This window comes from Antechinus flavipes, chromosome 3, assembly GCF_016432865.1.
Source record: "Antechinus flavipes isolate AdamAnt ecotype Samford, QLD, Australia chromosome 3, AdamAnt_v2, whole genome shotgun sequence".
Classification (NCBI taxonomy): domain Eukaryota; kingdom Metazoa; phylum Chordata; class Mammalia; order Dasyuromorphia; family Dasyuridae; genus Antechinus; species Antechinus flavipes.
In genome coordinates, this window is record NC_067400.1 from 84,232,982 (window position 1) to 84,346,773 (window position 113,792).

The following is a 113,792-nucleotide window of genomic DNA, read 5'->3' on the forward strand; positions in this document are numbered from 1 at the left end:
AAATCATTTTCAATGTTTCACCTATTTATTGCAATTTAAGATTCACTATGATTCAATTTACCTAGGCAGAAATATTCAAAGTTTTAGCACCCACCTCCATGTAAAATAGGGAGATTGCTCAGACACTAAACCAATGACTTGGTTAAGAGAAAGAGACCAAGTGCAGTATTTTAATAAATGTGCCTCAACAGTATGCATAAAATTTTCCAAGCCTAATTAAGCAGCTACATCTCTCTATACACGTACCTTATTTACTGGATCTATTCCACGTGGTACTCCAGTTCCAAATTCCAAGGTTATTTCTGATAAACATCACAAGTATCCATTCTACTCCTTTCATATTTCCAGTTCCAAAATAAGTCACTTTGGGTTTTAAGCCTCAGAGATAGCAGGTATCCTTTCTGTAAAGATGTGGAAACTGAACCCAGAAACAGGAAAGTGACAGTTTCTCACTATCTCAGAACTTGATGAAAGCTAGAAAACTCCTAATCCCAAGTAGGCAGTAGAGACCAACTAGAAACGGAGCATCAAGTTGAGACCTGTTTCTGGATGAATACTTCCTCTTTCAAAGGAGACATTTTCTTCTCATTTTTTCATGCCCCCCCTCCACAAACGCAGATCAATAAGTGTGGCCTTACAAAGTGTTGTTTTTGCTTTCCGTGTCAGAGCTTCTCTTTTGCCAAGTAAAGTAAAGAGCTAGGACTTACTTATAATTTATAAACTCTGATAATTTACATAGCATAAGCTGAGTCAGAAAGCTTTTTACTTTTACTTTCATTTTTCCTTAGTCTGAAACATAAAAGGAACTTCAAAATACCAGTGGGATAAATTCTCTGAACGCATATAAAATCCACAAAGAAAAAAAGGAAATTGTAAAACAGACAATCTCAACCAAGCAAAGATAAAGTAAATACTCCCTTGGAAAAAGAAGGATGTCCCGTGTCTTGGAATCAAAGTATTCCATTTGAGACTTATGAAGGAATTGGGGAGAGCATTTTGCTTCACGCCTAGTTTGAATCTATTCCTGGTGAACTATTTATGCCTCTGACTTTCCTCAATCCCCTAGTCCACTCCCACCTTCCATTATAGCTGCTTTAATTAAAATAATCCATTTGACTTGATTAGTTCTTGATGAATATCCTTAAAAAGAAGTTTGAAATAGAACTAAAATCGTCTAAGAATTCAGAAAGGACCATATAACTGACTGACAGGAGTATTAATGAGCAACAGTTTAACCTATTAGGTACCAGAAGGCATAAGAAGTTAAAATCAGGAAGTCAAAGAAAACTAAGTTTCCTTAAAGAGAGATTCCATATCATTGGAGAGGTTAAAAAGTGAAGTCAGTATTAATCATCTGAAGCGAATTTCTTCAAATTAATTAATACAAATAAAAGAATGATGTCTTTCATTATTTCTAATTAATGACCCATTCCTGGAATGGGGACACCTTGAGTCAGTGAGCTTCTTGTAAAACAGGTATCAAGAAGCCACTTGTAAAAATAGATATCTAGAACATTCTAAGAAACTAAATAAATGATGACCACAAATTCCCAAAGGACTACTTTGTATCTTTAAAATGTATGTGTGAAGCTATGATAGCCTCCCTGAAGAGAACCACTAAGATTATGGATGCCTCTTCTTCCAAGCTAGCCCAGGAACCTGGTATTCCCTTGAGCCAAAATGAAGAGGAGAAAAGAAACTGTTTCACCAGAATGATAAACTAGGGTCCATAAGTATCAAAATGGCTCCCTCACTACTCCTCCATTCTCACAAAATTAGTTAAATTGAATTGCTAGATAATGATGAAATGAAAAGAATCTAAAACAAAGTGGTTTTCCTTTTTTCTCTTCTCCACAATTCCCACATCCCAAAATTCCCTACTTTCCCTTCTTTCCCTACTTTACACACCTTGCTTACACATTAAAACTTTATCTGTTGAGCATGTGATACAGCCATGTCATACATGTTCTCCCAACTAGGTTAGGAGAGCAAAGAAGGAAAGAGATAAATGATCCCTTTATTATACCTACAAAAACAGACAACCCATACCCCCAGCACCAAACATACCCATGTGCCCATTAAGGCCCCACATAAATGACTTGCCCCATCTCCAAAAAAATTCCTGTACTGAAGAACTTACAAATCAACTTCTTCTTTGCAAAGGGACCGGCCAGTTCTATTGCTCTTTTCATTTTCCCCATTTTTTTTTTTCCTTGCTTACTTAAAGCCCTACCTTGTCCTGCACTGCCCCCAACTGGTTCCAACCCTCACATAGGAAAAAAGCACTTTTCTGCCAGGAAAGAGTATTTCATGCATAGAACCAGGAGGCAGGGGCCGGGAAGTACTTGCGTTCCTACAGTCCCTCTGACATTATTCTCAACTTTCTTTGCCAGTTTGTTATGTGCAAGGTAAAAATTGAGACTTGTTTCCCTTTGCATTTTTCTTATTACTGCTTTGGGACAATGTTTCATATGGTTAATATGTTTCATGTGGTTAATAGTTTCTTTTGAAATTAATTTTGCAATTTATTTGTTCAAAACTCTTTTGAAAATTATTTGTTCCTAGTCTTTATACACTAGGAAATTGTTCTAAGTCTCATTATTATTGTTTATTAATTCTCTTGAATAAAATTCTACCATTAGGATTATCAACCATCAATAGATTCCCTTCTCAAAAGAACTTCGTTGGTTTTTTTTTTTCATAGAAACCCTTTTTAACTTAACAAATCAAATTAATTTAACAAATCTATTTAAGAGATCAACAAATTGTTTCAAGGGTCAAATCCAACTACTGATCTAAAAAGCTAAGAATAGCTTTTTTTATATTTAAAAATATAGCTTTACTTAAGATTACATTTAAAGTATGAACTTTATTTTTAAATGTTTAGAAAATTTTAAATACAGCTACTTTTAAAGTTTATTATTAAAAAAATTTAAATACAATTTTTTTTAAAATGTAACTTTATTAAAACATATTTATTTGAAATTACAAATTGAAAATTTGAAAATGCATAAAACTTCATATCTTACTGTATCATATAAAAACAGGTAATAGCCATACTTGACTGTTAGGTCAAAGTTTGCTGATCTTGATCTAATCTTCTGTGGTTTATTCTTTATTTGTTTTTTCTTTATTTGATTGAGAATTCTCTGCCTAGCTGTAATTGTAAACGATATATTCATCTGTTTCTACCACCACCCCACCCCAACTTTTTCTGTTGTACATATTATGTTAATTTATTGTCCATTTGGAAGTTGTTAGTATATCATGTAACAGTATCACAGTTCCAGAGAGAGAAGGGCTGATATTCTCTAACTCCCTAATTTTGCAGATGAAGACACTTCCTCCCAGAGAGGTAGAACAATTTTGCAGATGAAGACACTTCCTCCCAGAGAGGTCAGGATCACATGGACACAACCAGAACTTCCAGGAAAAGAAAATGTTGGAATGGCAAGTCCATTTCTTTCTTCCTTTCCTGCTTTCTTTTTCTTTATTGTTGTTATTGTTGTTGGCTTTTCTTATGCAAAGGAAAAAATTTTCCAGGTTTTCAGTCCAGATAAATTCCGAGTCCAGATTCTATTCTCTAGAGCAAGAGTTCTTGATTATTTTTTTGAGGGGTCATGGGACTCTTTGGTAGTCTAGTGAAGCCTGCGGGCCCTTTCTCAGAAAAATAATTTTAAATAAAGTGAAATACATAGGACTACAAAGAAACCAATTATATTGAAATGCAGTTATCAAAGTGAACAGGAAACTGACTCTTGCCCCATCCAAATCTTGAGTCATAGTTCAAAATATCCTTCACACTTTGTAGCCAGAAAGGAAGAGGGAGGCAGAAAGACCAGTAGCCCAATTTTGTATATCCTTGTGTCAAGGTCACTATTCTGTATCCAGTGTAAAGGATCACTCAGAATAAAAGAGTGTAAACAACCAATCATTCTACTAAAATCATATTCCAATATCCTCAGATGGAAGCAGTTCCCAAGACAGCTAAAACACAAATCAGCAGATGAAAACCACTGGCAAGAAGAAAAACAATTGGCAAGTAGGTTCCCTGGGATCTAATGTGCTTTTTCCCAAAACTTGAACTACATTTATACTTCTCTTGACCAAAGTTCCCACAGCTGTATCCCAGTTCATTCCATCTACAAGGAACTGCCCAGGTCTATACCATAATATTCTTTTTAAAAAGCTTTTTATTTTCAAAACATATGCATAGTTTTCAACATTCACTCTTGCAAACCTTTTGTTTCAATTTTTTCTCCCTCCCTTCCCTCCACCCTCCCCTAGATGGCAAATAATCCAATATATGTTAAACATGTGCATTTCTTCTATACATATTTCTATGATTATCATGCTGCCAAGAAAAGTCAAATCAAAAGGGGAAAAAATGAGAAAAAACAAAATGCAAGCAAACATCAACAAAAGAAAACACTATATTGTGAACCACACTAAGTCCCCACAGTCCTCTTTCTGGGCACAGATGGCTCTCTGCATCACAAGACTATTGACAACTGACCTGAATCACCTGAATCATTGCTGAAAAGAACTGCATCATCAGCATTGATCATTGCATAAGCTTGTTGTTGCTGTATAAAATGTTGTCTTGATTCTATTCATTTCACTTAGCATCAATTCATGTAAATCTCTCCAGGTCTCTGAAATCATCCTGCTGAATATTTCTTACAGAACAATAATATTTCATAGCATTCATATACCATAACTTATTTAGCCATTCCCCAACTGATGGATATCCACTCAGTTTCCAGTTGCTTGCCACAACAAAAAGGGTTGCTGCAAACATTTTTGTACATGTGGGTCCTTTTCCCTTTTCTATGAACTCTTTGGGATACAGGCCTAGTAGAGACACTGCTGGATCAAAGGATATGCAGAGTCTGATAACCCTTTGGGCATAGTTCCATATTGCTCTACAGCATGTTGGATCAGTTCACAACTCTACCAATAATGTATTAGTGTCCCAGTTTTCCCACATTTCCTCAAACATTTATCATTATATTTTCCTATTATCTTAGTCAATCTGAGAGATTATACCATAACATTTTTGCTTATAAAAGTCCAGGCTGGTGTTATGTGAATCTGAGGATTAACTCATATTCACCATTATCCTGACCTGCAAAACCTTGAGTCATAAGGTTTTCCCATACAACAGTCAATTCTCCCCCTGCAAGCTTCTGATTCATATACATACAGACTTCTCATATGGTTGAATGAAAGCAGGCAAAAAATAGATATAGTCTAAGTTCTGTGTATTTTCAACAATATTTCAAAAGACTTCATGAGGGTAAGGACATTTCCACAGCATGGATCTACAAATAGGATAGCCTCAGCCACAACCTATTTAATAGCTAGGTTTTCATGTATTACTGAGTGTCTTTATACCCCTCACATGGGATCTAATCTTCTCATTAGATTAGACTCATGGCTAGTCTGATCACACACAGCCTTTCCCTTCTTTAAGATCTCTTTGGTATATAAGCCCAGTAGTAACACTGCTGGATTAAAGGGTATGCACAGTTTGATAATTTTTTTAGCATAATTCCAAATTGCTCTCCAGAAAGTTGGATTCACCAACAATGCATCAATGTCCCAGTTTTCTCATATCCCCTCCAGCATTCGTTATTATCTTTTCCTGTCATTTTAGCCAATCTGACAGGTGGGTAGTGGTATCTGAGTTCTTAATTTGCATTTCTCTGATCCATTTATCAATTGGAAAATGGCTTGATTTCTTATAGAGTCAATTCTCTATATTTTAGAAATAGGCCTTTATCAGAACCTTTAACTGTAAAAATGTTTTCCCAGTTTATTGCTTCCCTTCTAATCTTGTCTGCATTAATTTTATGTGGTACAGTTTTTAAGAGCATAATCTGTGCTTGTTAGTCTTTTTAGTTGTATCCAATTCTTTGAGACCACATTTGGGGTTTTCTTGGCAAAGATACTGGAGTAGTTTACTATCATTTTACAGAGGAGGAAACTGAGGCAAATAGTGTTGAGTGATTTGCTCAGGATCACATAGCAAATAAGGATATAAGGCCATATTTGAACTCAAGAAGATAGTTTTCCTGAGCCACCTAGCTGCCAAACTTGTGCTTAATAAATCCTTATTGACTGATTAAGAGCCTAAAATCACCTTTGCACCAAGTGAGGCTTTGGAGTAAAAATTGAATGGAGAACAGACTATCAGTGAAAAAGGAATACAGGTTCCAATATTCTAGTTTGCAAACTGGAAAATGCTTACCCAGGACAAAAGGAAATCAAATTTTGGTATCACCTGGATTAATTGAATCTGCAACAGTCAGACCAACTAGATCAGGTTTCCGAATATGCATTTAAGGATTTGAATTTTTCAATCTGGAGTCCCCACTGAACAAATAAACTGGTTAATTGAAGAGTTCTATTTCATGATATGAAGAAATAAAGACTGTTGTCTATTTTCCTATTTTCACCTTTTTTGTTTTACTTTCTTTTTTCTTTCTCATGGTTTTTCCCTCTTGTTCTGATTTTTCCTTCCCAATGTGAATAATATGGAAATGTTTAAAATGATTATATGTGTATTACCTATATCAGATTGCTTGCTGTCTTGAGAAGGGAGGAAGGGATCAAGGGAGGAAGAAAAAATTTGGAACTCAGAATCTTACAAAAATGAATGTTGAAAATTCTTTTCTTATCAGTGGAAAAAATACTATTAAAATAAAATTTAAAAAACATAAAGAAAAAATAAAGAGGTTTATTACTATTGTTCAATAGTGGCTGACTCTTCATGACTTCTTGGCAAAGATACTAGAAGTGTCATTTACAGGTGAGGAAACTGAGGCAAACAGGGTTAAGTGATTTGCCCAGGATCACACAGCTAGTGTCTGAGGTCACATTTGAGCTCAGGAGGATGTCTTCCCAATTCCGGCTGAAACACTCTATGCACTATGGCGCCACCTAGCTGCCATTGCTCTGCAATTCATATAGACAGCAGCCTTGAAGTAAGAAGGGATTCAGAATCACAGCTTATATGTGTCAGAGATGGGATTCCAAGGTCAGTTTTTGCTGAACTTAACACCTGGGCTAGGAGCAGTGCTAGGAAGAGAGAAAGTTCAGGCAAGTGTTAGATCAAAAAGTCAATTATTTGTATTTGAACTTGGTTTTGGTGATGTATGAGAGACAGAAGCTGGAAGAGCAGTCCACTTTGTCCATGACTCGAGAAGGAAAGTATTGTAGGCTAGGTTGAGCTGTCTCTCTTGAAAGAGACTTAAGTATTTTATAGGAGTTAAGAAAATGGGTACCAGAAGAAAACCACCCATCAAAATGTTCCCTCTTTCTGTATGTAATACCTTACACTTTTGCAATATTTTGCTAAGGCTTGCAAAGCTAGTGCTACAAGGAGAGGAGTGGCCCCAGCCCCAGAGCATTTACATCTTTGCTGGCATAAAATGACTATGTCCCGATGTGGATCTAGTCAGATAACGTCCTTTCAGCCCCCAAATTAGTTCCTAAGAGTCTTCACTTGGTTTCTGGACTAATTCACTCTGTTCTAGGATCTCCAGAGACCTTAAAGTGGACATCACCTGTCTGGCAGGAAAAATTAGAATATTTGTATGAATGAGGATGGGGAAAGAAAATAAAAATTATCATCCCATTAAAATAAGAGGCAAAGAAAATGTTAAGCAAAGGCTCCTGGGCCAGATTGTATAGGATCATAAATTTAGAGGTAGGAAAGAGATTGTTATTTGTCCTTTGTTCTCGAAGCGGTTCATGACATCAGGGAGGTGACTCCGTGACATGCAAGTGCATTGGATTTCAGTGAGGGAGGGCTGTGCAAGGTCACCTGCTTAGCCATCTGGGTCCAGTGACCAGAGACAGATCAGGATGACTGGAGTTGGTCCTGGATAAAATGGGAGACCTTGACCTTTTTAAGCTAAGGTAACTTAAGAGGCCAACCCTCTCATTTTACAGATGAGGAAAATGAGTTACAAAGAGGTTAAATGACATACCCTACATCACACAGTTAATACATATATTTGAGGCAGGATTTGAACATTGGGCTTCCCAACTGCAAATTTTTTCCCAATTCCCACAGATCAGGCTAGGAAGGCTAAGTCTATTGTGGACTATATATTAATGGAAGTTGAGGACATAGAACTTTGCCATGACAGCAAAAAATTTGGTACAGACTTCTCCCTTTGTTTCTTAAAGTTTTTTCAGAGCTTCAAGACAATTTTCATGGTCCAGCCATGGTCCAGGGTCATACTAGGAATTGGAAAGGCAAGTAGAAAGGTATACAAGTATTTGTTCCCTTCTCCACTCCCACCCAAAAAAAGACTCTGTAGAAAATGACCACATAAGAGATACATTACCTATAACTTCAAGCAGGGAAGAGGGGACTCACAGACCCTAACTTACCTAGGAATAAGGATTGTGGACCTTTTGTTGAGAAGGATAAATATGCAAATATCACTCCTTACCTCAGTGAGCTGACTCAAGGAAGCTGACTACTTGACAGAGCCAAAAGTATATTAATAAACCACGGTGATCTTACTCTAAAGGAAAAGTTGATGCCTTCACAATTAATTTTGGTCGAGAAGTTAAGAAAAATGGAGAACAGAAGGCAATAGAAGGAGAAAGTCCCTAATCATATGGGAGAGCCGTGAGCAAAACGAGTTTATTGGGAAACTGTACTCATTGAGTGCTAAAAATTAGTCTACTACAAGATTTTCCCTATTTGCTTTCCAAATTCTATACTCTTTTTCAATTATTCAATTGCTTCAGTCATGTCTAATACTTTGATTGATTCCATATTGGGGTTTTCTTGGCAAAGATCCTGAAAAGGTTTACCATTTTCTTTTCCAACTCATTTTACACATGACAAAACTGAGGCAAACAGGATAATGTGACTCGTCCATGATTGAGCCAAATTTGAACTCAGAAAATAAGCTTTCTTGATTTTAGGCCCAATGTTCTAGGCAAAGTATTTAATACTTTGATATTTATTTTGCAAATAGCTATTTGCTGTTCATGTTGCCTATTAATAGAATTGTGTGAATACTAAAACAAAATCAAAAAACACCTTCCCTATTATAGCACATCTATTCATATATGGCAGGATGCCTATGGTCTAGATTAGAGTTTCTTAAAACTTTTCTTACCCCTGACCCTTTTTCACGCTAGAAGCTTGGATACAACCAAATATTTGATATTAATAATCATAATTTCACCAAAAAATTGGCAATCGTAAAAGCAATAGTAAAAATAGTAAAAATAGTAAAAAAAAAAATCTGGGGCAATCCCAATAAACTGGTAGAAAATACCATTTGCATCCAGAAAAAGAACTATGGAAATTAAACTTAAATTAATACATGCTGTGTTCACTTCTTTTTTTTCCTTCTTTCATGGCTTTTCCCTTTTGGTTATATTTTTCTCTCCCAACATGAATCATAAAGAAATGTGTATTTTAAAAAAATAAAACATGCAAAAAAAGTTAAAGATATCAAATAGTCCACCAAGATTTAATTTTTTAGGTAAAAATGAACAAACATATCCATCTCATTAATATGCAAATTTGCTTTCATCTTTAATAAATGGTAGCATTATATACCAAAGAATTGTTTTAAAATAAATTTATGGGGGCAGCTAGGTGGATAGAGCTAAGTCAGGAGTCAGGAGAATCTGATCTCACGTCCTAGATGTGTGTGACCTTGAATAAGTCTTAACCCTAATGCCTCAGCAAAACAAATAAATAAGCAAATAAATAAATGAAATTTATGACTCAGCATCAGCAAATGTTTAATTTGTATATCTACTTTATATATCTTTATACCTATTTCTGAAGCAAAAAGGGGTTCCAAGTGGGAAAAGTTTAAGAAGCCCTGTGTATAAATATGCTTCTCCAAATTACTGGCATCTTCCCATCTATGAACTCAAAGCAGGGAAGCCAATGAAATGTACCAAAGTCAGGATAATTTTTCCTCTCCAATACCCCTGTCCCTTATAAGCCTAAGTGAACTTTCCTTGTTGGGCCTAGAATATGTGACAAGAGAAATCAGCTCTCTGCCCCGGGCACTAAAATTTATAGTACATAAAGTTAAACACATTTACTCTTTCAATAGCTTACTAAGCTTAGCTAGAAAAAATAAAAGTTAAAATAGGAAGCTATAGTAATTAATTCCTGCTCCTGTTCAGCTGATTCTTAATTTTCACATCCCAAAACACAAAATTGATACAAGGAGTTTTTTGGTGTGACTAGTCCCAGCCACCAAAATTATGATAGCTCTGGTCATAATAAAAATCTTTTGCTTTAAAATTTCACTTACATGCTAAGTGAAATGAGCAGAACCAGGAGATCATTATATTCCTGAACAACGATACTGTTTGAGGATGTATTCTGATGGAAGTGGATCTCTTCGATAAAGAGAGCTTTAATTGATCAAAGATGGACAGAAGCAGCTACACCCAGAGAAAGAACACTGGGAAATGAATATAAACTGCTTGCATTTTTGTTTTTCTTCCCGGGTTATTTATACCTTCTGAATTCAATTCTCCCTGTGCAACAAGAGAACTGTTCGGTTCTGCAAACATATATTGTATCTAAGATATACTGTAACCTATTCAATATGTAAAGGACTGCTTGCCATCTGGGGGAGGGGGTGGAGGGAGGGAGAGGAAAAATCGGAACAGAAGTGAGTGCAAGGGATAATGCTGTAAAAAATTACTCTGGCATGGGTTCTGTCAATAAAAAATTATTGAAAAAAAAAATCCACTTATAAATTGTGACAAATGGGTACTCAATAAGAACTTAAGCCAAGTATTACCCTTCTGAACTCAACAACCCATGGGAAATTCCAAAGTGAGTAGAATATATGTTGCATGGGTATGTTTTAATTCAACAAAAATTTTCTAATGGATCTTCTTTTTTTTTTTTAATACATGTACAATAATTTTTTTAAACATGTCCATGTTAATCATATTGGGAAAGAAACATCAGACCAAAAGATAAATACCATGAGAAAGAAAAAACAAAACCAAAAAAAAAAAAAAAAAGGGTGAAAATAGGATGCTTCAATATTCATTCAGTTTCCATAATTCTCTTTCTCTTTTTGGATGCGGATGGCATTTTCTATCCCAAATCTACTGGAACCATCTTGGATCACTGCCTTGCTGAAAAGACCCAACAATCATTTTATAAACAACAATCATTTTATAAAACTCTCATGGGTTACTACTGTCTCAAAGCTTGCAAAGCCATCTAAGGGATCTTCTATACAGGGCTTCTTCTACTAGTGCTGAGAATGCAAAGAAATACATTGGTGTTTTTCTCAAAGAATTTATAATCCATTAGAACAGATAGGGAGACCAGTGCCCAAACAATCAAGATACGATGGAAAGTAAATTAAGTGAAAAAGAGATGCAAAGAAATGTTTAAGTGCATTTTGTAGTGTTTAAAACTTTAAAAAAAAAAAAGTGATTCCAATATGATTTATATTTTTATTATATTTATATTGTCTATATTTAAACCATATTTGTGATCTACATATTTACATTTTTTAACAACTAAGTCATTTTCATTAGTTTATGAAAAAATAGTTCTTTATATGTATACAGATGATACATATTACAATACACAATAAATAACAAAGAATTCATTGTCCACATCCATAAAATGTGGTGATCTTCTTCCCAAATGCAGCCAGGTGATAAAAGTTCAGATCTTTTATTATCTCCAATATAGCCCGGTTAGCTTAGAGGTCTATCTCTCTGCTTGGTTCCAAGAGCTCCCTCTGAATGTCACCAAATCTAAAGATATGGTCCTTCAGCCTCTGCCTCTGCTTTCTTCAGCCTCCTACCAGCACAGAGATGGAATGAATCTCTTGTCTCCTTCACTTGGGGCTCGGCTAGCTTTCTGGTGAGTCTTTCAGACCAGCTTGGTCTCAGTGGGGGGAGGGCAGGAGCCCAGCCACCTACCACAGTGGTGTGAGATGAAGATGAATCTGGTTGTCCACTGAACTCTCCACTTGTAGCTTTATCCTCTGAAAATTCTTCTTCTGCCACCAGCCAGCCAAATGAAAAATATTCTGTCTTCATGTGTTCCCAAAGAAGATATGAGAAAATATCTTCACCCAATTTTTTTCATGGAACTAAGAAATCTATATGTAACATTGCACATATTTTCAAATATTTTCAAGGTCCTAAGTGATTTTATTGATTTTTTTTTTGATAATAAGGAATAACTCTCTGAAAAAGGCAGAGGAAGAGATACAGGGGAAAATTCAAGCAATGTTAAAAATAAAGAGATAATTTTTAAAAAGTTAATGAGATAACATGGTTACACTTTTGATTCTTGAATAAACACAAAATGCATTGCTTTCTCTGAAATCAGACTATCTTGCATTAAGTATTGCACATCAATAGATTATCATAGAACCATATGGAAAACAAATTAAAAAACAGAGCTGCTCCAGACTTCAAAGAATTCAAAATGCAATTGGAATGACTAAACCAAAGCACTCAAATCTATAAAGTATATCCAGATTCTTTTCCAATATATTAGTGGTATTGATAAGGGATGCCCCACACATAAACAATACATATATATATATAAATATGTAAATGTTTAACATATACATGTAAATGTATAACATAAATATATAGGTGCTTGTAAAGAATGTCGCATGCACTGCATTTGAAACATGTATATTATCCTTGAACTTCCATTAAAGAGTTCAACTGTGGAAATTAAAAGACACAATGATAAAAACACTTGTGTTCAACAGTTTGACATATCAGCTTTACAAAAATTTAAAGTGAATAAACTTTTCAGATGTGGCAATTGAGCTAGATACTTTTTTTTTTTTAAGTTTTCTCAATAGTATTTTACTTTTCCAAAAACATGTCAAGATAGTTTTCCACATTCATTTTTGTATAACTTTGGGTTCTAACTTTTTCTCCCTCCCTCTCTTACTATCCCCTCCCCAAGACAGGAAGCAATATGATAAAGGTTAAATAAAGGTTTTAAATATATTTCCACATTTGTCATGTTGTGCAAAAAAAACCAAATCAAAAGAGAAAAAAAGCATGAAAGAAAAAAACAAATGTGAAAATAATATGCTACAATCCACATTTAGTCTCTATAATTCTCTCTTTGGATGCAGGTAGCATTTTCTATCCCAAGTCTGCTGGAATTGCCTTGAATCACCACAATGCAGGGAAGAGCCAAACCCATCAAAGTTGATTATCACATAATCTTGTTTCTGTGTCCAATGTTCTCTTGTTTCTGCTCTTTTCATCAGTTCATGTGAGTCTCCTCACGCCTCTCTGAAATGATTCTGCTGATTGTTTCTTACAGAACAATAATATTTCATAACATTCATATACCATATTTTATTCAGCCATTCTCCAACTGATGGGCATCCACTCAGTTTCCAGTTCCTTGTCACTAAAAAAAGGCTCCCACAAATATTTTCACATATGTGGGTCCCTTTCCCTCTTTTATGATCTCTTATGATCACAAAACTTAGTAGACACCCAGCTGCCATCCTCCATTCCTCTAACAAAATGACTTTCAAGTCTGACTATGTCACTCAACCATCCATTAAGTTCTAGTGACTCATTGTTATCTCCAGGATCAAACACAAAATGTTCTGCTTGGCACTTAAAACACTTCACAAGCTGACTTTTTCCTTGCTTTACAGTCTTCTCATTCTCTAACTTTTCCCCATTCCCACTGTTTGTGCTTTTCTCTCTGATATTTTGTATATCATTTTGATTAGAATGTGAATTTCTCCAGAATAAACGCCACATTTTTGCCTGCCTTTGCATCCTTAGCACTTACCATAATACCTGCATATAAACTTAAATAAATGTTTGCTGACTTAGAGGCATCCTTAGAATTCTGAAAATTATAGAGTCATAGATTGAAAACTAGGAAAAACTGTTAACAGTCATTTAATCCAGCTGCCTCATTTTACAGATTAGGAAACTGAGTCCTAGTAAGGTTAAATAATTTAATAATAGATAAAGTAGAAAAAGAAATATTTTATTGGCTTTGTGGAAAATAAGTCTACCCTAAGACCACTAATCTCCATTCATTTCCAAAATTCTCTTTTTGACCAAAGAAGCTAGAAATTGGTTCATAAGTACCAAAGGGGGCCCTCTGATCATAAGACCAAGAAACTAATTATGGTTCCTCTTACTTGTAATGAATGAGCAGAAGTTGTAAAAATCATGTTTCACAGAAAGAATAGGCCAGAAAAGGATGCAAAGTGATAATGGAGGAGGGGAATGTTTCCCAAGAAACTACAGACTACTCTCAGTGGTAGTTTCCCCACTTGCAACCCTACTTCTAGACCTTCATTATAAGATAAACCATTATGACAATTTCCCCTTAAGGTAGGTTATATCTTATAGAATCTATGCATGGAAACCACTGTTATAAGATCAGGCCTGATGGTTTTGAACCCACTATAACATTTTCAGATTTCTGCTCTGAATTCCACTAACACTCTACATTATGACTTGGAGAGACAACAAAATTAGCTGGGAGTCAGTATACCTAGGTCCTAGGGATGGGACTATGGATAGCTAGATATGGCTGGCATGGAGAAAATGGAGCCCTGATAAAATTGTTCCCTATGGCAGTAGGTGCTAAATCTCTTTTAGGATTTAGTCTGCCAGTTAAGGACATACTCCAACCTCATGGCGTATTACCTTTCTCCTGGCTAACTGCAAGTTACACTAGGTCTTATTCATCATTAATTTTTTTAATAGCTTTTTATTTTCAAAATACATGCAAAAATACTTTTCAACATTTACCCTTGCAAAATCTTGCGTGCTAAATCTTTCTCCCTCCCTTCCCCCATCTCTTTCTCCCTTAGATACAAGTAATTCCTTCTAAACATATTTCCACATTTATCACCCATTAATTATTAAAATACCTTTCCTTACCATGTGCTCTCCCACCTCTATTTACCATTCCTAGTGTCTATTGCATCCCTTAATTTTGTCTGTAACCTCTTCTCCTAAATATTTAAACCCAGCTTTTGTCAAAAAAAAAAAAAAAAAAAAAAGATCATTGTGAATTCTTCACATGACTGAATCCCAACATTTGGTGCCTACAAACCATATCATTTGCTATATCAGCAACATCACTAAGTCCCTGTTAAAAACTAAAACTAGATAACCTTTAAGGGAGAGAATCTGGAATTCAAACTTTTAAAAACTAATGTTATTTTATTGTAATTTAATTTAAAATAAAAAATATTTTTATTAGTATTTTTCCCTCAGTTACATATAAACATACATGAAAAAGTAACTGGGGGAAAATAAAATACTAATAAAATATATTTTTATTTTAAATTTTTTTATTTAATATTTTCCCCAGTTACATTCAAAACATTTTTTACCTTTGTTTTTAAATTTTTTGAGTTCTAGTTTCTCTCCTTTATCCCCACCCCTAATTCAGAAATCACATGTGAAATAATGCAAAACATTTCCATAAAAATCAAGTTGTGAAAACATAGATTTCCCATCCTAATAAAAATAAGAACACTTAAAAACTTTAAAAAGAAAAAGAAAAGAGAATGATGCACAATCAGTTCTTTCTCTGGGTATGAACAGGATTTTTAAGTATAAGTCCTTCAGAGAAGTTGTAAATGATTGTACTAATGAGAAAAGCAAAGTCATTTACAGCTGGTCATCCCAGAACATAAAATACACTTTTTTTTAAAAAGATAATAAATGAATTTTCTGTCTCCAAGATTCATTAATGTAATGTCACTTAGCATATATATATATATATGCTATATATATGAAGCATATATATGAAGCTATCATAGAGTGTCACAGAATGTCAGAGTTGACAAAAGGACTTCAGAAGCCATTAGTACAACTCACAAATGAAAATGAATCCCTCCACAATATACTCAAGTCATTACTTAAGACCATCTGTGAGGGAGAATCTATTCTTTCCCACTTTCTATTTGGAAGTAGTGATAAATGTTACAGAATTTCTCCCCCTCCCCCCTTCCATTAAATCCAAATTTGGTACTGTGAGAAACTTTACTCCATTATTTGAATCTAGTCCTGAGTGTCTGTGAAACCAGACCTGTCATTTAGAGACCAAATTTGTTTAATGGACCTGAAAGCTAACTAGAAACCCCTTCAGCGCTGAAGACTGATGTATGAAATGTGAGTTTTCTCCTGTTACACGTCTCAAAGAAATAAAGCACTTATTATTTCCTAAGGAACCGGAGAGGCAAAAAGCACTAAAAGAGACCCTATTACTTATTCTTTGGTTCTTCCGTCTCTGGTCTCATATGATAAAATACCACTCAGTCTTCAAAGACCCCATTTCCATTATTTCAACATAGCGCTTCCCCAAGCACTTACTCATCCCACAACAACCACACCAATCTCAAAACTGTTCATGAGAGTCCTTTTTTTCTTTCTTTCTTCTAAAGGAAAAAATAATATTCTTCCTCAGAGTATGCTCTAACACAATGGAGTACCGCTGGTCAGGAGCCACTCTGCTGTTCCAGTCATAGATTTTGTTGTTGAGATCGATGTGGAGAGTCAAGAGGGAGGATCTTCTGAAGAAAGGAGAAGAAATAAAAATGAGTGCCAAGCAGGGTAGATTCTAAAGTCAGTGCTAAGCAACTTTTTGCTTTTGAAATGTGGTGGGAGTTCTCTGAACTGCGGGGCTGGGAGATGAGACACATGAATATAATTATTTCCATTTTACAGATTCATCCCTCTGGTCCTCAGTTTCTTCATCTATAAAATGGGAATAATATAATTGCCTATTTTACATTCTGAAGACGAGATAAAATATATGAAAGATATATAAGAAATATATCTTTCATATATTTTATTTTCATATATCTTTATATATAAATATATATTCTTAACTTTTAATAAGTTAAGCTACTTTAGTTAAAACGTTTTTTTAAAAAAAGTTAAGAAGTGAAAAAAAAAACTATTGTAAGAATTCATAGATATATAGGCAGTTCCTAACTTAGGAACTTCAGACTAATGGATAGCTTTTACTAATTAAATTGGCAGTGGGAGAAAATGTATCCAGGGACCTCTTCCCGTAGACATAGCAAGAATTCAGATGAAAATAAAATTAGATTATTACTATCATTCTTCATATATATTATGAGTTAAATAGGCTTTTGGGAAGGGCTTTTGGGAACCTAATGACCCACTTATTATAATATATTGTAAAATGTGTTCTGAGTTCCCAATAACCACCACAGAAAGAAAACTATTGAAATATAATCCCACCAAAATTAGGAGCTGCTGTTATGGTTAAAGTATAAAGAAAACTAAATACCTTTTCTTCCTGAATATCTCTGCATCTGTACCACAACCCAATTACCCATGAGGAGCCTGTTAAGGGACGCAGTGACACTTACTTCTCCTCAGGTTGACGGAGGAGCTGTGACAGGCAATGCAGGTAGAAGGATGGTGAACTGGGAGTCTCCTCCAGCACAGAAACATTCACCTTGCACATACTCCAAAAGATGTCGGCTTCTTGATGAAGACTGGAGCTTCTGGGTCCCCATGCATAAGACACTTTGCCATCTTCACCATCCACTTCTAAGAGACTATTTGCCTCCCTGTGATCTTTGGGTACCACATAGTTCTGAATAAAAAAGAGTTTGGGTTTCCCCAAGAGCAAAGGACAAGCATCCCCCGTGAAAAACTTCTTTATCTGATGCAGAGGGAATCCAGAATACGGCTGATTGATTCCAAAGATGCTCTCCGAGTCCCCACGGCTGATCAGAATACACACAAAGATGTCATAGTCTTGGTGCTTGGAAAGGCGTGCGGTTTGATGGAGAATCTGGTCTATTTCTTTCATGCTCAAGTGTTTGAAACACTGAACTTCAAAGCCCAGGGAAGTAAATGTCTCTTTAAGTGGATCTGGAGGGAAAAAATTCATTTTTTTTTTTTATTAATTTGAGAAAATTTCAAAGAAAAATTGGAAAGAAGGTTTCATATTTTCTAAATTCAATTCCATTTATTTTGATTTTTTAGAATAAGAATGTCAAAGGCAGCCTTTGTACAATAAGAAGTTGTGGGGGACTGGGCCAGCAAGAAGACTGGACTGGACACAGCTGGTCAGGTCTAAGTCTCCTTTCCTAGTTTCAGAAGCTGGTCAAGCCCTGGTGCTACTAAAATTGACCACTAGAGGGAGATAGAACCCTCTCTCAATACTCACTGAACAAGCTAAGAACTCTTGTTTTATTTAAATTAAGTCCATTCCAGTTGTCCCAATCCTGTCTCAGTTTAATACTAATCTTTCAAGCAATGGTTGATGCTGCTTCTAGAGCTAATATTTCCTTTAATCCTTCCCAAGATCCACCTCTCATATTCCCTTCTCATCCTCCATCTGAGATTATCTCTGATTTCTGGCTATATTTCTTTTTTCCCCCCAATCTGTACTCAGAGTTTATTAATTCTCTCTCAAGGTGGCCAACATTTTTACCTTAAGTGTTTTGGAACTCATAACCGTTTCTAAGAATATGTACATTATTGTTAAATATAGCATATGAGATACATATCAATTTAATAGTTAGTACTTTAAAGAAAGAGATATATTATATTAGGAATCAAAGAGTTTATTGGGGAAAATTTTGTCAGAACCAGAAAATTGTATTATATTAGGAATCAAAAAGTTTATCAGGGGAAAATTTTGTCAGAACTAGAAAATTCCAATGATGAGAAAAATAAATACTAAAGTATTTCAGACAGTTCTTGACCTATACAGTTCTCATATATCAAAACACCATCTATATATCAGTTATTTGGAATATAAACATTTTCACAAATAGGGTAATAAATATTAAATTTCTAGTATAGTCCTCACAAAAAAAAAATGAATTTAAATATAGGATGCAACAATACTTGGCTTTTGCCAAGTATTAAGTCCACAATTTCTCTTGGGTTCATTTTCTTAATAATATTCACAGTTATCTCCTAGTTCAAGCCTTCATTAACTCTCATCTGAACTAAATAATAATAAATTCATAATTGCTCTCCTTGTCTCCTGTCCTCCTTCTTACCCCAATTGGTGATCATTTCTGTCTCTAATGCAATTGCGAAGAGTACCATAAAAACAATGAAGAGAGAATAAAAGGATTTCCAAACACCACTGAAGGTCCAATTGCAACTTCTTAAACCATATTACTCCCTCCCTCTTCAGCAAAGAACCTTGTATCATTTTCCTGAGAAAATTGAATTAGCTATATTTCTAGCCTGTTCCCAGCCATGGACCCAGGTACTCGAATGAAAGAAGCACCTGACTCCCAAAGGTAATTTATGTCTCTTGACCCAAGTCCATCCTCCACTAATTTTGCAACTACCTTTCAAGCTTTATCTCCTGTTTCTTTCCCCTTTTTCTGGAGCCTAGTGATCTGGACTGAAGTGAAACACATCTTCCACTTCTAACTGTTAAGGGTGGCTTTGGCCTTTGGTGAAATGAAGGATCCTCATCTAATGTTCAAGGTTGGACATTCAACTTTATGATCCACGTGGCCCTCATGGTATGTACACCTGCCCTTTGAGGCCGTGCCCTGCATTATTTATCCACTCCTGATAGCAGAAGTAGATTTCCAGTTTCACTACCTTTCAGTTGCCCACTAAGTTCCTATTTTCTTTTTGGAGAATCCCACTAGTTTTCAGTTCCTTCTAGAAGGAAGGAAAGGAAGGAAGGAAAATATAATCTATTTTATATATTATAAGAAGAAGGTGGTACAGTAAACAGAGTGCTGAGCCTGGGGTCAGTAAAAGTTGAGTTCAATATTGCTATTATTCATTAGTCCTTCCTTGGTCTTCTGTAATAGATTCCTAATTTATCTTCCAGTATCTTCTTCACTCAGTCTATTCTTCACACCTAAATATATTATTATATAATAGCTAATGTTTATGTAGTGTTTGATCTGATCCTCCCAACAACTCCAAAAGGTGGGTGCTATAATAATTCCATTTTATAGCTGAGGAAAAGTGAGGCAAACAGGATTAAGTGACTTGCCCAATATCATACAACTAGTAAGTATCTGAATCCAGGATTCAAATTCAAATCTTTTTAATTCCAGGCCTAGAATTCTATCAATCTATTTAAGTATATATCACATAATATTTCAAAATTTAGATGCATTCAGAGTTGACCCCACATACCTTTAAATTATCACTTCTACTCATTTTCCTGTCTTCATTTTGATTATTATTTATTAATATAATAATCTGATCCTACAAGGAAAGTATTCTAGAATTTTAATGTTCCAAATGTTTTACAATTCCAAAATAATAAAAAAAAACAAGAATAACAACTTATATTTATTTAATCCTTTACAATTCACAAAGAGTTTCCATCATAAATAATGATATGGTGATTATGATGGTACAAGTCTCATTGTCTCCATTTTACAGAAAAGTAAAGTGAGGGGTCAGATGTTAAATGTAAAATTTGCTCCCCATCATGTTAGTAAGTGTTGAAGTGGGATTCAACCTCCCGCCTCCTGACTACAGGCTTTTGATTAGAGTTATGCCCTTAGACTTGAGCCTCAGTAAGGCTACTTTGACAAAGTGTGAAGAATAGACTGAATGAAGGGGAGACTGAGAGATAAATGAGCAGACTATTGCAGAAACCCAGGGAAGGACTAATGAAAACTTGAGAACCAGAGTGGCAACAGATAAAGTAGAAAAGAGGCAATGGCTGAGAAGTCATTAGGTGGCTCAATACATGAGTGCCAGTCCTATAGTCAGGAAGAACTGAGTTTAAATCCCACCACAAATAGTAGCTAACTGTGTGACTCTGGACAAGTCATTGAGTAGCATGGGTTCCACACTGTGAGGATCAAATGAGATAAGATTTGCCAAGTGTTTTGCAAACAAAACTTAATGCCCTAGTTGAGGAACTTTTCGGGTTTTCTTGGCAAAGGTACTAGGGTGGTTTTATCATTTCTTTCTCCAACTCATTTTACAGGTGAGGAAACCGAGGCAGATAGCTTAAGTGACTCGGCCAGGGAAGATGAGCCTTCCTAACTCCAGATCTGGCACTCGATGTACTATGGCATCACCTAGATGCCCTAAAGCACAGACTGTTTGCACCAGAGCCAATTTTTACCAAAGAAAAGTCATTCTCTCTAAAAGCAATCTCAATCCAATTTAGACATCATGAAAAATAGGATGAAAGGAATAGAAGAACAGATATTTGGATAAAACTAGTTCAACTCTTCCTGCTAACAAAGGTCATTTCACTGTGGATTTTGGCAAAGAGCAGAAAGTTAGTTCAGGAAAATATTTGAAAATGTTTCTATTAGCTGAAATGAGCCAAAAATCATTGATTTGTTTATCCAGAATGATTCTAAATAAAAAACTAAGAGAAAAGAAAGACCGAGAATAAATCAAAGATTCGTGCTCATTTCAGGCAATGTTTTCAACCAAATTTTCTACCAGATTTTAATAGTAAGACTAACCCCTCTGGTCTTTCTTTTCCTAGTTTATTGTACAGAAAATAAGAAAGCACTAAAATAGAGGCAGATCCTGAAAAATATGCCCGGATAAACCACAATCTAGAAAACCAATCCCTGGATTAAGTGACAAATGAATTTGCATATGTGAAATCAACTGAGTCAGGACAGATAAAAAAGAGGTATTCAAATGGCACAGTAGACAGAGCACCAAGTCTGGAAGTAGGAAGACTTGAGGTCGAATGCAACCTCAGAAACTAAGCAAGACATTTAACTTCTGTTTTCCTCAGTTTTCTCATCTGAAAAATGGGGATAATAATAGCAACTACCACCCACGGTTGTTGTGAGGATCAAATGAGATAATCATTAAAAAGCATTTAGCAAAGTGCCTGGCACAGAGTAAGCAGTATATAAATGTTAATTGTGTTATGGTGTTTTATTTTGCTTTATTTTAATAATTACTCTCTCTACACCTAGTTTTTCACCAATATCATATATTATCAAGTGGGGGCATTTTCTCTTCTAGGATACTCTCAGCAACTCTCAGCTCCCCCACTTAGATTGCAAGCTCTCAGAGAATAGGGCTTTCCTTATCTCTCTTGGCAATCTCAATAGTCGGCAAGGAACTTGAGGTACAGTAAGTTCTTAAGAAATGGTGATTCAATTAAATCTGAACCAATGGTAGTTCCCCTAAAGTGGTTCAAAGACCAATGTTCTTTGGCTAGACTTTATCAAGATCAAAAGGGTGAGGGGTGGGAGAGGACACCTTCTGTCAAGATGTACTGTGAAAAAAGCCTAAAATCTGAAAAAATAATTAAATCAGTGAGCTTAATTTTAATCAGGGACATAAAAAAAGCCCTATCTATCTTAAAACCTAGTGATGAAGGAGCAAAACTAGGCTGGAAGGAAGTTGGCCCTGGAACATGACATTTAAGGTACTGATAGAATTTTGATTATAATAAATAATCTTCTTGACCTTAATAAGAGAGTTAAGAAAGTACCTAAAAGTTCTGCTGCCATTTTACAAAAGGGAAAATTAGAATCAGTAATTCTGTTCAAAATAGAAATGGCTGGAATGGAAACTTTTTTACATTACTGCCAAGTATTTCCTCTTCAACAATGGTTAGATGTGTCACCATGAGGCAGCTAAGGGACTCCACAGTCAGAAACACCTAACGTCATATCCAGCCACAGACACTACACTTAGCAGCTTTGAGATCCTGGGCAAATCACTTAACCTGTTTGTCTCAGTTTATTTATCTATAAAATGAGAATAATGATAGCATTTACTTCTCAGGGTTGTTGTAAGGATCAAATGAGATAATAATTGTAAAACACAAAGTACCGCAATAGTAAACACTACATAAATGTTAGTTATCATATATGTCATTTGGAAAGAAATAATATATTATATACAGTATAATAATAAGTATAGTTATATATAGTAATATATCATATAGTATAATAAAGAGAAGAGAAAGGCCAAAAATGTCCTACCTCTGACTTACTAGTTGTACAACCATGAGCAAATCATAATCCTACCAAATTATAGCCTAATCAGAATAAAATTTGGAAATCCATAAAGAGAAGATCTAACTCAGTTTCAATTTACCAATGATGGACAGAAGCAGCTATACCCAAAGAAAGAATACTGGGAAATGAATGTAAACTGCTTGCATTTTTGTTTTTCTTCCCGGGTTATTTTTACCTTCTGAATCCAATTCTCCCTGTGCAACAAGAAAACTGTTCGGTTCTGCACACATATATTGTATCTAGGATATACTGCAACATATTTAACATGTAAAGGACTGCTTGACATTTTGGGGAGGGGGTGGAGGGAGGGAGGGGAAAAATCGGAACAGAAGTGAGTGCAAGAGATAATGTTGTAAAAAATTACCCTGGCATGGGCTCTGTCAATAAAAAGTTAAAATTATTTTTTTTAAAAAAAGAATAAAATTTGGCTAATTATATGTGTGGCCATAAATGTCAGTTATTATCTAACAGAGGGCAGGCGCTCACACTGAAACAAGCTATTCTCCTCCAATCTTTGCAAATGGAATTATGGGAACAATTTATTCCAACCTGGATTGTAGCCTTTAAAAAAAAGTTATTGATTAATTTCTCTCCTCCCAACATCTTATCTTATCTATGCCCTTGGATATGCCATGAACATGCAGTGAGTCAATAAGATGACTCAATTTTATCTTGTTAATTTTTATAATCAAAATAAAACTGGTCATTATATACAGACGGTAGACATGGGTATCACTGAGTAAAGACACACACCTGTAATTGGTTTGCTTTCATTAACAAAGGAATTCTTTTTACAAATAAGAAAACTATTAAAGGTCAGTGACCTGACTATACTTAGTTTTCCATTTTATTTAATTCCATGTAAAAAAACTAATGCTAATTGTCAAATAAATTGTGCTATAAAAATAGAATCAAATTTTGTTGAACTATTAGAATTCAGAGAAACTTGGAAAGATCTGAATAGAGCAAGATAAGTAGAATCAAAACAACAAGCCACACAATAATAAATGGGAAGACAAGATATCAAAACTCTAATGAAAACAATGACCAATTGTGACTTCAGAGATGAGATGGGCCACATAATCAATAGATTCATTTATTTTGCTCAACTTTTTTCTTTCAGGAGAGTTAGACATTGTTGTTCAGTCATTTTCAGTTGTATCCAACTCTTCATGATCCTATTTAAAGTTTTCTTGGCAAAAACAATGGATGGTTTACCATTTCCTCCTCCAACTCATTTTTCAGATGGAAAACTGAGGCAAACCGAGTTCAGTGACTTGCCCAAGATTATATGGTTAGTAAGTGTCTGAGACCATATTGAATTCACTAAAATGAGTCTTTCTGACTCCAGGTTTAGCACTCCATCCAATTAACCATCTAGTTGTCCTTAGGGTTTTAGGAATCCCTAGATTTTAGGGATGAGAGAAAAGAGTCACTGGGAAGCGAAATGCTATTTTTTAAAAAGTATCAATGAAATATACAAAAGATCGATTGATCTATCAGTACAGTTTCTATGAGCAAAGGTAGAGTGCCTAATTTCCTTCGTGGAAAAGACAGCAAATCTGCTTCCTTAAGAGCCCTAACAACATGTAATTACAAAAGGAAAGAAACCTAATACCATATTCTCTTTTTTACAAATGGATTGGCAGAACTTCAGCTTCTAAAATAAGAACTCAGTATTTGACAAAAATTGCGGAGAAAACTGGAAAATAATTAAGTCAAAAACTCTGCATAGACCTACATCTCACAACCCATACCAGAATAAGGTCAAAATGGATACATAATTTGGGGATAAAAAATGATATCATAAACAAATTAAGAGAACAAGGGATAATTTATCTATCATATCTTTGGAGAAAGGAAGAATTTATGACCAAAAAGAACATTATGAAAGGTAAAATGGACAACTTTGATTACATTAAATTAAAAAGGTTTTGAACAAACAAAACCAAGAGAAACAAGATTAAAAAGGAAGTACAAAGCTAGGAAAAAATCCTTACAGCCAGTATTTCTGATAAAGATATCATTTCTAAAACATATAAAGAATTGTGTCAAATTTATAAGAATGCAAGTCATTCCCCAATTGATAAATGGTCAAAGGATATGAACAGACAATTTTCAGATGATGAAATTAAAACCATCTATAGTTATTTGAAAAAATGCTCTACTAATTCAGTTTCAATTGATCAAGGATGGACAGAAGCAGCTACACCCAAAGAAAGAACACTGGGAAATGAATATAAACTGCTTGCATTTTTGTTTTTCTTCCTGGGTTATTTATACCTTCTGAATCCAATTCTCCCTGAGCAACAAGAGAACTGTTTGGTTCTGCACACATATATTGTATCTATGATATACTGTAATCTATTCAACATGTAAAGGACTGCTTGCCATCTAGGGGAGGGGGTGGAGGGAGGGAGGGGAAAAATCGGAACAGAAGTGAGTGCAAGGGATAATGCTGTAAAAAATTACCCTGGCATGGGTTCTATCAATAAAAAGTTATTAAATGTAAAAAAATAAATAAATAAATGATTTTTTAAAAATGCTCTAAATCACTATTAACTAGAGAAATTAAAACAAATTTGAGGTACATCTCTCAGATTGGCTAAGATGACAAGAAAAGATAATGATAAATGCTGGAAGGGGTGTGGGAAAACTGGGATACTAAAGAATTGTTGGTGAAATTGTGAAATAATCAAACCATTCTGGAGAAGAATTTGGACCTGTGCCCAAAAATCTATAAAGCTGTGCATACCCTCTGATTCAACAGTGCCATTACTGGGTCTGTATCCCAAGGAAACCATAAAGGAGGGGAAAGGACCCACATGTGCAAAAATGTTCTTTTTATGGTAGCAAAGAATTGGAAAGTGAGTAGGTGCATATCAATTGGGGAATGGCTGAACAAATTATGGTGATGGAATACTGTTGTTCCATTAAAAATGATGAATAAGTTGGTTTTAGAAAGGCCTGGAAAGATTTACATAAACTAATGCTGAGTGAAACAAGCAGAACCAGGAATACATTGAATACATTAATAGCAAGAATGTGCAATGGTCAACTCTAGAAGATTTGGTTTTTCTCAGTGGTTCAGTGATTCAAAGCAGTCCCAATAGAGTTTGGACTGAAAATGCCATCTGCATCCAAAAAAAGATCTAAGGAAACTGAATGTAATCAACACATGTTATGTTCACTTCTTTTTTCTTTTTTTTTTTTTTTAATGGTTTTTCTCCTTTGCTCTGATTTTTTTCTCCCAACATGATTCATAAAGCAATGTGCTTTAAAAATAAATAAATGAAAGGAAGGAAGGAAGGGAGGGAGGGAGGAAAAAAGAAAAGAAGGAAGGAAGGGAGGGAGGGAGGGAGGGAGAGAGGGAGAAAGGAAGTGGGAGAAAAAGAGAGAAGGAAAGAAGGAAGGAAAGGAGCCAAATGAGGTGGGGGGAAGTATAAGAACAGCACCTAAAAATTTGCTATTTGTCTACCTTGACCAATGCAACAGTAATTCTACCTCTTCTGCCACTAGAGGCACAGAGAAACTTTCACTCACTTTTGGCTTTTTCCCCTTCTACATGAATTCCTCAATGATTCTGGAAGTAGTGGACATGGATGAATTTCAACATAATGACAGCTGTAGAAATTATTCAACTCATGGTTTTCTTATTAGAAATAAACTAAACTGTTCCAGATAATTGTAGAAGGACAAACCACCTGAAATTACTGATATTTCTCTTTTAGGTAATTCATCTATTCAGGATGTGTTTTCAAAGGCAAACATCAAAAGAAAAGACAAGAATCAGACGCACCACACATAGCACACCCCACTCTTTCCACCGGGGGACAATGGAGGAGGTACAACTCAAGAGCTGGTCCCAAAGGACAGATGAAAAGTACCATGAGTCAATTAAAGAGAATGGACTTGCATTTAGAGGATTTAGTTTAAATTCCACCTTTCTACTAACTACTTGGGACACTATGGCCAAGGCTTTAAGTCATTGGAGATTTCAAGTTTCCTCACCTATAAAATAAAAGGGTTGGATTAAATGGATTCTAAGATCCCTTTCATCACTAAATATTATAACACAACATATTTTTTACTCTTGGTAGAGAGGTGGGGGACTACATATATGAAATATTTTATGATAGCAGATTCATTTCACATCAGTTGGGTTTTTCTTTGATACAAGGTGGGGTTCATGAGTAAGGGAGAAAATATATCTGGATTTTTTCAAAACCAAGAACAGTGACAACCATCTGTCAAGAAATGTCTCAGTGAAAAAAACTGAAAAAGTAATCATGCCAGTGATTTTCATTTTAATCATGTGCAAAAAGACAGCACTGTTGTTGCTATGATTCAGTCCCATCTGACTCACTGGGGTTTTCTTCACAAAGATATTAGAGGAGTTTGTCATTTCCTTCTCATTTTACAGATAAGGAAACTGAGACCACAGAATTATAACATCACACAGCTCGTATTTGAGGTCAGATTTAAACTGAGGTGCTCTATCCACAAAGCCACAAAGCTGTTCTAAAAGATGTCCTAACAATCTTAATTCCTAGTAATAAGAGAATATGATAACTAGGTTGTAAAGAAGTAGGCCCCAGGACAAGACATTCAAATGCTAACGTGACAAATATGGAAATATATTTAAAAGGACCGCACATATTTAATCTATATCAGATCGCTTACTGTCTCAGGGAATGGAGGGAAAATTTAAAATACAAAGTTTTACAAAAATGTATGTTAATAAGACTATACAATGATCAATTCTGATGGATGTGGCTCTCTTCAATAATGAATTGATTCAGACCAGTTCCAATTGTTCAGTAATGAAGAGAGCCATCTACACCCAGGGAGAGGACCATGGGAACTGAGTGTGGATCATAACATAGCATTTTCACTCTGATGTTTTTTGTTTGCATTTTTGTTTTCCTTCTAAAGTTTTTTTTCTTTTTAGATCCGATTTTTCTTGTGCAGCAAAATAACTGTATGGATATGTATACATATATTGCATTTAACATATATTTTAACATATATTGCCTGTCATCTAGGGGAGAGGGAAAGAAGGGGAAAATTTGGAACAGAAAGTTTTGCAAGGGTCAGTGTTGAAAAATTACCCACGCATATAAATAAAAAGCTATAATAAAAAATATACGTTGAAATATCTTTACAGATATTTGGAAAAATAAAATACTATTGAAAGTAATTGGGTATGACTTCACCTCTAGGCCATAGAGTTCAATACTCCTCAACACCTCTAAGACCACTCCTGAGTTGTACCCCTAAGCCATCAGTGACATGAAGCACTTGATTTATCTTTTTCCTATACATTTACCCTGGTTCTTTGCTAAATTCTATTGGAACTTAGCCTGCTTCATACAATTATGATAAACTTTGCTACTTGATTTGGGAAAAAAAAAAATACTATTGAAAGTAAAAAAATAAAAAGACAAGTGCTAATAGCATTTTGCATACAATAAATACCCCACTTAATCCTTAAAGAATTTTTTAAAACCCCAAAGTCTTCAATAAAACCTTTTGAAACTAGAATTTAATGAACTTTTAAAACTGGAATTTAATGAACTGGAAAAAGTCCTTTTATTTTTTAAACCCTGAAAAATCCCAGATTGAATATGCCCAGCTCTCTTATCTCATAAGCTTTTTCTTTTATCAATAATTTTTCTCTTATCCCCTTAGCACTGAACTTCTGAAAAAGAACCAATCACAAATGTACTACAAAAGCTTGGCTTTGCTAAAAACCATTCCCAGAAGAATAAGCATACCAAATTCACTTGGGCTTCATCAGTTTGGAATGTCTGGTCATTCAACCCACATTATCTATAAAGAAAAACATTCCTAAACAAATCAATAGTGTAAAGGAACATACTTAACTGACAAATGTTTACTGAGTGCCTCCTCAGAACCTGGCACACATTTAATAAAATCAACTGTTTCATTTAATTTTTCTTGGAAGAGCTCTGTTCTGTGCTCTTCCTCTAGAGGAACTTCTCCTGGAGCACTTCTTCTCTGAAATTTCTAGTCCTAAAAAGATGCCTGGGGAATTGATTCAAAAGTATATGCATGGTGGTGGAGTTGTGAACAGATCCAGCCATTCTGGAGAGCAATCTGGAATTATACTCCAAAAAAGTTATCAAACTGTGCATACCCTTTGATCCAGCAGTGCTACTACTGGGCTTATACCTCAAAGAGATACTAAAGAAGGGAAAGGGAGCTGTGTGTGCAAAAGTGTTTGTGGCAGCCCTGTTTGTAGTGGCTAGAAGCTGGAAACTGAATGGATGCCCATCAATTGGAGAATGGTTGAGTAAATTATGGTATCTGAATGTTATGGAATATTATTGTTCGGTAAGAAATGACCAGCAGGATGAATACAGAGAGGCTTGGAGAGACTTACATGAACTGATGCTAAGTGAAATGAGCAGAACCAGGAGATCATTATACACTTCGACAACAATATTGTATGAGGATAAATTCGGATGGAAGTGACTATCTTCACCAATGAGAAGATCCAATTCAGTTCCAATTGATCAATGAAGAACAGAACCAGCTACACCCAGAGAAAGAACACTGGGAAATGAATGTGGACTGCTTGCATTTTTGTTTTTCTTCCTAAGTTATTTTTACCTTATTTCTAAATCCAATTTTTTCTTGTGCAACAAGAGAACTATACAATATATACAGATATATTGTATTTAAGATATACTTTAACATGTTTAATATATATGGGACTGCCTGCCATCTAGGGGAGGGGTTGGAGAGAAGGAAGGGAAAAGTTGGAACAGAAGTGATTGCAAGGGGCAATGTTGCAAAACTACCCATGCATATATTCTGTCAATAAAAGGCTATAATAAAAAATAAAATAATATAAGAAATATATATTTTTAAAAGTATATGCAGAAAAGAACAAGTCTCCTTGATTTTGATGAATTTTTATAAACAAAACAGAAGGGGATACAGAAGAAACTGTTCTTTTTTTTTTTATTTTATTTACATATTATTTTCCTCTCTGATTGAAATGCAAATAGTTTCAACTTGGCAGTAGGTGAATTGGATAATTAGTGTTTATAGCATATGTTCACGATACTTCAAAATTTCATCGACCTCTGACTGGTATGTGTCCCACTATCATCCATGCAGACTCCCATAAGGACCCTATTTCTCGATCTTTTAATTACAAAATCTTATTTTGGCCAAAACACTAAATATTAAGATCATGCTGATTCTAAATCTTCTGGAATTTAGGCTTTCTTCATAAAACAGAGAAACCACCCTTTAAACCTTCCCAGCTTGGTAAGTTTCCCAAACTTGGACTCAACTAGAATTCAGTCACCTCCAAAAGAGGCATTGGAATAGGACTACATGTACAGGAAACACCAAGTGTTTCTTAAATGTAGATTCACTTACATCTATTCCAATAGTTGTTTATAAGTTAGATTCTAAATTAATGAGGCTTACCCACAACTAAAGAAAGAGGGTCCTCAAACTCTTAAAATAGGGGGCCAGTTCACTGTCCCTCAGACTGTTGGAGGACCAGACTATAGTAAAAACAAAAACTTTGTTTTGTGGGCCTTTAAATAAAAAAACTTCATAGCCCTGGGTGAGGGGGATAATCATCCTCAGCTGCCGTATCTGGCCCTCGGCCTTAGTTTGAGGACCCCTGACTATGGCATCTGAATGCAGATGGAAGCTTACTATTTTTATTTTTGTTGTTGCTGTGATTTTTTCTTTCTCATCATTTTTCCTTTTTGTTCTGATTCTTCTTTCACAACATGATTAATATGGAAATATTTTTAACATGATTGTACACGGTTAACTCTATCAGATAGCTTGCTGTGCTTTGGAGGAGGAAAGGAAGACAGAGAAGGAGAAAGACTTGGAACTCAAAATCTTACAAAACTGAATGTCAAATTAAAGAGGCTTTTTAAAGAGATTTTGCTTATCAATGTACATTCTCAGCCAACAGAAATCTCCAAACAGCTAAATCTGTTATATATTCTTAGTCCCCATTCTTCTTGAGCTGATTGCAGCTTTTTAGATTATTAACCACTCAATGAGGCACACTCTGCTCCCTAATTTCTGCCTGATATTCTTTCCTCCTGTCTGACCCTTCCTTCTTCCACACCTGAATTGTAATATTTTGCATTTCCTGGTCCTTAAGTATTAATACTTCACAGGATTAGGTCCAGGTCTTCTCTTTCCACACCCTCTCTTTTAGTAATCAGCTTCCATGAGTTCAAATATCACTTTTACAAAGATAACTCTTTGATCTATAATATCTAATTCTAATCTCTCTCTTAAATAATACCAAAAACAATACACCATCAACCATCTCCTGGATGCCCTGTAGACATTATCATCAATAACAACAGAGGTGATGATAATGGCTAACATTTATTTACATATAACTTTAAGGTTTGCAAAGCATTTCAAATACATTATCTCATTTGTTTGGCACAACAACCCTATGAGGTACATGTTGTTACTATCCCATATTATATGAGAGGCAGACTGATCTATCTAGTCTCACATAACCAGTAAGTATCTGAGACAGGGTTTAAACTTAGATCTTGCTGAATAAACACCAACAAACTCAAACTCATCATCTTCCCCAAACTTGACTCTCTCCTCTCCTCCAAGTATATGGAGACATTCATATGTTTATCATCTATAAAATTTATAATATATAATATTAGAAAACTTATAAATATATGATATATATAAATGTTTTAGATATATTTATTCAGTTATTTGCCAAGTACTGTTTATCCTGCCTGCATAACATTTATTATAGCTGCTTTTTCACTCAGCCACCACTCCTTACTAATTTTGCCTCCTACTTGGTTTTCCTGTCCCAAATTTCTTCCTTTCCAATCCATAAGCTGTCAAAATAGCTTTCCTAAGGTCCAAGTTTGACTGTGTCACTTCATCTGATTAAAAATCTTTAATAGCTCCCCATCACTTTCAGAAAAAAAAAAGTAAGAATACTTCCTTAGCCTCACATGGAGCAATGAAATGGCACAGTAAATAGAGCACTGGGTATGGAAACAGGAAGACTCATCTTCATGAAGTTGAAACCTGGTCTCAGACATTTATTAGCTGTGTGACCCTGAGCAAGTCAGTTAAGTGTTTGCCCCAGTTTCCTCATCTGTAAAGTAAGCTGGAGGAAGAAATGGCAAACCACTCCAATATCATTGCTAAGAAAACCCCAAATGGGGTCATGGAGAGTCAGACAAACAAATGACACAATAGACTGACTGAACAATAGCTCTCCACAGAATGCTTCTGACTTACCTGTGCAGGCTTACTCCATACTCCCCACCTTCATAAATATTTTACTCAAGCCAAACTAGGTTACTAGCTGTTCTCTGAAACATTGGATAGTCACAGATTATTCATTGCTTCTATATATTCATATAAGTCATCTGTCATGTGTGGAATAGATTCTCTCTTCCTGTCCACATCTCAGAATCCCTGTCTTTTTTCCATCATAGGAGCACAGATTTAGAATTGGGAGGGACTTTTCAAGACCTTTAAGATCATTCCCCTTAATTTTTACACAGTTAAGGAAACTGGAGAGAAGTTAAGGTAATTGTTGAAAGTTACCCAGGCAGTAAGTGTCTGGCAGAGAATTTAAATTCCTATCTTTCAGAATGAAGCCTAGGGCTTTACTTGCTGTACTACCAAAGTACCATTTTAGAGACCACCTCCCTCTGCAAAGCCTTTCTCTGACTCCCCCAGTTATCAGATCTCTCTACTCCCCTTCAATTTTCCTTGTACAATACTTATATATTGTTGTCGCTCCACAAACGAACCGAAGCTCATTGACAGCAGCAATTTTGTTTGTCTATTTATATCTCAATACCTTGCGTATAGTTGGTGCTCATTGACAGCAGCAATTTTGTTTGTCTATTTATATCTCAATACCTTGTGTATAGTTGGTGCTTAATTAATGTTCAATTATATTGAGCAGAAAATAAGTTCTTCCCCAATTATTGTCAGGTTGAAATAAGTTGAGCAGGGTATGATGTTTTACATATATCTCCTTACTTAAATCATACAACAAACCTGGGAAATTGATAGGATAACTATTACTATCTCAATGTTGCAGATAAGGCAGAAAGAGAGAGTGGAATGAGTTGTGGGTTTAAAGTTAGCTCTATCACTTCCCATATGACCTTGACCAGTTATTTGACCTTTCTGACTCTGTTTTCCTCAAAGGTAAAATGAGAGAAGTGGACTTGAAAATCCCTTTTATCTCTAAATCCTGTGGATCCAAGGAACTTGCTCGAGATTCCACAACAGACTCAAGATTCAAAATTTACATCTTCAAACTCTAAAGTCAATGCTCTTTCTATTAAATTACAAAATACATCTTTTTTGGAGGAGTTCCCAAGACTGGAAAACAAGAAAGCCCAACCCAGTGATTTGCCATCTGAGCCAATAAAAAGCACATGGTTATTGTTCCATCTCAGGGACTCATATCTACCATCCCAAATTTCATTTGCAGCTTGTCAGTCTACACCAAAGCACAGAGGCCAAGAGTGCTGAATGTCCTTGTGCTGAGTCTGCATCTCCCAGTGGGAGACCAGGTAAGTATTACTGATTCAGCCTGTCTCTCCAAGCTATTAAGGGAGATAAGAAATAAAACGAAGGATGTAGCAACTGGGCTCAAATGGGCCCTGCTCACAAGACTTTTCCACTGTCTATTTTTAGTTTCTCATGAGTTCTAATGGGTTATTGGAGGAGAAGGCTCTGCTTATGCAAGTGTCTCTGATGTGGAAGGTTCTAAAAACCAATTGGCAAATGTGAACCCCACTCCAGGTAAAAAGCATACTTGCAATTTTTATTTTGCAAGTTTTAAGAAAAGACTAGAGAGAAATGGAGAGTCGTTCTTCTAAACCTGAAGGGATCATCTTTTACTCAGGAGACTGAAAAAGAATTTGTGCTTCATACCAAAACCCCAGAGATAATCACTTCTGTGACACAAGAGTATTACCTACCATCTCAACCCAAATATCTGGTTCTTTGACATGTTGTTGTTGTTCAGTCATTTCCAAATCTTTGTACCCCCATTTGGGGGTTTATTGGCAAAGAGACTAGAGTGGATTTGCCATTTTTTTCTCCAGCTCAAATTTTACACATGAGGAAACTAGCAACCTTTTTTTTTTTTTTTTTTGCTGAGGCAATTAGGGTTAAGTGACTTGCCCAGGGTCACACAGCCAGGAAGTATTAAGTGTCTGAGGCCAGATTTGACTCCTGACTTCAGGGCTCCCGACTCCACTGTGCCACCCAGCTACCCCCCAACCTTTTAATGTAGCAGATAAAACTCCCCGAGATCTAGTCCTAAACTGCCTTTCCATCCTTATCTACCACTACCTTCCCTACTTATCCAATATTACAAATAAGCTGAACTAGACATTACTCCTTAAACACAAGCTTATTATTCATGCTGTTCTTTCTTCAGTAAATATCCAGCCCCCAAGGTTCACCTATCAAAGTGCTACTGAGATCCTGTAAAGTCTAACTCAAATGTTACTTTCATTCATCAAGTCATTCCTAATCACACACATCCTCACCTCATCCTGGCCAATAATGATTTCTTCCCTCCCCTACATTCCCACAAGTCCCTATTGATCTATTCACTTTTGACACTTACCAGATGCTGTCTTATACTCATTTGTGTACATATCATCTTCCCTACTAGGTTACAGGCTCACTGGGGACAAAGATCACTTTTTCTTTCCTCTGAATCCTCCACAAATTCCTAGCACAGTGTCTTGAACACAAAAAGGCACCAAATAAATATGTGGAGAAAAAATGAAAGCAGGAATAAATGGAGGAAGAGAGATCATCTATAAAAGGGGCAGGGAGCAGGACCCAAGCATTACTTCCTATTCTCAAATCAGAACTCTTTTCTATAAAGTTCTAAAGTACTCCCCTTACCTATCATATCTATTTCAGGTTGTATACATACATATATGTGTGTATACATATACATATATATCTCCAAATATTAATACATCTTTTGTATACAGATACATTTACAAACAAATGACTTTATGGAAAGTCATTAGGAATGACTCTGGAATTCAAATCAGATAAGCCAAGAATGAGAAAAATTCAAATATTGACAAAGAACAGAATGTTCTGTTGGTGAGAATCTTGGACTATGTGTAACCACAAGGACATTGAGTCTGTGGGGTTTTCTAAGGGAAATGCCCAGCAAAGCACTATACGCAATGAAAGTTTCATCAATGTTTCATCAGTTCTCTTGATGATGAATGAATGAAACAAGAGAACTATGTTTAGAAAAAAAAAAAGTCTTGGCAACTCTGGATCAGCTGTGGGACACCAGTGGCCATATCTCTTTCACCTCTCTTGGGAAATTCATTTAAGTATCTTATAACTATTATTGGGGTTTCCATGGTCAGAGAAAGAAGGGGAGAAAGAAGAAAGAAAAGAAAGAGATTTGGGGGAAACAGACAGGGGAGGAAAGAGAAGAGGAAAGAGAAAATAAGAGAGGAAAAAAAGGAAAAAGAGAAGACACAGAGAGAGGGAGACATACACACACAGAGGCACAAAGAAAGAGACAGAAATAGAGATAGAGAAAGAGACAAAGAGACAGAGAGACAGGCACAAAGGTACAAAGAAAGAGAGGCTTTACTTTGTACAGTGACATTTCCCTAAGCCAAAAGAAAAAATAGAACGCCTGTGGGGGAGTGGGGGGGGGGAGAAAAAGGGGGAAAGCATTTAAGCAAAGACTGCCTGGTGTGTGCTCATTTTTAACCTCTTTTTAAGACTGCCTTTTCTGGAAACTCTCCAGGACAAATTTTAAAGTGGTTCTAAAAAATGGTTCTCAAACACCCAAAAATTATGTCCAAGGATTAGAGAACTAAATGAATAACCCAGTTCCTTCTCTCTAAATATATTTATTAACAAAATACATCCTCTTGCTTCCCTTATAGACTAGCTTCTTTATTTTCTTTGGGTTTCTCAGCAATGAGACCATTTAAGTCGAACAGAATTCTAACTGAAAAACCAATCTAGACCCAAATATGGGTGGTGTCTGATGTGAAATTAAAACTATGTAAGAACTCAAAAATCATATTAATCACAAAGTATAGAGTTGAAGGAGCAAAAAGACTATCGTCCTTAGCTAGATTGTATCCAATAGATCCTAAATAGATCTCTCTTATTCTACTGTTGGACTATCTCCAGAAAATATTTCACTGAATAACAATTTAGTATCTCACAGCTCCTTATCACCATAAAGTCATATTTTAGAAATTTCTTCTATTGGAATAGCAATCATATCTACTTCTTTCATATTCACTAAAGAAGAAATTTTTTAGAAGTTCAACACTCTCCCCAAAAGCTGTGGCCCACGCCACAGCTTTCTTTAGCTTTAATACAAATGAAAGGGGATAAACAACACTGAATAAAACTTTGAGGAATCTCATTTAATTGGAGGACATCAATTAATCCCAAAAGGACACTACATACCTGCATCATTGCCAACGCAATCAATTATTAAGCAGATTCCCACTGGTTGACTCTGTAGCTTGTATATGTCACAAGCCACCTGTTAGAAAGAGGGAAAATGAATTAAGAAAGATTCATAAACATGTATATTCTTAATAAAGAATATTACTACTCTGTCTCTTATAAGCCCAACTGTATGCCATGTTTCCTTCTCATCTGCTTTCCCTTAAATCTCCTTCTCAGCTAATTCTAATCTCTCTGTAGATTTTGATACAGATTAGCACTCAAGACTGAGGTTGGACTTATCTCTTGATATTTTCTTTCAACCGATGACAAATTTCTGATAAGAGAAGTGATTACAAGATATGGAATCTACTTCTCCTTTCAGTTTTTTTTTTTGTTTTGTTTTGTTTTGTTTTTGTTTTTTTGCTTTTTAAGTATACTCCATACTGGTTTATTTTTTAATCCCCATACATCTTTTGGACCAGAGATTTCCTGACCAGCCACACAATAAGACATTCTTTCAGAGCTTATGTAAGTTCCTTGTCCAAATCAAGGAAAGGGAAGCTCTCTGGCTTCCTCTTAAGACAGTATTTCATAAAGAAATGGGGCTGATACACACAGCAACAAGCCCCACCCCTACTCTGTCGTCCTCTGTAGCAATGCAGTCCCAGAGTTGAAAAGGGATAATCAGTCTTTTTGATTTTTCCCTATCATCCAAACTATTAACTCAATTCATTTTAATTTTTTCCAGAAATTCTTCTCTTTCCTCTGGCTATCAAATTTCCTTCTTCCAAGAGGCGCATTGGCCAAAATAACACTATTAGGCCAGTAAGTACCCTTTCTGCTACTGCAACCTTATAACAAAAAATAAATTAACCCAGAATCATTTGTCAAGAATTCTGTATTTTTCTTAAAAGGGAAGAAAATATCTTGAGGAAAACACAAGAACATCAAATCAGATCATTGACTCTATACCTGAGGCAAGGATTTTTCAGATTCCTGAATGGATGTTTTAACCGGTTCTGCTGGGAGAAAAGAAAGGTGTTAAAATATTAATGTGATGTCTAACCTATGTTAAACTGCTTGCTTGCTTTCTCAATTGGGAGGTGGGGCAGGAAGAGGGGAGAGAGAAGGGAAGGGAGAGAATTTGGAAGTCAAAATTTGAAAAAAATATATTAAAATTGTTTTTCCGTGTAATTGGAAGAAGTTGTTGTTGTTGTTGTTGTTGTTGTTGCTGTTGTTGTTGTTGTTGTTGTTGTTGTTGTTGTTTTCAAAAAGCTAATGCGTAAAGAGGAAAGACTATTGATCCTGGAGCTGGGAAAGACTGGATTCCAATCTGATTTCTGACTGACAAGTTGTGTGAAGTAACTTTATCTTTCTGAGCTTCCATTTCCTTAGCTTAGTAAAATAGGACGATGATGATGATGTATTATTAGACAAGGGTTATCTAATAGCTTTCATTAAAAAGGGGATAACAATCCTTATCTAGCTACCCATCTAAAAGGACTGGTAAGAAGAAAGTATGTTTGATAAACCTCAAAATGTTACAGAAATATTAATATTTACTATTAAAAACTTTAGGAATCTGAAGCCTAGTCCCATGATTCCCAAAAGCTACATTTTGGTTTTCTCTCTACCTTCTTCAATGCTTCTTTGCTCATTGTCTCTCGAGGAAAGATTGGCTCTTTGAAGGCAGGCACTTTTTTTCCATTTCTGTGTTTTTATTCCCAGCTGTGTCTTACATACAGTAGGCACTTCATAAATGCTCACTGAATGTAATGGGATGTTCAGTTTACTCTATAGCCAGAGAACTCAGATTGTACATTTCTATGTTAAAAAACAAAAATCTTGGAAGAAAATGTCAACAGATGGCCCCCTTGTAAGAGAGTCTAAGTAGAAATGCCAATCCCACAGCTAAATAAAGCAAGGCAAATTTATTAAATATCTCTCCCTTTCCTCTCTACAACTTCCATGTCTGATGGCCATATTTTTTTCCTTCATAGCTGATGAGGAACCCTTGGATCACAGCACTGTTGAGAAGGATTGAAAATATCAATGGAATCATGAAATGTCATATGAGGAGATGAAATCTACTGCATGTCTTTTATTTTAAAGATAATCAAAAAAACAAGTCCTTTCTCTCTTTCCTTCTTAATTCAACAAGATAGTGAGAAAATTGCCCTATGTGTTATATTCCCCTTTATACTTCCTTTGCTTCCTCAGATTAAATGTCTTGCCTATAATAATAACACAACTTATCAATGATAGAATCAGAATAAGAAGCAGAATCTTTATTCCAAACTCAGTGCCTCTTTCTTTAATTTATCACAATGGCTATTTAATAATTGAATTATACCTATTTTAGACATGAAAATTAAATGACATATACAAGATAGTGAAAGTACTAAATTTCTCGAATCATATTTTGTGATTCACATAATACTTGTTAGAGTAAAACCCCTTTATAATTTTAATAATGGTGGAAAAGGGGAGAGGGTCATACCTCTTTTGTAGATTGTGTCATCAGGAACTTACAGTGTGTGCATGCTTATGTGTGATTAGGGATACATGTGTGACTTTATACATATGTGTGTATGACATTTGGGGCACATGTATCATTCTATAAATCATGCCTTCTTTCTCTAAAACATTTTAAAAGGGGGGAGGCTTCTAGAGAAGTGAGGAAAAGAAGATTTAGGTTTTTTTGGAGGGGGAGGCAGGTTATAGAATATTAGTGTTTAATAGTTGGAAGGGATCTCAAAGATCATATCCAGTGTATGTCCCCATTTTAGAGATGAAGAAACTGAAGCCCCCAGAAGTTATATGACTTGACCAACATTACACTGGTCTGCTTTTTCCTGCCCAATATAACAAATGTGGAAATATGCTTAACAGAATTGTACATGTCTAACCTTTATCAAATTGCTTGGGAGGGAGAAAGTAAGGAAAGGTGAGAGGGAGAAAAATTTGGAATACAAATCTTATTAAAAGGAATGTTGAAATGAGATAATTCAGACAAGTTCCAATGGTCTTGTGATGAAGACAGCCATCTACACCCAGAGAGAGAACTGTGGAAACTAAGTGTGGATCACAACATAGCATTTTCACTCTTTTTGTTGTTGGTTGCTTGCATTTTATTTTTTTCATTTTTTTTCTGGTTTGATTTGATTTTTCTCATGCAGCAAGATAATGGTATAAGTAGGTATGCATATATTGGATTTAACATATATTTCTACCATGTTTAACATATATTGGACTACTTGTCATCTAGAGAAGGGGGTGGGGAAAGGGGTAGGAAAATTGGAAGACAAGATTTTGCAAGGGTTAATGTCAAAGAATTATCTATGTATATGTTTTGAAAAATAAAAAACTTTGATTAAAAAAAGAGGAATGTTGAAAACAATATGAGTATTTGGAAGAAAAAATACTAAGAGGTGGGGGTGAAAATAAAAGAAAGAGGGCCTTACTTGAAATTCCATTCTGTCCAAAGATAGGTCTTTCCTCTTTATTCATCCCATTCTTGAGCTTGAAAGAAAGAACAAGGTCATACTACATTTTGTTTTCCTTCCCAGTTGCCCTATCACATGTCAACACATTTCAACAAGATTACTACCCTAGGGAAGAAAGTACATGAAGGGAGTATCAATTTGATGAAAGAGACCTTTATTAAGCACCAGGTAGGCACTGCGGCACAAAAATGAAAAAACAGACTAATACATTAAAATGGGATAGTGGTGAAGAGATTTAATGGTCTGATGGAAAATAAATAATCATGATAGAAGAGAATATTGTAAGTTCCTATGAGAGGTCAAACTGAGAGACAGGAGATACTTGATGAGGAAGACATTATTTTTAAGTAGACCTTGAAGAGAAAGGCTTTTAACAGGCAGAAATCTGAGGGCAATGAATCATAGGCATAAGCTACAGTATAAAGGAAAGGCTTCTTGGGAAAGGATAGAATGAGAACCAGAGATGGAAAATTATTCCATTTTATTTAGAATATGTAAGATAATATTAAGATAAGAAAAGTAAAACAAAGTTAGATTCGAACTATGAGTACCCTTAAATACTAGGATAAGCAATTTATACTTTGCACACTAGACAATAGGGAGTCACCAAAGATTCTTGAGGAGGAAAATATGGTCCAGTTTATGCATTAGGAAGATAATTGGGCAGCAGTGGGAAAGATGGATTAAAAAAAGGTGAAGCCTGGAAGTAGAAAGATCAGATAGTAGCTGTCCTAATAATTTAGGTAAGAACCTGAAAGCCTAGGCAAGAATTGTCAATAAGTCAGTCAATAAGCATTTATTAAGCACTATGGGCCAGATACTGTTCAGTGGACTGGGAATGGTAGGAGTAAGAGCAGAGACAGCTAATCCTATGACCAGTTATGTTCATTAGAGTAGTTAATGTTTCCTTTTTGAGGTTGGTTGCTTTGTTTTGTTTTGTTTTTACAAAAGAGTTTATCATTGAGTCATAAAACTGCACTTTGTTCCAAATTCTCCCTCTAAAACAAAGAATGGTGTAACAGGGAATTTCTGTATAAATTAAAAAGTAACTTTTTAGGGCAAAACATTAACTAGAGAAGGTGGATTTTGATTTAAACTCTCTGCCAGCTTAAAATTCCCAATGCTAATTATAAAAAAAAAAAAAACTCAGAAGCCCTTTGTTAATTATATAATACTTAGAAACATTTTTAGTATTAGCTAATTAACAAAAGGCTATTCTTTTGATTTCTCCACAATGAAAAGAAAAGCCTTTTGTTACTTGGATATTTGGAAGCATTTTTTAAAAAGAGGGGGAGGAGCAGAAAGGTAGAAACACAGGAAGGAAAGAAGGGGAAGAGGGAAAGGAAGGAAGGAAGGAAGAACGGAAGGGAGGGAAAAAGGAAGGGAGGGAGAAAGGGAGGGAGGGAAGGAGGAAGGAAGAGAGGAAAGAAGGGAGGGAGGAAGGAAGGAAAGAAGGAAAGGAGGGAGGGAAGAAGGAAAGAAGGGAGGGAGGAAGGAAGGAAAGAAGGAAGGGAGGGAGGGAAGAAAAAAAGAAGGGAGGGAGGAATGAAGGGAGGGAGGAAGAAAGAAAGGAAGGAAAGAAGGAAGGGAGGAAAGAGGGAAGGAGGGGAGGAAGGAGGGAAAGAGGGAAGGAAGGAATGAAAGAATGAAGGAAGGAAGGAAGGAAGGAAGGAAGGAAGGAAGGAAGGAAAAGAGGGAAGGAAGAAAGGAAGAAGAAAGAAGAACGGAAGAATGGAGATAATGAGGGAGGGAGAAAGGGAAGAAAGGAAATCACTGAAATCATATCACCCTCCTCCTCAATAAATTCCAATGGTTCCCTATTACTTCCAGAATAAAATATAAAATTTTCTGGCTGCTAAAGTCCTTCATACCTAGCCCCTTCTTACCTTTCTGGTCTCCTTATACTTAACTTCTTCCTCTATATTCTCCAATTCAGTGACACTAGACTCATTGTTATTTCTTGTAAACAACGCTCCATCTCTCAATTCTGTCTTTTCATGGATATCCCTCATACTTGTAATGTTCTCTCTCACCTCAGCCATTTCCTTCTTTCAAAAGATAGCTAAAATGCCAACATCTACAGGCAGCTTTTCCTGGCCTACTTTTTGAGATATCCTTCCATCTTTACTATATATATGTATGTATTTTTGTATACTGTATGTTCCATAAGAATGTGAGCTCCTTATGGGCAGAGACTCAGCTTTCTTTGTATTCCCAGAGTTTAGAATAGTGCCTAGTACATGTTAAGTCCTTAATAAATGCCCACTGTTAATAATGATGAGTTAGAGCTTAATAAACACTTATTGGCTGGTTGATCGGGAATCTCTTCTTCAAAACAGCCTTGAGAAGTAACTCATTGAGCTGTTGGTTGAAGGTCTCTACCTCCAAGAGAGCCCATTCCATTTTGTGAAGAGCTCATGAATAAGAAGTTTATCTTTGTGGCCTCAAACATAAATTTGCCTCTTACAACTTCTAAGTCTAGAACCAAGCAAGACAAGTCTAGGGTTCCTACACTGCAGCCCTTCCTTGCTTGAGATATCCTGTCCTTTCTAAATCTTCTTGCTAGCTACACCCAAAGAAAGAACACTGGGAAATGAATGTAAACTGCTTGCTTTTTGTTTTTCTTCCCGGGTTATTTATACCTTCTGAATTCAATTCTCCCTGTGCAACAAGAAAACTGTTTGGTTCTGGACACATATATTGTATCTAGGATATACTGTAACCTATTCAACATGTAAAGGACTGCTTGCCATCTAGGGGAGAGAGTGAAAGGAGGGAGGGAAGGGAAAAATCGGAACAGAAGTGAATGCAAGGGATAATGCTGTAAAAAATTACCCAGGCATGGGTTCTATCAATAAAAAGTTATTTAAAAAATCTTCTTGCTAAATTTATCTACATTTCTTTCAACTGATCCTCTTATGGCATGAACTTAAGGCCCCGTCCCCAGAATGGCCCCTTCACCATTCTGGGGACCCTTCCCACTCTGGATAATATCCAGATTATCAATGTTTTTCCTAAAATATGGTATCATAAACTTCAGATGTGGTCTGACTATGGTGCTTAACATGCAGTAGGTGTTTAATAATGCTTATTGATTGATTTTTTGATCAAGGCAGAGTACAGTGGTAGATATTATCTATGGTAGATACCGTCTCTCTTAATTCCACATAAGTTGATAATAGCTTTATTTTTGTTACAAGGATTTTGTTTTTCTTTTTTTCCTCCTCAATGAAGTGGAGTTGGTAGAGAGAGAAAATAGATTTTTTGTTCATTGAAACCATTACACTTTTAAAAAGAATTGTATTCTCTTTAATCATTCTAAGACAAAATTTTTTGAATTGCATTTTATAGTTTATGAGTTGTTACATTTCAACCCCAAACCTGAATCACTGAGCTGAGTTAGGCTCAATAATACAAATTATTATTAATATTTGAGTTTGGGACAGCTAGTTGGCGCAGTGAACACTATCCTTGAAGTCAGGAGGACCTGAGTTCAAATCTAGCCTCAGACACTTAACACTTCCTAGCTGTGTGACCTTGGAAAGCCACTGAACCCCAAATGCCTTAGCAAAAAAAAAAAAAAAAAGAATTATGAGTTGGCTACAGACTTACCCCCAGCTTGTAACTAGACTCCATCAGTCCTACACTTGACAGGGGAGTCTGGATTCCATTCACATAATTTGCTCCCATAGCTGGAAAAAGAAAGAGATTCTAAGATTCATTTGCAAGTTGTTATCAAACCTGAGATACCTGTCCTATACTATATTAACAAGTGACAGAAAACCCAAAATAAAAAAGGAACAGGGGTCAATACAATATGAGAATGTGATATCATAGATCATTTTTGTTGACTCTTGTAAGAGAAAAAGGTGCAACTTTCGACCACTAAAGAACAACTGATGGTTTTGTCCAAGGAAAACCATTTTTTTTTCAATATAAATCTATTTTCTCCTCTTTCTCCTCCCAGTAGAAAAGAAACATACAAAAAAAAAAAAAAAAAAAAAACTCTTGCCACAAATATGTGTATTCAAGCAAAGGCCAACTTATATTGGCCTCATCCAAAAAAAGTCCGATTCTAAACCCCAAATTTATCACTTCTACATCAGGGGTTAGTTCATGCTTCATTCCCTACCCTTTGGAAGCTTGGTCAATGACTGCACTAATCAAAATTCTTAAGTCTTAAGTCGTAGGGAAAAATCACTTAGGGAAAATAGCACGCTAGTTAACAATTTTTAAAACCACAAATAAATCTCTCCACCCAACTAAACTCAAACACTAAGTCAAATGAGTAATCTATCAAATGAAAAGACAGAGAGTTATACATATGATAAATGAGCTAAAGGTTGAGCAAGAACAAAAGGACAAAGCCACCTCTGGACTTGACAAATATTCATTGAATATCTACTGAGTATAAGCATTTCTTTGGACTGAATCATTCTTGAGGTGAGAGGTCAAAATTCTTCTTACCTGACTGCTTATATTTCTGAATTTTTTTCTTCAGGTCTATCCTGTGAATGTTCTTCAGACATTTTTCCAGTAAATCTAACTTGTCAGGAGCAATCAAATTTACTTTTTCTAAGTCGATGACAACATCTAAGAAACTCTTTAACAAAGAAGAAGAAAAAATAATATTAACAACAACAATAACGATGATAACCCACAGAGGCAAAAGAAAGAATCGACTATTAATCTATAAGAGTAAACCACAGGGATCACAATATAATATTTTCACCATTTTTGTTTTTATTTGCTTACTTTTTTCTCTTTCTTGTTTTTTTTCCCCTTTTTGACCTGATTTTTCTTGAGTAGCATGATAAGTGTAGAAATATGTATAGTAAAATTGCACATATTTAACGTATATTGGATTACTTGTTGTCTGGGGAAGGGGTGGGGGAAAAGGAGGGAGAAAAATCTGGATCACAAAGTTTGGCAAGGGTGAATATTGAAAATTATCTTTGCATATATCTTGACAATAAAAAGCTATAATTAAAAAAAGAGTAAACCACAAGGTAGATGATTTACTCTCAGTTAAATTAAAGAATCTATGTTTATTCCCTTTAGTAGCTTCAAGAATAAGAAGACAGTACAAAGGTCATATCACAATCATAGACTAGTCTGACATAGTTTAATTCAAAATTCCTCTGAATCAGAAGCACAGTTTCCTCCTCTGTACACAACAAGGCTTTATAAGGTCAATCTATTCCCTTGGGCTGCTAACACCAGAAACGTTGGTGGGTAACCCATAAAATCTGCATGAGCAGCAGTCTGAGAAACTTCATTTGCAGTTTCTACCTTTTACTGACAAACCTGATTAGATCTGTACTTGAAAAGTCTAGAAACTACTCCTAAAAGTGAGGAGAAATGGTAATGGAGAAACAACTTTTTACAAGCAAAACAATATTTGTGACAATCTTTTTAAAAAAAAGTGTCCATAATAATTCTCTGCCCAGACGATTTCAGAAAGGCCTGGAGAGACTTAGATGAATTGATGCTGAATGAAATGAGCAGAGCCAGGAGATCATTATACACTTCAACAACAATACTATATGATAATCAACTCTGATGGACCTGGCCATCTCCAGAAATGAGATGAACCAAATCAGTTCCAATTGTTCAATAATGAAGAGAACCAACTACACCCAGCGAAAGAACTATGGGAAATGAGTATGGACCACAACATAGCATTTCCATTCCTTCTATTTTGTCCGCTTGCATTTTTGTTTTCCTTCTCAGGTTATTTTTACCTTCTTTCTAAATCTGATTTTTTTTTTTTTTGTGCAGCAAGATAACTGAATAAAAATGTATACATATATTGCCTTGAAAATAGACTTTAACATGTTTAACATATATGGGACTACCTGCCATCTAGGGAAAGGGGTGGGAGGAAGGAAGGGAAAAGTTGGAACAGAAGGTTTTGCAAGGGTCAATGCTGAAAAATTACCCATGCATATGTGTTGTAAATAAAAAGCTATAATAAAAAAATAAAATAAAATAAAAATAATTCTCTGCCCAACAAGGACATAGCATGTCTCTAACACCTATTGATTCATTAAATTAACAGCCAACATCAACATACCCCAAAAGTCTCAGGGGTTCCAAACCAGGCCAAAAAAAAAAAAAAATGAAATTACAATATACAATCATGGCAAGAGTCAGCATTTGTACAGTAGTTTGCAAAGTGTTTCCATATATTACCTCTTTCGATCTTCCAAAAATCCTGGACAGTAGGTACCATTAATGTAATCATTTGTCAGATGAAGAAAGAAAATAGGCTTAGAGAAGTTAATTGCCTTCAGCTACAGCCACCCTGTGTTGGACAGAATTTGAACTTGCCTCTTCCAGATTATCCACTGGTATACCTGGCTACCTGGCTCTATCTACAAAGCTGAATATTATTACCACCAGCAAAACTCAGATCTTCCTACAGGGAGTTTCCCACTGAGAGATGTCATCTAAAGCCACATCCTAAGTATAGATAGTATCTAGTTTCACTTTCCGGTTAATTGTCTTGTTTTCTTTTCACCCTAATTGCCACTGAGCTACTGTGAAAGACAGAATAAGTTCTTTGTCCGGTGTTCTCGAAGGGGATGACCATGACATCAGGGAGGTGATACCATAATATAGAAGTAAATTGGATTCAAGTGAGGAACGTTATACAAAGTCACCTGCTTCACTTTCCCCTCCAGAGCCATCTGGGTCTAATGACCAGATATAGATCTGTTCTACTGGAGATGGGCCTGGACGAAGGGGGAGACCCCAGCCCTTCCAAGCTAAGGTCTTCTACAGGTCTCAGTTTAACTGAGTATGTAACCCATTCAGTGATTAAAGCTAGATAGGAATTGAGGCAAAAAAAAAAAAAAAAGGCCTCTTTCACTTACTTAAAAAAACATACACAAATCTGGAAAGGGTTTACCAATTTCCAAGCATTAGGATAAAAAAGACCAAACTGTAAGAATTTCTGCCTTCACATAACTTATTCCTTCAATAACCTAGAAGGCACAAGGAGCTAAAAACAAGATGAGAACAGAATAAATGTCTTTAAATCGTTTTGGATGTAAGTAAATACCCCAAAATGACCTCTTTGGTCTAGATTTTCCACTATTCCTTCTACCTTCCTTTATAAAACCCTCCACTTCAACCTCACCATGATTAAATACTCTCATCATCCTTCACTCTCTCCAAGATCATTTCCCCTGCAGTAGTCACTCTCATCTCTTCTCCCCATGAAGATCCTTTAGTGAACTAATTCAACTAGCCAATGTTTTCTCTTGAATCCCTAGCTCCTTATCATACCATATCAATCCTTCTGAATCCATTACAAATGTATGTTACACATGTGTGAGTCCTCATCACTTTAATTACTGGTCTACTGGTGGGTCTGTCTGCCTCAAATCTCTTCTTCATTCCAAGCTATTCTCCATTCAGTCCCTAAAGTGATTTTTCTAAATGCAGGTCTAACCATGTTACCCCTCAATAAATTCCAATGGCTCTTACCATCTCCAAGATCAAATTTAAAAAATGCTCTATTTGGCATTCAAAGCTCTTTATACCCTAACCCTTTTCTTTTACCCCCCAATATATACAATATATACATTTTAATCTACTGATACTGGCTTCCTGCCTGTTCCATGAATAAGAAATGCACCTCTCAGCTCCAGGCATTTTCTCTGACTATCTCCCATCCCTGAACACTCTCCCTCCTACACTCCACCTACTGACCTCTTGGCTTCCTTTATCCCAACTAAAATCCCATACTGGAAGCCTTCTTCAAACCCTCTTAATTCTAATCTCTTTATTCCCTTAATTATTTCCTATTTATCCTATATATTGTTTGCTTGCATATATTTGCTTAAGTGTTGTCTCTCTCAACTGACTCAAATTTATAAGAATTCAAGCCATTCTCCAATTGATAAATGGTCAAAGGATATGAACAGACAATTTTCAGATGAAGAAATTAAAACCATTTCTAGTCATATGAAAAATGCTCTAAATCACTATCGATCAGAGAAATGCAAATTAAGACAGCTCTGAGGTACCAGTATACATCTCTCAGATTGGCTAAGATGACAGGAAAAGACAATGACAAATGTTGAAGGGAATGTGGGAAAACTAGGACACTAATACATTGTTGGTGGAGTTATGAACTGATCCAAGTATTCTGGAGAGCAATTTGGAACTATGCCCAAAGGCCTATCAAAATATTTTTACTCTTTGGTTCAGCAGTGTTTCTACTAGGCTTGTATCCCAAAGAGATCCTAAAGGCAGGAAAGGGACCCATATGTGCAAAAATGTTTGTGGCAGCCCTCTTTGTGGTGGCCAGAAACTGGAAACTAATGGATGCCCATCAATTGGAGAATGGCTGAATAAGTTATAGTATATGAATGTTATGAAATATTATTGTTCTATAAGAAATGATCAGCAGGATGATTTCAGAGAGACCTGGGGAGACTTACATGAACTGTTGCTAAGGGAGCAGGACCAGGAGATCATTGTACACAATAACAACAAGATTATAGGATGATCAAGTCTGATAGAGGTGGCTCTTTTCAACTATGAGATTATTCAGGCCAATTCCAATGGTCTTGTGATGAAGAGAGCCATCTACACCCAGAGAATGGACTGTGAGAACAGAATGTGGATTACAACATAGCATTCTCACTCTTTTTTGTTTGCTTGTATTTTCTTTCCCATTTTTTTCCTTTTTGATTTAATTTTTCTTATGCAGCAAGGTAATTGAATAAATATACATATATTGGATTTAACATGTATTTTTATCATGCTTAACATATATTGGATTATTTGCTAAAGGGGGAAAAATTGAAACACAAGGTTTTATAAGGATTAATGTTGAAAAATTATCCATGCATGTGTTTTGAAAATTAAAAAACTTTAATTAAAAAAAAAAGTGTAGTCTCTCCCATTGTACGCTTTCTAAGGGCAGTACCTATCTTTTTGTATTCCCAGTGCTGACATGCCTGGGACATAACACATGTTTAATTAATACTTATTTTTTGATTGATAGATCCATTTTAACAGTAAACCTAGTATCATACTCTAAATCTTAAGTCTTTTCCTTGTCTTAATGGTATTATCTTTGTATATTTTGGGGCCTGAGATATATTCTCATGGAAAATGGATTGACTTGTTTTTCTTTCATGAGGGTTGGAAAAAAGTTATTGACTAAGAATAGAGGGAGAATCTGACTGTTTTGGTATGAAACTAAGATGGCTAATGCTACAGGCTTCTAGCCTAGAGAGGATCAGGATGTCCAAACTGAGAATGGATCATTTTAGTTCAAAATTAGATTAAAAAGCTTAACTATCTCTTAGTTTAAGACTGTATCATTTTCCTTTAGTTTTATTTCTAAATACCTTTTCCAAGAGTATCATTTTTTTATTGTTATGTCTTTTTCTGATGTAAATTACAAAGCACTTTTAAATCTGTGATTCTATAGTGACAGGAAGTGGAATTAAGCCAGCAGATGCCAGAAAGGCATCTTCAGGCACAGTGCCAATAGAAAGAAGGATAGGAATAGATTTCTCCGTTTTAGAGCTAATCAGGCTTGGTTTGGATTTCAACAGGGAAGTTTAAATAAAGTAAAAAATGAAAATCCCAGAGCCAAAAGCAAAGATTTCTTGGCTAGCTTCCAAGGAGACGATAGCATCCTCGAAAGCTAACTAAGGTCTATGGTCTAAAACAACACTTATTACATCTGTATCATCAGATAAAAAGCTAGATCCAGAACAATTAAAATCCAGTCAAATGCAACATGAATATAGATAAGTAAATTTTAAAATTATATAATGAGTAAATATAAAGAAATTTTGAAAAAGGAAACTCTAATAACCAGGGAGGAGGAAACCAGAAAAGGTTTCTTGAAGGAGGTATCACTTGAAGGTACTTGAAGAAACTAAGCTTTGAATGGAACAAGGGCTTACAAGAGATGGAAATGATAAGGAAGACCATATCAGGCATGGCATATTGCCTGGGTAATATCAGGCACAAAGCCAGATGATGGACTATTATGTGTGGTGAACAGCTGGTAATACAGTTTGGCAAAAATGTCAAAAAAGGTACATTAGAACAGATTTTAATAGACTTTAAAGAGATTATTAAAGATTATTAAAGAGAGTGATTCTTAATTGACTGATTAAAAAGCTCTTCAGTAATATAAGGTAATGCAGGTCTAAACTAAGTTAAAGTCTTCAAAACGGAATGAGAAATGTGGTGGGAATAGAATGGAAAAGAGTTGGCACCTGTTGGTTTTAGAGATGTGGACAACAGTGAAAAATCAGGACATGAAGCTGTGGTTTACTAGAAAAATGCTTCAATAGAAGGAAAGATAATGGGGAAAGTCTCAAGTTTCCTCTTTGGTTTAAAGTGAATAATAATACTTGGGACTACCCAACTTTAAGACCTTTCATAAGGAAAGTGTTTTATAAACCTAGAAGTCCTGTATAATAGTACTCATTATTAGTATTTATTACAAGTACTCACAGAATTTCATCCCTTCTCTCTCTCTAAAGTCACATCTTGTCCCTTCCTAAAATGTTTCCCCAAGTCCTTGTACCAATAAAGAAATGAAAAGAGAAGCTGACAAAAATACAAAGAAAAACATTACTGCTTTTTGCTTCTTTTTATACTGAGGAAGAGTCAAACAAACTTCCCCTTCTCTCTGATGTGATGAGTTAGGAAAATGTTTGACTAAAAAGGGAAAAGAGAGCTATGAAGTTCTCTGAAATAAAAACAAACTTGAAGAAGCACCAAAGTGCTAAACACATATGCCAAAGTGTTTCATATGGGTTCTACTACATTCTAAATCTTTCCTCTTTTCCTCATTTTCTTCTGCTTATACCTATCTTCCTTTCATATACACTTTCCTCAATAAATAGTCTCAATTTTGCTTCCTGTAATCTGTCCAAAAGTGTCTAAAACTGAATCCCCTATGTACAAATCTGGATAGCTCTCTTTACCTTTCCTGTTTATCCTCTTAACTTTATAGTTGACTTCTCACAAATGCTACCAAGATTCAAAGGAGGTCTCTCAGGCAACCATGGTAATGATCATGGTGACAGGTGAGTTTCTTTCTCTCTGTCTCTTTTTGCTTTTCTTTCTTTCCATCTCCTTCCCTCCCACATTCCCTTTGTCATCTCATTCTTTCCTTCACCTTTTCATTCTCATTTTCTCTTACATGTACTCAAACTACTTCTCCTCCAATCCTATTTTTTTCCAAGTTCTATACCTGCCATCTAGGAACATCTAAATTGCTATGGGAATGGTCCTTACTAGAGAGGGAGAGACAGAGAGAGACAGAGAGAGACACAGACACAGAGACACACAGAGAGAAGAAAAGAGAGAGAGACAGAGACAGAGTGAGTGAGACTGTGTGTGTGTGTGTGTGTGTGTGTGTGTGTGTGTGTGTGTGTAGAAATTTACCTTGTTTTTGTGTGATTTCCCTCCTCCCATATAATCTCTTAGAAGAAAACTGAAAGAAGTTACTTCGGATTTGTCCATGTCTTCACTAAGTTGCGTCATCAGCACCCTGAAAACCAGAGAGAGAATTTTCTTCAGTGAAATCAGAAGATCCCCGTAGTCCTGAAAAAAGGAAATAAAAAACTACCAGTCCAAACAACTGAGCAAGTCCTAGCCTGATCAAACCAAAGTCCTAGATACACCTGCCTGGTTCTAACAATCAGTAATTCTTGCCCCACAAGCACACTTGCTAGCACAAAAAGCCTACATGACTCCTAAGAAAAGCTTTAAGGAAGAGATTCTTAACATGGTCCTAACTCTAAGGGATTAGTGAATAAAATCAAGGGATCTATAAATTTGAAAGGGGAAAAATTACATCCTTATTTTCATGAATGATGTCTCTGACATTTCATGTCTCGGAAAGTTAGCCTATCCTTCAATTATTGAAAAATATTATTCTGAAAAAAAGCAGACTGACAAAAGGGATCCAAGTTCACAAAATCCCTGGCTTAAATGAGACTCAGAAAAGTTTCTTCCTTCTTGGTTTTCCCCCTTCTTTTGCTTATTAATATAGCACAGCTAATTTCCATAAGGAGAAAGAGAAAAACTTCCCCCAAAAAATCCCCATCTTTTCTCTTTAAAGTAAAATTATTAGTCAAGGACTCATATCACTAAAACCTTGAATGTTACAAAGAAAATTCAACATGATCATGGTATATCTGAGCAACAGTCTAGCAGAATCAAATTCATGACAGAAATATAATCAATTCCTATTTCCATGAAGAACACCAGCACACCTTGGGTATTTGTACCAATCACTCTGTCCCACCTCAGACACTCAGCTTGCCCTGCGTTGGTTTTTTCTCTAACTTGGATAGAATTTCTTCTCCCTTTACCATGGTGGTGATGCTGCTGAGTGAAAAAGAGGAGGAATGGTGATGATGGTGATGGTGAAACATGGGAAAGAGAGATGGATGCCCTAATCTATCCATTAGAATCTTGTGCTAAGGATTTGCTATCTCTATCTAAAGCAAAGTTCTATAGTGATTCACAGAAGCTTCAACTCCATTATACCTAATAAAGTCAATTGAGTGGTTTGGACAACATAAGAAAGAAATTTCAATTAAAATAACTACCTAATCCAACAGGATCTTGCCTATTAAAGCAAACTGTATTCTACTTTTTCTCAATGACTCTACAATTTATCCTTGATAGTCCTTCATAGGACATACCAAGTACACAAAGACTGGCCCAAAATATCATGAAACTTTAGGATCTTCAATTACAAGGGGGCCTTAGAGGTCTAGTCCAAACATCCCACCCCGTACAGAAATTCCCTCTTCCACACCTTTGACAAGTAAGTGGTTTTCTGGACTTCATCAATTCTTCTCATCAACTTTTCTCACCCTGTGCATCATTCTCTTTCCACTCACATGACATGACAAGCTCTCATCATCTCTTGGCTAGACTACCATGGTACCCTTCCAATTGACTTCCGCGCCTTCAGTTTTTTCTCTGTTCTATCTTTCACACAACTGCCAAATGGATATTCCTAAAACATAATTCTGACCATGTCATTCTCCTAATCAAGAGGTTTTGGTGGCTCTCCCCTGCCACTAAATCAAATAAACATTTCTCTTTTTGGCCTTTAACAATCTGATCTCAGTTATCTTTCTAAGCTTATAGAGAACAAGCATTTATTAAACACCTATTATATGTACTGTGCTAAATGCTTTATAAATATCTCATTTGATTTTTCACAACAATGCATATTACAGATTATTTCTCTTCATGAACTCTATATTGGTCTACTTGCATTTGTTCTTGCTCTTATATGATATTCTACCTCCTTCCTCCATAGATTTGCTCTCAAATGTCTAGAATATGCTTCCTCCTAGCATCTGAGCTTTGAATATCTACTTCCCTCCAAGATTAACCAAATGGTCATCTCCTTCCAAAGGCTTTTCCCAATTATTCCTAGTTACTTTATATTGATACTCCCACCATCATCACTTTCTATTTATTTCCTACCAGTTTGTATTTATTTATCCAGTGAACATTTTACATTTCTCCCCTCCCCCTCATAAGCTCCTTCAGAACATATGCTATTTTCACTTTTATCTGGAAATCCCTAGCCCCTAAGCTAGAGCCTGACAAATAATAGCTGTTTTTAAAATATTTGTTGATTGGTCACTGAACTAAAATGAGAGGAAATTAGCTTCCTGATTAGGGCTGGACTAAAATTCAAAAGATATTCAATAACTAATGAAGAAAAAGAAAAGGTTAGAGAAATTATTGTTCAGAGAATTAGAGTACATTTTAGAAATTCTGGGATCTCAAAATTGCTGTGCCTAACTGACATAGAAAATCTTATTGATGGATCCTTTAATTCTCCAGTGAAATCTCTCATGAATTTGGCAGTAATTACCAACTGTTAGTCACTCTTGTCTCCTTTCATCTCATCATTCATGCAGAAACCATCTGTTCTTTTAATTTAACTGCAAGTGTTTACAACTAAGTAAATAACTTCTAAAATAGTGTGTGGCAGTTGGAACCTATATTCCCCTTTTGTTTGGAATGGAAGATACATAAAAAAAGAATAGTATTTATTATTATACATTATAATATTTGTTATCATTATTATTATTAGGATTTATAAAAGAAGTAGGCATATATTACATACCAGGAATTGTGAACACAAATACAAAAATAAAATGATCTTTTTGTTGGTACATCTATATATTTATGTGTGTAAACATATTGAACTAGAGAAGAGATCTAGATTCACTCTAGTTCTGACATTTACTGACTCTATGACTGAGAAGTCATTAACTTTAATTTCCTCATTTATTAAATGAGAATGATATTTTCACAATATGCTTTTTTAGTACTTTATGAATCTTATCCTCTGAGGCATTATCATCAATAATGTTTTCCCTTTATTATGACTCTGACCCCCATTTCTCCCATTTGGTAACAACCACTTCCCTTTCATCCACCCCCTTCCCCAAATTAACTCTCTAAGAATTAGTTAGGGATGAATTACCTATAGTCAGAAACCAATTGCGGGTATTTGACCAGGCTGGCTTCCACCGAGGCTTTGTCTGTTTTCATTATCTTCTTTAGCAAGTCAAACCTCCTTACTCTGTACAGCAACTCTGCCAAACCATCAGAAGATAACTTGCCCTTCTCATTCAAAGTGCACAGGAGATCCCGCAAATCCAACTTTGTGACTAAGTCTGGGGCAAGATCACGGCACAGGAAGAGAATCACATCCTTTTCATCTTCATCTAATTCCTCTTCAATCTGGTGAATGACTTGAGCCGATGTCATATACAAGGTCATTCCAAGGCACCTCTGTATTTGGGCTATATGGACTTAACTCTTTTCAAGAAGAAATTGAGGTACTTTAAAGATCATCTTTAATTGCATTTTTCAGTCTTGCGAATTTCTTTCCAACAAGAAGGTTTCTGTAGGGCTTGGGTTGTTTTTTAAGTCTCTTTTAAAGGAGAGAAGGAAAGAAAAATCTCATATCAAGAGGCTTGAATTAGAAGGTCCCTACCAACTCTGGAATCATTGAACTTTTGATCCTCAGAGAACTATTGCCTAAAATCAATATTAGCTCTTTCTTTTTTCTATGAAGACAACAAATTAAATGCTCCCTCTGCTTACAAAAAAGAAAAAAAAATGAAAATCAAAACATACACTAATCTGTTTAAATACAGAAACTCAAGCCCATTCTAAGTTTCCAAGGGATGTGAAACTAAGCATAAGCTGCATTAATGAGCTGTCTGGACTTTTTTTTAATTACTCAAAAGTTAATCCATCATACAGTTTTAAGGGAAAGTACCAGGGAAATGACAGGTAACAAAAATAGATATGAGTTTTCTATATATGGGAGAAAAGGAATCAGGAAAAGAAAGCTGGATCCCTGATCCTGGATTTTGAACTGAAAGGCCCTTAAAAGTTATCTAATCCATGGTCCTCAAAATGGAAACACTAACCCCTAAGAAGGAGGAATGAAATAACCCCAATGGTATATGATCAACCAATGGGAGAGTGGGAAATGGAACATACTCCCCTCCCCCCATACTAGAGCTTGTCTCCAACACAACCACACTACTCCCCTTTCACCTATTATGACCTCCCACTCTAATCCCTCCCTGGGAATCCCAATCTCTTCCCTTCTCTCATTAATATCTTAGGATGGTCTTAACCTAACCTATACCAGGTGAGCACCAAGCAACTACATAGGTAAAATTTCCTCTCCTTCTAGAGAAATGATTATTAAATTATTGAGAAGATCCATGATTTTCTCCCTTCCTATCTCCTCATTCTCTATTGGGGCTAGTCAGCACCAGAAGGACATGTCACATGAGACTGAATTAACTTTCTCCTCAATCTTATTCGGACCCCACCAAAGTGGGGAAGCCCATGGCATTCTATTCAGGCTTGGGGAAGAGTTGTGTGGTTTAGATCCTTGGTTTAAATTGCCTGAGGTTGGAGGTGATCTGGGAGTGAGTGATCAATCAGGAGTCACATTGTACACCCCTCCCCTAGCCCTTCACTAGAATAGGTCCACCTCCTATTATAATAGTCATTATTCTTATTCATTGTTAACACACCAGAGTTGATTCCACTCTCAGGAACACTTATTCTTCCAGGGGTTATATATAATCTTAAATGGAGTGGGTTCCAGGAGGAATATTTGGCATTCAAGAGTGCTGTGACCCGTTTATTAGTTATCTGTTAGCATAATTAATCAATGATTAATTATCCAAAAACCATCTCTCTCTAACTTTTTATTCATTATACCCTTCCCCCATCTCCAAATGCACTCACAGCCTGCCCTCTAGATTACCTCCTGACTTGAACAAACACCCTCCCTTTTTTATTTCTCATAGAACAGAGTGAATCTCACAGGTTAATTTGACAGGTGATGGATTACACTGAGAACATAGCAGACCTCATTTATTATTATCTTCCCCTTCTCGATCTAAATCCCTTCCCAAACTTCCCTATTTCTGTTATATATATTTTCGTCTACCCAAGTTCAAAAACCATGCTATCATCCTTATCTCCTCAATCTTTGTGAAACCACATTTCCCATCAATTGGTAGACCTTTTTGTTTCTATTTCCATACCATAGTTGTAAACATTTCACACTTTAATTGGAACCTTCATTGACTTAAGTCTAGCCTAAAATAGTTTCCTAACTGGTCTCCCTGTCTCAAGTTTCTTTCCTCTCTAATACATGATCTATAGTACAAGTCTGACAATGGGATTCACCCAATAAAACCTAATGATGTTATATTAATTCTAGGATCAAATAGTTCATCTTTAATTCATTCTTTTTTAAATATATATTTACAAGTAAGTAAATATACATATATGGGGGCACTCAAAAATTTTACTGTTGGGGGTACATGATTCAAAAATTGTGGCATCCAGGGCCCTTGTCCAACGCCTTCATTTTACAAATTAGGAAGGTGAGGGCTTAGCAAGTTAAATTATTTGCCCACAGGAATATAGCTATTACATATCAAAAATGGAATTTGAATCAGGTCTTCCTGATCTCAAACCCAGCACTAGGTTCACTATACCATGTTAAGTTACATGAGCCTGATTAAATCTGATCTGCCAATTACTAGATATAAGACCATTCCACTGGGTGGAAGTCATTGAACCTCATTATATCTCAATTTCCTCACCTGTAAAATACAATTACTTATACTTGGATTATGTATATCACAAGATTATAGTAAGGAAAGTGTTCTATAGACCTTAAAGCATTACACAAATGGAAATTGTTATTTGGGTTGGGAGGCAACCCAACACAGGAGGCTGAGATAGAAAGACAATTCAATCACTAAATTATAGGAATGAATAAAAGCTGTCAGTATTCGTTCAAACTTTTCCCACTAACTTGCTTCAGTAAGTCATTCATTTTTCGTGAGGCTTGGCAAAATGGATCCTCTAAATTTTATAACAAATGACAAAATATGGTTTATTGTTTTAGACAGGCAGTCCCTGGCTTTAAGAAAATCACATATGGGGAATGGTCACCATCAGAGTTCTCACTGATGTTATCCCCTAGAGAAATTTGACCTCAGGTCCCTGTCAGAACATCCTGGAAGCTGATCTTCCAAGTTCATTTTTCTTCTCCTCCCCAATGAGACATACATGTTTAGACACAGCCAATGTGAAAGTGTTTGCTTGTACATTTTCTTTCCCTTTTTCCAGCAGTGGAAGCAAGAGGAGAACAGAAAATAAAACCCTAATAATTTTTTTCTTTAAGTCAAGAATAGAAACTGATAAAAATTGGAAATTATTGATCTAATTCAACCCTTTCATTTTATAAACTAATTAGGAAGTTCTGAATACTTGGTTCATCTTCAGACCATTTATTCAGTAGGCTTATACTCAAAGCCTATCCATCTTCGTGGGATCTGCCATGGTTTGCAGTTTGCAGATAGCATTGTTTTCAGGAACTCAAGGTTACTTCCATATCAGCATGAGGGACAAGACTAGGACATCAATGGAAAGAGTGACGTAATAAAGGGAAGGAGCAATGTATTTGGTTGCCATCCAAGGACATGGGTTTGAATCCCAACTCTGTTACTATGTAATCTGGGCAAATCACTTTTTTCTCAGACTAGGAAGTCCAGCTCTTTGAATTTCCTAATTTGTAAAATGATGAAATTGGGCTATGTAGATTCTAAGGTCTATTCCACTCTTAAGAAATCCTATAAGCACTCTCTATTATAGATTAAAAGGTTTCTTTCTTTGGGCTGAGATGCTAGTCATCCTTTTCATAACAGTGCTTCTAAGGGAAAAAATGAATTTTGGATTCTCACTAAACAATTTACAATAAAACTTTTGGAACACATCCTATTCCTTAATTCAAGGCTGACTCAGAGTGTATGTGTATGTATGTGAGAAAGAGAGAGAGAGACAGAGAGAGAGATAAAAAGACAGAGAGAAAGAAAGAGGGAGGGAGGAAGAGGAAGGGAGGGAGAGGGAGGAAAGGAGGGAAGGAAGGAGAGAAAGAGAGAGAGAGAGAGAGAGAGAGAGAAACAGCATCCACAGATACCTACCATATACTGCAACACCTATACTTTTTATAATTGTTACAATGAAAATACTGACATATGACACCATACCATGCCTTGCATACTGGCTCACAATCAATAAATGAGATAAGTATCAAAATTGCTATATTTTAGTTTAAGAAATTCAGAGAAAATTTTTTCTGAATACAACTTTTTTTTTTTAAGTGACTGCTTGCTGTTAAACAAGTAAATTAGAGAAAATGAGGCTGCAAGGGATAGTGAGAATAAAGCTACTTTCTTTAAAATGATCTTTTCTCTTTACAATTTTCTCTTTGTAAGTGGTTTCCCTTTATAAATGATTCCTGTCTATTTAATATATTAGCAGTCATCTGTGAAATACTTTGTCAACCATGCATTACTTAAATACATTTGTAAGTAATGACTTCATCTACACTAAAAAAAGACTTTTCAGTAAGTTAAAGCAGCATTTCCCACAATCAAGCTAAACTGATGAGGATTTACTAAAATCGCACTATTGTTATTACCCATATGTCTAACTCATGAAAAAAATCCATAAGAGCTACTTATCTGAAGTTCCAAGGAAATAAAGTCTTTGTGAGAAGATTCACTGAAAGTGAAAAGTTTGATTTTTTTTTCAGAAATTTCCTGGGTATTTTTTTTTTTTTATTACATGAAATTTTCTAAAAGATGACCTAATTTTTAAAGTTTGCCCAGTAAAGTCCCAAGTCAACACTGGTACTTATATAGTAAGTTAGAATTTAAGAGAAAATACCAATTTTTACAACAGAAGCCATGGTTTTCTATTATTATCTTTATTAAAAATCAAATTTGGGGTTTTCTCCATTCCTATGGAAGTTTTCAAAGATGAGTAGGCAACAACGGGATCATAACAGATGATAAATTTAAAACTTGGTGATGTGGCTACTGAAGCTAGGTAGGTTGCTTTTCCCAAAGGTAACCTAGAACAACTATTCTTCAACTGGGAGTCACAGACCCACAAAGGATCCATAGATAAATTTCAAAGGGTCTAAGAAGTAGAATGGGGGGAGGGGAAAAGACATTTATTTTCACCAATCTTTAACTGAAATTTATTATTTTCTTCAAAATGGAAAAATCCAAGGACTTGTTTGAGGAAAAACTGTTGCCAATTATATTTGACTTCAGAGACACTTTTAAAACCTGCTCAAAATACAGCCCAAGTTATCTAAAAATGGCTACTGAATACTAGATAGAATGTTCACAAGACTTATGTAAATTTTGGTTTTATCAGGAAAAAAATTTGGATTCTAATGGCTGCCAAAAGGGGAAAGGAGAGATTTACATTTCAAAGATAGACTTGTAAAAGTTAAATTTCAAAAATAAACTTGTAAAAGTTATAGAAGGCTAACAGAGGAAAGTGGTTTATATGACAAAAATAGGAAGGATTAGGGCAAGCTATAAAATTTTTATGGACATTTAATTTTTATCTTTTCTTAATTACCCTGTAAACAAAAATTTTTAACATTCATTTTTTTAAAAATTTGAGTTCTGAATTCTTTCTTCCTTTCTTTTCTCCTCCCTGCCTGAAAACAAAAACAATTTGAAATGAATTAAACATAAGTAGTCATGTAAAATATTTCCAAACAAGTTATAAATTTTCAATGGACACTGAGGAGTTTTTTGAAATTTATAACTAGCTAATGGTTATAAAACTAAGTCAAAAACTCTCTTATCCCTAACCAGTTATTGGAAATCTCATCTAAATTCTTTACTACAATGAAAGCCACATTCATTTACATGATCTCTTTATAAATAAAATGGTCATACTGGAAACAAATAGAAAAGAAGTTAAAAACCCTTGTGAATATTTCAATTTTGAATGTAAGCAGCAAAATTATTTAGAGACAAGGCCCATAAATGCTTTACTCTACTGACAAGAGAGTTTTACATTCATTCATCCATTCTGTCCTCTCTCTCTCTCACATACACACTCACTTACACACACACAGGGTTAAGAATCCCTATTCTAACTATTTCTAGCCATATGAAAAGATGCTCCAAGTCATTATTAATCAGAGAAATGCAAATTAAGACAACTTGAGATACCACTACCCACCTGTCAGATTGGCTAGAATGACAGGGAAAGATAATGGGGAATGTTGGAGGGGATGTGGGAAAACAGGGACACTGATACATTGTTGGTGGAATTGTGAACACATCCAGCCATTCTGGAGAGCAATTTGGAACTATGCTCAAAAAGTTATCAAATTGTGCATACCCTTTGATCCAGCAGTGTTTCTACTGGGCTTATACCCCAAAGAGATACTAAAGAAGGGAAAGGGACCTGTATGTGCCAAAATGCTTGTGGCAGCCCTGTTTGTAGTGGCTAGAAGCTAGAAGATGGATGCCCATCAATTGGAGAATGGTTGAGTAAATTGTGGTATATGAATGTTATGGAACATTATTGTTCTGTAAGGAATGACCAACAGAATGAATATAGAGAGACCTGGAGAGAACATGAACTGATACTAAGTGAAATGAGCAGGACCAGAAGATCATCATATATTTCAACAATACTGTATGATGATCAATTCTGATGGACCTGGCCATCTTCAGCAATGAGATGAACCAAATCAATTCCAATGGAGCAGTAATGAACTGAACCAGCGACACCCAGGGAAAGAACTCTGGGAATGACTATGAACCAACTACATACAATTCCCAATCCCTCTATTTTTGTATAATAATAATATTATATTATTTCCTTCACAGGTTAATTGTACATTATTTCAAAGTCTGCTTCTTCTTGTATAGCAAAATAACTGCATGGAAATCTTTACATATATTGAATTTAACATACTTTAAAAAAAAAAAAAGAATCCCTATTCTAGAAATTAACGTGTCAATTAACAAAATAAGATGGCAGGTTTAATACACACACACACACACACACACACACACACACACATTAATATAGAGGTGAGAAAAATATATATTCACATACACACATACATATGTGATGAAGTAGCTGGCTAGATTAGATCATGAGATCTAAATCTTAATGAGAGCCCTGTTATATGTAGAGATTGTAAGAGGAAAAATAAAGATTACATGTTGAATCACATTTAGTCACATGTTAAATGATGTCAACAAGTTATTTATAAAGTGTCCAAAATGTTCCAGGCACATGACCTTGAGTAAGTTAGGGTCATTTGCAAAATGAGATTTTTATATTAAATGAGTTCTAAGATCTCTTCCAGTTCTCAAATTCTATGAACAGAAATACAAAAGAAAATGATTTAGTTTTGAAGGATAGAACACAACTCTGGGGCAACAGAAACAATAAGAATAGCTCCTATTAATACTGCCTTACAATTTGCAAATTATTTTACATGTGTTAAAATGTTACAGATGAGTAAATTGATGTAGAAGGAGATTCAGGCTCACAGAACTAATCTTTGAGGAAGGATTTGAACTCAAGATTTTTTTGCCTCCAGTTTCAACACTTTTCACTGAACTAGCTACATGCTTAAAACCAAGAAAATAATCTAATAAAAATATTTTTTCCAAAATCTGTTTTTTAAATAGTTATCATATATCAGGAGAGAACATGGCACAGTGGAAATAAAATAGACTCTGAGCTCAAATTCCTCCTGTGATATTTACTTACTACTTGGTGTAAGTCCACTTTCTGTAAATCACATAACTTTCCTGGCCTTGCATTTCTATGTCTATAAAATCTGAAACCTCTTTGATTCCTTCTGGTTTTAGATCTACGATTGTGGATGAACCCTAAATAATTTGGTGTAATAAATACTTTCATGCTATAATTTGGACACTTTTAGGGTGTCTGCAAAAAAAAAAACAACAACAAACTGATGCTTTTAGGATTTCAGCAATGAGTCCTTGGAGGATGCCTAATATAGACTTAATTCAATTCAAAAAACACTTTATAATTTATTTGTTTTCTATGTTTAAGACACTATGCTAGGTGCTAAGGATTACCCCCCCCCCAAAAAAAAAAAGAAAAAGAAAAAAGAAAAAACCTGAAATCAAACTCTGTTTCAATTTTACAACTTTGTTTATCTACGTTCAGAAGATAGAGATCTATGCAAAGTAAAAGACAAATTTTACTCTCATTCATAAGCTGTGCCCATCATGCTCCCACTTTCTACATAAATGGAAATAAAATAAAGTGCACATGCTTCTTTCTCTCCCTCCCTAACTCAGAACTACTCACTTACCTCTTCCCCAATATCAGCTGCTGCTCCTCGCCTTCTCTTAGTCTAGTTTAGGCAGAAGAGGAAGGGATTCATCCAGCTCTCTTCACCATTACTATATAAACTATCTCTCTGTATGAAAATATCTGATTTCCTTTGATTTTCCAACAATTGGTTCAACTTACAAGGTTATTTCCATTGTTTTTAGTTCTTTATCTTCTTTTGCCATCTCAACTGACATTCTAGTTTTATAAAAATTCCCTGTAACTCCCACTATGATAACTTGATAACTCAGACCTTCACAATGCATCCAGGAAAAGCATGTGCTAATTTAAAGAAAATACTGACCCTTTTAACCTCAGTTCCCCCAAGCTAATTCATCCAAAGTATGACTACTTTGGGGCATTCTTTGGAGATTAAATAGCAACCCTCAACCTTCAAATAGCCTCGAAACCAATGGGTAGAATCAATTTGTCATAGTGATTCATTGAGCCAAATGGAGCCAAAATTTTAAAATTAGTTACATTTACTTTGCTGATAGAAGTAGAAAGGGGAGGGGCAAAAGAAAGTACACCTCTGGAGAGCATTAAATAGCCAGAAGAGAAATGATAAGGAGTAGTAGTTGGCCAGGCTTGGGAACAATAAAATTCTGGCTTGACTACACTTTCAAAATTTCTCTTCTTTCTCCTTTTATCCTTGCCCATGAAAAATCCACTAAGGATCTTATTGTTATGCCCTGAATAAAATTATTATATCCCCCCATCTTTTTTCCTTGCCATTAGGATGGCAAGGAGTCACAAAAGAAGCCTTGAAATACCATTGTGTCATAAAACTCCAGATGCCTTATGTCAATCCTTGCTGAGATAATTCCCCCTCCTTTTGAGTATTGTCCCTTGCTCTGTATCTCCTACTCTCGACCTTCTTATCTTTGACCCTTATCCTGTCAGGACTAAGTTATGATCCTTTCTTGGAATTATGGCTTGTCCCCTCATCCAGTTTCCTTACTCTCGTTATCTGTCTTTGTTTCCCCTATAAGATTGTATACTCAGGTTATTCTGTTTGCAAACCCTAGTTAGTTATAAAAGTTCCCCGCTTCAGTCACTCAGGGCTGGAATGATTTTTGGACATGAGTCAGCTAGCCTAAACTCTTCACAATTAAAAAATTAAAAACCAATCTCTGTCTTGCCTCAGTTTCTCTGGCATTATATTATATTAAGATTATGTTGTCCTTCATTTACATAACACTTCAAGCTTTATCTAATATATTTTCCTCACAGAGGTCCAATGGAAAAGTGACACTTTAATCATAACCTCATTCCCTTCACAACAGAATCTTGGACTCTGAAAAAATGGGTTCTCACAGGTAAACTTTTGCCTCCTAGATTGAGGCCTCAAGTCACTTCCCCATCATCTTCACCCAACCTTCCCTTTCTAATTCCCCTTCATAAAGGGGGTTGTCTTTCCTTATTAGAATGGATACTCCTTGAGACTAGATCCTGTCTTGTTTACTTGTATTGTATTCCCAGTATCAAGCAGGGCATGTAGCATATCATATACTAAGTGCCTAATATTTTTAATTTTTAATGTATGTTTTATCCTCATGTTAGAGATAAGAAAACTAAGTCCTCCAAACTGAAATGTCTTGTTCTGTGGTCATAGAATGTCAAAGCAAAGACCAAAATCTAGATCTTCTGATAACTCTTTCCACTACTGATTTCAAAGTCTTCTGGTCTTAGAATCATCCTGCAAACATTACTGCCTGTCAGATAGATAATCTGTTGGTGAGTAATAACCAAGTTCCGGAGACAATAGTGAATAAGACCACTCGTCAAACCTACTTGTAAGCCATAAAATTTTCAAATTAGTAATATGAAGCTCTTGGTCTCTCTTTTTCCTATAAATTTATGTTGTTGCTCCTGGCTCTCTGTTAATGGCTTCTGGAACTTAGCCCACTCCAGTTGTTATAATTACAATAAAGTTTGTCCCATTGACTTGGATATGGATTCAAGCCTGCAAATTCTTTTGAGATACCTCATGACATTGATCTGTGACCCAAACTTTTGGGTCCCCCTTCCCAACCTCAATCATAGCAGCTGCAAAAACATAAAAATGTAGAATCATTTCCTTTTTTTTTTTTTTTTAATAACTTTTTATTGACAGAACCCATGCCAGGGTAATTTTTTATATTATCCCTTGCACTCACTTCTGTTCCAATTTTTCCCCTCCCCCCCTCCCCCAGATGGCAAGCAGTCCTTTACATGTTAAATAGGTTACAGTATATCCTAGACACAATATATGTGTGTAGAACCGAACAGTTCTCTTGTTGAACAGGGAGAATTGGATTCTTAAGGTATAAATAACCCGGAAAGAAAAGCAAAAATGCAAGCAGTTTATATTCATTTCCCAGTGTTCTTTCTTTGGGTGTAGCTGATCAAGCCATCCTTGATCAATTGAAACTGAATTACTGTGTTTCCCCGATAATAAGACACTGTCTTATTATTTTTTTGGACACCAGAGGGCTTATTTTAATCAAATCACTGGGGAAGAACAGGATGACGCGCTCACGTGCATTTCACCCCGGGCGGGGGGGGGGGGGGGGGGGGGGGGGGGGGGGGGGGGGGGGGGGACAGTGCATACAGAGGGTACCGTAATGTAGCGTGTAGCACTGGGGATCACCTTCACTACAGTAGCAATCTCAATAGGGCTTATTTTTGGGGGAAGGCTTATTTTAGAGGAATCTTACACAGTAAGGGGAGGGCTTATTTTTGGGATAGGTCTTATTATCAGGGAAACACGGTAGCTCTCTTTATCGAAGAGATCCACTTCCATCAGAATACATCCTCAAACAGTATTGTTGTTGAGATATATAATGATCTCCTGTTCTGCTCATTTCACTTAGCATCAGTTCATGTAAGTCTCTCCAAGCCTCTCTGTATTCATCCTGCTGGTCATTTCTTACAGAACAACAATATTCCATAACGTTCATATACCACAATTTACTCAACCATTCTCCAATTGATGGGCATCCATTCATTTTCCAGCTTCTAGCCACTATAAATAGGGCTGCCACAAACATTTTGGCATATACAAGTCCCTTTCCCTTCTTTAGTATCTCTTTGGGGTATAAACCCAGTAGAAACACTGCTGGATCAAAGGGTATGCACAGTTTGATAACTTTTTGAGCACAGTTCCAAATTGCTCTCCAGAATGGCTGGATGTGTTCACAATTCAACCAACAATGTATCAGTGTCCCTGTTTTCCCACATCCCCTCCAACATTCCACATTATCTTTCCCTGTCATTCTAGTAGAATCATTTCCTAAGAATTAAAAAAAAACTGACCTTAATAACCCAGAATTTAATAAACTTGAGAACATAAATAAGGGAAAAACTTCCTATTTGACAAGAAAAAGCTTAGCAGAAATTAGATTCAGAAAATAGTTCTGAATCTAATATATATAATATATGTTCTGAATCTAATATATATAATATAGAGTTAATTTACTCTATAGAGTAAAATAAACTAAAAACAAATATGAAAGGCCACACCCCAAAAAAGAACAAGTTGAAAAGAACTATATCAGATATTTTTCACAGCTAGGGCTAAGGAGTCAACTCTTAACCAAAGAGGAAATCACAAAAGACAAGTTAAGTAACTTTTATTAGAAACAAGAACAACAAACTTTTGATATAAAAAGAATGAGAAGGTATTTGAAAAAAAAATCTTTGCATCAAATTTTTCTGACAAGGGTCTTGATATCCAAGCTTTTTAGGAACTTAACCAAAAAAAAAAAAATAAGACTAAAAGCCATTTCCCAAATGATAAATAATCAGAAACATGAAAACACACAGTTCTCAAAAAAAAAGAATTTCATTCTATTAAATCATATCAAAGAAGAAAAATTCAAATCATAAAACCCTCTAGTTTTATCTCACAGACAACAAAGTAGCACAAGATGCACAAGAGTTCAATCAATCATAAACTAACACAATTTGAGTCTTTTATCTATTAAACAGATATATACATACTATATAAAAACCTACTCCCTGAATGTAGCTTATGGAATATAAGAATTTGGAATTCACTCTCCCATCAAAGAAATAATGTCATTGACAGAACAAATGCTTCATTCCTTTAGTAAACAATGATCCGACCTTTCCCACCCCTTTGGGACACACAGAGACATTTTGTATACATTTACTGAGAATGAACTACATACAAAATACTGTCTTATGATTCTTAGTATATCTTAAGATTACTAGTATGTATAAGTAGTCACTTGTTGACTAATAGAAAGGAAAAAAACTCTAGTGATGAATAATAGTTTTAAAGCTTTAGCACATATAGTAGAACCTTAATAAATACCCATTCTTTCCTTTCCCTTCCTCTTCCATTCCCTCTCTGAAAAACTAAGAGTAAATTATAGTTCTCCCATCAAAGAATCAGAAGATCTCAGAGTGAAAAGGGAACTTAGAAGTCATTTAGCCTACCTGAAGCAAGCATGCTTTTTACAACATCCCATGATGTTCCTGTGGTTGCTTTAACATCTTCACTTCATTACCTTAAGAAGAAATCTATTCCATTTTTGGACAGCTCTCAATGTGAATGCAATAGAATTGCACTATGTTACGTCTGAGGAAATGACTTACCTAGCCCTCTAAAATTCGTTGTAATTTTTATCTCTCAAGAATCAGAGAGAGATTAAGTGACTTATCTAATATCAAACAGAGAGTAAGGAAATGAGGCAGAACCCATTCAGGTCTTCCTAACTCTAAGACAATACATTCCAGCTGCCAGTGGCTTCTAAATTATAGGCTCCTCTAGGGCTAGGAATGTTTTTACCCTGGTAGTAACCCAGTGCTGAATATTGCATAATAAGAGTTAAAATGCTTTTTCATTTATTTATTGTGACAAATTAAAAAAACAGTTGCTAACAACAACTAGCATGAAGTTTTGCAATGGGTTTTACATGTGTTACCTCATTTGATTTTCAACAACCTGGATGTTAAAAGCTATTATTATTCCCATTCATATATTTATATTTATGGGGATATATATTTTTATCCCATTTGAGACTCAGAGAGTGACTTGTCCAAGATCACAGAGCTAATAAGTATCTGAAGCAGGATTTGAGCTCAGGTCTTATTGACTCAAAGCCTTGGGCTCACATTTATAAAGAACTTTGAAGTTTGTCAAATAACCCTGTGAGGAAGGCAGCACAAGTATCATTATCTTATATTACTTATACTACACAATGATTTCCTTTTTCAGAAGAATTTTTTTTGGAGGAAAGGAAGCAAACAGTCAAGAAATAATTATTAAGTGTCTCCTAAGTTTTAGGAAATTTGTCAGACACAGGTGATAAAAGTATAAAAAATGAAACAGAAACATTTTTTCCTATACAGAGGAAGAAAATCCAAATTGTCCTTTTCTATTTTTACTAAAGCCTTTATTGATAATTTTCCTTATGTCTAATATCATGACCAAAATAAGTCTTTATTGGCTCGAGTTTTTCAGTGATTTATAATTAGTCTAGACTGTTTCCTTAGGGATACTTTTTTTCCTCTTAAAAATGACTAATGCTTAAAGAAAAGGATCAGATACTTGGCCTAGGATGAACACAAATACAAGTATAAACAAAAGGTTTCCTTTGCCTGACTTATTTTTTAGGGCATTTAGGTAACTGAGAACAATCCAGGAACTCCCTGGGACTATATACTAAATCCATCTATAGGAATGGGGGCCATGACCTCGGTTTTCCTAGCTGTATTTCAATATAATTGTTTTTCTTTGTAATCCTATGTATTTTATGAATATAAACTGCTTGCATTTTTGTTTTTCTTCCCGGATTATTTATACCTTCTGAATCCAATTCTCCCTGTGCAACAAGAGAACTGTTCGGTTCTGCATACATATATTGTGTCTAGGATATACTGTAACCTATTTAACATGTAAAGGACTGCTTGCCATCTGGGGAAAGGGGGGAGGGGAAAAATCGGAACAGAAGTGAGTGCAAGGGATAATGTTGTAAAAAATTACCCTGGCATGGGTTCTGTCACTAAAAAGTTATTTAAAAAAAAAAAAATCCTATGTATTTTATTCTGTGCATTTAAAACCACTCTAAGAAAGGTTCCATATTGCAAAAAAAAAAAAAAAAAAAAAAGGTGGGGTGGGGGTGAGGAGGGTCGTCCATGGCAAATAAAACAAATTAAGAATCCCTGCTATCAATCTATACAAATTTATACAAATGTGAATTATTCTCATTCTTTCCCTTTTTTGTTGATCTAAAATATAATCAGTAATGTCTAATAAATGAACGAAAAGCATTTATTAAACTCTGACAAGAATTTCATTCCAATAACAGTTTTAACTCAGAAATAATAAATAAATAAATAAAGGCTTTATTTAATCCACAAGCTCCAAGACTAGAGTAAATTGCTCCCAACTTCAATTCGGACTACTACAGTGGCGGAAGTCTAGGCCCGCTGCCGCCGGATCCGCAGGTCCGCAGGTAAATGACTCACTGCCCACCAGCTAAATTTAACTGCGCTGGGACAGGGGGAAGGGACAAATGCTCCCTCGTACTCACGGGGCGGGAGGCTCGGGCATCCAGCGCTCTGATATCGGCCGCGGAGCAGAACCCACAGGGGAGACGTAGAAACACCAGTTTGTAACTTTCTAACGCAACAGTTGCTAACGCGCTGGAGACAGTTTCATTTTACAAGCTAAGTAGGCAAAACAGGAAGCAGGAAATTTAGTTTTGCGAGGCACAACCGGACTGGTTTGTTTTGGATTCTAGAATTTGACTCTGTACTGGAATTGGTTGTGGCAGCTTATTCCTCATCATTCCGGTTTTAGGGAGGATATAAAAGGGTGGAAGAAACCACGACATAAACGCACCCAGAAGCCAACTCAGCATTCTGGGGCTGACTGCTTGCTCTCCAGAGCGAAGTGTCCGGTTCGAATTTCTAACGTAAAGCCTTAATTCTCGAGACTGAAGCGTAGGAATGGAAAGTTCCCCTACAGAACCCCCCCCTTCCCCGCGCACCTACAGTTTTCCGTAAAAGCCCCTCCGAGCCCAGTTTCTGACTCCCACGCCCTGAAAATGACTCAGTCACAAAATACATCCTCATTAAGAGAAGTAGGTGGGTGGGGATGAAGCAAGCCCAAAGGTTTTTCCCGTGGGAACCCAGGAAAATTGAGTAGATCCCCGAATAATTTTGATTTGGAATTTCAAAAAAATCCTTATCTAGTCACCCTCCTATCCATCCTCCCACCCTTTTAAACACACAGATACACACACACACACACACACACACACACACACACACATACATTCTGGGACAGCAGTTAGGGGGAGCGGAATAAGGAGTGGCTTGTAGTCCAAATTTTTTTAAAGAAAAATCCTTTTTGAAAATAACACCCTCGATTATGTACTCAAAAGTCCAAACTTTTTGCGTGGAGTTCTAGGTCCTCTTACTTTACTTCAAATTTGTATTTTCTCAGCCTATCTCCCAATAGTTCCTTCAGAAACTGAGTGCTCAGACTAACAATGCTGCCCTTTGTTTTCTCAAAGCCTTGATCTACCATAATCCGATCCAGAATGCCTCCCAGCTCAATTGTTATACTTTTTTATCCAATTCAAAAGTCACTTCCTCAGTTCAATTTAACCAATGTATATCAAGTATCTAACAAGTACAGGGTCATACCCCCTTTTTTTTTCCCTCAAGATTATGATCTCCTTGGGGGTAGTGGGTAGGGAAGAGAGATACAAATTAATATAAAATTGAGTGGATTAAAAGAAAAGCTCCAGGCAAAATTCTTCAAGAAAATTTGAGGAGCCGTGATCATTTTCAAGGAAAGCCTCCAGAAAGAAAGTTTCCCTTCTCTTCCCTATCTACCTCACATTCATCCAAACTGCTTTCTTTCCAGCCCTGAACAAAAATAGCATTAACTTATTACATAACATATTGTATTGTAATTATTTGTGTGACTCTGTGTATATGTCCATGTGGGCAGAAACCACTTAATACATGCGTGTGTTTTCACATATTTAGCACCTTGCTGAGCTGGAAGAGAAGTTCAAATTCTTCATTGGAAACAGAGGTGGTGTTGTTTCTATTTCCTGACCAGATTCTCCCAAAAATCATAGAAGCAGAAAGGGATTTCTGAAGTCTAAATCAAAACAGAGAATCCCTTCTAAAACATTTCTGACAAGCAATCATAAATTCAGTGCTAAAAAGGATGTCCAGCTGCCTATGTATAATATACATCAAATTGGTTTTTTTATCCTTAATAAAGGGAAGGAAAAGAGAGGGACAGAGAAAGTATTTGGAATTCAAAAAAAAAAATAACTAATGTCAAAAAGTGATTTTACATGTAATTGGGGGAAAATTTTTTAAATTTAAATACATTTTAAAAGAAAGAAAGGATATCCAGGGTCATTTATTCCAATCTTTACATTTTAGAGATAATGAAACAGATCCAGAGAATGTGAAATCAACTCAAGGCACAAAACAGACCTTGAATCAGAACCTAGATTTTTTTTCTTTAGATGCAATGGTTTTCATTAGTAAGCATCATGTGTAATGGGGATAAACTGGAACCATTCCCAGTAACATCAGGAAACAAACAGAGTTGCTCACTATCACCATTACTATTCAATATTGTATTAGAAATGCTAGCCTTGGCAATAAGTGATGAAAAAGAGATTAAAGGAATTAGAATAGGTAATGTGGAAACCAAATTATGGCTCTTTGCAGATGATATGATGATATACTTAATTTTTCCACAATCATTTGATGAATCCATTATCTGATTCCAGATTGACACCTTCCATTGAGGAGGAGCCCTAGTTTTTTTGGAAGCAAGCCATTCATTCCTCTTTTGGAAAGCTCCATTTGTTAGGAAGATTTTCTTTTCTCTGAATCTTTCCACCAAGCCAAACAAGACAAATCCAACTCCCTTCCCACATGCTAGCCTTCCAAATATTTGAAGATGGTTATTTGGGCTTGGTTATTTCACATTGCTGTCCTGCACAAGGACAGAGATGTAAAATGTTTCCAAGATCATGCTGCACTATACCCCTCCTCTAGTCCTGCTCAGTAATGTGGAACTCAGAAATGAACAAAATATTTTTTGTTTTGTTCTGGGCAATAAGCCACTCTTAATGAAGCTTAGAATAGAATTAGGTTTTTTTTTTTGTTTTTTTTTGTTTTTTGGCTATTGTGTCACTGTTAATTCATCTTGACCTTAATTTAAAGTCCACTAAAATTTTTGAAGACACAAAATCTTTGTCTTCCTACCTCTGTAATACTGTACTTGTGAAGTTAATTACTTGAACCCAAAATTAAAAAGCCCTAACTTTTCTTGTCCATCCTAAGGAAAGGTAAATTCCTGCCTATTTCAGTGGGCCATACAGTTTTGAAATTAAAAAAATAAAACTATAATAGAGATAATAAAAACATTTCAGTATATAAATGAAGGACAATGGGCTCAGAATTTCTCTTATAATACCAGATAGACAGCTAGATAGCAAAGAATCAGGAAGACTCACCTTCCTGAATTCAAATCTGGTCTCAGATACTTATTAGCTCTGTGACCCTGTTTCAGGCACAAATCTAAACATTTTTATTAATTTAATATTATTGAGGCAGCTAGCTGGTGTAGTAGATAGAGTGTTGAGCCTGGAATCCGGAAAATCTGACCTCAGCTTTCAAACATCTGGACAAGTCACTTATATCTGGCTCTCTCAGTGATTAGTCAACAATAGGTCTCAGCCCAAACCTCAGAGCGAATGTAAATAACAGTTGCTTCTGTTTTGACCAGAAACCCTTGGAGTCTCCCCCTCCAAGAGTAGTTAAATTACTATTTAAATAAATAAATTAAAATAAAATAGTTAAATTACTATTTAACAAAGTAAAATAAGCCGTTCTTTGCCTTATTTTTTACCTAGCCTTAATTATTGAATGGGAATTGCCTCAGACAAACTGAGGCTTGAAAAAGACCTAGCTTTAAAAGACCAAGGTCTCCACTGCATCCGGGACCTTCCTGATTTATAACTGACCACTGGACCCACATGGTTCTGGAAGGAAAAGTAAGGCTAATGACTGCACAGCCTTATTTCATTTCTACAAAACAACTCCTGTGAGACAGGTACTTTTATAAACTCCAAATTTTCAGTTGAGGAAACTGAGGCAGGTAGAGGAGGTTAAGAGATTTGCCGGAAATCAAGCAGTTTGCCTAACTTCTGATTTAAATTCAATTCTTCCTAAATCTAGACCTAGTATTTTATCCACTTCATCACCTAGCTGTCTCAAAAAAATTAAATTTTTAAAAAGTGTTTAAATTTATACCTAAAGCCCAGAGTACAATTTTAATATTTTTCTTTGACAATTGGTATCACAAAAAAGACTGGTATAGAAACTAATCTTCTGGTCAATCAGAATCTTTCAAGTTTCAGCTCAGGTGCTCCCTCTTCTAAGAAATCTCCCCTCGTATCCCAAGTTATTAGTGTCTTTTCCTTTTCAAATCAATTTGTATTGTGCAAATGTTTGTAGCAATCCTTTTTGTAGTGGCAAGGAGCTGGAAATTGAATGAATGCCCATCTGTTGGGAAATAGCTGAATGAGTTATGATATATTAATATAATGGAATAGCATTGTTCCATAAGAAATGATGAGCAGATTAATTTCAGAAAAGCCTGGAAAGACTTATCTGAACTGCTGCTAAGTGAAGTGAGTAGAACCAAAAGAACATTGTGCACAGTAACAAGATTATGTGATAATCAACTGTGTTGGACTTGGTTCATTTCAACTATAGTGACTCAAGGCAATAGGCAAATTTTAGAAAGTGCCATCTGCATCTAGAGAGGTAACTATGGAGACTGAATGTGGATCAAAGCATAGTATTTTCACCTTTTTATTGGTTTGCTTTTTTTTTTCTTTCTCATGATTTTCCCTTTTGATCTTATTTTTCTTGTACATATGACAAATATAGAAACATGTTTAGAAGAATTGGACATGTTTAACCGATTTCAGATTGTGTACTGTCTTGGAGGGAAGGGAACCTTGGGGGAAGGGGGAAGAGGAAGAAAAATTTGGAACACAAGGTTTTGCAAAGGTAAATGTTGAAAACTATCTTTACATGTATTTGGAAAAACAAATACTTAAAAAAAAAACTAATTTGTATTACATTTATCTATCAAAAAGTATGTTGCATTCTCTCCAGTAAAATATAAATTCACAAGACCTACATCAGTTTGTCTTTGTATCCTCAGTGAATAGAATTCACTGTTTGTTGAATGTTTGTTGAATTAAGGAGTCTCCTTAACACCTAGACTGAAGATCTGACAATATTTCAATTGATCAATGATGGACAGAAGCAGCTACACCCAAAGAAAGAACACTGGGAAATGAATATAAACTGCTTGCATTTTTGTTTTTCTTCCCGGGTTATTTATACCTTCTGAATTCAATTCTTCCTGTGCAACAAGAAAACTGTTTGGTTCTGTACACATATATTGTATCTAGGATATACTGTAACCTATTCAACATGTAAAGGACTGCTTGCCATCAGGGGGAGGGAGTGGAGGGAGGGAGGGGAAAAATCAGAACAGAAGTGAATGCAAGGGATAATGCTGGCATGGGTTCTATCAATAAAAAGTTATTTTAAAAAAAATCATCTTGTAGGCAACTTTGGGATGATAAGGTTTTCTTTTTCTTCCAAATTTAGCTAGGCTAATCTTCAGATGACAAATATATAGTCCACTGCCAAACGCTGATTAAAAATATTGTTAGCTTGTTAGACTGATCAGAACTTGTTGGGGCACAACCTTCAAGTGCTGAGGGTTACACTTTGGTCCCAGAGAATAGATGATTTAAAAAAGCCCCACCAACAATGAAGTATTTCATTGCTTTAAATAAAAGAGAGCTAGATAGCAGATACAAAATAATGCATATGCTGTCAAAGAAGAGAGAGTTAGACCTGGATTGAGGATGATTGGAAATTAAATCTTGCCTTTGACATTCTTTGGCTGTGTGATACTGAACAAGTAATTAGCCTCTCTTTGTTTCAGTTTCCCCATCATAAGATGAGAATGATAATAAAAACATCAGAAAGATGTTGAGATGATCAAATGAAATAAGCAGAAAGATGGATATAGATAGATATAAATATGTAAATTAGGCTATTTCCTGTCATTTTTGCTAAAGTGCTATTCTTTTTATATTGGAAGAGATTACTCTGGAGAAGAGTACATATGGAAATAATTTTTGTATGAAAACAAAAGGTACCAAAATATATTTTAATAAAGAAATGATAAACGTCAGAGGGGATATAGGAAACCTTGGACACTAATGTATTGTTGGTGGAGTTTTGAAATGATCCAATCATTCTGGAAAGCAATTTGGAACAATGCCCAAAATATAAAACTGTGCATACCCTTTGATTCTGCAGTGTCTTTACTGGATCTATATACCAAAGAGATCATAAAAGAGGGGAAAAGACTGACTTATGCAAAAATGTTGGTAGCAGCCCTTTTTGTACTGGCAAGAAATTGATAACTGAGTAAATGTCCATCACTTGAGGAATGTCTAAATGAGTTTTGGTATATCAGTGTAGTAGAATATTATTGTTCTATTGAAAATGATGAGCAGGCTAATTTCCAGAAAAGCCTGGAAAGCCTTGCATGAAAGTAAAGTGAGCAGAACCAAGAAAAAATTGTACACAACAACAACAAGATCATGTGATCAAGCATGTAGACTTTTCAACAGTGAAATGATTCAAGACAATCCCAATAGATTTGTGATGGAAAGAGCCATCTGTATCCAGAGATAGAACTATGAAGACTGAATGTACAACAAAGCATAGTATTTTCACCTTTATTGCTATTGTTTGTTTTCTTGTTTTTTTTTTCTTTCTCATGTTTATTTTCCCTTTTTGTTTTGATTTTTCTTGTGAAATGTGACAAATATGGAAATATGTTTAGAATAATTGCACATGTTTAACCTATCTGGATTGCTTGCTGTCTAGAGAAGTGGGAAGAAGAGGGAAGAAAGAAAGAAAAATTTGGAACATAAAGTTTTTCAAAGGTAAATGTTGAAAAGTATCTTTGCATATATTTGGGGAAATAAACAACTATTAAAATTGTTGAAAAATTAAAAAAAAAAGATCTAACAATATATGTTTTATAGGACTGTATTTGTCACAAAATCATAAAGTGTGAGAATTGAAAGGGACCCTAGGAGCCATCTAGGACCATTCCATCCCATGAAATGAAATCCTGAAATAATGATTGTCCAACTTTTGCTTGAAAACTCCCGAGAAAGAGCCATTTCTCAAGCAGTCCATTTGACTTTTGGACAGTTTTAACTGTGTTTTTTTTTTCTTTTTTTATTAGTGGTGGCATGTGATTTTATTGTATTGTATTTTTAAATTTTCAGTGGCTTCTTATTTTTTCAAATACATGGTTTTCAACATTCCTTTTTGTAAGACTTTGTGTTCAAAAATTTTTTCCCTCTCTCTCTTCCCTCTCCCTCCCCAAGACAGGGAGGGAGCAATCTGATGTAGGTTAAACATGTGCAAAAAAATTTTTTGCTGCCTTATTTAATTATTAATAAAACTTTTTCTTTTCAAAATACATGCAAAGATAGTTTTCAAAATTAATTCTTGCAAAACCTTGTGTTTCAAATTTTTCTCTCTCCCTTCTCCTCATTTCCCTCCCCTAGAAAGCAAGTGATCCAATATAGGTTAAACATATGCAATTCCTCTAAACATATTTCTACATTTATCATACTGCATAAGAAAAATCAGATCAAAAAAGGAAAAAACAATGAGAAAGGAAAAAAACAAGCAAATAACAATTTTAAAAGATGAAAATACTATGTTGTGATCCATATTCAGTCCCCATAGTCCTCCCTGTGGATGCAGAAGGCTCTCTCCGTCACAAATCTATTGGAAATGTTCTGAATCATCTCATTGTTGAAGAGCTAAGTCCATCAGAGTTGATCATCACATAATCTTGTTTCATGTACAAAATTCTTTTGGTTTTATTCACTTCAGTCAGCATCAGTTCATGTAAATCCTTCCAGGCTTTTCTGTGTAATGCCGGAGAAACTGAGGCAGGAGAGAGATTAGAGAGTTTTTAATGTTTTGTTAATGGGAGAGTAAGATTGACTGGAGATGACTCTAGTCTCAAATTATCCAGTCAGACAGAGATAAAGATATACTGGGACCAAGGAATCCATGTTGGTCCCAGGGCTAGAGGAGACTGTCATCTCAAAGAATTCAGCGTCCACCATCCACCCACCAGCCGCCATCCTCCAGCAATGAATGGAGGAACCCCAACTTCTTAAATACCTTTTCTCTAAACAAAGGAAGGGGTAAGAAGTGAGGGAAAACCTCTATCAGGATAGGGAGGCCATAAATCCTAGAAAACCCAGAGACAGGATGTCTGAATACAAAGAAGTAAAGATATCGTGGGGTATCTTGGAATATTTTAGAGGGATATTGTAAATCCTTGAGGACAGAAAAGAGTCAGGAGGTCTATTCTCTTGTTTATCTTGCTAATTTATAACCTGAGAGCAAATAATCCTTAGTTTTACTGGATCAGAGGGGGATTTACAACTAAAGAGATTGAGACAGAACAGTTAAAGGAAACTGAGACAAGGGAACTTGTACAGGGAAACTGAGTCAGGACGGTTAAAGAGAACTGTGGCATAACATCTGAAATCAGCCTGCTCATCATTTCTTATATTCCATTACATGCAAATGCCACAACTTATTCAACCATTCTCCAACTGATGGGTATTCACTCAATTTCCAATTCATTGCCACTAAATGCGCGCTGCTTGCTACAAGCATTTTTTTTTGCACATGTGGGTCCTTTTCCCTTTTTTATGATCTCTTTGGGACATAAACCCAGGAGTAATAATGAACAGCTTTAATTGTTAAGAAATGTTTTCTGACACCAAGCCTAAATGTGTCTCTTTGTTACGTCCTTTTTCTATCAGTTGGGGAATGGCTAAATAAATTACAGTATGTAAATGTTATGAAATATTATTTTTCTATAAGAAATGATCAACAGGATGATTCCAGAAAGTCCTGGAGAAATGTGCGTGAATTGATGTTAAGTGAAGTGAGTAGAACCAGGAGAACATTGTACATAGCAACAAGATTATGCGATGATCAACTCTGATGGATTTGGCTTTTTTGAGCAATGAGGCGATTCAGGCCAATTCCAATAGACTTGTGATGGAGAGAACTATCTGCATTCAAAAAGAGGACTCTGGGAATTGAATGTGAATCACAACATAGATTTTCACCTTTTTTTTGTTGTTTGCTTGCTTTGTTTTTCTCATTTTTTTTCTTTTTGATTTGATTTTTCTTGTGCAGCATGATAATTGTGGAAATACATATAAAGTGCACAAGTTTAACATATAATGGATTACTTACTGTAGGAGAGGGAGAGATGAAAAGGGAGGGAGAAAAATTTGGAAGCAAAGTTTTACAAAGGTGAATGTTGAAAACTAGATTTACATGTATTTTGAAAATAAAAAGCTATTATTAATAAATGTTGATTAAGCATCTACTATCTGCAAGGTACTGGCTTAGCTCTGACTGAACATATAAAGAAAGACAAAAAAGTTTGCCTCCAATGAACTCACAATCTAATGAAGTAGACAACATACAAATAGCTATATACATACAAGATATCTAAAAGACAATTTGAAGGTAATCTCAGAAGGGAAGCAATAGCTTTTAGGGAGAGCAGGAAAATGTGGACTTTTTTTTGGGGGGGAAGGAGGTTAGTTTTTGTTTTCTTTTGTTTTGTTTTACAAAAGGTGGAATTTTTAGTTGAAACTTGAAAAAAGACAGGAAGTACTGACAAAGAGGAAGAGAATTCCAATCATGAGGGACAGTCAGTGAAAATTCATAGTCAGGAAATAGGTGTGTTGTTTAAGTAACTGTAAGGAAGCTATTGTCACTGGATTACAAGATATGTGGTGGTTATGAGAGGTGGAATAAAATATTAAGACTAGAAAGGTAGAAGGTCAGGTAATAAAGAAGTATAAAAAGCCAATCAGAGAATTTTATTTGATCCTAGAATCAATAGGAAGTCCCTGGAGATTATTGATTGGAAATAGAGGGGCATGGTAAAACATGAATTTTAAGAAGATCACCTAAACAGCTGAGTAGAGAATAGCTTGTAGTGGGGAAAGACTGGAGGAAGGAAATATGTATTTTATATATTTTTTCCTCAAGATTTCAGCTTTCCTGAACTTCTTAGCTTTTAACCTGTTTAACTAAATTAAATTTTTTTCTATTACATTTCATAGTTAATAGATTTTTTTCTACCTCCATGTACCTCATCCATTAAAAAGGGAAGAAATACATTACATATGAATTCATATTAGCTCTGCTTCCCCTCCCAAAAAAAAGGCAAGGCATTAAAAAGAGAACAAAAATGCTTAAGTCTGCACTCTCATTTCATCAGTTCTCTGTCTGAAGGTAGATACCATTTTCCCCTTCACAGTTACTAAGTCTTTCATAAAAGATTATCTTTACAATATTGCTGTTACTATATACATTGTTCCTCTTATTCTATTAATTTTACTTTAGATTAGTGCATATAAATTTTACTATATTTTTTCTAAATCATCCTTTTCATTTCCTACAGTACAATAATAGTACATCATATTCGTAAATTGTTAAGCCATTCCCCAATCTATGAGCATCCCATTTCCAATACTTTGCCACTGCAAAAAAATCTGTTATTAATATTTTTGTACATATAGTCCCTTTTCCTATTTTTTTTCCTCTTTAAATACCTAGAAGCCCTATTTCTGGGTCAAAGAGTATGCCTAATTCTATACTTCTTTGGGCACAGTCTCAAAGTGTACCAGAATTGGTTGTACCAATTCACAGTATATATTAAACTATTTTCCCACACCCCCTCTAGCATTTGCAGTTTCCTTTTCTGTCATCTTAGCCAATCTGATAGGCATAACATAATACTTCAGAGTTGTTTTAATTTAAATCTTTCTAATTATTGATGATTTAGAGAATTTTTTCATATGACTTGATAAATTGGATTTCTTCCTCTGAAAACTTGCTACTCATATCCCTTGACTTTTTGTTATTGTCATGGGAAATGGCTTTTATTCTATACATACTTATTAGCTCTGTTTTCTATATATTTTAGACATGAGATCTTTATCAGAGGAACTTGTTGCAAAAGTTTCTTTTTCTCCTAAATTTCCTGCTGTTCTTCCAATTTTGGCTGCATTGGTTTTGTTTGTATAAAACCTTTTTTTAAAATTTTATATAAATAAAAGCATTTTATCTTTTATTTGGTCATGATCTCTCCCTCAACTATAGATTTGACAGGTAATTTCTTACATAATCCACTATCCCACTTATGATATCAATTTTTATTTCTAAATTTTTTACACATCTTATCTTGTTATACAGTGTAAGAACTTGATCCGTGTCTAGTTTCTTCCAGGTTATTTTCCACTTCCTAGGAATTTTTGTTAAATAGTGAGTTCTTGCCCCAATAGCTGGCATCCTTTGGTTTATCAAACATGGACTACCATACTCATTTACTTCTGTATATTGTGAATCTAATTTTTTCCACTGATCAACCACTCTTTTTTTTAACCATTATCAGACTGCTTTGATTACAACTTTGTGGTATAATATAAATCTAGTACTGCTAGGCCGCCTTCACATTTTTATTTCATTGATTCCCTTTTAACCTTTTGTTCTTCCAGATCAATTTTGTTATGTTTTTCTAGCTCTATAAAATAATTCTTTGGTAGTTTGATTGATATGACCCCAAAATACAAATTAATTTGGGTAGTATTATTATCTTCTTATATTGGCCTTTCCTACTCATGAGTAATTAATGTTTCTCCAATTATTTAAATCTGTCTTTATTTTCATGAAAGTTGTTTTGTAATGGTGTTCACACATGGTTCCTGTGTGTATTTTGGCACATAAACTTCCAAGTATTTTATACTGTCTGCTTTTGAGCCTTTTAAATGGAATTTCTTTCTCTTCCTGTTTGGTTTTGTTGAATATATATAAAAATGCTAATGATTTTTGTGGGTGTATCTTATATCCTGCAACTTTGCTGATGTTGGTGTTTTGACTAGTTTTTTAGTTGGTTAAGTAAACATAACTTCTGCAAAGTGATAGTTTTGTTTCCTCATTGCCTATGCTTATTCTTTCAATTTTTCTTCTTGACTTATTGTTGTAGATAACACTTCTAGTACAATATTAAATAGTAATAGTAATAGTAATAAAGAACACCCTTGCTACATCCTTGAACTTACTGGAAACATTCTTGTTTATACCCCCCTTACAGATAATACTTGCTCTTGGTTTTATATAAATACTACTTATAATTTTAAGAAAAGTTTCATTTACTTTCTAGTGTATTTAATAAGAATAAGTGTTGTATTTTTTCAATATCTTTTTTTCTGAATTAATTGAAATAATCACAATTTTTTTGTTTTTGTTGTTGATATAGTAAATTAATATTACATTTTTCTAATATTGAACCAGTTCTTCATTTCTGGTATAAATATAGTCTGGTCATAGTATATATATTTGTGATATCTTGCTCTAATCTCTCTATTAATGTTTAATTATTTTTTTTTGTATCATCATTCATTATGGAAAGCTTTCTTTCTCTGTTTTGATTCTTCCTGTTGTAGGCATCAAAACCATATTTTTAATCATAAAAGGAAATATGATAAGACTCCTTCGTTACTTATTTTTTCCAGTTTATATGCTATTAGAATTACTTGTTCAATGAATATTTGTAGAATTCACCTGTAAATCCACCTGGTCCTAGGATTTTTGTGTGTTTGAGACAATTGGAGTAAAGTGAGTTGCCCAGGGTCACACACAGCTAGGAAATGTTAAGTCTGAGGCCTGAATTTGAATTCACGTTCTTCTGGCCAGTACTTTTATCTACTGTACCATCTAGCTGCCTCTAGGAATTTTTTATCTTAAAGAGATCCTTTATGATTTGTTTACTTGCATTTTCTTTTTTAATATCTATTTGTAAGGAGTTATATGCTTCTTCCATTCCATCAAGTCTATTTTTTAAGGAGTTTTCTTCAGATAATTTCTGGTTTTCCTTTTCTATACTCTCCTGCAAAGATTTCATTTCCTTTCCCCATTTTTCGTCTCTCTTTTAAGATTCTTTTTTGGATCCTTCCAGGATAGCCTTGTGAAACAGGACCAACTCATATCCCTTTGGGGTTTTATTTGGAGCTGATTTGCCTTTAGGATCCTTAGGGTTTGAGGTCTATTCTCTTTCTCCATAAAAGCTGTCAAGAGTTCTTTTTGCTCATTTTTTAAATAAAAGTTGAGGTCTTCTCTTAAAGCAAAGAGGTGACTGCTGCTTTAGTTTGCCCTGGGATGGTGATGCTGACTGATTTCTGGTGCTGAGTAGATGTGGCCAGGTCTCACATTATTTGGGGCTCAGTGGCTCACAGTTTGCCTTTTGTATTTGCTTTTGGGTGTCTTACAGCAAATCTGCTGAACCACCAACTTGCAACTAGAACAGAATAGCCAAAGAGCCTCACAGTAGAGTCCCTAGTGCACTGATGCTAAGTTCTGGCTTCCTGCTCCAGCTCTTTGCCCTGGGCTTCCTGCTCTGTGGTCTAGGCTCAGCAGCCTCTCCCCCTGCCTGATTGGAAAATTTTTTCAGAAGTTTTTTCAAAATATCATCTTCTAGAAATTTGTTGTACTCCAAATATTTGGGTTCTGTTACCTCAAAAACAGTTCAGAGGCTTAATCTGCTGTTGATTTAAGGCAAATTTGGAGGAGGTCACTTAGAGATGTGTCTTCTCACCACTATCTTGGCTCTGCCCTCCCTTACATTTTCTAAGATAGGGTTTTTAAAAGTATTCTATTTCACCTTCTATTAATCTGAGCAATTTATATTTTTTAAGTTATTCATCCTTTTCTTTTAGATTGTCAATTTTATAGACATATGATACTAATATTGCTCTTATTTCATGTTTATTGGCTTTATATTTCTCTTTCCATTTTTGATCCTGGTTTGGTTTTTTCTTTCTTTTTAAAAATCAAATTATCTGTTTCATTGTTATTATTGTTTTCTTTAAAACTAGCTTCTAATTTTACTTATTAGCTCATTAATTTTTTTCTTTTGGTTTTATTAATCTCACCTTTTATTTTCAGGATTTCTCTCGGTGTTTAATTGGTAGATTTAAACTTGTTTTTTTAGTTCTTTTTCATTTTTCTAAAGTTGTATGTCTTATTCATTGATATGTCACTCCTCTCTTTTATTGATGTAAGCTTTTGTAGATATAAATTTTCTCGTAAGTACTACTTTGGCTGCATCCCACAAATTTTGTCTGGTCTCATTGTTGTCATTACCTTAAATTATAATGACTGTTTCTATTATTTGTTCTTGGAACCATTCATTCTTTAGGATTAGGTAGGTTATTTAGCTTCCATAAGGTCAGATACAGTATCAACTCCTTATTCTTAAAAATCATGACTCTCAGTGCAGCCTTAGATCTAATTAGTATTTTTGGCTGTCCGATCATCCTACTCTATTAAATCATTGAGCTTTTGTTCCATTTAAAACTTTCAGAACATTTATCTATACATAACTCCCCCATTTTGTAGGTGTGAGTGGATTTTTTATTTATCCAAATATAAGACTTTAACTTTATCCTTACTATAATTTCATTTTATTAATTCAGTCCAATCCTTTACCTTGTCAAAATTCTTTTATATCCCAAATGTCACTCAGTATATTATGTATCCCTTCCAGCTTTGTATCACCTGCAAACTGGATGAATATTCATCTTGTATTTATATATATAGTCCTTAGTAAGATCCTTAAATAGCACAAATTCAATCTTTGTACTTTGAGAATATATCAATGACAAATTCAGGCCAGATTAACATTGAACTCTGAGTGTGGACATCCAATCAGATGCTCAATTATGGTCCATGATATCATAGTCCTCTTTAAAAACAAAGGAAAACAACAACCTTTATGAGTAGGAGGAGAAGCTGGAGATCTAAGTGGAAGTGGCCAGTTGGGACACACAGCTAGCTAGCTAGCTGTTTATCTTTTTTTCTTTTTTCTTTCTTTTCTTTTTTTCTTTCTTTTTTCTTCTTTTCTTCCTTCTTTCCTTCCTTCCTTCCTTCCTTCTTTCCTTCCTTCCTTCCTTCCTTGCCTTCTTTTCCCACCTTCCTCTTCCCCTCTTTCCTCCCTCTCTGTCTTTCTTTCTTAGAAAGGCCAAGATATCCCACTGCTTGCAAGGTCATCTCCTGTCATCCTGATCTATATCTGGCTACTGGACCAAAATGGCATAAGAAGAGAAAGTGAGGCTGGTGATTTTGCAAAGCTCTTCCTCATTTAAATCCAATTATTTGCATGTCATAGCATCACCTCCCCAGTGTTGTGCTCCTTTTTGAAAACAAAGGACAAACAGCCACAATGACAATTTCTATGGCTTCAAAAAATTTTTGTTGAATGTAATTTGTATTGCATTAAGGTCAGAAGAAGATGCATTTAATATTTCTGCTTTTCTGCATTTGTTTGTGAGATTTTTAACACCTTAAAACATGACCAATTTTTATAAAAGTGCCAGCTGAAAAAAAAAGATATATTCCATTCTATTTCCATTCAATATTCTCTAGAGGTCTATCTAACTTTTCTGAAATTTTATTCGTCTTCTTAAGTTCTTTCTTGTTTATTTTTTGGTTAACTTTTATCTAGGTCTAAAAGGGATAAATTGATATCCTAAACTTATATACTTTCACTATTTCCTGTCTCTCATTTCTTTTCCTAATTTTTCTTCTACTGTTCTTATTTGGCTTTTTTTTCCCTGAGGCATTTATAGTCAGGTGACTTGCCCAGGGTCACACAGCTAGGAAGTGTTAAGTGTCTGAGATCAGATTTGAACTCAGATCCTCTTGACTTCAGGCCTGGTTATCTATCCATTGTACTACCTAGCTACCCCCTTGACTTAATTTTTTTTTTTTTTACTTTTAAAAACCTTTTCAACTCATAAATAATTCTTATTGGTTTTTCTATTGTTGCTTTTTGGGGATCCAATCTTCATTTTACTTTGAGGCTTTGCTTATAGATGTTTTCATGTCATTGTCTTCTGAGTTTGTCTCTTGAATTTGGCCATTACCATAGTAGCTTTTTATGATCAGATTCTTTTTGTTTGTTTGTTTGTTTGCTCATTATTCAAGCCTACTTTTTGAGTTTGAACTTTATGTTAGAGTTGGGCTCTACTCACTTCTGAGAGGGATGACTTAACTTTGCTTTCACAACTCAGTCTAAGAGATTAAATTCTCCATGCTTCCAATTTGGTGTAATCTGGAAAAAAGGTTTGTTCATTGCCCTCTTCATCTGCACTCTGCTCTCCTCCTACTCTGATCCCTGCTCCGTTTTAATCACAAGTATTCCTCTCTTCCCTGGAACTACAAGCTGAAACTAGACAACAGAACTGGGCAACAGAAATGCCAGATAGTACCCATTCCTGCTTCCAAAAGCAGTAGAGGGTCCCTTAGAATTTCTTTCTGCCCAGATATTGTCTCATTGTCCCTGAACACTAAGTAGCCACCTACTATTACTGTGTTCTGCTAGGCTTCTGTCCATCCTGGCTGTCCCACACTCTCAATGTCTGCAGACAGAAGATCTTCCAAAGCTATTCTGGACCAAAAAAATGACTTATTGTGACTTTTTCCTGGCTTTTCTGTACAAAATTCAGTTTGGTACATTTTCTAGGTAATTATGGAAAAGGTTTGAGGGAAGCTGAGCAATGTTGCTGACTTCTCATTTTGCCATCTTAACTCTATCCTTCAACAAAATTTTTTATACAGTTTTATCTTGTTGCAGGCACATCAACTTTATAACCTAGAAAATCTTTCTGTCCTTTCGTCCTAGACACAGAAAACAATCCAAAGAACAGGTTCCAAATAAAATTTCATTAAAAAGAATGCTTTTTCAAAAATATTATGAATAAAATAAAATTGAATTTTAAAAAGAATGTTTTTCACTTACACCAAATTCTACAATACATTCTAAATAGATATGCAATCTTAATATTAAAGATCAAACTATTTTTAAAAATTAGAAGAGAAACAGATCATCTGTTTCTCACAAGTATAAGTAGGAATGTATCCCTAGCCAAACAAGAAATAGAAACAATTACAAAAGATAAAATAAATTGATTACTTGAAACTGAAAAGTTCTACATGCATTGTTGGCAGAATTGTGAAATCATCTAACTATTCTGTACAGCAATTTGAAATTATGCCCAAAGGGCTATAAGACTGTGCATATCCTACGGCAACATATCCAACATATAAAGGACTGCTTGCCATCTAGGGGAAGGGGTGGAGGGAGGGAGGGGAAAAAAATCGGAACAGAAACGAGTGCAAGGGATAATGTTGTAAAAAAATTACCCTGGCATGGATTCTGTCAATATAAAGTAATTATTAAATAAAAATGAAAAAAAAAATTAAAAAATAAAAAGACATTGATGAGTTCATTCATACACTGATTAAGATAACTTAGTTACAAAAAGAGACAGTTACCACTTTTATGTCACAATGCGTTCCTATAAACCACACCATAAAATATTGTGATTTGCCCACAGTAACAATGCAATTGGGGAAATATTTCAGCGTGAGAACTCTGTACTAAGTAAATAAAAGATATGATTAACAATGTATCATAAGTGTAATTATGCAACTATAATTTACTATGATAATTTCAAATGGCAAAATTAAAATTACAAATTTTACAAAACATTCACAAACCATACATATTGATAATAGAACATTTTCCAACAGGCTATAATGAAAACATATATAATACAATCCTGTTAAAGATTTGGCTAAAATTAATGAGAACTACTTATTTTTATACTTCAACAGCTATAATATTAAATGTTTAATTAATAAACTTTTTTTTAACAACTTAGAAAAAAAAAAAAAAAAGACTGTGCATATCCTTTGCTCCAGCACTGTCACTACTGGGTCTATATTCCAAAGAGATCATAGAAGAGGGAAAAGGACCTATATGTGCAAAAATGTTTGTGGCAGCTCTCTTTGTAGTAATAAGGAACTGGAGACTGACAGACTGCCCATCAGTGGGGAATGGCTAGATAAATTATGCTATATAAATGTAATGGAATACATTGTTCTAAAAAAAATGATGAGCAGGCTGATTTCAAAGAAGGCTGGCAAGACATACATGAACTGATGCTGAGTAAAGTGAGCAGAACCAGGAGAATATCGTACACAGTAACAACAAGATTGTATAATGATTGTGATGATCAACTGTGGATTTGGATCTTCTCAACAATGTGGTAATTCAAGGCAATTCCAATAGATTTGGGGTGGCAAATGCCAATTCCAATCAGAAAGAGAACTATGGAAACTGAACATAGATTGAAGCATAGTATTTTCACCTTTTGGGGGTTTTTTCTTTCTCTTTTTTTTCCCTTTTTGGTCTTATTTTTCTTACACAACATGACAAATATGGAAATATGTTTAAAAGGATTGCACATATTTAATCTATATCAAAGTGCTTGCTATCTTGGGGAGAAGGGACGTAAATAAGATAGGGGAAAAAATTTGGAACACAAAATTTTACAAAAATGAATGTTAAAAACTATCTTTGTGGTAAGAAGCTGAAAATGAGATAGAAATAAGATACAGACAAAACTGCTATGTTTACAGAGAAAGATTAAACATAATACTGTAATTTTGCACATTGAGTATCCCCCTCCTCAAGTAAAAGTTTTCTGAAGGAAAAAAAAAAACTATCTTTAAAGTATTTGGAAAATTTAAATACTAGTTTTTAAAAAAGGAAAGAAAAGAGGTACCATGGACAGTGGGCATGACTGAGGTAGATTCAAGATTGAAAATATAAAATAAAATATATCAATAAAATCAAATTAAAATTTAAAAAAGAAACTGAAAATTTCTGCACAAACAATAGTAATGAGGTGTGATAAGAAGGGGAGTAGTCAATTAGGAAAAAAATACTTTGCATCAATTTCTCTGATAAGGGTTTGGTATCCAAGATATATAAGCAATTATTAAATATATACAAGACTATTAGCCATTTCCCAACAGATAAATGGCTAAAGAATGTGGATAGTTCTCAAAAGAATTGAAAAGTATTCACAACACATCTAGCCATTCTGGAGAGCAATTTGGAACTATGCTCAAAAAGTTATCAAACTGTGCATACCCTTTGATCCAGCAGTGTTTTTACTGGGCTTATACCCCAAAGAGATACTAAAAAAGGGAAAGGGACCTATATGTGCCAAAATGTTTGTGGCAGCCCTGTTTGTAGTGGCTAGAAGCTGGAAAATGAATGGATGCCCATCAATTGGAGAATGGTTGAGTAAATTGTGGTATATGAATGTTATGGAATATTATTGTTCTGTAAAGAATGACCAGCAGGATGAATACAGAGAGAACTGGCGAGACTTACATGAACTGTTGCTGAGTGAAATGAGCAGAACCAGGAGATCATTATATACCTCAACAACGATACTGTTTAAGGATGTATTCTGATGGAAGTGGATCTCTTCGATAAAGAGAGCTAATTCAGTTTCAATTGATCAAAGATGGGCAGAAGCAGCTACCCCCAAAGAAAGAACAGTGGAAGATGAATATAAACTGCTTGCATTTTTGTTTTTCTTCCCAGGCTATTTATACATCCTAAATTCAATTCTCCCTGTGCAACAAGAAAACTGTTTGGTTCTGCACATATATATTGTATCCAGGATATACTGTAACCTATTCAACATGTAAAGGATTGATTGCCATCTGGGGGAGGGGGTGGAGGGAGGGAGGGGAAAAATCGGAACAGAAGTGAATGCAAGGGATAATGTTGTAAAAAATTACCCTGGCATGAGTTCTATCAATAAAAAGTTATTAAAAAAAAAAAAGAAAAAAGAAAAGTATTCACAGACACATTAAAAAAAAATCTGTAAATCACTAATAATGAAAGAAATGCATGTCAAAATAACCCTGAGGTCACACCTTTTAAAAATGATCAAAAATGTCAATGTCCAATATTAAAAAAAAATAGTGAAGAGATTGGCAACACAAATACATTGTTGATAGAACTATGAAAAGTATATCCCTTTTGGAAAGTAGCTTGGAATTATGTAAATGAAGTTCCTAAAATGTTTATACTCTTTGAACTAGATACTCCATTATTCGGTTCATATCCCAAGAAGTCAATAAGAAAAAAGTCTCTTATACAAGCATTCTTGCTTAGGTAAAGAATTCTGAAAGAAATCCACATTTTTCAAAAATACCTGTGTTATCTTTATTGTACAGTAAGTACTGCTTCTTCTCACTTGCCTCTCAATTCTGCATTTGCAGTTCCTCCCCCAATAGAAAAAAACTCCAAAACCTCCAAGTGAGAACAGAGGAACATACACAGAGAGAGAACACAACCATTAGCAGATGGCCAGAGAGGAAACCTTTGTCCTGCTATTTTCCTGTTTTCCATCAGTCTGGCTGGAGTACTGGATCTGTCCCAGCCTATGTGGCTCTGTCCCTATGTACTCTCCTGTGTGTGAAACATGTATAGTCCCCAATAGCTTTTTCTACCTGCTTTTCCTCTTGTGCTCACTTCTTTTTTTAAATTTTTAATAATACCTTTTAATTTTCAAAACACATGCAAAGATAGTTTTCAGCATTCACCCTTGCAAAACTTTGTGTTTTAAAGTTTTCTCCCTCCCTTTCCCTGACCCCCTTCCTTAGAGAGTGAATAAACTAATATAGATTAAACATGTGCAATTCTTCTAAACATATTTCCACATTTATCATACTGCACAAGAAAAGTCAAAAAGGAAAAAATGAGAAAGAAAAAAAAACAAGCAAACAAAAAAGTTGAAAATATTATATTATGATCCACATTCAGTCCCTATAGTCCTTTTTTTGGATGCAGATGGATCTCTCCATCGCAAATTTATTGGAATTGGCCTGCATCACTTCATTATTGAAAACAACCAAATCCATCAGAATTGATCATCACATAATCTTGTTGCTGTGTATAATGTTCTTTTGGTTCTACTCACTTCACTTAGCATCAATTCATATAAGTCTCTCCAGGCCTTTCTGAAATCTTCCTGTTGATCATTTCTTATAGAACAATAATATTCCATTATATTCATATACTATAACTTATTCAGCAATTCCCCAACTGATGGGCATCCACTCAGTTTCCAGTTCCTTGTCACTACAAAAAGGGTTGCTACAAACATTTTTGCATATGTGAGTCTTTTTCCCTTTAATTATCTCTTTGGGATACAGACCCAATAGAGACATGCTGACTTCTCATAAACCCTTGTGCTAGCCCCACTTCCTGTTTCTCTCACTTCCCCATGTGAAGAGGGGGAAATTTCATATTATATAAAAACTGCCATTTACCTAAAGAGAGAGAATCTGTATTCTATATATTTATAGCAATACTTTTTAGGATAGCTAAGAATTAAAATCAAAGTGGATCCCTATCAATTGTAAAGTAGTCAATTTATGGTATATGAATATAATGTAATGTTAATGTTCAATAAAAAATTATATGAATTATGAATATACAGAAGCATGGAAAGATCTATATGAAAGGATGTAGAGCGAAAAAGACAGAACTAAGGAAACAATATACACAATAGCTACAACACGCAAACTGAAAGAACGATGATATACCAGAAAAATCAACATAAATATAACAAACTTATAAAGGTCAAATAGAGCATTGGTCCTGGAATTAGGAGAACATGAGTTCAAATTTGACCTCAAACTCTTGACACTCCCTATCTGTGTGACCCTTGCCAAGTCACTTAACCTAGATTGCCTTAGCAAGAATAAAAAACAAATAGGACTCAAATGAAGAGATATGACACTTCCAACCTATCCTTTTGAGGAGATGGAAGATGTATACATTGCACATCTTTTCTTCAGACTTTTTAAATGTATCTATCAGTTTTGCTGGGGCAGCTAGGTATCACATTGCCAGGCCTGGAATTAGAAAATTGCATCTTGCTGGATTCATATCTAGTCCCAGACATTTAGTATTGGACAGGCCACTTAACCAGATTTGCCTCAGTATTCGGTAAAATGAGCTGGAGACGGATATGAATTGCAATATCTTTGACAAAGAAATTCCAAATGAGGTCATGAAAAGTCAGCAAAACAGTTTTGCTGATTTTTTTTCCTCTATAAAAAATATTATTGTCTCATGGGATGGCTCTCAGGGAAAGATTATTGAATGGGATTCATGAGATATCAAGGTATGAGAAATAGAAAAAAAGTCATTTTTTTATTAAAATAATTTTTGGGGTGGGAGGAAGGGAAGGAAAAATGTTGGAACACAAGTTTTTGCAGGGGTAAATGTTGAAAATTATCCATACATACATTTTGAAAATGAAAAGCTTTAATTAAAAAATATATATTTTCTCCTGAAATAAAACTTGTAATTACAATAACCAAGCTTAGCTGTAGACGAGACCAAGAGATGCACTTCCCTCCCTTCTTAGCAATGGAGGAAGACTCTTGTTATGGAACACTTTATAATAACATCAAATTTTTTCCATGTCACTTAGTTTTGTTGAACTTCTGCCCACCCTCCTTATTATATGGGATGGTTTTCTGGGAGGTGAATGTGTGGGGAGAAAGGTATACAAAGATCCGGTTGTAAAGGTAGGTAGTGCAAAAAAAAAAAATGATATAAATTTTTTTTAATTTTAAAAAGCAAACAAAATGCATATTCCTCACAATTCTTCAAGGTATATGTTAATGGTGGTATTGTCCCCACTTTACAAAAGAAAAAAAAGAGGCCCAAGGTAACTATGACTCAATTTCCTCATCTTTAAAAAAGACGAATTAAGGAGTGTTGAATAAGCTAGAATGATTTTTAAGGTCCCTTCCAGCTATCAGCCCTATAAAAACTATTTGGAAGTAGCAACTTTGAGATGTTTTCCTCTGAAGAGAAAACTGATCAACTTAGAAAGCTCAACAAACATGAATGGGACCCACCTCACTCCGGATAAAAAGCCCAATATCAGGAACCCAGTTAAAAAATAATAAAGAATAATCTTTGGTCTCTCTCCTCTCTCTGCACAGAATTATTTTTCTTCAACAACCAATTCTTTGAAAATGAAACCACATAAACGCACCAGCTCCCAGGACTATTTAAAGGGAAAATGCAAAGTTTTAGATATCTGCATATTAGTCATGAATTTCACTGTTAAACAAAAGAAAGGCTTAAACTTTAGAGTACTAACGAACTTTAGAGTACTAAACTAGAATACTAGTGGGGCTAAAAGGAAAGCAAAGACCAGGGCCGGAAATAAACTTCCTCTTTCTATCAGGACAAAAAGTCACTGGGACTTCCCAAGCGTAGGATGTCTCAATCCTGTTCCCGTCTCTTTTTTCTCCCTTCCAGGTCCAGCCAGAAGCTGGGTCCGGGACTCTGTCAGAAAAAGGCCTAACAAAATAAAGATTTAAACATATAACAACTCACCTATGAGTCAGTTGAGATCCATCTGTCAACAGTTTGCCCTCCTGTCTCTCAAGGACACACGAGAAGGGGGCGTGTTTACAACATTAGGGAAAGAGAATTTAAGGAAGAATGTAGGCGTAAGTAACTCACCCTCAAAGCTGAGGCTCCAGAATCCTAAAGGAGAAGTGAGGTTCGGATCAGTGGGCTATTTGATCCATGTTGAGTCCAAGAGGGTGCCTCCTGCGCCCACTCCTCAGAACTTGGACAGCGACATTTTACTAGAATTTTCACACTTTGCCTTCCAAAGAGCCTTCCCGGATCCTGGTGGTAAAAACGTCTATCCCAGAGCTGCAAAGATTGCTGAGCAGGACTCATCCAAACTTGCAGATTCAGTCGCCGATCAGAGATTTTGTTCAGGCCCAGAACTAGTGTTCCGTTGTTGGTGTCCAAACTTGGAGGTCTCTTGTGATTAGAAGGTTTTAACACAGTAGCTAGTTCAAAGTTGTAAGGATTGATGTTAACACAAAAGAAATCAATAAAAGTTATTTTTAAAAAAGCCATGGGATTTTGAGCTGGAAAAGTCCCTAAAGGTTCTGTGTTGCTTATTCCCTGTGTGACCGTAGGTAAGTCACGGGTCTCAGTTTCCTCATCTGAAAAAAGATGAGATCGAACTCGCTGATCTGTAAGGTTCCTTTGAGTTCTAAATCTGGGGTCCTCTGAACATGCCATCTTATAAATTTTCGCTCCTTTTACAAAGGAATAACACAAAGCCCTATGTGTTATAAATATTACTAGCTACCTTTATTCCAGTTAAAGAGACAAGAGTGGACTTTGGGGCAAAGGGGACAGTTGGGACTAGATGTGTGCAGTAATGGAAGGAGCTTTGGGAAAGTAGAATCACAGGACTTTTGTTCCAACTCCCCTCTGACTTCTGAGTAATAAGTGACTCACTTAACTGCTTCTCTTCTATAAAATTAAGCAATCTGCAGTCCGTTCCTGTTCTAACTCTTAAGATCTATGCAGGAACAAAGCCTGTAGAGCTGTTTCATTATTCATACACCACTGTAATACTCCACCCACTCAACCCTGTGCACAAGTGAAAAGTCTAGCTTCAAGATGGTTTTCTAATGGAAAGCTGGGGGACGTTTTACTGTGAAAAGGTCAAAATTTTCCCCCATTTAAAATTTTTTTTCCTCAAATTCATCAAAATGGAATTTTTCTTTCTTTTTTTTTTTTTTGTATTGTTAAAGCCATTTTGTGTTGAGCCACAACAATGCATATATTATGGAAATATAGACTTATCTTTATTTGAAGTCTCTGATGAATTGATTTCCATTACTGTTTTTCCTGTTTGTTTGACTTCGGGCAAGTCACTCCTCTGGACTTTCCTTTCCTCATTTATAAAATGTCAGGACTGGATTAGATAGTTGTTGAGATCCTTTCCAATCCATGATCCAAGAGTTAGGTTTGAGTGAAATGGGAAACTGAGGACTTCTCAGAATAACTGTAGGAAATTCAAAACTCAGCACCAAGGATCTATTAATCAGATCTTTATTTTGTTGGGCCTTTTTTTCTGACAGGGTCCTGGACCCAGCTTCTGGCTGGACCTGGAAGGGAGAAAAGACAAGAACAGAATTGAGACATCCTATGCTTGGGAGGTCCCAATGATTTCTTGTCCTGATAGAAAGAGGGAGTTTATTTCCCTCCCTGGTCTTTGCTTTCCTTTTAGCCCCACTGAAATATGGGCTAGTACTCTAAAGTTTAAGTCATTCTTTTGTTTAACAGTGAAATTCATGACTAGTGTGAAGATATCTAAAACTTTGCAGTTTCCATTTAAATAGCTGGTGGGGTCTTGGGAAGAAGAGCATAAAACTTGCTCTTTTAGCAGGAATACCTGAAATAACCTCGTGGACCTTTACTTAACTGCTTAGAGAAAATCACGACTAATTATTTAATGGCCTGGAGATATTCAAAAAATCTCCAAACTATCTCTATTTGTTGGTTGAGGAAGCCTGAGGTAAACTAAATCTCCTTGGTTATTCTAGAAACCTTCTAACTTCTCTAATTTAATGGATTACTTACCTCTAAATAAATCTCCTAATTGTGAAGGATTATGTGGTTTCTCATAAAATTATTAACTAAGGTACATTGGACCTATAACCTAAATTTAGTTTATGAAAGTCTGATGGGTTTGGGAAAATTAAATTCTTGGTACAAACCTTATAATAGAATGTTCATACTAGCTCAAGTAAGCATTGTAAACCTTGTAAAAGTGACCACCATAAACTTAGGTAAACATATCTGCTATAAGTCAACTATATCTGCCTGACTAGAATTTAGGAAACCCAGGCTACTTCCACTTGAGCAAGCATTGAGCAAGGTAGTGAAAATTAACTGGATAAGAAGAGTGGATTCTTGTGGTTTATGACTATACAATCGCTCTTAACTTCTGGGAAATCAGCCTCCTCTCTCTGGAGAACTCAGTGAGCAGATTACCTGCTTATCGGGAGATTCTAATTAAGCTTCTGTTCTTCACTTTGAGAAATCTCTGAATAGTCATTTTGAGTTAGGACTTGCAGTAACATGCAGGTTTGACTTTTTCCTAACTCGGAGCCTTCCTAACTATGTAATCCTGAACAAGTCAGTTAATAGCTATGAGCCTTAATATGCTCACCTGAAAAATGAGGATGAACCTCTTTCACAGAAGTTATGAGGAGGTTCTGTGAGATCCTGGGTAGCTAGATGGATGATGACAGAGAGAGCCAGAATTACTGAATACAATCTAGAAGCCTAGTTTACTCCCTAAGGCAAGCAGGGAAGAGTACACTGATAGAATCATAAGTGGAGTCTTTGATTCTGGTTAGGTCTTTTGTTTTTTAAATGGACTATTACAGTCCCACCTCAGGTGGTGGTCTCTGGTAAAATTCTTAGCTGAATTATTTGCTTTGACAAAACCATCATAACTTCACAATTTTTGTATCCAATCAGAAAGCCAAGTTATAATGTCAAACTCCCAAGGTTTTATTTTGTTGTGCCACAGCTCCCTTTTGATGTCCTGACCTAGTTTCCCTATTGTCCAATCTGTCTCAGGTTTGATGAGATAAAGGTCTACCTCAGTTGCTCTGTCCCAAAACCCCAGGCTATAATCATTCCCTCTTAAATGGTTGATGAGATAAAGGTTTTATATCTTTAGGTTATAATCATTCCTTCTTAATGTTTGACAGGATAAAGGTTTATCCATTTTAGATGTCATTAGAATATCAGTAACCTCTCCAGTACCTCCCTCCATTATGTCATCCTAGATGCCTCCCTCCATTAGGTTATCTCCATCCAGGTACCTCCCCCATTATGTCATTATTCTTGTTATCCTATAAAAAAGCTTGCTGTCTGATACTTAGTGCTGGATTCTTTGAGATGATAGTCTCGTCCAGCCCTGGGACCAAGATCCATTTGGTCCCAGTATATCTCTCCATTTAATAAACTATTAAATTGGTCTCTAACCTCTGTCTTGCTCAGTGTCTCCGGCATTACAATTTCCCCTATTAAAGGACTTAATTGTACCTCGCTAGCTCCCTGATTTCTCTTGGAATTTAACTTGCCAGTCAATGATATAATTCTCCTTAATGACATCTTTCTTCTTCGCCCATTGATTTTGAGATCTTGTTGAGGGGTGAGGGTATCCCCAGACTGGTGTCCCCTGTTTTGCGAAAGAATTCACAGTCCCAATCTCCAAGGCAGGTTTTTCACAGAAATAGGTTTATTTTCACTGAGTAGCTCTGAGTGAGATAGTTCCTGATTAGGAAAATAGCAAAGGTTGGGATACAGAGTCTTGATTATATTTAGGTTTTTATGACGGGAATAGAGATGATCCCCAGATGAATTGAGGGACTAATTTCCAGGTCAATAATGGGTGATGATTATGCCCCAGGCCAAGATCTCCAAATGAATTGTAGGGGAGGATTATTGTGGGAGTTTATCCTGAGAATCAAGTAGGAGGGTGGGGATGCTCCCAGAGGCCAGGAGAGGTTGAGATTCTGGGTTTTTCTAATCCAGGTCCACCAAAGATCAGGAGGACACAGTCCTATTACATCAGTCTATGCCTGATTCTTTTGGGATTACCCACAATAGCAGCCTGTAACCCCAGGGTCTCATCCACACCACATCATTTTGATGGCTAAACCTCAGTATTCTGGTGGTCTGGTATGGGGTGAGTCTGACTGCACCCCATAACCTCAATAATTCTGAGTACTCTTCCTATACCATATTTTTCCCTTACTTGCCAACACCCATCTGTCTACCCAGTATCTCATCAGTTCCAATGAGGAACATATATAAAACACTAAATAAATATATGCTATTATAATGAGCCTATGATCCTGAAATCACTAGTTTGAGTAATTCAAAATTCCATATTAACTTTTCTTACATTTGCCAAAATGTTTGCCAAAATTTAGTGTGCACACACACCCCTTCCCAAATGTAATTATTAAAGTAGAGGTGCAATTAAATCAAAGGAAGACATTTTGGGGAAATGTGCTCATGAGTGTAGTGGTAAGAAAGGCTGTCAAAATAGGATATTACTTCATTTAACCAGCACAGTTTGACTTATTCCTTGGTTATGAAATGGGCAGAGGAAGCAAACACTATATAAATGTTAACTTATTATTGTCATAAGCTCAAATAACTTATTTTCAATTTCACACAGATATGAGTAGAAAGATTTCCAGATCCTTTAGAAGCATACCCTTTATTTCACCTTACAAAATAAGCAAAAAGAAAAAAAAAAACCATAAAGAATTTATAATAGCCATAAACAGTTGATTTATTTTCTGTTTTTTTTTTCTTCCAGTGAGTTCCACCCCCACTATCACCCTCAGGGCCTATGTACTGATTTGGACTATCTCCTGGAGGGAGTTGCTAGAGGCTCAAGTCTCTAAGGAGTTAGACTTCCCTGAAAAAGATAAGCTTCATCCTTCCCATTGAATCTACACTGTCTTCATAATGGATATATAGCTAGCATTTAGATAATGCTTTAAGGTTTGCAAAAGTGCTTTAGAAATATAGCATCACTTTATCCTCATACAGACATTGAGAGGTAGATGCTATTATCTCCATTTTACAAATGAAGACATTATATTTCAAAGAGGTTAAGTGGCTTCTCCACAATCACATATTTCATTATGAGGCCAGATATTGACTGAGGTATTCCAGATCCATAATAGCAACAAGTCCAAGTCTTTTAATCCCCCATTATAATAGCTTTCTTCAGCTATTTGTTTAGAGTACGGTGTTTGGAGTGCGGAAGATTCATCTTGCTGAGTTCAAATTTGATTTCATGCTTCCTAGCTGTGTGAATCTGGGCAAATCATTTAATCCTGTTTGCCTCAGTTTCCTCATCTGTTAAAAATAAGCTGGAGAAGGAAATGATAAAAACCACCTTTGTCAAGAAAACCCCAAATGGGATCATGAAGCCTCAGACAACAATTCAACATTAATATTATAGCTTTACTCCCTTGCTGCAAAGGATTCCTCATGTATAATCCTCTTTTTCTTTTTTTTTTTTTTTGCAAGAGCATGATGCTGCTCTGGAATTCCTCTCTGGAGGTCCTGGAACTATCAAACTTGGTTTTGCTAGAGAGGCAACCCCCACAGTTACACACAACCATGCTTGTGACTATCATGTGGAAAATGTCCTCATCTATACCATTCAAGGGACAGGGATAAAGAGTTTAAATAAAAAAGAAAGAATGGGACTTTGCCACTGTCATGGCTTCTCTATTTATTAATACCTCAATGCTTATGACTTAGATTTTTTTTTCTACCTCATTAATCACAGGAATGAGTGATCATACCTAATATTTCATTTCTATGACCTTGAATTCTGTGATCCTTTCTGATCATCATCATCTCCTATCCTCCTTTCTTTTTCTTCCTCTTCTCCCTCCCATTTTTCATTCTAACCTTGATCACTAATTCCTCCATCCTTTTCTGTTCTGCTAATCTATGGTGAGAATAAGGGAATAGAGAGACTCTCAATCTTTACTTTTGTGAATAAAGTGGTGGGTCTCAAGTCAGGTGAATTCCAATCCTACTTGCTGTATGATCCTAAGCAAGTCAATTAATTTTGTCTACCTCGATTTCCTCACCTGTAAAATGAGGACAATAATAATACCTATCTATTTTCCAGGATTGTTGTGAGGGTTAAATGAGATATTTGTTGTAAAAGCACTGTCATATAGTAAAAACTACATAAATTTTAGCAGTTATTATGTGACCAAACTATGCACTGCCCTTCCTCCTTGAATTTATTATCCCCTTGTCTTACCACTATTCATGCTTTGCCAAGCATCCCTAGCTTCTAAATTATTCCCACCATCTTTCATTTGAGTCAACTACAAATTATGCTATCTAATCCAAAGTGGACCTTCCACAATTCCACTGCAATTCTTTTAATATTCCTTAATAGACTAACAGATCTCTCTTTATTACGATTCTGCAGATTTTCCCTTCTCTCCCCAGATTCCCTATTCTGTTCTATGCCTATTCTCATAGTAAATGACCTTTCCTCTTATTATCCTGAAAAGATGGAGGCCAACTTGTGTGATGTCCCCAAAATAACCTTTAAACCTTTGTCTGTCTTCTCTTGCTTTGCTCCATTCTCTGAGGAAGAGGTGACTTTATCAAGACCAACCCTTCTATTTATGCCCTTGATAGAACACAAACTCCTTAAAGATTTGGACTTTTTGCTTCTTTTTGTATTTCCCCTATGCATAGCACAGTGCCTACTATATAATATGTGCTAAATGTTTACTGATTGATTGATTGAATGATAGCAAATCAATAACAACATCAGGAGGTCTACAGACAGAAAAATCAGTGTACAATTCCAATGGTCTTGTAATAGAGAGAGCTATTTGCACCCAGCGCGAGGACTGCAAGAGCTGAGTGTGGATTACAACATAGTATGTTCACTTTTTTTGTTGTTCGCTTGCATTTTGTTTTCTTTCTCCTTTTTTCTCCCCTTTTTGACCTGATTTTTCTCATGAAGCCTGATAATAGTGGAAGTATGTATGGAAGAATTAAACATGTTTAACATATATTGGATTACTCGCTGTCTAGGGGAGGGGATGGGAAGATGGGAGGAAGAAAAATTTGGAACACTAAGTTTTGCAAAGGTGAATGTTGAAAATTATCTATGCATATGTATAGAAAATAAAAAGCTTTAATGAAATAAGAAAATCGGTATAAATGCAAATAAAACTTCATATGCAACAAAACAGACAAAAGTATCTAAAATCATAAACATGGAATGAACACAGAAAAAAATAAACATTGAAAAGAAAAGAATGAAGTAAAAATATGTTCAAAATATTCTGTAATTAATAATTAAGTCAATGAGCATGTGTATAATTACATGTGTTAACATTGTATTTATAGGAATTTTGCCCGAGGAAAATATTATAGTATGTTAAAATGCAGATTAGGATTAACATTTTACTTCAACAAATAGAACGAGACACTTCATATCTACTCAGTTCCTTCTTTGTTCTCCACCTTAGGTCAACATCATCAATACTTTTTAACTTTCTTGACTTCACACAATGCCTGGCACAAGTTAAGTCCTTAATGAGTATTTGTTGAGTTGATCTAACTTGACTCTTTAAGAAAGCCTTTTTGCTCTACTCACTTTCCTAAAGGGAAAAGTCTGTAAAGGAATTTTCAGCCAGAGAAAATATTATTTCTGAATATTTTCAGGAGAATTAAAATTTTTTTTAATATACAACTGCAATGATAAGGCCAGGCTTCTAACCACTAAGTTGTGCTACCTTTCAGGCCCAGTGAAAATAACATATAAAGAAATAAATAGTTATTGATATATTGGAATTACAGTCCAATTAGTTGGATTATGCAATACAGAAACAAGCATCAATAGGCTTTAGGGAATATTTTTAGTGAGATACAAATATTATCAAATAAGTGAATTATGAGTCTTTCATGAGGAGAAGGGTTCTATATCTGCACAAATTAGGTTCTTTATTATGTTCCAGTAAGAAGTTAGTCTGAATATCAAGTCTATTTTTAAGCACTTGCTTTTGTAACAAGCTCTCATGTTATTGTCTTACTTTACTATCACGTCTGATTCTGGGGTCCAAGTGATAGCACTGCCTATGAACCTGATTCTTACTCAGTAAAATGATACCATCTGTGCTGGCAGAGGCTCTCTTTCTATATTTTACAAGAGTCATTGCTATGGTTACTATGAACTACAGAATTGCCCTTTGGTATTGTGTCCCTGAACAGGGAGTATTTCCCATATAAAATTAGTAGCAGATGAAATATGAAACAATATCCCAACTATTTCAAAGAAAGGATGGAAAACAAAGCATCTATTTTTGAAGATGAATTGGTGCTCAGTAAATTTGTAATATTTAGTACCCTGTAACACTAATGGGTCATTTTTGCCTCTAGTTAATTACATCAAAATAAATGGAAGCAAACTGTTCTACTTACAATCAAAATGATAAAGAAATGGAAAATTATATTCTGCTATTCTTCCTCTCCAAATTCCTGTTTGTGAGCTGAATAATTATAGAGGAAGTAGGCAGAGGTACTGAAATGCTTACTCATCTTGTGATTTTAGTTAAAAATAGTTTTTAGAAAATTGTCATGGGCATAATCCAAAGAAAAATTATTCTTTCTTAACCATTACTTGCTCTAAAACCCTCAATGATTTTGTGCAGTATTAAATATCCCTTACACTCCAATCCTGAAAATCAAAAAATAAACCTTCTCCAGATGATACATAATCTTTTACTTTCACTTTGAGAGAACACAATGTTCTTTTACAGCACTAAGCCAGTAAGACGTCAGTAGAAAATATCAAACTTCCTTCCTCTTAATCAGCTTTGAAAAGTGAAAACTTAAGTAAACAAATAACTGAAGGTATAACAATACTTGAAGTTTCTATTGTCTTTTCTTTATTTTAAACCAGCAAAAAAAAAAAATTTAGTGCCTACTATAATATGCCAAGTACTGTGTTAAGTGCTTTACAAATATTAAGCCATTTGATTGCTAGTTTAATTATGTTGGGTTTTTTTGCATCTTCCTCACACTCCCATAAAATTCCCTCTTCCCCTGATTAAAGAATAAAAAAAAAAAAAAAAGATAGTTGATTTAAAAAACAAACAAAATAAAAAACTTCAATAAAAATAAAATAAATTAAAATAAAATAAAAAAATAAACTAACAAATTTGTGTTATAAGTCATATCTATTGTCTATCACCTCTCTGTCACCAGTAGGAAACATACTCATCATCATTAGTCTTCTGAAATTATGATTGGTCAGTGCATCAGAGTTCCTTAATCTTTCAAAGATTTATTTTAAGGTGCTGTTTAATTTTTTTCCCCTGATTCTGATCACTTCATTCTGAATCAGTTATACAAGTCTTCTTAGATTTCCCTAAAACTCTCCTTTTTGACACTTATTATATATAGTACAATACTATTTCATTACAAGTATATACCATAATCTAATTCGACATCATCCATTTAATTTTAATTTATTCTTGTTAATTGGGCAATGCAGAATAGATGGGCTTGGACCACAATCAAAACAACCTTAAAAACTTTGCTTATTGAGTTATTTGTCTTACCTTGGATAATTCAATATGAGATTGTGCTTGATGAATTCTATTTTTGATATTTTTTCTCACAAAATAAAAAAGCCATTTTTCAAAATATGAAATGTTATATATTGAGAATAGGTACCAGTGGAAGAGAGGATTCTTATTTAGCTTATTGGATGTGAGATTTTAGGCAGCTCACAACCTCTCTTTGCTTTAGTTTTATCAACAAATGGAGATAGTAATAGGATCCACCTCTCAGGGTTGCTGTGAGGATCAAATGACAAATTTGTAAAGCACTTAGCACTGTACTTGGCAAATTTAATAGAGTCAAATTATAAGAATATAAGTCAATTCCCAATTGATAGTGAAACTCTATGAACAGACAGTTTTCAGATGAAGAAGTTAAAACCATTTATATTCATATTAAAAAATGCTCTAAATCACTATTAATTAGAGAAATGCAAATTAAAACAACTCTAAGGTACCATCTCACATCTCTCAGATTGGCTAAGATAATGACAAATCTTGAAGCGGATATGGGAAAACTAGGACACTATATATTATTGGTGGAGTTGTGAAATGATCCAGTCATTCTGGAGAGCAATTTGGAATTTTTCCCAAAGGGCTATAAAAGTTGCATACCCTTTAATCCCACAATATGACTACTGGGTCTGTATTCCAAAGATATCTTAAAAGAAGGAAAAGAATCCATATGTGCAAAAATGTTTGTAGCAGCTCTTTTTGTAATGGCAAGGAATGGAAATTGAGTAGATGCTCATAAATTGGGAAATGACTAAGTTATGATAAATGAATGTAATCGAATATTATTATTCTATAAGAAATGACGAAGAGGTTGATTTCAGAAAAGCCTGGAAAGATTTACATGAAATGATGCTGAATGAAGTGAGAACCAGAAAAGCAATGTACACAGTAACAAAAAGATTGTAGAATAATCAATTATGATAGGCTTAACTCTTCTCAGTAGTAAGTGATCCAAGATAATTCCAATAGATTTGGAATGGAAAATACAATCCACATCCAGAGGAAGAATTATGGAGTTTGAATGCAAATTGAAGCATAATATTTTCACCTTTTTGTTTTGTTTTTCTTTTTTATTTCTCACTTTTTCCCCCTTTTGGTCTGATTTTTCTTTCCCAACATGACTCATATGGAAATGTCTTAAAAACGACTATACATGTATAACTTCAGATAGCTTGTTGTCCTGAGAAGGGGCAAAGGAAAAGTAATGGAGGTGGGGAGGAAGAAAAATTGGAACTCAAAATCTTATAAAAACGAATGTTGAAAACTATCTTTATATGCAATTGGAAAAAATATACCTTTATAATTTAATTTAATTTTAAAAATAAAAAAGATGATTGTCAACTTCAAAATGAAATATTTTATTTTAAAAAGTTAACTGGATATGTTTAGTGGGTAATATCTGGTTTTAAAAATTGACATATAAGATCCTTCTAGGTTTATTATTTTCATTTTAAGAAAGTATATGATACAGTGGGAAAGAAATGCAGTTTTAAGTGCTTTCCTCAGAAACATTTCTTTTATGCGTATGTGAGAAATATACAAGATTATGACAGATAAGACTACAGATGTTACTTTGTTCAATGAGGCAACATAACATAACATCTATAGGGCAAAGATTTTTAAATAGTCTTTCCCTTACTTTAGTATTAGATCTGAAACCCACCTCAGATAAATATTAGCTTTGTGATCCTACTCTTAACCTTTCTAAAATGTGAATTATGTATTGATCAAATGAGGCACTTCATAATGTTGTGAGATTATACATGTAATGACTTTTATGGAAAAGTTTTGCATAACTTCACATGTGCCTTCTTAATGGGGTTAGAGATGGGAAGGAAAATAATTGGGACCTCAAAGTTTTAAAAACAAATGTAAAAAATTGTTTTACATATAACTAGGGAAAAAAATTTTTTTCCAATTACCCTAAAGGAATTTTTTCTTTATTGTTTTAATTTTTTCTGGTTATACCCATATATTAACTTTTAAAATAAACTTTCTTTTTTATATTTTTTGTTTTTAATAATAGCTTTTAATTTTTAAAATACATGCAAAGCTAATTTTCATCATTCACCCTTGCAAAGCCCTGTTTTCTAAGTTTTTCTCCCTCCTTTTCCCCACCTCCTCTCTTAGACAACAAGCAATCCAATATATATGAAATATGTGCAATTTTTCTATGCATATTTCCTCATTTATCATGCTACACATGAAAAATCAGATTAAAAAGGGAAAAATGAGAAAGAAGGGGGAAAAAAGCAAGCAAAAAATAGTAAAAAAAAGTGCAAATACTATGTTGTAATCCACACTCAGTCCCCATGGTCCTTTTTCTGGATGGAGATGGCTCTCTCCATCACAAGTCCATTGGAATTGGTCTGATCACCTCATTAATACACATTATTTTTGGGAAATAAAAATATTAAATATTTTAAAGTAAAGATAATACATATAAGAGCACTTTTCAGACTTAAGGAACTGTATGTATACATTAGTATTATTCATTGATTCCCTTAGGTTATTAATATCGATCAAGGTATAAAACAGGAAGTTACATATAAAAGAAACACCAAACATGGAAATGACTTAAGCTGATAGGGATACACAAGAGACCCCAAGGGACCTGTATGTGCCAAAATGTTTGTGGCAGCCCTGTTTGTAGTGGCTAGAAACTGGAAATTGAATGGATGCCCATCAATTGGAGAATGGCTGGGTAAATTGTGGTATATGAATGTTATGGAATATTATTGTTCTGTAAGAAATGACCAGCAGGATGTATACAGAGAGGCTTAGAGAGACTTACATGAACTGATACTAAGTGAAATGAGCAGAACCAGGAGATCATTATACACTTTGACAACGATATCGTATGAGGATGTATTCTGATGGAAGTGGATTTCTTTGACAAAGAGACCTAACTCAGTTTCAATTGATAAATGATGGACAGAAGCAGCTATATTCAAAGAAAGAACACTGGGAAATGAATGTAAACTGCTTGCATTTTTGTTTTTCTTCCCGGGTTATTTTTACCTTCTGAATCCAATTCTCCCTGTGCAACAAGAGAACTGTTCGGTTCTGCAAACATATATTGTATCTAGGACTGCAACATATCTAACATATATAGGACTGCTTGCCATCTAGGGAAGGGGATGGAGGGAAGGAAGGGAAAAATCGGAACAGAAGCAAGTGCAAGGGATAATGTTGTAAAAAAAAATTACCCTGGCGTGGATTCTGTCAATATAAAGTTATTATAAGATAAAATAAAATAAAATAAAATATATAATTAAAAAAACAAAACAAAACAAAACAAAACAAGAGATCTAACCGTTTAGGGGTATCCCTAAAGCCATGAGGTGGCATGTATTGGCCCAATGTTGGCCTGGCCTTCCAGATTGCTTCTTTCTTCTGGAGACATGGATGCTAAGCTAGCTGCAAAACTCAGTATGGACTCACTTTCTAAATTTGTAGACTCGCAGAAACCATACCTAGATGCTTATTAATATGCCTGACCTTTTGAAAGTTACCTGGCCAGCTTCTCCAGATTTAACTTTTTCACCTAAAATAAATGAACAAACAACAAAATAAACAAAGAATCAAGGTCAGCCTCAGAGGGAAAGAGCTCAAGGACTTTACAGTATTTTCCAACTAAAAGAGTTGATGGAACCAAAAAATCCTTTTGAAGGCTACTCCTAGTTCCTAAACTGCAACTTCAACCAGTCAAAAAGCTGCCATTCATAAAGAATGAGATTATAAATAAATTAGAGGAACATAGGATAATTTATCTCTCAGACTTGTGGAGGAGAAAGAAATTTGTGACCAAAGATGAACTAGAGACCATTACCGATCACAAAATAGAAAATTTTGATTATATCAAATTAAAAAGCCTTTGTACAAACAGAACGAATGCAAACAAGATTAGTAGGGAAGCAACAAACTGGGAAAACATCTTTACAATTAAAGGTTCTGATAAAGGCCTCATTTCCAAAATATATAGAGAACTGACTCAAATTTATAAAAAATCAAGCCATTCTCCAATTAATAAATGGTCAAAGGATATGAACAGACAATTTTCAGATGAAGAAATTGAAACTATTACCACTCACATCAAAGAGTGTTCCAAATCACTATTGATCAGAGAAATGCAAATTAAGACAACTCTGAGATATCACTACACACCTGTCAGATTGGCTAAGATGACAGGAAAAAATAAAGATGAATGTTGGAGGGGATGCGGGAAAATGGGGACACTGATGCATTGTTGGTGGAGTTGTGAACGAATCCAGCCATTCTGGAGAGCAATCTGGAATTATGCCCAAAAAGTTATCAAACTGTGCATACCCTTTGATCCAGCAGTGTTTCTATTGGGCTTATATCCCAAAGAAATACTAAAGAAGGGAAAGGGACCTGTATGTGCCAAAATGTTTGTAGCAGCCCTGTTTGTAGTGGCTAGAAACTGGAAAATGAATGGATGCCCATCAATTGGAGAATGGCTGGGTAAATTGTGATATATGAATGTTATGGAATATTATTGCTCTGTAAGGAATGACCAGCAGGATGAATACAGAGAGGCTTGGAGAGACCTACATGGACTGATGCTAAGTGAGATGAGCAGAACCAGGAGATCATTATACACTTCGACAACGATATTGTATGAGGATGTGTTCTGATGGAGGTGGATTTCTCTGATGAAGAGACTTAACTGAGTTTCATTGGATAAATGATGGATGGAAACAGCTACACCCAAAGAGGGAATACTGGGAAATGAATGTGAACTATTTGACTTTTGATTTTCTTCCCGAGTTATTTTTACCTTCTGAATCCAATTCTCCCTGTGCAGCGGGAGAACTGTTCGGTTCTGCAAATATGTATTGTATCTAGGATATACTGCAACATATTTAACATATATAGGACTGCTTGCCATCTTGGGGTGGGGAGAAAGGAGGGAGGGGAAAAAACGAAACATAAGTGATTGCAAGGGATAATGTTGTGTAAAAATTATCCTGGCATGGATTCTGTCAATACAAAGTTATTATTAAATAAAATTAAATTAAAAAAAAAAAAAGCTGCCATTCATCATATCAGATTAGCAGACTAGAAACAGAAAATGTCTAAACATGTTCCAATTTTCCAAAGGCATTTTCATTAAATGACATCATGATTAGGAAAAGCAAGTTTTGCATTTTTGGCCTGATGATGGTCTCTTAAAAGTACAGGCCCTGTATAGCTCAGCTTAGCTGGCCCTCTTCATCTCACTATTACCTATGCATTCAAAATTTCCTCATTAAGTCTTTTCTTTCCTTCTCTATGTTAAACATCTCTAATTCCTTTAGTCAGTCTTCATAGGATTTATCTTTACCATTCTGGTTGACCTAATGGATCCTTTTCTACTTCCTTCCAATGAGCCAAGTACCGTGTTTCCCCGATAATAAGACCTATCCCGAAAATAAGCCCTCCCCTTACTGTGTAAGATTCCTCCAAAATAAGCCCTCCCCCAAAACTAAGCCCTATTGAGATTGCTACTGTAGTGAAGGTGATCCCCTGTGCTACACGCTACATTACGGTACCCTCTGTCTGCACCATCCCCTCCCCCCAGGGTGAAACGCATGCCGCGCTCCGAGCTGCATCCAATCAGAGCTGCAGCAGTGAGCGCGTCATCCTGTTCTTCCCCAGTGATTTGCTTGCTGGCGCCATTGACAGCAGTGCCACGAAGGAGAGCTGAGGCAGGACAACATAAAAACCCGGTATGTAAGCGGGAGTGAGGGGGCATGATGGAGGATAAAAGGGGGATGATGGAGGATAAAAGAAGAACTCAGGTGGCATGATGGAGGATAAAAGAAGAACTCAGGGAGCATCATGGAGGATAGAAGGAGCACTCAGCCAGCACTCACCACATTAAAGAAATGAAGAACTTCCTTGCAGAGAGAAAAATAGATCAAGTAACGATTGCTGCAGGAATGACTGCCTATCTCCAGACCCTTGATATTGCAATAAACAAGCCATTCAAGGACCATTTGCGCATGGAAGTCAATGACTACATTGAAAATAGAATGGAAAGAAATCAGCGTGGAAACTTTGTGAAGCCCTGTCTGCAAGAAGTCGTGACTTGGATGAAGAAGTCATGGGATAAAATTACTGACAGCTGTGTCGCCAAGGCACTATGAGCAAGTTACCTAGACAAGACATGTTCATTTAAAGAGAGCTATATTGCTGGACATGACACTTCTTGTGAAGGAAATAGAGGCGCAAGACATCCAGGATGGAATTCAGGGTATGGACACTTATGACGATGTTGTTGAAGAAGATGACATGATCATTATTGAATAAAGGTACTTTTTTTTGTTCACATTTACCTGTTTATTAAAATTGCTGTCAATGTTCATTAAAATAAGCCCTCCCCTGAAAATAAACCCTCTGGTGTTTCTCTGTCCAAAAAAATTTAATAAGACAGTGTCTTATTATCGGGGAAACACGGTATCTCCAATTCTTCTTCTTTTTTTTTTTTAATAATTTTTTATTGATAGAATGCATGCCAGGGTAATTTTTTACAGCATTATCCCTTGCATTCATTTCTGTTCCGATTTTTCCCCTCCCTCCCTCCACCCCTTCCCCCAGATGGCAAGAGTCCTTTACATGTTGAATGGGTTGCAGTATATCCTAGATACAATATATGTGTGCAGAACCGAACAGTTCTCTTGTTGCACAGGGAGAATTGAATTCAGAAGATATAAATAACCTGGGAGGAAAAACATAAATGCAAGCAGTTTATATCCACTTCTCAGTGTTCTTTCTCTGGGTGTAGCTGCTTCTGCCCATCTTTGCTCAATTAAGGCTCTCTTTATCAAAGAGGTCCACTTCCATCAGAATACATCCTCAAACAGTATCATTGTTGAGGTATATAATGATCTCCTGGTTCTGCTCATTTCACTCAGCATCAGTTCATGTAAGTCTCGCCAGTCCTCTCTGTATTCATCCTGCTGGTTGTTCCTTACAGAACAATAATATTCCATAACGTTCATATACCACAATTTACTCAACCATTCTCCAATTGATGGACATCCTTTCATTTTCCAGCTTCTAGCCACTACAAACAGGGCTGCCACAAACATTTTGGCACATACAGGTCCCTTTCCTTTCTTTAGTATCTCTTTGGGGTATAAGCCCAGTAGAAACACTGCTGGATCAAAGGGTATGCACAGCTTGATAACTTTTTGAGCATATCTCCAATTCTTTTAAAAAAATTTTTTTTCACTAGTTTCCTCAAAGTTTTTATCTTTTCTCTCTTTCTCTGGCAAATTCCCCCCCAAAAAATCCATATACAATGGTTCCATTTCTTTTTCTTCAATCTTCAACCCTTCAATATATGACTTTTGAAACTGTTCTTTCCAAAGTTATCAATGATCTCATTTGCAAATCTCATGGTCATTTTAAAAATCCTCATCATTCTTGACCTATTTGCTATATTTGACATAAATAACAACCTTCTTCTAGATATTTACTCCTCTCTTGAATTTTGTAACACTGTTCTATCCTAATTCTCCTATCTATTGAAATTCTCCTCAATCTCCTTTGTTGATCATTCAGATCATGTTCCCTCACCATGGATGTTCCCCAAGGCTTGATTCTAGGACATTTACCTACTCTTCTCTTCACACTTCCTTGGTGATCTCATCAGCTCCCATGAATTTCAATGATTCTTTAGGTACATGACTCAGAACTCTTTATTAGCCTCAGTCTCTTTTTCCCCTGAGCTTCAATCCCACATCATCTAATTACCTATTGCACATTTCAAACTGGATGTCAGAGCTATCTGTAACTTAACATGTTCAAAATAGAATTAATTATATTTCTCTCTAAATCTCTCCCTGTGAAATTCTTATATTTTTGTCAAAGGCAACATCATTCTTCTAGTTTTCCATGTTTTTTTTAAAGATAAAGTTTTTTTTATCTTTTTTTTTTTTTTTACATTATTCCATACTCATTGACCTCAAACATCAGCAAAGAACTGGGAGGAAGGTATCTTCTCATCTATCTTCTTTAGATCTACATTTGTTTTTTGGAATTTTGAAACATTAGCTTTTGACTTTTTTGTGTTTGTTGTTCATTCCATTATTATAGTCATTGTTTATATTATTTTCTTGGTTTTCTTTCTTCAATCTTTATCAATTCCTTTAAGTCATCCTGTGCTTCTCTATAGTTATAATTTTTATCATTTCTTATAACAAAGTAATGTTCCTTATATTCAAAGCATCTGACAATTTGCTTAGCCATTTGCTAACCAGTAGGTATTTACTATGTTTTCAATTCTTCACTGTCATAAAAAGTGCTGCTATAAAGATTTTGGTGTATACAAAGTCTTTCTCCTTATCAGTGACCTCTTGGGAACATATGCCTAATAGCAGAATATTTGGGTCAAAGAGAAGGGATATTTTAGACACTTTATTTCTGTAACTCTAAATTGCTTTCCAAGATTCATAGCTCCACCAACAATGTACTAATCTATCTATCTTCCTACAATCCTTCCAATGTTGACTATCTTTATCTTTTGTCACTTTTGCCAATTTGTTGGGTGTGAGGTGAAATTCCTCTAAGTTTCAATAATTAGGAACATTTTTCATACAATTGTGTATAGTTTGAAATTCTTTTGAGAATATTTATGTCCTTTGACCCCTTATTTATTAGGGAATGGTTTTCAGGGGTCATTTATAAATAAATAAATTCAAAGTGGTTAGATTAATATTAAAGATTGTAGCATTAAAAAGTTATCTGATAATTTTGATACATGATTTCCTTCCATTTATTCATTTTCTTTCTTATTTTTCCAATTTTGTTTGTGCAGAAGTTTTTCAGTCTCATGTAATCTAAATAATCTATTTTATCTTCTGTAATTGCCTCTATCCCTTGTATCCTTAATCTTTTCTAGAGCGATTTGGAACTATGCTCAAAAAGTTATCAAACTGTGCATAGCCTTTGATCCAGCAGTGTTACTACTGGACTTATATCCCAAAGGGACCTTTATGTGCAAGAATATTTGTGGCAGCCCTCTTTGTAGTGGCCAGAAACTGGAAACTGAGTGGATGCCCATCAATTGGAGAATGGCTGAATAAGTTGTGGTATATGAATATTATGGAATATTATTGTTTTGTAAGAAATGACCAGCAGGATGATTTCAGAGAGGCCTGGAGAGACTTACATGAACTGATGCTGAGTGAAATGAGCAGGACCAAGAGATCATTATATATTTCAACAACAAAACTATATGATGATCAATTCTGATGGACATGGCCCTCTTCAACAATGAGATGAACCAATCAGTTCAACAGTGCAGTAATGAATAGAATCAGCTACACCCAGCAAAAGAACTCTGGGAAACGAGTATGAACCACTACATAGTATTTCCAATCCCTCTGTTTTTGTCTGCCTGCATTTTTAATTTCTTTCACAGGTTAATTGTACATTATTTCAAAGTCCGATTCTTCTTGTGCAGCAAAACAACTGTATGGACTTGTATACATATATTGTATGTAACATATTTAATATGTATTGGTCTGCCATCTGGGAGAGGGGATGGGGGGGAAGGAAGGGAAAAATTGGAACAAATGTCAATGCTGAAAAATTACCCATGCATATATCTCGTAAATAAAAAGCTATCAATTAAAAAAAAAAAAAAAGAATACATCTCCTAAGTTGAATGAATGCCCATCAATTTGAAAATGGTTGGGTAAATTGTGGTATATGAATATTATAGAATATTATTGTTCTGTAAGAAATGACCAGCAGGATGAATACAGAGAGGCTTGGAGAAACTTACATGAATTGATGCTAAGTGAAATGAGCAGAACCAGGAGATCATTGTATACTTCAACAACAATACTATATGAGGATCAATTCTGATAGAAGTGGCTATCTTTGGCAACGAAAGAATCCAATTCAGTTCCATTTGATCAGGGATGAACAGAGCCAGCTACACCCAGTGAAAGAACACTGGAAAACAAATGTGGACTGCTTGCATTTTTGTTTTTCTTCCCAACTTATTTTTACCTTTCCAAATCCGATTTTCCTTATGCAAGAAGAGAACTGTATAAATATGTGCACATATATTGTATTTAATATATACCTTAACATGTTTAACATGTATGAGATTGCCTGCCATCTAGGGGAGGAGGTGAAGGGAAGGAAGGGAAAAGTTGGAACAGAAGGTTTTGCAAGGGTCAATGTTGAAAAATTACCCATGCATATGTTCTGTCAATAAAAAGCTCTAATAAATTTTTAAAAAGAATACATCTCCTATCCATAGCTCTGAGAAAAATATGATCACTATTATTCTAATTTTTAATGCTATGATCATTAATATTAAAGTCACTAATTTTTTATGGTATGATTTTTAAATATTAAGGCCATTTGCTATTTTGAATTTATTGTAAACATAATGTTGAGTATTAGATTAAGCCTAATCTCTTTAAGACTGCTTTCCAGTTTTGTTTTGTTTTAAATCCAGTAGGGAGTTCTTTCATAAGTTATATGTGTTTTTCTGGCTTATTGAACCCTTGGGTATTGAGTTCTATTTTTCCTGATTCTCCCTTGTGTATTCTATTCCATTGGTGTACTTTATTTTTAAACCAGATGATTTTGATGACTGCTGTTTTATAATGTAGTCTGAGGTCTTCAATTGTTCATTTTCCCACAGGTAACCCTAAAGAACGTCTAAATCTACCTCTTGATACTATTAACTTTTTGATTTTTGACAAAGATGCATGGGACACTGCCCTGTTGTGTTAAAAGGCCTGTAACCTTCCCAACTGTAATCTTGATTGCTTTTCTGTTGGTTGATGACATTAGAGTCCTGAATTTCTAAAGACTCTCTGGGTGTAACCTCAGTTGCTATCATGCCCCACCTATCTTTTGATTGATACCTTGGAGCTGGGCCCTGCCTCTCATTTCTCTGAGTCAATCTACATTCAGAGGCCCAGTGAAAGCCTTGGTTACATTTTGGACATGGGGTTTTGGGTTTTATTCTCTCACCCTGTCTTCTCATTCTATCTCCATATCTACAATGAACTCTCAAATGTCCAACTTTTCCACACTGAAAGCATCTACGAGTTTCTCTCGAATTCCTTTGCCAAGAAGGACCCTGTCTTTCCATATTCAACATAGTTTGGGTATAATAAGCATTTGTGCCCACTGTGACACAGCGTCTTATGAGCTCCTCTAAAGGAGCATCCTTGTGCAGTCCTAGTATAATTCTTCTGCAAAACTCATTAGCATTTTCCTTAGCAAGTTGCCTTATCAAAATGTCTGTTACTGCATTTTCCCCATTTGTTCTTGTGATAGCTGTCTGCAAACGTCCCACAAAGTCAGCAAAGGGTTCATTTGGCCCTTGTGTTATTTTTGTGAAGGCCTCGCCCTTGTCTTCTTTATTGTGGAGAGAAGCCCATGCTTTGATAAGCATTAGCAGCAATTTGCCCATATGCTTCTATGGAATAATTAATCTGTACTGCAACATCTGCATAGGAACCTACACCTGTTAGTAGGTCACAGGTGATTGCAGCATGAGCTCCACTTTGAGTACTTTGTTGGGCTTGTATCCTACAGAGCTCACTATATTCAGAAAGCCACAAGTAGTTTTGTCCAGGTTCTAGGGATATCCTTGCCATAGATTTCCAGTCATTAGGGGTCAAGATTTCAAAAGCCAAATTCTGTAATAACATCTTAACATAAGCTGATGTAGCCCCACATTGGACGCCAAATGTGATGACTGCGTATTTAAAATCAACCAGAGTTAGGAATTCAGGTTAAGGGGAAAATCTTCAATCTTTATTCTCAGTAGAGGTGA

General features: G+C 35.3%; 1 protein-coding gene across 6 annotated transcripts; it reads right to left on the reverse strand.

Moving 5' to 3' along the window:
- Nucleotides 1–12,193: 12,193 nt before the first annotated feature.
- CFLAR (CASP8 and FADD like apoptosis regulator) lies at nucleotides 12,194–93,799 on the reverse strand. Of its 6 annotated transcripts, none has more exons than XM_051983794.1 (10): nucleotides 92,454–93,799; nucleotides 54,531–54,983; nucleotides 51,449–51,554; nucleotides 44,480–44,615; nucleotides 43,625–43,704; nucleotides 39,971–40,028; nucleotides 37,479–37,528; nucleotides 36,522–36,600; nucleotides 17,412–17,922; nucleotides 12,194–16,583 (listed from the first exon to the last, which is right to left on the reverse strand). In XM_051983794.1, the coding sequence occupies exons 2-10, from the start codon at nucleotides 54,827–54,829 to the stop codon at nucleotides 16,409–16,411; spliced, it is 1,494 nt and encodes a 497-aa protein (XP_051839754.1). In that variant the 5' UTR covers nucleotides 54,830–54,983; nucleotides 92,454–93,799; the 3' UTR covers nucleotides 12,194–16,408. The 6 variants fall into 6 exon arrangements, with proteins under 6 accessions (XP_051839754.1, XP_051839756.1, XP_051839757.1 ...); XM_051983796.1 differs by lacking the exon at nucleotides 92,454–93,799 and adding an exon at nucleotides 92,325–92,438; XM_051983797.1 differs by lacking the exon at nucleotides 92,454–93,799 and adding an exon at nucleotides 69,346–70,089 and having other exon boundaries at nucleotides 37,479–37,525.
- Between the last annotated feature and the right edge of the window lie 19,993 nt (nucleotides 93,800–113,792).

What these genes read in the sequence shown, in the direction of transcription:
- CFLAR (XM_051983794.1), bottom strand. Translation starts at nt 54,829, where the DNA reads ATGACCTTGTATATGACATCGGCTCAAGTCATTCACCAGATTGAAGAG. An exon ending in CAATTGGTTTCTGACTATAG is followed by an intron (nt 51,555 to 54,530) that starts GTAATTCATCCC and finishes TCTGGTTTTCAG; the next exon opens with GGTGCTGATGACGCAACTTA. An exon ending in TGGACAGAATGGAATTTCAA is followed by an intron (nt 37,529 to 39,970) that starts GTAAGGCCCTCT and finishes CTTTTCTCCCAG; the next exon opens with CAGAACCGGTTAAAACATCC.